General features: G+C 48.7%; 6 protein-coding genes across 15 annotated transcripts in view; 3 read left to right on the plus strand and 3 right to left on the minus strand.

Moving 5' to 3' along the window:
* Window positions 1–300: 300 nt before the first annotated feature.
* Window positions 301–18,425, minus strand: LRRC75B (leucine rich repeat containing 75B). Its single transcript, XM_054082313.1, has 4 exons — window positions 18,151–18,425; window positions 13,170–13,298; window positions 10,439–10,551; window positions 301–1,930 (listed from the first exon to the last, which is right to left on the minus strand). Exons 1-4 carry the CDS (start codon window positions 18,376–18,378, stop codon window positions 1,408–1,410), a joined length of 993 nt encoding a protein of 330 aa, XP_053938288.1. The 5' UTR covers window positions 18,379–18,425; the 3' UTR covers window positions 301–1,407.
* A 7,497-nt stretch (window positions 18,426–25,922) lies between these two features.
* On the plus strand, window positions 25,923–54,396 carry GGT1 (gamma-glutamyltransferase 1). Of its 6 annotated transcripts, none has more exons than XM_009571331.2 (14): window positions 32,811–32,968; window positions 43,045–43,206; window positions 43,789–43,916; window positions 44,149–44,238; window positions 45,234–45,426; window positions 46,578–46,735; window positions 47,594–47,743; window positions 48,246–48,382; window positions 49,178–49,365; window positions 50,166–50,293; window positions 51,143–51,255; window positions 52,308–52,421; window positions 53,421–53,605; window positions 53,692–54,394. In XM_009571331.2, exons 2-13 carry the CDS (start codon window positions 43,049–43,051, stop codon window positions 53,562–53,564), a joined length of 1,701 nt encoding a protein of 566 aa, XP_009569626.1. In that variant the 5' UTR covers window positions 32,811–32,968; window positions 43,045–43,048; the 3' UTR covers window positions 53,565–53,605; window positions 53,692–54,394. The 6 variants fall into 6 exon arrangements, with proteins under 6 accessions (XP_053938282.1, XP_053938285.1, XP_053938283.1 ...); XM_054082311.1 differs by having other exon boundaries at window positions 54,104–54,388; XM_054082307.1 differs by lacking the exon at window positions 32,811–32,968 and adding an exon at window positions 25,923–26,073 and having other exon boundaries at window positions 53,421–54,395.
* A 2,027-nt stretch (window positions 54,397–56,423) lies between these two features.
* GGT5 (gamma-glutamyltransferase 5) lies at window positions 56,424–71,464 on the minus strand. Its single transcript, XM_009571332.2, has 12 exons — window positions 71,046–71,464; window positions 67,074–67,204; window positions 64,954–65,043; window positions 63,674–63,863; window positions 62,987–63,144; window positions 62,430–62,579; window positions 61,883–62,016; window positions 61,086–61,288; window positions 60,590–60,681; window positions 59,702–59,811; window positions 58,933–59,040; window positions 56,424–58,706 (listed from the first exon to the last, which is right to left on the minus strand). Exons 1-12 carry the CDS (start codon window positions 71,204–71,206, stop codon window positions 58,560–58,562), a joined length of 1,674 nt encoding a protein of 557 aa, XP_009569627.2. The 5' UTR covers window positions 71,207–71,464; the 3' UTR covers window positions 56,424–58,559.
* Window positions 71,465–91,163: 19,699 nt separating this feature from the next.
* Window positions 91,164–108,601, plus strand: SMPD4 (sphingomyelin phosphodiesterase 4). 2 transcript variants are annotated; one of them, XM_054082610.1, is made up of 19 exons: window positions 91,164–91,315; window positions 91,745–91,831; window positions 92,661–92,803; window positions 92,953–93,028; window positions 93,721–93,829; window positions 94,443–94,495; window positions 95,071–95,222; window positions 96,541–96,673; window positions 97,155–97,226; window positions 100,633–100,722; window positions 103,160–103,305; window positions 103,742–103,832; window positions 104,769–104,869; window positions 105,166–105,329; window positions 105,545–105,750; window positions 106,301–106,531; window positions 107,194–107,325; window positions 107,488–107,616; window positions 108,077–108,601. In XM_054082610.1, the coding sequence occupies exons 1-19, from the start codon at window positions 91,277–91,279 to the stop codon at window positions 108,401–108,403; spliced, it is 2,481 nt and encodes an 826-aa protein (XP_053938585.1). In that variant the 5' UTR covers window positions 91,164–91,276; the 3' UTR covers window positions 108,404–108,601. The 2 variants fall into 2 exon arrangements, with proteins under 2 accessions (XP_053938585.1, XP_053938586.1); XM_054082611.1 differs by lacking the exon at window positions 100,633–100,722 and having other exon boundaries at window positions 108,077–108,600.
* A 613-nt stretch (window positions 108,602–109,214) lies between these two features.
* Window positions 109,215–132,579, minus strand: MED15 (mediator complex subunit 15). Of its 3 annotated transcripts, none has more exons than XM_054082191.1 (18): window positions 132,379–132,579; window positions 129,412–129,499; window positions 128,553–128,604; window positions 128,058–128,087; window positions 126,696–126,911; window positions 125,865–126,130; window positions 124,694–125,077; window positions 123,960–124,052; window positions 118,996–119,115; window positions 114,698–114,840; window positions 114,269–114,396; window positions 113,765–113,899; window positions 113,317–113,380; window positions 113,104–113,170; window positions 112,549–112,709; window positions 111,623–111,789; window positions 110,663–110,761; window positions 109,215–110,538 (listed from the first exon to the last, which is right to left on the minus strand). In XM_054082191.1, the coding sequence occupies exons 1-18, from the start codon at window positions 132,444–132,446 to the stop codon at window positions 110,402–110,404; spliced, it is 2,418 nt and encodes an 805-aa protein (XP_053938166.1). In that variant the 5' UTR covers window positions 132,447–132,579; the 3' UTR covers window positions 109,215–110,401. The 3 variants fall into 3 exon arrangements, with proteins under 3 accessions (XP_053938166.1, XP_053938164.1, XP_053938165.1); XM_054082189.1 differs by having other exon boundaries at window positions 109,215–110,535; window positions 132,379–132,565; XM_054082190.1 differs by lacking the exon at window positions 118,996–119,115 and having other exon boundaries at window positions 109,216–110,538; window positions 132,379–132,561.
* A 14-nt stretch (window positions 132,580–132,593) lies between these two features.
* Window positions 132,594–139,721, plus strand: part of KLHL22 (kelch like family member 22) — a 12,712-nt gene continuing 5,584 nt past the window's right edge. Inside the window, exons 1-4 of one of the 2 annotated variants that reach the window (XM_009571338.2) lie at window positions 132,594–132,889; window positions 137,045–137,314; window positions 138,213–138,378; window positions 139,567–139,721. The exon at window positions 139,567–139,721 is cut by the window's right edge and continues 564 nt beyond it. In XM_009571338.2, the coding sequence (XP_009569633.2) occupies window positions 132,594–132,889; window positions 137,045–137,314; window positions 138,213–138,378; window positions 139,567–139,721 (887 nt within the window). The remainder of the gene's footprint in view (window positions 132,890–137,044; window positions 137,315–138,212; window positions 138,379–139,566) is intronic. The other variant, XM_054082192.1, reaches the window with a different exon arrangement.

The raw sequence follows: 139,721 nt of genomic DNA on the forward strand, positions 1-139,721 counted from the left end.
TCTGAATTCCTGTGGGGACTGATAATTCAGAGGACTTGACTTATCAGCTGAAGCTTGGTCGGCTTATTTGCCTCAGTACCTCACAACACGAAGGGTGGCAGCCTACAAGTGAACATCCCTGTTTGACTTTACATAGAGGAATGCACCTTTCTGCCCATGGGAATAGGACCCGCTGCCCCTCTCCCACACTGCTCAGGTGCTGCATGAGAACTCCTGGCCCATATTCTTGCAGCGTCTGGGCTGCTGGCTCCATCTGCGAGCCACCCAGATACTCAGACTCTGCAGTGCTTCACGCTCAAGTCCAAGAGAACTGTTTATTACATTTACATAGAGCATGAGCAATGTGGAAAACACCAGAAATATTGCATCGGTGGTTTGGTTTTTGGACATTGGAAATGGCGATGCAGCTGCTCGTGTCCTGGCGATATTACGAGGTATGCAATATGCCAGAGGAGCCAAAGCTTTGCACTTGAGCTTGGGAAGTGCCCACCTCTGGCACGTTGATTGCTTGCTCCTCTAGGGTCCCAGTTACGCGTCGAGCTGTCTGTTCTTCCTCCATTTCACTTGGAACTTGTCATTTTAGTACAAAAGCACAGTTTTCGAAAACAGTCCTGCTAATCCACAAGACCGCTCCCCCTCCCTCTGCTCCCCTCTTCTCCCATCCCACCCCCAACTCATCCCATCCCCCATGCTCCCACCAACACATACCTCCTTCCCCTCCCTCTCACCCCGGTCACACAGCAAATATCCTGATGCTGCAGTTCCAAGCCATGTGTCCGCCCCAGCCTACGCGATCCAATGGTCTCTGACCAAGTCCCTTTGTTCAGACATTAATACAAAACACACAATAGGAAAAAAAACAAAACAAAAGGAGCCAGACACAAGAGGGAGACACACTGCTGGGCTCCAGCTCTGGCCTCCGAGCCCTTCAGCTAAGCTCCACAGCAGCTAGGCTCTTGGGCTACCTCTTTTCACACTCAAGGCTGCAGGTCCCAAGGTTTCCAAGGTACATAGGAAAAGGAAGAAAGGAAGTAAACTACAAGCCTGTTTCTGTTTTAGGTTCCCCCCCATCCCTTTCCCTCAACCCATTGGCTGCTGGAGGATATTCTTGACTCCGACAGGTCTTTTCCCGTCTTCCAGTGAGACCCTGCCTGGGGACCAGGTTCACTGTAAGTCACTGGTTCCTCTCTGGAACATGGGCGATGGGTTTGGCAGTGAGGGGAGGGAGCGGAGCACGTTGTGGGGGGACAGCAGGTGTTTGTCTCACAGCAAGGTGGGGGGAGATGTCAGGGAAGGCGAGAGAAAAGAGCCAAGGGAAGCCGGTAAAGCTGGCCCTTTGCTTGATGTTTGTACTCAAGACTTCTCCTTGGGGTGATTTCAGTGTGCCAGCGCCGGCCTGTTGTCCAGTCACCTCTCGCAGCCCTGCTGAGAAACAGCACGTGGCGGGGTGCTTGCTGCTGCTTCATCCTCTGGCTGGCTGCCCTCGTGCCCGCTGGAGATCTCCGAGTCGCAGTCGAGCGCCTCATAGATGGTAGGCAGTGTGGTCTGCTGGCTGAGGCGTTTGCGCAGGCCTACGAGCAACGGCTGTGGCATGGAGGAGACATCTACATTGTTGCCAAGATCAACCCAGGCCAGGCAAGGGAACTTGTTCATGTCCTTCATGGCGTCAGTCAGCTCCTTCATGGTCGCCCGCGTCAGTCGGTTACCATTGAGGGAAAGGTGAGTGAGCTTGGGCAGTGCCCAGAGGAAGGGCAGCAGCAGGCGCACCATGTCATCATTCAGCTCGGTGAAGCTCAGGTCCACAGAGGTAAGGTGGTCCCCATTGTTCTGCAGGTAGTAGGCCATGCGGTGGACATCCCGCATGGTCAGGGGGATCCCTGACAAATCCATGGAGTCCTGGCTCACCTTCTTCTGCAGGCTGGCCTTCAAGCTGATGAGGGAAAGGGGGAGAGAGAGACATCATTAAGGGGACCACTCTCATCCATCTCTCACCCAAATGCTAGAGCCCTTGGGGCAAGGAAGAACTCATTAACAACATTACGCAAAGGGTTAATGGAGCTCATGGGAAAACAAGCTCATGGGTTTGCCCAATGCCTCAGGGGCTTTCCTTTATGTTTTCAGCACTTACACATAAACTTTGCCGGAACTGGCTAAACACAGGATGCTAAAGTGTCTTCCACCAGCACATTTCAAAGGGTTTGTCTGGATGGGCACGCACAGACGCTCATGCATAGAAAGCAAAAACAGCCAAAGCAAGCAAACTTTCCAAGAGCATCAGTTTGCACTGGGTGGGGGCTGATTGTGTGCCATCTCATCAGGTGAACACCAAGGTCTGTTGCACACAGACTGTGCTGCAGGGATGCTGCAGAGGAGACCAGTCTTAATGGGTATTTTATCAGGAAAACATTCTATATGCAAACCACCCCCCAGAGTGGATTTACTGCATGTCCCTTTAAAAGCCTTCCCAAGCAGCACTTAGGCAGTAAGCAGCACCAGTGGGTGCCTGTTAGGGTCTCTGTGGTCAGCAGATCATCTGGGATCTGCTGCAGCTGTGAGGAGGCGGGGAGGGCACAAGGATGCTAAAAGGAATCCATAGAGAGATTTTCAACCATTTCTTTTGCTGCCTGCCTGGCGAACAGAGTGAGGAGGAGGTAAGCAAGCTGTGCAGCAGGCAAAGCTGTGCTATGGGACTGCTGAGTGTGCAAGGGGAGTGAGATGCAGAGTTTTATGAGGGACTGTGGGCTTGTGAGACCGCTGTGAGGAGTGGGAGCTGGTGGGGATATATTGCAAGATTGAGTAGAAATGTGTTGGTGTAACACAGGAGATCCCAATTCCTTAGTGTAAATGATGTTAGGTCTGCAAGCATCTTGTAGAGCTTGGGAGAAGCAGGATGCATTAAGAATTAACCACCATTTTGAAGGTCCACACTCTTCCTGTCTGGCTCTCTAGCATCCTGTGCACCTACGGCACAGCCAGTCCATGAGAACAACAGGGACATGAAATTTCCTTGGAGGAGGCTGCAGCACCACAAGAGCTCCTGTGGCAGGTGATAAAAGTCCCTACGAGCCCTAGTGTTGCCAGGCCCTTCTGTATTTGTAGAGAGGCTGTGACACTGCCTCTATAGCTTTGCTTTACATCTGCGGTTTATGGCATCCTGGAAATGTCAGTCCTTAATAACCCCCAATGAGCCCAAGTAACACAAGTGAATCGACTGCATCAGTGCAGGCAACAGCCCTTCACAGACACATTCAGCACTGGCCAACCTGTAGCTGTGCTTCCTTGTAGGACCATGAGCAAAAAGACCTCGTGGCTTGCCCTGTCAATTCTCAAACCACAAATCCCTGCTCTGGATTTAGCAGCACTTAATATTCAGGTTACTTGTGTGTGTGTGTCCTTGTGCTTCCTATGGGAATCCTCTGTGTGAGGCTCAGACTGTAACCACACACTGGCATTTGAGCTAATGAGCTCTCATGGCTGAAGGTAATAACGGTATGGAATAACTTATATTCAGACCTAAAGGTTTCAAAGAGCCTTATGTATTACTTGATTATGTTTACAGTCTACATAACCCAGACCGCTCCTCAGTGGGTCATGGGATGGGCGAGGGGAGCAGCGTGTGCCTGTACTGTCAGACAGCAGAGACTGATGGACAGGGCTGGAAGCGCACAAGTGAGTTTCCAAAGGGCCTTCACTTGAAAATTGTGCTTGATATCTCTCCAATATCGGGGCCCCAGAGACAGGATTGTGAAGAAGTAATCGACCACCTTGCTTGTAGCAGTTGTGCAGTTCTCTGCTGCAATAGCAGTAGGAGTTGTGAACAGTGTGTGCTGCAGTCTGGGGGGCACTGGGCAAGCCTCCCTTTTCCTGCTAACCCAAGGGACACTTGGTATCAGCCCAGGCTGCCTGTGAGCTGTATTTCTTCAGCTCTCTTGGACAAACAACGTATAGTTTGTCACCAGCCACTGGTGGTGGCACAGCATGATCTACCATAAAAGAGGGTTCAACTTGTATGAAACCTATCAGGGACTGGCCTCAGGGCTGGAGGAGTCTTGGCTCTCCCCTGGCATGAAGTTATCCCTTTACCTCCACCAGATGTTTATCTGGGTGTCTGATATAGGCTACTTGTTCCAGCAAAACTGAGCATCAAGTGCATGGTGGAGGCGTGTGTTTACATTGGTTGGATTCAGCAGGGAGAAATGAGCCTCAAGCGTGAACCTAATGTGCAAAGGAGAGAGTTCCCCCCGTCCAGCAGGGGCTGGTGCAAGAGATGAGACGGGAGCCTCCTTTGGCCTCTGTCGGGTTAGAGTAAGACCTTGTTGGGCATGGTGGGGACAGAAGAGCATAGAAGGACAGAAGAGCATAGGAGCAACCCCGTAACTACGTCAGTGCCTTGTTTGTGCAAACGCAGCCTATGGCTCCTGGGAATTCTCTTTCCCAGTACTGCCAGCGTCCCCAACCCTGCCCAAGCCTTGTCTGAGTCCCTGCGAAGCCTTCTCTGGCCTTCCTCTTGTAAAGCTAAAGGAACAAGCATTAGTGCTCCCAGTTTGGCGTGGGGATGGGAGCCAGGCTGGAGTGGGGACCACTGGAGGGCACGTCTGAGCCGGCACCACTCCCTCTGCCGGGCCTCAGCATTCAGGTGCCGGTTTTCCTGCTGCGACTGCAACAGCAGCTTTCTTAACGGGGTACAGTCTGAATGGCTCTCGGGGCTCCCTGTTGGGTGACTTGGCTCTGAGTGCCAACAGCAATAAGTGAGGGGCGTCAGAAGGACGGAAGCGATGCTCGTCCGTCTCTCTCTGCCTGCTAAGTAACTCCCCCTCCTGTGACTGCTGTGCAGGAACTGCAGCAATAAGTCATGGATCAGGCTCTGACCAGAGCAGGCACCTTCTGCTGCTCTCCCCAGCAACAAGCCAATGCTCCAGGGAGGCTTTAATCAAGCAGACAAATTACCTTCCCGTAATTGATTGTCCAGACTGGACTGCTCCTGGCTGAGTGTGCTTAAACCCTCCTGTCCTGTGCCAGAGCCAGCCCTCCCTCCCTCCTTTGCTGGCTTGTTTATCTTTCCTTTCCTGTATTTTTGCTGTTTCCTTTTGCCCTCATTGCTGTACCTGCCAGGGGAACTCTGGGCCTCCTGTCTCAGCACTGTGGGCTCCTCCTGCGTTTAAGTTGTTCTCTTGCCTGTAAAAACGCTTCTTGTAGGGCTGTGTGTGTAGAAGCCTCGCCCTGGTGGACCTGGCCCCTAGTACTGCAGCCAGGCCCTCGGCTCTCTGGTGAGTACCGAAGCTTGAGATCCGACGCCCCACGCATGCCGAGAACCCTGGCAGCATTCCTTGGCGTTGCTGTGCAGCTCCCAATGCAGTCTCAGAATAGCTGCTCACCCCTTCTCCTCTGTTGCATTAGAGGTAACGCTATCTGCTGTCAGAAGGGGACAGGGAGACGTGGGTAGATGCTTTTCTCTGAATTATCTGACACTTGGTATTTTTGGGGGGCTCTGCTAAGCTCTGTTTCTCCTGCGGGCGGGGGGGTACACAGCATGATAGAGGACACCAGGCGCTTGGACACTTGCGCAGCAGCTGAGAAAATGCCAGGATTATTTCCAGGGAAACGGGTCATCTATTATCCCGTAATTTCTGCAAGTAAAATAGGCTTCAAGATTGCTTCAGCTGCAGAAGCTTTTTCCCCTTGTGTGAGACAAAACAGCTGCTTAGCGCTGTGGCTCAATGCCCATGGGACTCATGGGCAGAGGATGGCAAAGCACTAGGGGCTGGATTAACCTAATGCTGCCACAACCGGTGCTGTGTGCGGTTTGTAATTGTAGGGATTTGCATCTAACTAGGATCTGGACCTGGATGCAGGGAAGCAGACTGTTTGTATTGTCTGCAGCAAGCTTTGAGTGGAAACAACCCCACTCCCTCAGAGGTTGGAGAAATGGCTCCAAATGAGAAACTTTGTGAAACTTTGAGCAAGAAGGGCAGTCGGCCGCTTGTCCCTCACTGCCTGCTCCGCACAGTATCTAGGGATGAACAGTGCCTCCCCGCCCTCCTGCAATGAGAGATCAGCACTGTGCTTGGAACCCTAGCCCAGCCCTCCTCAGGGATGAGAGGTACGCCTCCTTGTTTCCCACGTGAAACAAGTTGTTCCTTCTATTATTCTTGACTTCCTTCTTGGAATTTGCCCTTTCTCTTACTCGCCCCCTTCCCTCCATGCTGGCTCCAGTCTCCAGCAGGCGCTACCCAGCAGTCCCCAATCATGCCTTGAAGCTGAGAGCTCAGCACACTTTCTTAACACTGAGTTCCTTCAATTCCTTGTTCATCAGCTAAATTCGTTGGTGGCTGCAGAGAAGTGGTGTAATGGCCTGATTGTTGCTGTGGTGGGACTTGCAGCAGCCACAGTAGTGCCTGACCACTTGTTAGCTTTGTCGGGTTTGGAGGAGTTTGTTTGTAGAATCATAGAATCACCAGGTTGGAAAAGACCTCTTGGATCATCGAGTCCAACCATTCCTATCTGCCACTAAACCATGTCCCTTCACCTCAAGAATGTTTGAGTTCCTGGAGTCCCAGCCTCATTCCTTGTCTCCAAGCTATGGAAAGAGGCTGGGAGGGAACGGTAAGAGTCAGACAGGATTTCAGTAACGAGGGATGCCCACTGCTCCTTGCCTGTCTCTCTAGAGATTTACCAGTTTTTTCCAACCTCTCCCTTATTTTTCTTTACCATTTGTCTCCAAATGTGAAGTTTTCCTGATGCCAGACACTCCCATCAGTGTGCATTCCCTCCTTCATTAACAGGCACTGCCAGTAGTGGCTAATTAGCCATAAGTCGGGTATCTCTTGGCTGCTCTTCCTTGTGACAGGCATGCTTGGATGGCTTCTCTGCTTTGAGCCGTGGTTTAGGGGATGGACTCCAGGCTTTTTAATCGCCTGCTTAGCATAATCCGCTTCCTTTGCTTCCTCATGGCACAGGGCAGGCTTTAGCTACCTCTGGTGATGGTAAAGGAAAGGGAAACCTCAAAAGCACTGACCTGGACTAACTCAGCCCGAGCTGCTCTGAGGCTGGGCCAAGTACCTCTGTAAAGATGGAAGCAGTGCACGAATGGGCCGCTTCTGTGAGCAATCCTTTAGTCATGTCTCCATCCTTGCACCCAAGCCCTTCTGATCAACCGTGCCACACTGTGGAGATAAGGGAAGCAGAGGCAGCCTTTCTCCCACTGCCCTCCCTCTGATGGGCTGGGACATGGGTGTCTCCAGGTGATGCTGCAGCTAAGCGCCTCTGGCTCTGCTGTCATCTTCACTGTGTCCTGGAAGGTGTTCAAGAGAGCTATAAACCCTTGGCCTTCCTCCTGCTGCCACCCAATCCAAAACCTCTGGTTGTTTCCTCTTGTTATTTACGTCTCTCCTAGCAAAGCAGGGAATGACGCTGTCTCCTCACTGTAAACGTCACCTATCAGCCTACGTAAGACCTTGAACCATGTAAGAATCATCAAAGCAGGAGGCCTTTGCCTATTCCCTTTATCTACCATCTGCCACTCAGCCTCCCTTAGTGCACTCATGGTGTCTCTTTATCAGTGTCCTGATTCTCCAGCCTAGCGGTCTTGGATTTTTTCTTCTGCTCTGTGACCGGGCAGTGCCAAGCTGCTGGGCGACCCTTTCTGCCATCTCCAACAGCCTTTGTAGGGGACCCTGCCTCAATCCTGCTTGGAACCCCGATCACTGTTTGGGGCTCTGTGCTGTGAGATGAGGGGAGAGGATGGGACAGCTCCTGCCTCTCTCCACAATTTATTCCCCAGTTCATGTCTGTCCAGCTGACATCTCTGTGAGCAGCAGCTTCTTGAGAGCATTGTGTGGGGCAGTTCCTGTACTCTGTATGACTGTTACCATGTGGCTTTAGTTAACGGGCTCGTACTCTCTAACTTGGCTCCTGTCTGTTAAGCAGGAATGATGGTGCCTGTCTACCCTGTTGCATAAGGGCGATGTGAAGCTTTAGTTAACATTCATCTCATGCCATATGAAGGCTGCGATCTAATCTGCCAGAGCTGTCATCCGCAGCCCTGAGTGAGGTTTTCAAGGAAAAAAAAAAAGCCCTTCAGAGCTGTTTTCTTGTGGTCTTCTAGACACAAGTGCTTTCACTGCATTTTAAAAGTGTATCTAATGCCACAATGTCTGAGCAATGCACATCAATAAGTGAGAAACAGAGCAATGAGCCCAGAAGGGATCTCTATTCTCTGTTCTCCACCCAGCTTTGGATTAGCCAAGAAATTCACTTGGATGAGCAAAATAAAACCATGGTGAGACTTGTGAAAAGGAAAGTCCACGCACACAACTGCCTTTGCTCTTCCACAGCCAGTCACGGTGTGAAAAATTTGGTTTATTCTATGCCAGGAACACCGTGCTTGTGAGGTTCATTGAGTGTTTACTGTCTGCGTGTTCTGTCAGTCCTCTGCACTCAAAGGAAGCAGTGACACTGAAGTAGCCAGCTCTGAGGATGTGCAAGTACAAGATACATAAAGTTCTCTGCCATGGCTTTGCCAAAACAGTTTTTTGATCGCAGTGCGATGCTGTGCTCACGCTTTCTGGACAAAGGCTGCCTTCACCTGGCACCCATCTACCTTTCCCCTCTTAACTGCAGTCCCATGTGGCTTTTCCCTTAGAATACACTCCCTGGATTGAGGCTGCAGATGGTGGCACTGGCACTAGAACGTGCAGTTCCTGCAGTGCTGAATTAAGGAAGCCTCAAGGCTTCTAAAACCAAGAATTAATAACATCTGAAAATTCTGCGTCTGTCAAAATACTGCAGAAATGGTGTTGATGGCCTGAAAAGCCTCTGTCTGCAGAGAGGAACATTTCTTACTCCATTACTCTTTACAGTGTAAACGTCAGTGTAATGAGAGAGCAAAGCTGGAGTTACACACCATCCAGAACGTCCTCTACTCACTGAGTGATCTATACCACTGAAAAAAAGCTGCTATAGCTGGATTCCCATTAGGATATAAGGGACCGGCAATTGTGCAGTAAATTCATGCTGGTCCCTGTTGTGGAAATCTTATCCTCTGGCTTTTTAGTTTTTATCCCCAGAAAGTCCCCCTGGAGCTTGACATTCCCGTTTAGTTCAGCAGCCCAAGCTACTCTCTACATCCTGCACCTCCAGTGCTCTGCAGGATCCCACAGGGAACGCTTCATCTGTGTGGGTCTGGAAAAGGACTCACTCAGCTCTGGTCCCCTGCTCTCGTTCTGGGCTGTGGATCCCACCCGCAGTCCTGCCCTGGGAGGAGCGGAGGATGAGAGCACTGAAACTCACAGAGTGCTCAGATTTGGCGGCCAAGTGGGGCTACAGGCAGGAGAGGCAGATGGCCTAGAAATCCTGGTATTTGGGATTTTATTCCTTAAGACGTGCTGGGGATCTGCCTCTTAGTCTGAACAAAAGATAGATGGATACATCAATGCCTATGGGGGATTTTATGTTGCTGGCACAGGCACCAAAGCCTCTGAGAATTTCAAGAAAGCCCAAGGCCATTCCCAGTGCTGATGGTTTTGCATTTCTTTTCATCCAATCGTGCATTTATTCCTGTGAGGCTAACGGGGCTGACATGAGCTCTTCTCTAAGCATCTTCTGTCTTTTCTTCAGCAGTGGTGATCTGTGTCACAGGAAAAGGCTTTGCTCGAGGGAAGTGAAGAGAGAAGGGGTGGATCTGTTTAGAAAAGCCATCAAGTGTCAAGGAGAGAACAAGTGTGGGTGTTTGGATGTGTTTATAGCAGTGGGAAGGAGCTGCTATCCGGCAGCTGTCAGTGGCCAATCTGCTGTGAGTTGGCTCCCTGGCCGTGAGGCTCTGCACCACCTTGGTCGGACTCGAGGATTCTAAGTGATTCTGTGATCTCAGGCCCTTCTCCTGGTCCCAGAAGAGAAGCAGGAGGTCAGTAAGGATGGTCTCCTCTCTGCCAGCCACACTAGAGCGGGTCCTACTGAATGAAGTGACCATCTTCTGGTAGTGCCCCGCAACGGGAGTCACCACAGGCAAGGAAGTTTTACTGGGATAAACAAGGACAAAGTGGGATGCAGAGCTGGGGCTGGCTCTGCTCGGTATGTCGGTGTGTTTATCTATGAGGCTGCCAGCTTTGGCCGTGCTCCTAGGGCCAACCACCCTGCAAGAGGCTCGTCTGCACTGTGCAGTCAACGGGGTTGATTTTGGTGCACTTGGGAGAGGTTGAGGAACTGTAAGACTAAATAAAGAGGAGTAAATAGCAAACCAGATTGAGGAGAGGGGTGTTGGTACTGACCCTGCCCTTTCAGCTGAGATTTTTTAAGACTGAGCGGTGGCTGCCATGTGGGTTTTCAGTCCCGCCTTCCTCTGAGAAGCAGTGAGAGACTGGGAGGTGCTGGGCTGCAGCATGGCTTCTCCCGGCATACCCCCCTCCCTGCCCGTCCCTGCTGCCCCTGCCAGGCTGCTCACCACGCTTGGGACTTCCTCCGGGGCATGCCGTGCCGGTGCCATTTCGAGTGAGGGGTCAAGTGGTAAATCAGCTGCCTGCAGATCCTGTCTGAGGATTTCCAGGGATCATATTCCTGCAAGCAAACAGACAGCTTGGACTCTGCCTGCACCACAGAACAGCAGGCAAGGGAAGATGGGAAAGGAACAGGGGTGGTAGTGGAGCAGGGGCATGTTTGTAAGGGAGGAGATGAAGAGAGGATGAAAGGGGAATGTCAAGAAGGTCCAACGTGGCTCTGCCACATGCCATCTCCTCCTGGGGTGGAGGAGGAGCTCTGCACTCCATGAAGGACCCCAGCCAACATATTCCTGCTCAGAGCAGGGCTACAATCTCCCACCCTACCCAGGAGCAAGTGGAGCTCAGAAGAGAGGGCTCTTTTCTAGAGTTGTGGCGGGGGATCTGGCTTTAGGCCAGGCAACACCCAGGAGGGCAGGGGCGGCTGACAAGGTGAGAACGGCGCCAGCCCCTGCAGTAACTCATTGGGATAAGATGGCACCAGGATAGTTGCCACCTTCCTGGGTATATTTCTGCCCGCGTTCTCTATTGCCATGGCTTCAAGCAGCACCTCTTTTCCCTCGGGAAGCAGAATGGCAATGGCAGCTGCCAAAGGCAGGGATTTCTGCCTCCTCTAGCTTATTTTCCAAATGCTAACAAACACCTGCATTCCCACTCCTCAGCGCTCCAGCCGTGCTGTAATGTGTGCATTTAGGGATTCAGTAGGTAAACACATAGTAAAGCTGTTGGAAGATGTTAATTTATTCATTATTGCAGGCGGGTGAAGTGCTGTGCTGGTGGCCAACAGCTGCACGATGCTCAGCAGGCACTGAATCAGCTGCGCTCCCTGGGGATGCGCTGCCAGCGTGTGCCTGCTCTGCTGTGCCAGCTCGAGGGGGATCCCAGCCTCGGGGCTCAGCCAAGCACCCTCTGATCCCTGTTCCAGCTCCCTAGGAGCCCCACAGGCACCAGCCTGTGTCCTTGGGTCAGGGTACTACGACTGTGCTGCAAGGCTGCCGCTGCACCCCACTGTTACCCACAACAGCAAACTCATCCAAGTGGGTGCACGTGCATGCTGGGCTTCAGCACAGAAGCTGGCGCAGTGCTCTGCAAGCATTTGTTGGCTCACAGCTGAGAATTACCCTCCTGTTTCTTCCCATATCCTCATTGATTTAATTTCCACTGACAGACTGGGAATTGCGCTCAGCCTGCCTGCCTGTAATGCAGTTATCACCCACCAGATGCTCGGCCATGGCGGGGAGGGGACGCGGTCTGCTTATGTTTGGGTTGGGAAGGGGCTGATGCTGCTGCAGGGGACTGCATCTCTCCAACCCCTTCATTAAACTCCTGTTGGCTTTGCGGGGCAGCTTAGGGGCTCAATGTCTTCCTTAGGAACAGGGAAAACCTTATCTATATAGTGGTATGTGCATCAGTGCAGACAAGCACGTGGAGATGGGGGTGATGCATGCAGGTACATAAACATCTCAGCAAGTTATCCGCTGGGTACTGGAGGGGGGGAATGTCCCCTCCTGCCCCCCCTGTAGGGCACTGCACAGGCTGGAGATGAGGTCAAGGGAAGGATGGCTCAGTGGTTACTGCTGCCACCCACCCTCTTCCTCTTCAGCTGCTTCTAAATTTGCATGAAAATTACACTTGAAAAGATTTTATCTTTTTTCCAGGCTGTATTGCAGCCCAGTGACGATTAAACTTGGGCTCAGTGTGGTTTGTCTGTGAAGACCTTACTGGTTAATTGTTATCAGGGAGCCTCAAGAGATGGCACAACAAGGTTAGAAACACCGCGGATCTACACCAGGCATGCAGTGTATTCCCTGGGGTGCCGCTGTTTACTCGGAGCTGTGGGTACTTAATACCTCTCCTTGAATACAGAAATTTGCTCTCTAGCTCTCCATCTAAAGCAAACATGACGCTTGCCAAGGCTGATGAGCAAACGGACATATTGCAAATCCGAGTGCTTGTGGTGGCAAAGGGTAACAGGGGTAGATGCTGGCGCTGCAGGGGGACGAGAGTATCTGTGATGTTTGGCTGCACTCAGCCTTGCTGTTCTTTGTCTCTGCTCTGCTCATTCTCTGAAGGGAAGCGCTAGAGCAGAGTAGGGACACTGTGCACGTAACACAATTGCTTCTTGAACCCTGAGTTGCAATACAGATACGGCACCATCCTTTACTCTGAGCTCAGGGGGGGCACAGGGGGTGTGTGTAATGCTGTATTAGGGTAGTTACTTATGGCAAAGGGCCAGGGAAGAGAAAGCTTTACCTCTTCCTGCAGAGGCACCAGGCTGGGCAGAGGCACAGAGATCTCTGCTCTCCTCTGCAGCCCCACAAGCCCCCATAAGTTGCTTTGCACCTTTGGGCACACCAGGGATTAGGGCACCACCAGCCGCCCCATATATCTTTATCTCGCCTGCACCCTGTCATCAAGTTTACTGTTGGCACAAAAATTAAATCCCCAATTTCTGTGCGCGTAACTGCCCCCTCCTTCACCTGCACTCACATTCTGAGGTAGTTTTAACTTATTTCTACAGAAATACGCACAACAATCTCTATGCTGCCACTGCAAGGGCACATGCTGGCTGGTTGTGAAGGACTGCAGAGCTCTGCCGAGCACCAGCCACCCCAGTAGGGCTCTCTCTGCATCAGTGCTCTGACACAGAGTATTCCCGGAGCGGAGGGAAGAGTTCACCTTTTTGGGACACTGCAGATCTCTAGCGAGGCTCATCAGCAAGTCATGGGAGATGGGATCCACCAAGTTGAGGAACGTCGCATTTTTGTAGAGCACTTCATTGAGGAATGTTCCTTCCAGTCCAAGGTCCTGCAAGAAATCAGTCAGTCAGATGCACAGGCTGCTGTGGAGTTATAACCACAATAGGTTTTGAAACCAGAAAGTAAATCTGACGGTGCCAGCTGGTGGCTCAATACAGGAAACTGTCCAGCAAAGGTGAAGAAGCTGCGTCTGACCCAGCAGTGCTGTGACTGGGATTCAGAGAAACTCAATTCAGCTTCTATGCGTGAATCTGCTAAGGCAGCCAAGCAAGAAGGCTGGCTCTAAACCTGCTTCTCCCACCTCAGCTTTTCTGGAGGAAGCAAACCTTTCTGGGTATTTAGACACTGCTGCATGCCCTGGAGGTGGCTGGCTGTGCAGAAGTCCTGCCCTTCAGCATGAGTTTAGCTGTGCTTTGAATGCCTCAGTAAGCGCTCAGCACTGGCAGTAATGGGTGTAATGCTGAATTTAAAGGTAACTCCACGTGCCAGTCATGGAGAGTCCTCTCCTCACCTGCCACAGTATGAGCTAGAGGAACGCCTGCGGTCCATGCAGCTTCCCTGCACGGACCAGGGAACGGGGCCCCTTTGGACATGCTAGAAGAAACAACAGCATCCTTGGGAACAACGAGCTTCCCCAGGGGCCAAATGGGTGAGATGGCAAAGAACTGAGCTGTTTCTTGCTATGAGGAAAGCTGAGATCTAATATGTGAGACAGTTATTAAAATCAGGAGGTACTGCAGAGCTATGAAAAAAGATAAGCATCTGGCAAAGATCATCACATACACGAAGATATCCTGAAGGCAGAAAAAATAACCTAGGAGTAGAAATGCAGAAAATTAGAGCTTCCTAATCTGAATAGTATTGGGTTTGGTTCAGTTGACAAGGAGGGCTCAGCTGAGGGAGGAAACACATCCTATGTCTGTTCTTTCCGCTGCTGCCAGGAGAAAAGAATAAGCCAATAGGTGCCCCATATGTTCGTGCTGCTCCACTGAATGTGTGCCTCGGGCAGCACCCAGTGAAAGACGCACTGAGAGTGCAAAGGAGAAACAGAGAGAGGAAAGAAGCTGGGTGTGCACACACATCACCAGCAGGGCTGGAGTCACAGCTGGCAGGGGGGTGGGAGCCTAACCCTAAGCAGCAATCAAAGCCAGTGCTGCATCCACCCTCACCTGCTCCAAATATGCTTGAATTGAGCAGAGAACACAAAACCAAAGAGACACAGGCTTTAGATGGGGTGGAGAAGGGGAGAATAAATCAAATGCTTTACGGGTCCATTGCTGTGTGTCACAGATGATCCCATAAGCAACCAAGGAACCCAAGCAGTGATCAGTCCTGAAGGACAGACAGCCACAGCTGGCCATGGGCCAGGAGCACACCACGGCATCCTGCCAGCGTTGCCCTTCACCATAAGGCTTTGGGGAAATGGAGCCTCCCACGCCAAGTGTGATGTGCACAGACGAAGAAAGCTGCCGGGATGACGGCGTGGCTGGTCACGCAGCAGTGGATGTCAAAGCAGGAATTGAACTCCCCCAGTTGGAGCTATACCATTAAGATGAATCTGCATTCCTGTTAAAAATCCTGTCTGCAAGGGTTTTATAAATAATATAGCTGTAATATGCGCTCCACACTGAGAGTCCATAAATTATTAGCCCAGTGGCATTTCCTGGTTCCCCTTACTTATTGCCCTCCCTCTCATTTCTTGGAAAATTCTGTACCCCCTAAGGGGCATCTGCCAACAGCAGAACTCTGGAAGCCTTGCCAGCACAGTTGGCTTAGTGCTGTTATCTTACAAATTGTACTTGGCCATAGTCTCGGCACAGGGAAATCCAATTGTGCCAGATGTGCTGCTGGTCTCAGTCTAAAGTCTCCCCTGGCTTCAGCTGAGCGTTACCCACTTGGGCCAGCAGGGAAGTTGGTTCATCTTCTGCAGGTGGGTATTTCCAAGGTGGGTACGATGGTGTGCAACAGAGATGTTTGAGTGTTCCTGCACAGAGCAAGCGCACATGAGGGTACCTGGTGGTCTGCAAGTGTTCTCTGTGCAGCCTTCTGAAATGCTTGGATCTTGTATCGCTGCCGGAGGATCAGCCTCTGCCTGCCTTACTTGCTTCACTTTATTACATACTCCCGACATCCGAGGAGCAGTTCAGACATCAGAGCCCACTGGCAGATACAGGTCCACCCTGCAGGGTACATGTGGACCAGTGCTGTGCCTGCCGGGAGCAGCAGCCTGCCTCACAGCATTGGTAACCCGCATCCTCTGGTCTGGATGAGCGCATCTGCTCACTTGAGGAATCTGTGATTCCGGTCTCACCATTGCTCTGCCTTTGCCAGGGAGTTTGCATCCTGGCCCAAGGCACACTGATGAGGTATGGTGTTAAATAGACTCACTGTCCACCAGAGTGAACAAGACATCTCTCTTTTTACAGGTAACAACCAGACTCTCACCTGGGACACGATAATCTGTGACTCCTGAGAGTGTCTGACTGTCAAGGTAAGCCAGTCTGTGTAAGGAGGGATGTGGTGGGGACCAAGCCAAGGGCTGAATTTAGTTGAGGAGGGAGGGAAGTTTGTAAATGAGAACGAAAGCTGATCATAGTACCCTTTGAAGCTGCCACTGGACATGAGAGGAGTACTAGTTCTGATTACATGATCCCAGACTAGCTGACAGTTGTGTTTAGTTGCTGGAGAGTATGATACATGTTGGTGGTGTAGCCCTCTATCACTGAAATCTCTGAGCACACACTGATCCAGGGGCTTTGGGGGCAGTGTTGGATGAGTTTCCGTCTGTCTTGGTAGTGGAAGGCTGTGTTGTGACTGCGGGATGCTCTGCCATGAGCAGATGAACAAAGGGTCACTGTTCTGATATGGATGGGCAGAGATGGGGACCAGGAATAACAAGGGCAAGTGGAAAGGCAGTGGACACAATGCAAGTGCCCAGGACATGGTGATTCTCAGCACAGATGTGGGGAAGCAGAGTGTTTCACTGCTCCTGAAAGGAGCCGGCAGGCTGCGTTGAAAGGAGGGCTTAGAAATGACTCTCCATTCCAGATGGCCTTGTGACTTAGATCCAAACCCTGGCTGCTCACAGATGGACCTTCTGGGGAGCTTTGACCCCTGTGGAACATTGCAGGGCTTCAGTGCCAAGGAGAGGTGCTGAGCACGATAGTAAATGACGTTCTGTAGTTCTGGCCTCTGGCATCCCCTGCAAAAGTCTGTTCGTGTTACATTGCTGTGTTCATGAAGTGAGTGATTGCCTCTTGTTCTTCACAAGCTTCTCACAATAGCGCCTTTCCAAAACTGCCTTTAAAATCTTATCCAACCGTTGTCGTACCAGTGCACACATACAGGCTTGCTGCTGGGGGTTTATCTACCTGCTCATGGCCAGAAGAGTGTTTGTGGTGCGAATGCTAGAGCAGGGGACAAGAGAAGTAAAGATGTAATTTTTGGTCATATGAATTCTTGCTCACGAGAGTGCAACTTACTGGTAGTCCAGGGCACTGACTACCACTGCTGAATGTGGTGTAAAACCCGGTCCCTGCTCCAGGGTACTCGCACCCAAAGGCCACTTGCCATTACAGCGAGAAACTTGGTGTGTTCCCAAGATGAAGTAGGTCATCAGCTAATGAAGCAACATGATAAGCTGATGGTGGTTTATGTCCAGATCAGAGGGAGGCTTTGTCTCCCGTGCAGAGCCGCCTGCAGTCTGGGGGAGCCGAGTTTGTCTGGAAAGTGATGGTAGCACTGAGCGATGGAGGAGATGGCTCCGTTCCAGCAGCTGGGCTCTGTCCTCAGCATCAGTTTGGCACCGTGCTGTCTGCACACTGGCTTTTCTGTTCCTGAATGGCGGCAGACAGAAACAAGCCCCCACTGATACACTGACCCCTTTACCTCTCCTCTCAGCCCAGACTGTCCCAGAGCTCCTCTCCAAAACCATTTTGGGTGTTGGCGAGACATGAAGCTTGGCTGGGCGGCTGCATTGGGATGCGGTGGCAGTGGGATGGCAGCGGCTTTTCTCTGGGGGGGACCAACCCCGAGCACACGCAGGGGCTGCCATGGGGCAGCTTGGACGCCCCTCATCCCACCCGCAGCACAGCTCAATCCCGGCCCCTCGCTCTGCCCCACAGCCGGGCCAGGAGCCTCCTGCCCCGCGGGGACACGGAGCGGCGGGAGGCGGCACAAAGAGCCCCGCAAACCCGCACCGCCTGGCACTGAGCAGCAGCACAAAGAGCCCGCACCGCCCTGCAAACCCGCACCGCCAGGGCATGGAGCGGCACAAAGAGCCCGCACTGCCCTGCAAACCCGCACCGCCGGGGCATGGAGCGGCACAAAGAGCCCGCACTGCCCTGCAAACCCGCACCGCCGGGGCGTGGAGCGGCACAAAGAACCCGCACCGCTCTGCAAACCGCACCGCCGGGGCATGGAGCGGCACAAAGAGCCCGCACTGCCCTTCTAACCCGCACCGCCGGGGGATGGAGCGGCACAAAGAGCCCGCACTGCCCTTCTAACCCGCACCGCCGGGGCATGGAGCGGCACAAAGAGCCCGCACCGCCCTGCAAACCCGCACCGCCGGGGGATGGAGCGGTGAAAGGCGACACAAAGAGCCCAGCCCCGCAAAAAGCCGCACCACCGGGCACCCCGCAAACTCGCACCGCCACGGCACAGAGAGATGTAAGGCGGCACAAAGAGCCCAGCCGGCACCAACGGGCATGGAGCGATGAAAGAAGACACAAAGAGCCCAGCCGTCCCCGCACCGCACGGAGCGGCACAAAGAGCGCCGCCGGTCCCGCACCGCCCCGCACACCCGCCCCGCCGGGCACCGAGCAGCGGCACAAAGAACCCGCCCCGCCGGGCACGGAGCTATGTTCGGCGGCAGCAAGAGCCCAGCCCCGCACCCCGCAGACCTTGCGCAGCAGGCGGAGGATGCTGACGGCGCGGTCGCGCTGCCGGTCGCGCAGCGTGGCCTGGATCTCCCGCAGCCAGCCCACCCGCCGCACGTAGGGCGCGGGCGAGGCTTTGCGCAGCGCCCCGGGAAACCCCTGCGGCCGCAGCAGCGACCCGAGTGGGCAGTCGCGGGGCTCCTCGGCGCCCTCATCCTCCAGGCTGCTCTGCCGGCTCAGCCGCGAGCCCATGGCCGCTGCGCCGGGCCGAGCCCCACCCGGTGCCTGCCCGCTGCCCCTCTCCCCCTTCCCCTCCCTGTCTCCTCCCTTTCTCCTCCCTTTCCCTTCCCTTTCCCACCTTCTTCCCTCTCCTGCCTCTCCCCCGTCTCTCCCCCGTCTCCCCCCTTCCCCCTCTCTTCTCTCTCTCCCGTCTTCCCTGTTTCCCTCCTCTCCCCCTTCTCCCCTCTTCTTTCTCTCCCCACTCTCCCCTCCTTGCCCCCTCCTCCCTCTTCTCTCTGTCTCCCACTCTCCCCTTCTCACCTCTCCGCCTCCTTGTTCCCCTCTTCTCCCACTCTCCCCCTTCTTGCCTCCCCACCTTATTCCCTTCTCCCCCCTTCTTGCCTCCCCCACCTTGCTCCCCTCTTTCCCCACCTTGTTCCCCTCTTCTCCCTCTCTCCCCCCTCTCCTCGAGGTGCCTCCCCCGTTCAGCCCAGCCAGGGATGCGGGTGCAGAGCAGCCGATGCTGCCTGCGCCACTCCCCGCATCCGCGCAGCTCGGAGAGGTGTTTTATTCCCTCAGCAAACTCTTGGGACGCTGCAAAAGGTTGTCAAGATTAGCAGCGGCTCCAAACACGCCACCTGCCCGGGGTCGCTCCCATGGGCCGTGTTTGCTGTCAGCCTGAACCCAGAGGAGGGATTTGTGCAAAGCAAGAAAGCGGCAGGGATTTTGCTGGCTGCCTCATTTCCGCAGCTGCCAGAGCGGAGCTGGCACCATTCCTCACCTGCCACAGGTGGAGGTGTTTTCCTCTCGTGCATCCTCCCTCCCCAGCAGTGCACAGCAAGTTTAGCACATGGTTTTCCCTAGATAAAATCATTGCTATCTAACAGGATGGGAAAAACCAAAGCCTGGATCCCATCTCAAGCCCCTGGGAGCCTGCAGGTGGATGGGTCGTACTCCCAGTATAACCAGTGGCTCAGCCTGACCTGTGAGCTGGAGCTGTGGGCTTGCTTCTGCTTGGGACCCCAGGTACAATTCCTGCACACAGACCAGGGGGTTTGGTAGCTGTGACGTGAGAGCACGTGGCTGTAGAACGGTCTGGGGTTCCCGCTGCCGTGTTCATCCATCACACAAACATCATCCAGTGTGGCCACAGAAGAATCTGTGCTTATGGCCACTGAGTCCTTGCTTTGGGGAAATGGGGGTGGCCACGGCTCTTTGCTGTATAAAGACAGCAACATTCCTTTTCCTTCTCAGCTTCCCTCAGAGCTGTGAATGAGATGTTCTGCATCATTGCCGTCTCTTTCAAATACTCTACGGTTGACCTGACTCTGGCTTGAAGAGACAGGGACAAAACAGGGCTGGACTTGAAAACAGCCTGGCTGCTGCGTCAATTTTGTCACAGTGTTTATGTGGGTCTCTGACCATGATAAGTCAAATTGTGCTGGCCCTTCTCATGGTTTTACTCAATGTTTGATCAGACAAAAGCCCTGTCTGTCCACCTCCCTGCTGTTCCCCTCCCTCCTCCAGTGAAGCACCTGCAACAGTTAAACAGATCTGAGATAGTGCTGAGCTTGACTCGGGTGAATTCCATTTGGATGGAGCAGGTGCTGAGTAAGGACTTCAGGATCTGGTCAGAGAGCTTCGGGAGAGGCTGGGTCAAGATAAAATTGTTTGCGTGGGGTGAGAGTAATGGCTAAGGAGTGTCATTGGGAGCAAAGGGAAGGACAAACACTGCCTGGCTGGAGCGGTGGGTGAAGGTATTGATGGAGAGTTGCGCCGTGGCCTCTCCCTGTGATCTGGCAGCTGGACAGGCTGAGAGCTGTGCTTCTGTCTGCTCTGCTCTGTGAGTGCTGCCGAAAAGAAAAACACCAACAGCAGGGTTTGTAAACAAAGGATCACTTTAATAGCAGAATGGCATTGTGTGGCTGAATTGTCTCCCAACTTGTCTCCGAGAGGCAGGAGAAGGATACATCATCTGCAGTTTACACTTAGGTGAGGATGAGACTGTGTGTATTGCTCCAAGACAACGGGAGAACCAGAGCAAGCAAGCAGCTTGGAGGATGGCACCATTACCAGGATACCTTCTCCTCTGCATATGACTTAAGAATATCCCACCACAGATCAAACCCTCCTAACAAACACACAGCTCTGGGAGCAGTTTGGCTGTCTTCTGTCCATGTGCCTTGGAACTGAGAACACTACAACTGTGTGAATGATAGGAGCTGATGAGAAACACCAATGCTCTGCTTGATTTTCCTGAAGAGGAATAACTGGCTGGCAGCTCTTTGTAGATTGAGAGATAGTCCTGCCCTATCTGTGTGAGCACTTTCAGAGGGCACAGGATGGCAAGTGGAGGCGTTTCTGTAGTTAAGATGGTCAGCAAGGTTTGCTGCAAAGTTTGCCTGGAAGAGCAGCACCCAAATTCTGTGCTGTAAGCACATCTCCTTGTTGTCATCCCTGTGTCCAGTAATGGGAATGTTCCCAGCTCCTGGCCTTTAGGGCAAGTAAGGAAAGCTCAGGTCAGTGCTGGGAGCAGAAGAGTGACTGTACTGGATTGGACGCACGGCTCTTTTCCCGGGATCCTGGACTATCAATGGTTGATAGCGGATGCCTCATGATAAGCATGAGAACAGGGGATGAGAGTGGTGTGTTCCTGAATGCCCTCATCGTTATCAGTCAGCTGTAGTTTGCAGCTTCCCTGAGGTGGAGATCTCTGCATTTAATGGTCCTTTATGGGTTTTACCTAAACTTTTTTTGAGCCTGATCAGATTTGGGGCATCTGTAGCATCTTACGGGAGTGAGTTCAGCTGTGTTGAGTGAAGAAATATTTACTTTGTTCTGAATCTGTCACTAACTGTTTCTATTTGATGCTTTGTAATTTAAATATTGAAGAGGCAGCAGGCAGTCATTTTCTCTAAGCCACTCTTGAGTGATAAACCTCTGCTTGCCCCTCTCACGTTTCTGTTTCCCAGGCTGAAGAGTCTTGGTCTTAGATCATCCTTCTCCAGCTCCCTGCCCCTCTTCTGGTCCTGCTGTAGCCTCTAGTGACCAGATACCATAGCCACGGGGATGCAGATGCCCCCTGGTACCTGATAGCACAGAGAGGTTCGTGGTTTTGCTCCACTTGCCTCCTAGCACTCACTTTTTTGGTTGCTTTTGAGCCTTGGGCTGATGCTTTCATTGAACGCTCCTGGCTTGCTCTTGCCATTGCCCAACATGCTGAGCCCCACTGTGACCTGGTTTGAGCATCAGTGAATGGGCTCACTCTTACAAATTCACTCTGGCACTGTGGTCCTTCTTTTCAGTGTCATCTCTTCACTGTTGGGGCTGTGGCACGTGTAGCACTAGGCTGAGAGATCGGGCTCATGTGCTGTGGCTGGGGAGGCTGTGGCTTCCTCCTTGACACAATGGGAAGGTGGCCTTGAGTCTGCAGGGTATAATGAGCCTCTGCTCTGTCCAGGTGGTGCTCAGCACCACTCCCTGCAGAGCTGGATTGCTGCAGTCAGATCTTGTGCCGCTGCCCTTTTCCTTGGAATGCCCGGTGGTGCCGCAGTGTGACTGCAATTCCAATTGCCCCTGCCTGGGAGGAATGAGGTGCGCACGTGCGCACACACGCACTCCTGCACACTCACCGAGGCTCTTCTGATTTGTATGCTGGTCAAGCTGGATTCAAATGACAATCCTAATTATGTTTGCCTCCTATATGATGAAGGTTACGTTTCTGACTGTTGTTGCCGGGCTGGAAATGTAATTGATTAGCGTTTATGGAGGGAAAGAGGATTAAGGCGGTGGTGAGGCTGTGCTGCCAGACGCTGCACTGCCCGCCTCGCATTTTCACAGCTTCAGCTTTTGTTTGCCTGCACACCAGCTCCCAAGTTATTATTTCTGATAGCTCTGAGCTTGTTGGCAGATCCCTCCAAGCCAAGCCTCCTGCAAGGAAGGGAGTTGTACCCTGAAGCTGCCTGCAAACTGCTGGTCCAGGCTCCAGGGTTAATAACGTTGTCCCTAGAGGCAAATGCACCTGCTGTTTGGCCATGGGCTGTTGTAGGGGAAATGTATGTGGGGAGCTTCACAGCCCAAGCACCCGTAGACCCTGGACTGATCAAAACAGCACAGACCAGGAGAAGTCATGACAGGGAAGCTTCAGGGAAGAAATCCCTTTGATGGTTGCGCAGAGTACGTGGAGGTAGGGAGATAGAAAATGAATGCGGCATCAGATGGGCTGTGGTCTCTGGGAGTTCCTGCAGCATCGAAGCTGGCAGCCGCGACTGCATGCAGACAGACACTGCTGAGACTGCACTCGGTGCAGAAATGGTAGCAACAGCCCATGTAATATTAATCAGGCTCTAAACCTTTAGCCTCTTGCAGCTGAGGCTCTCCTTGCAGCCCCTGAGGCCACTCAGTGTTTGGGTTTGAGGCGTGCATCTGTTTTAAAAATGACAGGGTTCTGCTACGTAATGATGGACTCTGGTCTGCTCATTATTGGGCAGATTAATGAGGTTCCAGCAGGGCCCATAAAAGCAGATTTGTGGGGCTGTACATTGCCCGCAGAGACAATCTTAACAACTCGTGATCTTGTGGTCACAGTTAAATTGGACAGCGTTGCTGCAAGCACAGGGAAGGTCCCCGCTCAGCTCCAGTGACGCATGGATTAACTTGACTTCTTAGCACAGGAGAGTTCTGAGCTTCCACTGCTTTCATGATTAGTTAATGAGGTATCTGAGGAACATGGGGGATTCCTGTTACCTCCATTCCGGGAGCATGTTGCACTCATTTTATTTAGATAAATTTGATCTTGATTGAATTAAGCCGGACTGTGAGCCTGACTACAATGAGGTGTGAACACCCGATCTCATGCTGAACTGCTGCAGCAGCCTTTGTAACACCTTCTGCTTTTGGTCAGCCCATAGAAGGGAGCCGTAAAGGAAAAAGCAAAGCAAATGCATCCATGGGGCTCTTTCATTTCCAGACTTTAAGAGGCAGAAAAGTCTGATTATAATATCTACCTCTGGGATCCCTTTCTTTGTGTGTACCTCATAAAAATATATCTAAAGAGCTTTTAGAATACCTGGCTTAGAAGTGTCCTCCACAGTTTAAGGCTATAGAGCTACAGCTTCATAAAAGGGTTAAACTATCTCAAGCCCATTCAGGGGAGGCTGAAGGCAGTGCCTGGTGCTGCTAAGCTTCTTTTGGAGCTTGAAACCGCTAAGTGCGCAGATTATATTGGCTCTAAGCATCTTAGCAGCAGTGCTAAACTGCTAAGAGCAACCACAGGCCTCCGTGGGAGGACGTGGACCCGGTGTGGGCGGCCAGGCAGCTGGACTGAGGCGTCCGGTCGGGGCAGGCACAGTGCATGAAAACGCTGGCAGCCGTTTGAGTGGCATCTGCATAGGAAGCTTTGGCAGATTGAAGCGAGTCCAGCCATCAGGATGACACATGAGATATCCTCCTGCTGAGGAGGATGACAACACTGACTAAGACTTCCATGTCTCCAAAGACCTCAGCACTTTTTAAACGTTTCTTTCTAGCTTGACTAGTTTTTCTTCATCTGTATCCAAAGGTAGAAAGACATTTCTCAGCTAAAAATACCTCAAGTGCGTAAAGAGTAGTAGATAAGTACAAGAAGCAAGGCTTGAAGTGGCAACTGGAGCATAAAAGCCTTCTCTGAAGCATTTCCTCCCCTGCCTAGGAAGCTTTCAGAGCCAGTGACCCAGCAGTCAGCCTTTGATGGGTGATGACAAGCAGGTCTCCAAGTCTGATGGTGAAAGCCTAGTGTTGCAGAGACTCTCCGGCTGTTCTGTGCTGCTTGGCCAGTCGCTGGACACTGGCCTCGAGCTGACCCTACAGCTGTCATGGATGTCCCTCAGCTTGTGTCCTGGTCACCAGTGTCACCTCTCCAGTCACTGAGCCAGATGGACCCATTGCTCTCTTTAAACCATTGAGGGATTTGGGTATTCCACTCTGGCATCTGATTTCTGTTTTCTCTTTCACCTCAGACTCTCTGAGGGATTTCCCCCGTGGAGTTTTCATTCTGGTGATCCCCAGGGCAGTGCCACGAGCAGCAGGCACAGCAGGAAAGTGCTGCCCACCTCAATCTTCTCCAGGTGCTGCAGCGCAGCCCATCCATTGCTGCAGCACAGCCCATCCAGTGCCGCTCCCTTCAGCAAACAGGCTTTGCCCAGGAGCCGTGGCTGTGTTATTCATACCTGGCACTGCTGAGCTGCTCAGCACAAAGGCTCTTTTGGACTTTGCCAGGTTTGGGTTTGGTTTGGATAACGCCTCTGTGTGCCACTTGTGCCCAGTGCACACAGCTCGCTGCTTGCCTCAGAGCTGTCCTGCACCCACCGTCCCTCGTGCTGCACTGCGGCGGGAGCCTTCCAGCTAAGGCTGTCAGAGCCCGTGAGCCTCACCAGCTGCCTTAACTGGGTTAACCTTTGGAGTAAAGTGGATTTCTAATGCCAGGGCAGCAGAGGCTACTGTACAGCCTTCCACCTTCCCTGACTTTTCTCCTAGCTGTAAATAATGCTTTGGCATTTTCAGAGTTTACCACAGCAGTTTTACGTGGCTGAGCCCACGTTTGCCTCATCGCGTCAGGCCACGTGGTTCACTCATTAGGAATTTCATCCACACCTTAAAGAAACTGAGGAAGATGAGGTTGGGAAGGAGAGGAGGGAGCTGGGCTCTTCTCCCAAGTGACAGGGGACAGGACAAGAGGGAATGGCCTGAAGCTCTGCCAGGGGAGGTTCAGGTTGGATATCAGAAAAAAATTCTTCACAGAAAGAGTCATCGGGCACTGGAACAGCTGCCCAGGGAGGGGGTCGAGTCGCCTTCCCTGGAGGTGTTTAAGGAACGGGTGGATGAAGTGCTGAGGGACATGGTTTAGGAGTGTTAGGAATGGTTGGACTCGATGATCCAGTGGGTCCTTTCCAACCTGGTGATTCTGTGATTCTGTGAAGGTTCTGGGCACGGGTCCTGCCTCTGGGGTTGCAGGCAGCAGTGCTGAGAAGGAAGAAAACCTGAAAGAAAAGTGAGCTGATTCCGAGGAGCTGCCTATGACAAATGCTTTTAAGAGCAGTGACAAGCGCCTCCGTCCTTCGCACCATCATCCACGGGCGAAGGCGAGGTGCTGGGTGCCGCTCCCCCGCCCTGAGCCGCTGCTGGGGTACCCCTTGGCGTCTCCCCCCGTGCTCCCAGATGTCAGGAGGTCTTTATTACCCTGCAGTGTGTCAGCACGGTTGGTCCAGGGAGGATTTCCCATTCTTTTTGATGCAGTCTGAGCCAAACGTAGGGCTACTCTGTGACCAAGGTGTCGGGGAGCCCGTTCGGGGTGAGGGACAGCAGGGCATGTCCGGGAGGCAGCGGCACGGTGCCAGACCCTTCCCGCTTCAGGGCAGCACAAGGCAGGACGGGATGGGATGCTGAGGGGATGCCGCAGGGCAGTGGCGAGCAGGGCGCCCCGTGGAGGGGATCCCCTCCTGGGATGGTGCTGCTGGCAGCGCGTCCCGCCTTGTCCCAAGGCTCGCCGTCTCTGCATCATCTCCTGCCATCTGTGCCATCTAGTGCCCAGTACAAGAACTGGGACTGACCCAGCCTCTCGCCCACAGGGGAACAGCGGGCAGCTCTGGAGAAGAGGCTCTCCTCTCCCTGGGCCCTGGGCCAGGCGGGGATGTGCTGGGAGGACCCCTGAGATGCCGCACCGCCCACATGGAAAACCCCACTTAGCTCCAGGTAGGCTCGCAGCGCGCAGGTGTGTCCGGGGGCGGTGGAGCGGGAGAGCGGCTCCGGCCGGAGCCTGGAGGTGAGGCGAGCCTGGGCACCCCGTGCTGCCGGGGCTCCAGGTAGGGACAGGAGGGCTCGTAGTGCTGGAGAATCCTGCCTTGGCTTTTCAGGCGTTGCATTCCGCTGCACACGTGTGTTAGGGGATGAAAATGCTGACCTCTGGCCGGAATCCCCCCGGCTGGACAGCCCGCAGAGCTGTTCCAAGGGGAATACAGTTAGCGCTACTGGAGTGAGCACCCTTGACCGTGAAACGCAGGGGGTTTAATATAAGCACAGGTTGTTGGGCATAAGCTTTTTTCCACTCTTTCTTAGGTAAGTGCCTCGTGCTAAATTATTGGGTTTTTTTCAAGAAGCTTCTATAGCTGTAGCTTGATTTGCCAGCTTTGATTCTTAGCTCTGCCTCTGTCCTCTTTATCCTTTTCAAAGGAATACTTTGCTTTGTACAGACCCAGTTTCATTTATAAGCTCTAAAGAAAAAGGGATGAATCAGGAACTAAAGAATTTTTGTTTCTTTCTTGCTGCATATTTTTTCCCCCAAAGCTGTATAATTTAAGTGCAAAGAGCTGCTAGCTCAGACCCATCGGGATGTACCTACCCTTCGTGTAGGTCTGTCACAGCCAGACATTACATATTGCTTTGCACTGAATTTCATCTGCTCTCACTTGCCCTGTTTCACAGATGTTTCCAAGTTTCCCACAAGCTCTTTGAAATATCCCCAGATCCTTTGCCAGCTCTGTACATTATCTCCTGCCATCGCGTGACTGGGCCATGAATAAGCTGCCCACAGCACCCATAGTGCACCCAACTTTGCTTTTCCACCCCAAGTTTTGATCCTTTGTTCTTTGTAACTTGTATTGGGCTAGAAGTGATTATCTGATATCTGCTTCCCAGAACTTCTCGTTACCACTTCAGGGACTTAGCAATAAAATGGTTCAAGGAGCAGATGAACATATTCTCGTTCTCGGATCACATCTGGGAGCCTGTACACTCTGCTCCTCTTTGCTTGTGAATGGTATTGCTGGTTTGCTCCCTTTGAAGCCCAGCAGGTTTGCCTCTCCAGGATGGATTGTGCAGGCGCGCCTCATGCTGCTTCTGAAATGCAAGTTTTCCTCCTCGTTTATTTTTTTCTCTTGGTATTTAAGTCAGCCCAATTGCTTAGGAAGTCTGAACAGCCTTTTGAAATCTAAAAGGGCAGAATTGCCCCTCAGCATCCGATAAGTAGCTGCTGTGGTGATGGCTCAGTGGCTTTGGAGCTGGTATGCTCAGGGCTCTCCTGGGGCTGCGATTGATCTTGGCACGTTGTAGCTTTTGAAGAGACAGATCTTTGAAACTGGGGCTCCAGAAAGTCATTTAAGGATGTGTTTGCATCCTGCTGAGCACTGAAACCAGGAAGATTTCAGTGGGAAGGAAACTCATCTTGAAACAGATGCATTGTTTATCTGCTTTCCTTAATGAGCACTCCATCTTCCTGGAGGTGGTGTTCTCCGAAGCATCTCCCTGGCAGGGAGAGGCCAGTGCTGGAGTCAAGGTCCTGCTTGCCTGATGCTTAACTGGTCCCAGCTGTGCTCGGGGAGCTGTTTCTAAGGGGCCCAGACTCGGGGCAGGTGTTTTGCATTTGCACACCCGCAGCCACTCCTAGGAGAACTGTGTGAGCAGGACAGAGGGAGGGTTGGTTCTTCAGTGAACTCTTGGCTTCTTACAGGTCTGTAGGCACCTTTACTGCCATTTCTCACTTTTTTTTTGGATTCATAATCTCTAGGCTTTATGTTCTTCCTTGTGTAATTCACTCCCAACTCTCTTGGTGTGCCATAGGCTGCACAGGCTTTAAAGTGTCTGTGTGAGAGGGGAGCTGGCAAGAGTCCTTGCTGCGGTTTGTCCTGAGAGCCCCTTAGCTGACAGGGAAGCCCAAGATCTCTGTTTTACGTGCAAGGAAATGGAGGCTCAGACAGGCAATGGGATTTAGTGCAGTCATTTAGCAGCAGAAACAGGAGTGACCTCCCCAGCCCTGTGACCCCAAGGCTCCATGTTTCCCTTCAACCAGCCCCTGCAGCAGAGTCACTGCTGGTGCCTGGCTGTAACCTGGGGAGGTTTGGTGCAGGGCACTTGTTCCTCTGTGCTGAGAAGGTGCTTGGCTTTCCACGCAGGATGCTGCCTCGTGGCACTGAGGCTGTGCCGGGATATCGTGGGGGGCTGAGGCTCGGGCAGGGCTGAGCTCATGGCTGGTTGGAGCGGTGCAGGGAAGGGGTTGTGTGGCAGCTGGGCTCCCAGCTCCTCAAACGTGTGTCCCAGCTTTAATTACAGTGACACTGCTGCCTGGCTTTAATTAGCAGTTGAGAAACTCTGAGTGTGACGTTAATAAGCTGAGAGTAATGCAATTTCTCTTTTCTATAAGAGATGCTTTGCAAACAAAAAACATAATTAAAAAGCACGCACAGAAGGGAAACAGTGATGGTGCCGTGGTGCGTTACTGCTGTACGTGCAGTGTGTCTGCTACATGGCCTGACCTGGCACAGGGGTCCTTTTGGTCTTCATGATGGGGCTCCTGAGGGACCAACATGTAAAAACTGCAGGATTTGGCTCAATTGTGGGTTTTACAAAAGGCTCTTCCTGGTCCCTTTTGATATGACATTCCTTGATAAGGTTGAGTCTCCTGGGTGTCATCATCCCCATTGCTTCTCATTCCTGTCACCATTGTGTCTCTGTGCTCTCCCCACCAGCCCAAATTAGCTCAGGCTGGTGGGATTGCTGTGGTGGAGGGCAGCTGGGGGGCAGGAAGCCCTTTCAAGAGCAGCCAGCGTTGCTGGTAGCCTCGGATCTGGATGGCTGGACCGAGTCCTGGACACTGCCTCTCTCCCCTGCTCCTTCCTGCTCTCTTAAAAAAGTAATTTCTTTTATCTTGTGGTCTCTGCCCAGTCTGCCCTGCCCCGCTGGGATTCCAAGCTGATTTCTGGCCATGGGAGCTGTTGTGGAGCAGCAGCCCCATCGAGTCCCCAGGATGAAGTTGTCCTCAAACCCTGTTACGCACCAGGCTGACCTCAGCCACAAATCGCCCCCCTTCCCTGGTGCTGTGGGGCAGCTGTGCAGAGGCACAGTGGGAAACGGGCACAGTGGCTACTAGAAAATGGGTATCCCCTCTCCCCAGACATCAGAGGGCTGAAGTCGAGGATGTGTGCCCACCATCTGGTCGAGGGAGGAGAGTGGGAATATCACCCCTGCCTGTGGGAACCCCTTGGCCTCTGCCTGCAGGGGAATGTGAGGGACTTTCCCCAGGGAGGCCACTTGCCCCTGCAGATGTTCATTTATGCTTCATAATGGAGGCTCTCTTAACGCAGGACCTGTGGGAGACTCCATGACCTTTGAGAGTGCAGAGCCAGTGAAATGTCTGGGATTTCCCGTCTGTCACGGTTTCTCCCTGCCGGGGAGCAGTGGTTGGGGTCCTGGGTTGATACAGGACAGTTCAAAACAGTGTGCTCCTCCAACCCCTTTGTGCTGAGCTGTGCAGGTGTGGCTGGCCTGCTGCCCACCCTGCCACCTGATCGCAGCCCCGGCACCACGAACAAAGCCTTCACCAGAAACGAGGCTGAAATGTGGTAATGAGATCTGTGATTCCCAACGGCAGTGGAAACAAACACTTTGTTTAAAGCTGCCTCGGTGACCCAGTGAAAATAGTTCCCAAGCAGCACCTGAACAGCCACCAGTGGCTCTTTGCTCCTTCAGTGCCTTCAGAGACAGGTGGGTCCCCACTGCCACATCATCCAAGCAGCCTCACAGTGCGCAGTGGTGGAAGCAGGACCAGCCAGATCTGGGGCCAGCAGATGTGGAGATGGCTGCTCTGCTCCTTTGCCCTGTTCCTCTCAGACAGGTTATGGCCCTGACCCTGCCCTGGGGCAGGAGCTGCTAAGGATCTGGTTGAAAACTTGGCATGCTGAGGTAACCCAGGACTGGTTCTGGCTTACCAGGGTGTGCTGGATTTTATGCTGAGAGTTTCTTTTGTTGTTCCAAGAGCAGCAGGGCTGATACTGCAGCAAGAACTGCTGCAAGAGACAAGAAGTTCAAGGCTTCCTGAGAAGCACAGCTCTTCTGAGGTGAAGGCTGAGTGGGCTGCACGCACAGATTGCTGTGGAGCTGAGCATCTGGTCAGTGTCTGTTCATGTCCAGGAATAAATCGGAGCCTCACGTCTCTGAGTCCCAGTGGTTCTTAAACAGAACAGACAGAAGATGTGTGGGTCTGCGTGGTGAACCTTGGCTCCTCCTGGGAGAGGTCCTGATTCTCTGGGTGTAGGGCCCACAGCTCTGGTTGGACTTTAACAGCAATTAGTGACCCAACAACTTTCTCCAGTCACCTGAGTTTGCTGTTACGTGACAAACACTTCGAACTTCTCCCAAGCTCCTCTGCCACAATCTGATCTGCTGTCACTTTTCACAAGGAGACAGAGCTGCCTTCATGTTTTATTCATGCCCTTTTTACAGGAAGGGAGAAACAAGAACAGCAGCAAAAACACCAGCCCACAGATCTCCAGGCACCGCGATCATCGTCAGCCTCTGCACTTGTCACTTCCGACTGTGCCTGGATCCACTGTGTACATTGAATGTAGGACAGAGCAGAGCGGGGCTGTCTAGCAATGCGCTTAGAGGAGCCTGGGGGAAGATTCCTTACCCCAGCCCAGGCACTGACCTGCTCTGTAGCCCTCGGCAAGATTGTCTATTGCCCTGTGGGGATTTTGTCACATCGGCCTGTAAGGCTTCCTGGCCCTGCAAGTAGCTTAAAAATGCTGTTTAGTGGTAAAGATTTTTGTTGTGACAATGATAGGAATTTAGCTGCAATCTGGAGAGATGATGGAGCTTGGGGATGTTCCTGTAGGTGCGGTGAGCGCTGGAGGCTGTTGGGTAGGCAGCTTTGCACGGTCTCCTCTGCCTCTCCCTCTCTTGCCATGAGTATCGGTGGAGAAATCAGGGAAGGGATGTATTGTGACTCTGTTCTTCCTTCTTGTGCTTGCACCTTGGTTAGAGCTCGCTCTGCCACCCATCCAGAGTGCCCAGGCTGCCTCCAAACTATCCTGTGAAAGAAAGCCCTGCTACACCGTGGGCAATAGGGGAGCTTCCCTTGGGATGGACGGCTCTGAGCCTTCCTGCTTGTGCTGAAGAGCATCTGCCAGGGGTGCAGATTTCTGATAAGGATATTGGAACAACTCCATGTTAATTTGTGGTTTGAGCCCAGCAGCTCCAAAGCCAGGCCCCTCTGAAGCAGCAGAACAAGAGGGAGTGGTTACTGAGTAGTTTATGCAGGGGAGTGCAAATACAGTGAGCAAATCTTGCACATCTAAGAGAGAGATTATTTGTCCTAGGACTAAAAGAACCTCTTGTGCAGCCTTCCTAGCAGTCAGAAGGAGAGCTAACTCATGTACCTGCTTTTGAGTCCCTTGATGCTATTGAAGCAGGCCCATTCCTTAGGGTAAATGAATTCGGAGCATGATTTGGGTGCAGGAATGCTCCTTGCAGTGCATTAAATAGCTCCTAGGCTGGCACAGCACTCCGTGAAGAGGGCAGGGAGAACTCTGTCTGGAAAATAACCTGGAAAGGGGAAAACATCAGAAGGTTCTCCAGTCTAGTTCACTATGCATTGCACAAGCAGCCCTGTCTGGAAGAGTCATTCCCTCATCTCCCTTCCCCACCCAAACCTAAGAACTGGCTGTGGAGGTTCCTGGCGGTGTGGGATTTTAATTCTGTGAGCTGGTGGCATTTGTTTGGGTGCTGTTGCATGATCCTGCAGGCCTTGGTACTGTTGATGGTAGGCAATAGAACTCTGTGAATGCCACTTTGTGAAAGCCTGAGATGGCACCTGCCTTTCTCACTTGCCTCAGCTGAGGAGATACTCACATTTTCTGTTAGACTTGGCATCTCCTCTATAGCTGTTCCAGAGATACCTGGCCAATAATTTACAAGCTCTGAATTAGTCAAACCATGTCCTAATGGCTTTTCATGGTCAAACAAGCTCTTAAGTGCAAGATCAACAAAACTGTACTGAAGGAAGTTGAAAATGAATTCTTTTCTCTTTGGAGAGCAACAGTACATCCTTGAGAGATTTCCTCTCCATTCACAGGCTAAAAGACTTCCTCTTATGGAGAAGGGCAGGATGTGTCTCTTAAGAGCTTCCCAGGTCAGTGTCCAGGACACCACCTTTTATGGGATGCATGCTCCTTCTCCACAGATCTCCCAACCCCTCTGGCCATGGAGCTGGGCAGTGCTCCAGAGGCGGCTTGCTTTGAAGACTGCAGGAATGGGTTTTTCCCCACCAGGGTGGAGATGGGGACAACAACTTTGTAATGCAAAGGGTGTCCTTGCTGTCAGGGCTCGTGCCACAGGCAAACCCAGAAGCTGGCAGAGCATTATCTGATGCATGAAGAAAAGGAAAGAAACAACTCTGCCAGTACAGATTCACTCCTGGGACCACCCAACATCAAAGTATTGTCTCCATTCACATCTGATCATTCCTTGCTCTCCACCCTCTGTGCCGTTCCCTTCACTGTGAGAAAGTACAACACGGAAAGTTCTTGACCACTGTGTTCTTCGCGCGCCCCGTGAGCCAGCAGTTCTCTGGGGACGGGGAGGGGGAGGGTGGCATGCCTTCACTGCTCAAAGATACGTCTTCGTTACATCACCCTGGAGTTCTGACCACTCCCAGATATAAAGTCTTGCTGCCACTCTGCTCAGTGTGAGGATTGTGCTTTTGAAATCCCTGTGCCTGAAACCCTTGAAGGGGCAATAGAGCAAGGCAGAAGCTCTTTCTTTTGGTGTCACTAGCAGAAAGTGAGCAGCACCCAGGAAGAAGAGAGCTTTTAAAGTAGTGAGTAAACATAATGATTTTATCTTATTATCTCTGTATTTTGTTTGGGTTGGGGTGTGAAGTAGAGGAGTTGTTTGTTTCCCTTTATTATGTACCTTTCCAACTCTTTAATCATACTTTATTAAAGTATGCCTTTGTTTCACAAGCCTTCAGGCTCAGGTTTGAAGAGCAAGTGTTTATAGGGATTGCCAGATCTTGATCACCTTTGTTGACTTTGGATTCTCTCAGCTGAAGACAGTTGGGTCAGGAGGCAACAGGGTCTCTGTCCAGGCGGTCTGAAGAGCTGCTGATTCACCCCAAGTAACTGAACGCAGTGGCTTGGCAGGGTCAGTAGCGCATCAGCTGGTGGTTTCAAGAGGAATTGTGTGTTCTGAGAGGCTGAGGTAAGAGAAAGGACCTGGGAGTGTAGCGACCTGTTATCTCAATGAGGTCACCGGGAGAGATATTTCACCTCTGCATGGTCCATCCAGCCCTTGAAAGTACCCTCACTACCACCCAACCTGATGTTAATCTTCTCCTTATTGGGTTGAAAAGGTTTGTGGAAGGTTGCTGTGCAAGGTCATAAGACTGAGTCACAATTTGACTGTGGTTTTGTCTGTAGTATGAGTGATGTGGCACACTGATAAGAAGAAATATTCCCCAAATTACTAGAGAGATCAGAGCTGTACAAACACATGAGGAATTCTTACTAAAGCCAATGTCCTGCTGGCAAGTAGTCTTCAGAGAAAGCTGAGTCAAAGGAGTGGGCTGAAACCCGTAGATCTTGCGTACCTCTTCTTTCCACATCCTTCTGTGCTTCTAAATGGTAAGCTGGAAAATGCAGATCCTGTTGGGATGGGGGGATCAAACACTGGCAGGTTTCGTGCCTGGCAGCAAGGTGGATGGTGAGGAGGCCAGTGCAGAGCCTGATAAGCTGCAGGAACAATGGGATGATGCTCGGTGTGGAAAGGCAACACTGTGGAAGACGACAGAGTTCCTGATGCAGAGCAGAAAGATGACTCGGCAGAGCACAGATCAGGGGATTGGTCGGGTATGGGGAAGCTGGCCTGTGAAGCAGAGAGAAATGTCCTGAAACAAACCAAGCAGCCACACTTAGTTCTTTGCAGCTGAAATTTCCTTGCAAAGAATTATCAAGGGCAACCGCATTTGTGTGAGAAGGAACAGATTCTACCCAGAAAAATGAATATTTAGACATATGAAGGACCAAAACAGTCCCCAGGAGACTATGTGCTCCTTACCAGAACAAAAAGAATGGCCACCTCCTATGCATGCTTGGAAAACGAAAACTTGCCCTGCTCTTGGCTGTTTCTTATGCTGTGGTGTCTCATCTCATGCCGATTACAAAAGGAGAATCCAATAGCTCTGGTTGCCTCTCTAGTGAGAGAGGCACAACATCCCCCACTGAAAATCCACTTGGTCCCTGTAGAGCTGTTCTGTTTGGGCTGAAGCCCTTCTAACGCACACTTTCCAGGACCAGGGCTCTTCTCTCTATTCTGGCACACGGTCCCAGTCCTGGGCTGCATTTCGTGATCCAGCTGTCCACAAGGAGTAGGAGTTGGACCATGGCTACTCTAGGAGAGGCAAAGTTATCCAGACCGTGGCAGTTAAGACACTCTTCTATCTGTAGAGTCTTGATTTAGCGCAGTCAGGTGGATTTAAGCAAGTAGCTACAATTTTTTTCAGCTGGAAACTGAACTCTTTTCCAAGTTGTGCTGAGGAGGTGGAAACCTCTTCAGTGAATGCAGCCCTAGACCATGGATTGTTTTGGAATCAAGGTTTTTAGGGTTTTTTCTTCCCTTGACCAGATGTTTTACAGTCTATAAAATAAATTGTCACCTGCTATGGCAACAATATTAAATAAAACTTTCTGGAAGGGAGCTTCAGTGGACGTGGTCCACCTGCAGCAGGCAGTCTAAACCGAGGAAAGCCTTGGTGCTGCTGCAGGAAGGCGGGTCTGTTAACTGCTCCCCTTTGGTGGCCTGGCAGAAAGGTTTTGCTGCAATGCAAGGGCTTCCCAAAGCTGATAAATAGATATATGTTAAATTGGTGCAGGTTTTGGAAACTGTGGAGCTTGCCATAAAATTTATAAGTAAAAACTGAGTGTAGATAGCAGAAAGATGATAAATTGAGGCAGAGTGATAAAAGAAGACTAACCTTGAACAGTAGTCACCCTTTTCTGGGAGGGAGGGGTGGAAGGTTTGCATTTATCATCAGGTAGGACTTGAAATGAGATAAGGTTTCATGAGTTGGTCCTTGTTACTGTAATTATGCTCACTTTGGCATTCTGAGTTATTAGAGAAAGCAACTGGAACAGAAAATAGGAAAAAGCGTTACCATCCCTTATTATCAAGCTCAAGAAAGTGGTCTTACAAATCAGAACACCACGAGTGAGCTGTTTCTTCTTCCATGCATGAATCCTCTCTGGCTGGCAGAACAAGGTGACACACAGTGTAGAAAAGTCCTTCCAAGGAGAGCTCAGGAAAGAGCATTTTGTGCTGACCTTCTTTGTAACCTAAGCTATACAATCTACGTGTCAGTACAGCTCCCTGATCCGCATATCTGACACCACTGCCTCATCATCATCTCCTTGAGATTTCTCTCTCCTACACCTGGAATGTCATTAGGGTTATAATCACTTTACAAGAATCCGATTCCTTTGGGATCATAACAATTCTATTAGCATGCCAGCGGCATGAGTCCTTGATGTCTGAAAAGTACAGCCTCAAAAGGTTTTATCAAAACTTTCCCCTCTAAATGCATCCCAGTGGCCTTTCTCAAAGGCAAATCTTGCATCCTCCCGCACAGCAATGGAGAATGCCTCCAGCCATGCCAGAGCCTCGGCAGCCGCCCCCCGTGGCACTGGTCTGGCACCGCTACTTCAGCTGCCTGCAGGGAGAACAAAACCCGCACTAAACATATTGCTGTGTGGCTGGCAAGAAAGGATTAACAAACCTCCTTGTTTACCAGCTATCTTTAATTTCTCTGGCCTTTGCTCCAGGGAGGAGCGCGCACCCATGGATGGTTGCAGGAAACCAGACTTGACAAACTGATAGCACATGAAGTGCATTTTCTCTTGAGAGTTCCCCAGGGTTTTTTCAGCTGTGATCTCTCTCATCCATCAGGGTTTCTATGTGGCGTTTAGCTTAAATGAGCGCTGCTCGCTACCCGTGCAGCTGGTACGTATCTTCCCCTGGCTGCCCTAAATGTGGAAGAGTGGAGCAAGGGGGTGGCAAGGAAACTGTTATCTCGTGGGAAGAAGCCTCTTAGTGTTTCTTAGCATCTTTGTATTTTCTGGGCGCTGAAGATAATGTTCAGTGCTTATGTGCAGGTGTATTGAATTGCAATATCACTCTGTTAGAAAGGAAAGTGTCAGATAAAAGCTAACCCACAGCATGAGGACGTCTTGTAACAGCTTCTGTTCTAACAATGCATTAGTGGAAACATCAGGAAATGGAGACCTTGGATTGCAAGTTCTGGCATAAAAAGGAGGAGTCTGGACAGGAGATGTGGTTGCGTGACCGGAGTTTTTGAAATGTTGCTTCATGAAATTCCTGTGGAAAAAATCAATAGGGGTGGGGGAAGAAGGAAGAGAAAAACTACCCAGAAGTGCTTGTGGGTCACATGATGCCTTTCAGCATCTCAGGTTCTATAACAGAGCTGGGAGGGCATCGCTTCACGTGCTGACAAATGCTCTCCTCTAGAAGAAGGAACACACAGAGGCTTTGCTCTTTCCTCATGTTTCAATGCGATAGTGCATGCTAGCTTGGATGTTGAAGGTGACCGCGTCGTGAACATCACAAACGGAAAGAAGTGGCCAGCCCTGCAGGAGGTACTTTTCTCTAATTGGTAATGGTTTGAGATGTTGCAATTAACAAGACAGCAATGCACCTGCATTAACCGTGATGTTTCTGTTTGAGGGATGGCTTTGCTGCTTGAAACGTGCCAGGCTGAGCTATCCCAAGACAATCTCTTAGATTAACTCCTAGACAGAGATAGTCTTTGATACGGTCAACTATGTACAGCTGATGTGAGGCAGTTGTGCAGAGCCAGCTATTGGCTGATCCAAATCAGGAACACTAACTTCGGGTTTCGTGACTGACCCCATCCTCAACTCTACATGTGTGTAAGTGAAAGAGTAACTTGCTGAGGAGCATCCAATTTGTTCCAGCTCTGTGCTGGTAAGAGCAAGCCGCAGATAAGAGTGCTTTGCCCTTGAAGAAGGACATAGGAATTTGGTTAGTTTTGGTGGCTCACTGTTATAAAACTCATCTTTCAGCAGTGGGAGCGAAGAGCAGTATTTGGATAATTATGTGGTGACAGGAAGACTCTCTTCTGATGTAGACCTACTTCAGGGCCATAGTTTTATAGTTCTAAAGTTGCTATTAAGCATAAACCCTGGTACCATTATAATTGGGGGGGTTAGTAAATTGAGAAAAGCATTGGGTTTTGTAGATTGCATCTTAAATTCCCCTATAAAATATTCATCATTTAATATTAAAGGTGTGACAGACTGCTCATTTGGGGCAGAGAGCATCTATCTTCCCACACTGCTTTTCCAGATGATAGCTGGTTTGGAACAATTCCTGCCACAGCCTTTTCTGTGGAGCATGTTGAGTCCCACACCAATAAGTTAGATAGAGCAGGAGCAGTATGTGTTACTGACTGACTGTGGCCCGGACTCAAAATATGTGCTTTAGGCCGGCCAGGAGAAACAACAGATCATCAAATCCCTCTGAGCCTGAATAATATCTCCTGTGCCTGCATCTACTTCCTAGAAAGCTCCCATTTTGGCTCAGGGTATCTTGGATGACAGCAATATAACCGAAGAGACCTGCCCTCTCGAGGCAATGTCTTGAAAGAAGTGTTTGAAAGTCCTCTTTGGAAGGGCTTTAGTACGTCTTCCAAATACCTAAAGGCTGGAATGCTCATGTTTCATAACATTGGTTCTGCCAAATGTAGATGTTAAACGGAATCCATTTTGTTGCTATTACAGGAAGGGAGATGTAGTTTGGAGCAGAGGAATTATGGTTCACATTCCCCAGAACTTTTACTCTTGGAACTAGGCTAAACTCTGTTAACGAGTTGTTGCAGTACGGCTACCACCTTCTGAAGTTTGGAGAGATCCAGCATATCAAAGGCTGGAGTGGGGCACAGGGACTGAACAGCTTTGCAACTGAGCCATTGATCATCTGACTGATCCTGGCAGGTCCATGGACAGCATCTAGCACTGCTGACTGGCGCCCAGTCTTCACATCATCCCATGTGTGTAGGGCAGGCTGCTGGCTGAGAAGCAGGCTTAAGACCTGTGGGTTTGAATCTGTGCTGTGCCCACATTTTGGGTGAGCTGGGATTTGCTTGTGCTGTGTTCTGGGTGAGCAGCCAGCTCTTGTGTTGAAAGGTGAGTGAAGTTTCCAGCACGCCCTGGATAGCAGCAGTGGCATAAGCTTTGGTAGCTGAGCCCTCAGCATCCAAAGGCAGTTGGTGCAGCTCACCACTTGGAGCCTGGGTCTTGCTGGGGTTTATCTGTGCTCCAGCAGCAGGAGAGCCGCAGCCCTTGAGCCGTGACTGTGCTGCAAGACTTGGCGTAAGCAGGCGCGTAGGATTGTTGCTTAAAAGCCTCAGTGAGGTTTAGTGATGGGGGGCAGGTTTCTTCATCACCACCTTCCTGCCCTGTCGTTCTTTCTGCCAGAGGGTGCTGCTAGGGGGGCAGGAGTGGCAGAACAGGAATTGCATCTTGTTGTGGATGGAATATTAATCCCAACTAAAAGCAATGACGGCGTAAGGTAGTGTGTAGCCACGGTTGCTGAGGAGCAGACATGTGAGCGCATTAGGTGCCTGTTCACACTCGGCAGAGAGGTCATTCCCACAGAATGTAATCACAGCTGAGTCTGCCACGGTGCCTGGGTTTGAGCTGTCAGGCACAGACACGCTTATAACCCACTCTCTTTTCGAACAGCAAGGATGACGGTTGGGCAAGAGGGATGTGAGGGTCTGTGTGGAGACTGGAGCACTTCTACTCAAGAGGCCCACATATTTGCTCCGTTGCAGAATCAGAACTTAAGAACTAGTGATGAGGCATGGGAAAACCCACATTTGCACCATGAAGTAACTGAACTCAAGAACAGAAACCGATTCTGCTGGTGATACACAACCTCTGTCACTGCTAAAATACGCATTGTAAAAGGCATGGGGTCTTGACTCTTCACCTGGTAGATGATTACTTAGCGTTCCTCTGGTTCTGTGAAGTCACACATAAATGAGTTTCAATGGGTCAATCAGTGAGCAGAGCAGCACAAATATCCAATGCTATGTCACGCTTTGAAGGGAAGATAAGTGCTTGTGTGACAAGGATATGCGGTCCATGGACAGGGGTTCACTGCCTGAGAAAGGGCATTCAAAGGGTATTGGTACATCAAAATCTCTACAGAAGGACAGGACGGATTCACAAATACTCTTGAGAGATAAGCATAAGAACTTCATAGTTTGAAGTTCCAGTTTAATACAGAACACATCTCCTGCCTCGTTGTGGGACCTGGAATTGACCACACTTCAAATATCTGCTGCTTTTGAATTCCAGGTACCTCAGTATTCAAGTCACCGCTTCCTACAGAAACCTGTGTGAGGCTTGGATCGGGAATTATTTCCTTAGGTGCAAGAGATGGTTGTTAGTAACTTAGTTAAAGTGTCTAGACGGTATCACGTGGGCAAGGTGGAAATGGTTATGGAAAAGATACCCACTGGTCACCATGAAGACCAGTTTCCAGTAGGAGATTCTGTCTGCCTGTGTCTAGCAGGAGCAGAGTCCTAATCAGAGGCACCCTGCTGACAGCTAATCTTAAGTCATAGTAAAAGGCGTGAGGGGATGAGATATTTAGCACATAAAGTGTAGATCGGAATCTCCAGTGGCTGACATTCCTGTCATATTGCAGTAACTGCAGGGCAAGGCTGCACAGGGAGGCTTGCAGGGGGCAGACCTTTGCGTGTGAGCACAGGGCAGAAGGCACAGGGAAACGGAACCTTTTCTTTAGGGACTGCTCTCAAGATTGATTAGGAAGTTTACATCCCTCTTAACAGAGCCAGAGAGGAGCAGGTGTGCATGTGGCGCTAACAGGGTCAGTTTTCTGCTGTCTAGGCACACAAACCCTTTAGCGGGTAGAAGCACTGTATCCGAGCCCTTCTAGTTCTGTCCGAGAGTGAAGGTGTGTACAGCCCGTGCCAGTTCACCCACCACTGCTTTGGGACTGTTCGTGGGGAGGCACAAAGACCCCAGTTGGAGAGCTCTGACCTGGTAGGCAGGAAGCAGGTTTGAAGTTACAACTCTGTAATCTTACAAAATCCTTGTTGGGTAAGGTGTTTATCCCCTGGCCTTTGGGTGATTATGGCACACATTCACCTACCAGAACCCAAGAACTGTAAATTGTGTAAGGAAGAAGTGGCTGATTGGGAACAGGCAAGCTGAGCTTTTGATTCGGTGTGCGAAAACCTCGTCCAAAATGTGGATCCTTTACCCAGTGTGCAACAAGCCAATAATTTATCACTGAGAGAGATGATATTAATTATTTAATGTTGTTGACATATATTAGACTTTGAGGCTCTTCAGAAGAGCACAGCCTCACCCTGTGACAAGATTTGAGATGTCCGGGCTGTTGGTGTGTACCACATGCTGCCTGGGGAGAGCAGGGCTGGTGGCTCTGAGCCAATGACCAAGGGTGGCTGCTGGGCTGGGGTGGTGGGCAAGGACTCCGAGGAGTGTGTGCTGAGGGATGTTGCGCTTGCATTATGGGTTCAAGGCAGAAGCCTATTTGGTTAAAGTTTGTGGTTAACATATTAGGTGTGATCAGTGGATGCTTTCTTCCCTACTTCATTGAAGAACAAGGCAGTGCCTGACCATGCCTGGACTCCTTTGTCATCCTCTGAAATCTCCCTCCCCTTTTTTCTGGCTGGCACATCTCATCGTTCTCCGCTTTCAGTTCTCCTGGCGTGTTCCCTGAGCATGGCAGGTTCCTCATGTCCACAGCACCCTGCAGCCCTCCTGGCAGAGGGCTCAGGTCCCGTGCCCCCTGCCTGACATGAGCTCACCTATTGCACTGGGCTCTTTTGTGAAAGATTTGGTTTTGAATTAAATGTGACACATCTGAATGCAGTTCAACAGGGTTGCTCATAAGAGTGTAACCCTGCTACTTGCTGCTCCTGCCCCTCTCCTGATATAAATTAAGACAGACTGCCAAGCTACATTTTAAACTACATGGCTTGGCCCTTTATAACAGTAGAAATAATCATCTTGCTTTGTAGCCCCTGCAGAGCAATTGCTGCTCCAAGCAGCGCTGTGAGATGCTGCTGCTGGCTGAGCTCCTCGCAGCTGGGTTTGGCCAAGTCTGGAGGTTGAAGCCAGCAGCCACAGATGGTGGCTGGGGATCCAGCTCAGGTGGAGGCTCCATCCGCTGCTCCGGAACGGGGCTGGAAAGTCCTGTTCAAGGTCTGTGCACCCACTGGGCAACTGGGCTCTCAGTGGGCAACTCTTATGCGTCTAGGAGATGCTCCCGACTGTCACCCGAGTCCAGAGGGGAGGGGAAAGATGGGAGCATAGGTACAATTGGAGGTTTTTCTGTCTCCTCTCCTGCTCTCGATTAACTTGCCTGACAAGGCAGTAATCTTCGCAGGAGCTCGGCAGCAAAGCAAGCCGTCATGGAGAGCAGCAGCCCCAGCCAGGAGCCCAGGGGTTAACACCCCAGCTCTGCAACTGGAGTCACCCCAGGCTCGCTGGACAGCCCAGCACAGAGCAGCCTTCAGACAAACAAAGTACCTTCTGCCCAGCCAGGGCGCAGATAAAAGATCCCATGGCATTCCTTGTGAAGCGCGAAGACTGCCAGTGCTGAAGCTTAACTCTCGTTGCCAACAAACAAAACTGTCTTTAAACTCTGAGGCTGTGTGTGAGCTATTGTTGGGGACACAATGGCTTCTCTGTTTCCCTGCTCAGGCATCACTCTGCAAACACCACTGGTCTCTTTTAAAAGTAGTTGAGTGTAAATCAAGTTCTAGAACCTGGAAAGAGGTTTCATCCATTTACCTTTTGCTGCCCTCAGTTGACATTTGTTTACAGAACAGCACAGACAGTTGATTTACACCCTGATTTGAGCTGCTTTGCTTGGAGATGGACATCTTTAGTGCTCAGACTGGGACCCACAGATACAGAGCTCGGACAGCAAATGTGTGTCTAATTCAAATAACGGGAGTCGGGGTGAGGTCGTGCTGCTAATCTCCTCCCTCTGAGAAAAGCTTTGCTTTGGCCTCTGGCCCATTTCCTCTAGTGAGCTTGGTCTGGCACTCTCTGCTGCGCTTCTCAACCCCGAGCGTGCTGCTGCTGCAGCCACCGAGGGCTGCCCTGGCTGCTGGAGCTTGCTCTGCTTTGGGCTGTTGAACAACCCGCACAGAGCATGGGTTGGTGGATCCGCTCTTTACCCACGATGTCCCTGATGGCAGATGCTGTGGAAAGCTGAAGGTATCTTGGCTACTGCCAGTCTGCCTCCAGGGTGTGGGCACGAGGTAGTCCTGGACTCCATCGTGTTCCAAAAGAGGCAAAGGGCCTGCCAACGCTTTGTTGGAGGCGGAATCTGGTAAAAAGCCTCTGACTAGTATTGCTGGCTTGCTTGGGAACTTGGTCACAAGCAGTCGGACACTGAGCCCCTGTCCCAGGCAGAGCAGTAACCAAAATGCTTGCTGACCATCTGAAATCGTTAGAGTGTAAAGTCACAAAGAGCACTCTGCTGTCGTATCACCACTGAAAGGGAATGATAGCAGGACGACTTGAACGTCCGCTCCCTCTTGCTGTTCTGCTTCACTTCAGAACACATCATCACCCCAATGTAACTGTCGAGGCCAGAATTGGGCCCCTGCCTGCCCTGGCCACTCCTTCCCAGACTGCCTTTCCACGTACTGTCGTCTACCAAGTCTGGAGGGGAAAATGGTCGATGTGAAAGAAGGTAGATGAAAAATCTGCTCTTGTGCCTGCTCAGCTGCTGCCTCGTTTCCACGTGCCCCAGAAGGAGCAAGGCTGATGATCCTGTTTCTCCCCCCAGGAAGATGAAGAAGCGCTATGTGGTGGCCGGAGTCCTGACCACAGCCCTGCTGGGGCTCGTCCTGGTCCTGGGGCTCTTCTTCGGGCTGCGCTACGAGGCAGCACACACTTACAAGAGGGCAGCCGTGGCGACGGATGCGGGGCAGTGCTCAATAATTGGAAGGTACCCGCTAATTGTGCTGTGACTCTTGCTAGCGCTGGCAGTTCTTGAGCAAGGCAGAGCTGCTGTTTCCCCGACAGCCCAAGGCCAGAAGCTGCCTGGTAGAGATGATCTCTAATCTCCCTGGGCTTTTACAGGGCCTGACCAATGTAACTGCAGCTGCCCAAAGGGAGCAGGCAAAAATTCCCCACATGAACAATGGGAACAAGAGATGCTTTTCAAGCTCCTTTTACAAACCTCTAGTTCTAGGTGCAAACACTGCAGATTTTGGGATGCACAGAGAGTTGTGATTTCTCACGTGTGATGGCTGTGTCTGGGACGCCTGTCCCCAAACCTGCTTTGACACATCTCGGTGTTGTCAAGCTAGTTTGGATGCGTCTCTTAACAATGGCTGCACTGGGACCACTGGGATGTGTTCTCTAAGGTGGCAGAAACTCTAAACTTCCTCCTCCAGAGGAATGTATAGATTGGGTGGGGACAAATGGGCAATGGAGAATGTCACAGCTGCTCTGACGAGATGCCTCCACTGCTCAGGGAGCTCAGATACTAACATGTCACCATGTCATGCCTTCTCTTCTGCTGCAGGGACATCCTTCAGCAAGGTGGATCAGCAGTGGATGCTGCGATTGCAGCTCTGCTTTGTGTAGGACTCATGAATGCTCACAGCATGGGCATCGGTGGGGGCCTCTTCTTTACCATCTACAGCAGCACAGGTAAGGGACAGGGCTGTATGCATCAGGAACGGCTTGAGAGCTGTTTATCCAAAACAAGTGATTTACCTTATCCAGTAGAAGTAAAAGACTGACTCTCACAGCCTCAAAATAATTGCTGTTCTCAAAATAATTGCCAAGAAACTGGCTCATGCTGGTCAGACTTCTTCAGCAGACACGATGCTGTATGTTGAGACCGGAGCTAAACATCATCTTCCTTGCTCTGTCGTTAAAGGAAAAGTGGAAATCATTAATGCAAGAGAGGTGGCTCCAAAGGGAGCATCAGACGACATGTTTGGGAACAACACACAGCTCTCTCTGAAAGGTATGGCAAAGCTGTTCCACTGCTTTGGGGGACCATAGAGCTCCAACATTAATTGCTACTGACACCTCTGAATTAAGAACGTTTCTTATGGTTGCGTTCTTGCATATCTGCAGGATTTTTCACCTAGACATGTCCTTCACTTTTAACTCAATCTGTAAACTGTGTCCTGACAAGGGAGCTGAAAATGTCCTTTGAACTAGTCAGTCACCTCAGCGTTTTCTGCTTTTCACTTCATGAAAATGCAGGTGAATCCCAAGTCCTGAGTATAACCTGCTCTGTATCTGCCATCTTTCCTTTCTGCCTCTGAATAAATCTTTGTGGATCAACTCCTTAATAGTTCCTATCAGTTCAAGCGTCCTATTTAAATACCTTTTGTGGTGGCTTCAACTCATGGCTCAGGGGCTCCAGAGAAGTTACTTCCTTTCAGGATTGTATATTCTAATAAAAATAGAAAGGAGTACTGCCTACTTCTCTTCCTAGTCACTCCAGTAACCAAGGAGGAGCAGCAGCTTGGAGGAGGTGTTGAGAAGGGTGTTGAACTTCTGGGAGATGCCAGTAAAAACAGGACGGAGGGAACTGCAGCATTGTTGTGCAGGGTAGCGAGCAATCTATTGCAGTGGCAGTTACAATGCTGCAATGAAATTTTTGGCTTTAAAAGTAGACAGTCTGTGTCCTCTTACTGCAGTGTGTTCTCCTCTGAAGGACTGGAATCTGCCAGCAGCTGTGATAGCTTCTGTATTCCGAGCAGCTTTCCTCTGGTACAGAGCCTACAGAGGGGAACTGATCCAAAAACTCAAGCTACCAGCAAGAGGACAGAGGTTTTTCAACAGTCAAGAATACGTAGACAAAATAATTGTTAGATTATATGTGTAGGCTGAGCTGGTCACGTAATCCCTGCCTAACAACAGGGCTGGCAGAGAAGCCTGCTCTAACCTACTCCGCTCATGGCTTTCTTTTCTTGCTGTGGAAGGCTAATACATTCCTATCTGCTCCAGGAGGACTGTCCATCGCAGTTCCAGGAGAAATCCGGGGCTACGAACTGGCTTACAAACGTCATGGCAAACTGGCATGGAAAGACCTATTTCTGCCCAGCATCAAGTTGGCAAGAGATGGATTCCCTGTTGGGAAAGGCCTTGCAGCAGCCATCAAATCAAGAGAGGAGTCCATCGAAAGTAACCCCTTGCTGTGGTAGGTGGAGCAGTGTCACTGTTGCAGGCAGCTGCTGTGCTGTGCAGAGAAAGGTAACTGCATCCTAGCTGAAAAGTCCCCGTTTGTTTCGTGGAGTGTCTGAGGGCCGTGCCTCCCCTCAGTGACTCTGCTCACGGAACCTGCTGGTGTTATTCCAGCTACCTGAGGGTGCTAAATCACAGGGCCGATTTTAGGAATGTTCACTCCTGACCTTCAAAGGGAGATAAATTCTGCTTGTAAAGTCCATTTGTCTGAGCAAAGATGGAACTGGAGTGCATGCTGGGATAAATCTGTCAGATGGCAATGTGTTAGCTGAGTCCCTAGCTCTCCCCCATGCTGCAAGTGCGCTGAGCTGATCTCGCCTACATCTGGGGCAATTGCAGAGCGTCCATGAACATCTCATCTGTCAGGCAGTGGGAATTTGGGCCACCTCTTACTCTGCAGTCAACCTTCCTCAAGCAGTGCCCCTGGCCATCCACTTTGGCAGTGACTGTGAACATGAAGGGGTTTAAGTGCTCCTCCACTTCCTCTTACAGTCGAATTCTTGGTGTCTACATCCAGGCCTACTGGAGACCATGCTTAATTCCCTCTTTCCTTAAAATCTCTGCCAGCTGCCGGTCGGTTTCCAATCCAATTTGGATGTGCAGGCCTAGCTCCTGTGCTTCCATCTGGCCAGGTCCACAGCAGCACATTCCTAATCCATGATGAGGGAGCAAGAGAGGAAACTGCCTGCCTCAAAGTGCTCTGACAAACTGGGATTGAAATGCGTTCTCCTGGGCTCACTGGAAGCTTTGAGCCGTATAGCTTCGTAGTCCGTGCTCTGAGTTCAAGGACTGTGGCCCCTCCTGGGCATCTTGAGGCAGTTGTTGGCCCTTGGGCAGGCAGGGAGCGTGGCCTGCCTTGGTGGCACAGATCGACCATCGCTCCTGCAGGCTTCACTGAGCAAATCCCAAGCAATGGGGGATCCCAGGTCAGAAACCACTGTTCACTTTTATGTCCCAGTGCAAGCTACTGGGGCCCTGGGGCTCAGGCACTTTCTCTTCTCTCCAAGAAGCCTCTAGCTTAAACACTAACACTGTGTCAGCTGGTGCAGGCACACAGAGTTCTGAACTTGTCTCTCAGATCTGATCTTCTCAATCTTTCTCTGTTAGTGAAATATTCTGCAAAGGAGGGAAAATCCTGCAAGAGGGGGATATCATCAAGATGCCAAAACTAGCCAAGACATACGAGACTATAGCCAGTGAAGGAGCAGATGCCTTTTACACTGGAAGCCTGGCAAAACAGATCGTCGATGACATCCACAAGGCAGGTGAGAAATGGGACATCTGTCCAACCAGCATCAGTGACCTGGCTGCTGCAGCTCAGCGTCCAGAGAGGAGCCGGTGATGTGCAGAAGCCTTGGAAGCAGGGCAAGCCTGCAGTCTGGAATGCAGCCCTGAGATCTGTGGCAACGGGACACCCAAGAGAGGCCACTAGCGCTTTAGTGGATGCACTTGAAACTCTATCAGAAATGGATGGTGTATAATGTGCGTTTCTGTTCCACAGAGCCCAGCGAGTCTGTGCGCTCCTGGATAGAGCTCAGTGGATGCAGAAACAAGTTACAACCTAAATCATTCCGTAGGCGCTCCTGTAAACTCTGTGCTTGTTTAGTCTCTCGATGCCACTAGATGGTGGCAGTACCCTGCCCTTCCTAGCTAGCACTGGCTCGCTTCAGTCAACCTCCGTATAAGTCATTTACTGGGTTTATTTGCTATGGGTAATTATTGTCTTCCCGCTTCTGATAAGAAAGGCAATGGAACATACAAACGATTGTGCTTGGGGGTAGCACAAAGCATCTGCAACCAAAAGCTGCATCCTTCTCCTGTAAACAGGGCTATTAATGACATTGCTGGTGTCCTTCGTAAAAAAGATGGATCACCAGATTTTTGGCTGCCATAGGTCAGCCCAGCTTCAGGCTTAGGCCGTCTCGGCCTCAGCTGGTTCCATCAGGGAGTAAATTTATCTTCTGTGCACCCGTCTTTGCTTTCTATACCTTGCAACTTCTTGGATCTGCCTGTGTTCCCTCCTGTCGTTGCTGTGATGCATGGTGATGGAGCATGGCCTCCTCTTCCCACCAGAGATCCCATAAACTCACATCTATAGTTGCTTTTTTTTTTTTTTTTTCCAGGGGGCATTGTCACATTGGAGGACCTGCGGGACTACAACGCAACGGTGATCGAGGACCCCATCCAGGTCACACTTGGGGAATTCACCCTCTACACGCCCAGTGCCCCCCTAAGTGGCCCTGTGCTGGCCCTTATTTTCAACATACTGAAAGGTAAGAGTGCCACCGAGCAGTGCCTCTTGGGCCGGAGCTGGGAGAACTCCAAAGACAAGGCTTTTTCTGATTTGGGAGCTTGGTCTCCCTTTATGGCCCTCCAGTGGTGAGAAATCTGAGAGCCCAGGAGGGATCAGAGGTGCTGGAACGTTCCTCTTGTGCTGTAAACTCAGGGATGATGCCTTTCCACCCAAAATATAGGTGTGAGAGGAAAAATATGCTCCTGACTGGGGCAGTTCCTGGTTCCTGCGTAGGTGGGAACTCACTTTCACTTGAGGCTTCTTTGGAAAACATCTCTGCAACTACAAGTCCTGCTGGTGAGTCCCACAGTGCTCACAACTCCCAGAGCTCCTGTGTTCTCCATGCAGAGATTAGGGCAGTGCAGTGACCGCACCTCTGTAGGGACTGGGCTTCAAGCTGTACCGCTCAACACAGGTTTATTAGCAGTCCGTTAATCAGATGCTTTCCTTTGTGTTCACAATTATTTGTCTTCTGTTGCCAGGATATAATTTCTCTGCTGACAGCGTCAAAACCATGGAGGAGAAAGGTCTCACTTACCACCGCATCGTGGAGGCTTTTCGCTTTGCCTACGCCAAGAGGACTTTACTGGGAGATCCTAAATTTGTCAACATCACAGAGGTACCTGGCAAAAGCCTTTTCTTTCTGCAACACCACGGTTGACTGGAACATGGCTTAAAGTTGTTGGGTGACTAAACTCTGTCAGAGATGCTCTGTGCCCCCTGCTCTTGCCTGGCACTGAAACATCTCTGAATCAGAACATGAAGTCCAGGGTGTCTCATGGCTGAGCTGTGAGGGATATGAATGAACCTTCCTGCTGTAAGAAAAACAAAATCCTCAATTCACCAGGAGCGTTTGAGTATATTTAGGGCTAACCCTCCCTGGTCTTATAGTGATTGAAGCCTTATTCCTTAGATGACATTCCCAGCATCCCTGTGGCTCTCTAACTGCAGTCCTGCCTGTAGTAAATGGACCAACGGATGGGAAGGGGTGAGGCAGGAACCCTGCTTTTCCCAGTTTCACACTGTGTGCTTTTACTTCCGTGACTCTCCAAAAGCCGCAGGATCTGAGCCCAGCCCAACCCGATGGACACAAATTTGCACCTTATGAGCAATGGTCAGAGCTTGCCTTGGTCTGGTCCTCTCCTCCCAACTGAAGCAAGTGTACGCTGCTTGCCTGCGCCTCACGGCAGTGCTGAGGACAGCTTTCCGTAGATGTCCCGTAACGGATGCTGATCAACCCCCGCACAAGGGGGCACTGTAACAGCTGCTTCTGACTCTTAAAAGTCCATCTCTCAAGAAGGAGGAAAGCCCCTGCTGGGATTTGCCACTCTCTGTGGTCTGCGGTATTGGATATCAGCCTCATAACTGCCCGTGTCTTACTCTGCTGAGTAACTGCATTGGATTTCTCTGACAGGCGATCAGAAACATGACGTCCGAGTTCTTTGCGGACAGCCTCCGGAGGAAAATCTCAGACACCACCTCCCACCCCGTTGACTACTATGAGCCAGTATATTACACTGGAGATAATGCCGGTACATCCCACCTCTCCATTGTGGCTGACGATGGCAGTGCTGTGTCCGCCACCAGCACCATCAACCAATAGTATGAGCTCAGACATTACTTCCTGTAGGCCTTTGCCGTCTTCCTAGTGGTGGTTCTGTGGTTGGTATAAAACATCACTGGCTGTCACCTCTCTAGCGGGGTAGCGATGGGTAGCACTGCTGATGGGCGCTTCTCCTGAGCTTGCAGGTCAGTCCTTAGCACCAAGGCCCGTGTGATTGGGTCAGGGATGAGTTGTGTCCTCTCTCGTGTTAGGTTCACCCACCAAGCAAGTATTCACTGCATCTGGATCTTCTCATAAGCAGTGGTATCACTGCCAGCTCCGATTTCTCAGGCATCTGGAAAGAATTTGAGCTAATGCCGCTGGCCTGGAAGTGCAGCGTTTGGCTTTGAGTGCTGTCAGGAAGAGCTCTGTTCCCTGCAAGTGGCCTGGAGCTGGGGGGTGAAGGTTCTTTTTGTCCATAGAAAGTCTCCAGCTTGACCCATGTAAACAAAACCCCAATGATTCCCAGACGTGCCAGCCTTTGGGCTATGCTGCCTCTGAGTGGAGTGCAGCGCTGCCCGGCTGGAAGGGCAATCAGTTTGTTCAGCTGCTGTGCTGGGTTTCATCTTGGGGTCCTTGCAGAGGAGCAGGGCTCTGGGCTGCCTTTCTTCTTTGTGTAGCTCTGTGCTCATGGTAGAAAATGCTTCCTTCCCCCGAGGGGACAGAATGACCTCTGCAACAGGAGGGAGCAGAGATCTGCTCCAATCAGATGCCAGGCTTCACGCTGCAGTAACTCACCTGAAGCTCTTCCTGGGTTCACTCTGGTTTTGATGTCTCTGCGCCAACTTGTTTTGTCTAGCTTTGGCTCTGATGTACGGTCCAATGTGAGCGGAATCATATTTAATGACGAGATGGATGACTTCAGCTCACCCTACATAATCAATGGATTCGGGATCCCTCCTTCTCCAGCAAACTTCATAGCACCAGGTACCCATAAATCCCCTCCTGGCTCAGTTTTTGGCTGTCTCTTGCAAATGAACACTGTGGTATCTGTAGGGTTGGCCAAAGCACATCTACGGTCGGGCACAGAGCTGGGGTTTCTGCAGAGGACAGGGATGGAAGCAAGGCACCTCACATCCCTGTCAGAAACACAGAGGGCGCCCCGAGTGCACCCAGGGGGAGGAGAGGCCATCTGCATAAAAACCCTTGTTCGTGCCTCCTTCCAACAACCAGAAATCCTTTCCCAGGGAGCTCAGTCTACGTCAAATGAAATGGCTTGGGGTTGCAAAAGATTTCTTTGAACTGCTTTAAGAGGGAGGCAGCGGCAGGAGCTGACTGCAAGGTGTTAGGTGGCACTGCCCTGCCTTCTCGCTGTGCTTCCCTAGGAGCTGTAGGGTAGCTTTGGGTAGATCCAGCTCATGTACCTCACCCAAGCACCCTGCCAGCTCCACCGCTCTTCCTGCAAACCCATCTCATTCCTGCTGAAGCAGGCTGGGATTCTGCTACCCTCCTGGAGCCCACGCTTTGGAGAGGGACAGAGAAGGGAAAGGGCAGGAAGGGAAGTCCTGTGGTGCACCAGAGGCAGCTGCATCACAGACAAGCCCAGCTCAGACAGGACTGTGGAAAAAGGCACCTTCAGCCTCTACGTGAAGGACCAGGGTTAAGTTTTGCATTGCAGGAACAAGGAGGAGATGGGTAAAGGGGATAGTGGAACGCCAAAGGGCTGAGTGAGGGAGGTGGATACTGGGGCTCTGTGTTTAGACATGGAGCAGGAGCTGGCAGTCTGTAAGCCGCAGGTGGGAAGCTAAGCCTGTGGTGCGTCTCTGTCCCCAACAGGTAAACAGCCGATGTCCTCAATGTGCCCCTCCATCTTGGTGGATAAAATGAAAAAGGTCAGGATGGTGGTTGGTGCTTCTGGAGGAACCAAAATAACTACAGCAACAGCACTGGTATGTGGTGATATGGGCAAACTGGGGACAAGGCTGAGGCAAAACGAGGTGGGTGAGAGGCGGCGTTTGGGGTAAGGGGCTCAAGGCTCCACCTGTGATGTGACCGTGGCTGTGGCTGGGGTCTGAAAGGGAGGTTTGTTCCTGGCCTGAGGGCCAGACCTGCAGTGCCAGCTCCTGCCAGAGCCACAGAGGGCCTGCTGTTAAATTACTTACTTCAGTGACTCCAGGTCTCCTTCTTTGGTAAGTCCTTTTTGCTACTTGTGGAAGAGTTGTGACTTCAGTTTAGCTTTGATTTCTGTTTTCTGGCTCTCCATGAACTACTCTTTTTATCTTGTTCAGAGCCATGAAAGTTAACTAAGAGCCTAGGCCGGCGTGGTGTCAGGCCCTCCGAGAAGCAGGCTCTCTGTGAGCTGCTCAAACCCCCCACAGCCGCTCAAATGCCCAGCAGGCACACGAACGCCCTGCTAACCCAAAAGTGACCGCAGGAAAAAGCTGTCTGCTGTGCCAGGACGCACAGGAGCTCAGAGCACCACACTGGATCTTGTCTCTGGCTTAGGCAAGAAGTCTCTGTAACAACTGCTACAAGCAGCTTTCTCAGCCCTTGATCTTGAGGCTATTTTCACTTGCCAGCGGCTTCAGCCTGCAATGTAAGCATTTACAGATGACCCAGGTTTAAGGAAACTGGTTACACAGTAGCAGGAAGCTGTAGCTGTGTTTGCCGAGGTGACTGCTGTGTCTGAGCCAACACTGGCTTACTCATAGCCGTACAAATCCAGCCACAATAGCGTGAGGATCTGATCGTTTTACTGTGTTCATTTTGGTAATTCATGGCCTCTTTGTGTGGGAATCCCCTAAACATACATGAGATGCCCTGCTGCAGCATACCTGTGCTGTGCTCAGCCACGAGAGGAACGGCTGAAAGCGCAGGAACCAGAAAACGCACCTTTAATGTGCTCTGGTGAACATCCTTCAGACACCTCTGCCTGTGTTGCTGCAATGGTCAGGCCCTTTGAAGACAAGTATCTAATGTTAAGGCTTTTTGCTTCTCACAGACAATCATCAATTCCATCTGGTTTGGTTATGATGTGAAGAAAGCAGTGGAAGAGCCCAGAATCCATGATCAGCTGTTTCCCAACGTCACAGAGCTTGAGCAGCAAATAGAGGAGGTTTGTCTTGCTGGAGCCTGGCAGGGGGGTGGGTCAATTGCTTGTCTGCTCTGTGTTCCTTGTGCTGGGAAGGCACCTGTGGAAAATCACAGAGCTTTGGCAAGTGTTCCTGGGTGAGCAGGGTCAGAGCTGGCACAGGCCAAGTACTGGGTCACAAGAAGCTGTTCAAAGTGTTCCTGTAGCCTCAGTCACATGGGTTTGAAGCCCAATGCCTCCAAGCATGGCCTTATCGGAGTATGAGGGCACGCATCCTCAAACGTGCAAAACAGCAAACCACATCAGGGCCCAAACCCTCCCGAGTCTCAGGCCAGTGACCCTCAAGAAACTCTTTTGTGTAGCCTCCCAGCAAACCCTGAAACGCTGACACAGAGCGACCTGAGAACAAACTTGACAATACTTTCACGGTGGAGGTCTCTGTGCCGCACTGCCGGGCTGGGAGCTGACAGCAAGATCTGCCTCGCTCAGCATCTCTTACTCTGGCAGCTTGGCTTGGCCTGAGGAACAGCACATCCCAGGAGGCTTGCAGTCTTTGCAAGCATCTCATCCCATGTCTTTATGTTAGGGAAAATGCTCCTACGTTAAGGCAGTTTTCTTCATCAAACTGTGCAGGAGATCCTGCTTTCAAAAGCTTCCTGTAAAGATAACAGCTGAGCCATCTGCCTGCACTGGGGAGGACGCGCTGCTCCTGCAGGTCTGATGTTCCCCCAGTCCCAAACAGGAGCTATCAGTTCCGGCTGTTCATGTAGGAATATCTAAGGCAGAACACTGTGACCAGGAAAGTATTGGTAGCCCATGCTGTGGCACAAAGGCCACGTCTTATCAATTCCACCTCTTCAACAGCATCCTGGAAAGCAAAGAGAAGAGGAGGAACAGGACCTAGTCTTAAACCTGTCCAACATGGGCACTGAATGCCTGGGGAGTCACGGAGGATGTGGGTTGAGGACTGTAGCACACGTGCAGTTTTGTCTCCTGTTGTCATCATTCACTTCTGCATTCCAGGGCATAGAAGAACAACTAAAGAAGAGAAAACACGACACATCGCGGGTGAGCAGCGGTGCGGTCGTGCAGGCCATTCTCAGAACAGAAGATGGATGGGCTGCTGCCTCCGATTCCCGGAAAGGTGGCTTCCCTGCAGGCTACTGACACAGCTCGGCTCCTTTTTTCAGTGGTCTATTGACACTGAGGTGTGTTTGGGGGGAAGATCCTTTAGGTCTGCAACTCAGGGACTTCTCACAGGAAAGAACAAATTTACCTGTGGTTCTATTGACAGCTGGGACAGTTCTCTACAGCCATGACCGAGTGCCTCAAGCCACAGCAGCCTGCTGAGACAGGCGCATCTGCCAGGACGTGCACCATTTACTTGAAGAGTCTGTTCTGCCTTGAAGATTTGTTCCCTCCTCCCCATCCCATGAAGGCAGACCGGGTACCCAGGGTTTCTGGAGGTGGTCCAGCTCACCCAAGCTGCAGAAGTGTTTCCCTTGCACAGCGTCAGCTACCGGGAATGTCCCTGTCACTGCTAGAGCAGAGATTTGTTTCTTGTTGAGTAGACGGGAGCCACAGGACTCTGGGGACTGGGTTTTCTAAGCTGCAAACTAATCTTCTGTGCCGTAGCACGAAGCCCAGCTCTCGACTGGGATGAGCCTTCACAAAATCACCACTTTCTTTTAACTTTCTTTTTTCAGAAACAAGCTGTTTCTGCTTTCCACTGCCGTTGATTATTGGAGACACGTGGGGAAATGGGGAAGTGGCTTCAAACTGTTTTATATTTCTGTTGAGAAGGTCTAAAGGGAAGATGCTACCTGTAAAACTCTGAGCACAACTACAGTAAATAAATACACATTGTTCTTGCCTGCAGAGTTGCTACCTGCCAAAAGGGATGGTGACAGTCTGCCTGAAAGAAGCTCTCTTGAGATTCTTTTCTTTTCTCCACTCTTTTCATGAACATATGAGTAAAAAAATAGTTAACCATCCAAGCCAAGCTTGTTTTTCTCCAGTTTGCTTTTTACTGTGCCACACTGCAGGCCTGAAATATCAGAGTCTGAGGAAATTAAACCCCTAAAAAAAGGTTCATTCAGCTACTCATTTGAAGGTAAGTTGCCATTAACCAGGCAATTAATGACCTTTCAGAAACCCATATCGGATGGGGAGCAGCTATGAGTGTCTGTGCTCGGGCACGAGGGGGTTTTGGACTCATAGGTCACATCAGATAAACTCAGGATAAGATCAAACCCACGATGTTTTGAAGCTCTTGGGCTGTTTCTGGAGCACTAGTTGCAGTAACGGGACTGATCCTGTTGGCTGGTTGGAACATCCTGTCCATGTGGCAGAACTTCAAAATACAGAATGCACTGAAGAGCAGCTGAAAGGCTGAGATTTTAAGCACTGGACACCCTCTCTCGCCCAGTGGTTTCTGGGATGGAGAAGAGTCTAGGTTCAAGGAGTAAAGTGAGAGCTAGGTCATGCTTAAATCATAGAGCCAGGACTCTGCTGTATGTGTTTGTTTACATCGCTCCCACTCAATGCGAGGCTTTCACCAGAAGTTCCCTGAATGGGCTCTGTGCTCCTTCCTGCCCCGTCACTGCTGCTGCGTTGGGTCCAGTGAGAGGAGCCAGCCTAGAGTCAGCGTGTTCCACTGAGAATGAGAGCGGGTTGGGGCCAAATGTCCCTTTGAGAATGAGATTGGTTTAGGGCAAAACCTGTATCCTTTTATCACTGAACTGAGACTTTGCCTTTTCTGCTTCTTGTCATTCCCTGGCAGATGGCACTTGGCTGCTGTTGAGCCCCAGTCTGTGGGGCATTGCAGAGAGCTCGGGTACAAGTTTATGAACTAGCATCAGCTGTGGGCTGCTGCAAATAGCTGTCCCTGGAGCCCCGAGCTCTTTCTTGGCCAAGAGTGATCTGAGAACTAACGGGCAGTCTCACAGGGGCACCATAAGCTCACTGAGCCCCCACAGTTGCTGCACAGGCAGCCTGAGCTGAGGCAGAGGAAGCTGTGGCTCGGAAGGTGACAGATTTCTGGGAACTGGCTGTTGCACAAGTGTGCTTTCTAAAAAGTCTAAGTAACTGGGCTGGCTGCTTTGAGCCATCTGTGATTCAGCACCTTCACGTTCCTGAATCTCTTCCGCTGTTAATTATAAAATATGTTACAAAGCTTCCTTTATGGGCAGCTCAGGTTGGGCCATGGTTAAAAGCTGGTCTTATAAATACGTTTGAATTCTTGCCTCTCTGTAGATGTTGGTTGGTTTGTTTTATCACTATCAGCACAAAGAGCTGATTTGCTAAAACTATAACCAGGCAAAGACTTACACTTCTGTGCTCCAGTCATTATAAACCCCTCTGGCTGTTTGTGTGTGCTGTAACATCTGCATCTCCTTTGGGCATGTGCATCTGACACTTAAGTTGCTCCCATGTTCCACTGCTTGTGCTGTGCTGCAGCTGCCTGTGGTGCCAGGCGAGGGACAGGTCATAGCGTAAGCCCTCCTGCTCCTGCATTCAGGTCATTCTGCTCACCCAAATGCTTCAGCTACAAAAAAAGCTTCTTCCTGCTTGTGTCCCACCTTGTCACATGCAGCCACCTCCCCGCTCTTCTGCTGAGCAGACCAAATGTCTTAGAGCGAGCTGCTGGGCACAGCGCAGGGCACAGACCAGGACACGCTGCCGTGACCTGTTCCAGCTCATCAGGAACGGAGCTGTGCTGTCAGAAGGCAATCCCAACACGAGCTGGGGAGTCACCTCTTTCCCACATTCCTCAACCTACCGTTAGCACAGTTTCCTTCTGCCACCCACCCAGCTTCTGGAAGGGCTACAGGGAAGTGTCACAGCCACACCATGAGGGGTGAATGCCACATGTGGCCTCCTGCACAGCTCCTCACATTCTCCAGTGCTGGATGGCATTTCCTGAGTGGACAACCACTACTGCAGGAAACCCCTGCCCAAAGTCCTCTCTCAAACACCCCCGTGTGCATTAGGCCAGACAGCAGCTTTAGAGGAGAAATTCCCAGACAGGTTAAAACCCCTTTTATTAAAAATATAAAGACTTCATTAGAAAAAAGAGCAGCCTCTGTACAGTGACGCTTTGAAAGTCCAAGTAAATGGACCAAGTGCAAAAATAATACTCTCCTGTTGGTGTGAGCATGAATGGGGAGAGACCAACCCAACTTGTCTTGCAAGCCTTGTCCCAAAATGTGAGCTGCAGAAGGTGTCATGTGCCCATAAGCGCTTCCCCTGTGACAACTCTGGGGCTGGGGTGGCACGTCAGACTCTAGAAGCTGTGCACTCAGGAACTGTAGCTGAGGGAAGGGAGGTAAAACCCCACTGTAACCCCTTCCAACTGACAATAAACACTGCTCCTCCCAGACTTCAGCCCTGTTCCCACCCAGCACTGTGATGCTGGCTAACAGGGTGCTGGGCCACGTCCAGGGCTCAGGGAAGCGGCTCTGATGGAAAACAGTAGCCTTTCTGGACGCAGGGGATTAAACATGAATTCCACTCAGGGAGAGAGAGGGTGCAGCAAGTGGAGCTGGCTCTGGTCACAAGCAACTTGTTCTCCAGATGATGATTAAATGCTTGTGACTGTGATCTGGTAACACAGGAACACTCTTTCATTAAGCTCTGATCCAGCTGTGGTCGAATTATGGTCCTCAGTGTATAACGGCAGAGGGAAACTCAGCCCAACACTGAAACACAAGTGAAGGCTGAGATTGCAACAAATCGATAGCTTTATGGGACAGGCTGCATCAGCAAGAACTTAGACTTGACACCCACCTGGCCTTGTTTGGGTTTGGATTTTTAAAAAGTGTGTGCTCAAATACTTGTTATAGTGTTTGCGGAGGGATTTTGTTTGTGTGCTAGGATTGCCACGGCTGTGTGGGAGGGAAGTGCAGCCCATAAGCTTTCAGAAAATGGAGCTGTTTGGGATCATGGGAACTATTTGAGAAAAGCTTTGGGGGGTAGGTTGGTCTTCTTGGCCATTTTGAGCAGGACAAGGTTATAGAGTCTCTCCCCCAGAAGCTTTCTCTCTCTGTGATAGTTCTTCAGCAGTCCTACAGTTTCATCCTTGTGATCTTAAAGGGAACAGTGGAGAATTGAGGTGGTAAACAGGGAGCTGCAGGGCATCCTTAGGCTACGGGAGAGAAGGATTCTCTAGTGTCTGATAGAGCTGCATCACTTCTCAGCAGTCCTGGTTGAGCACGAGGCCACAAACACTTCTGATCACGTGTCCTCTGCATCCTAAAGAAAGTTATAAAGCTTCCAAAACCGAGAGCTCTTCCAGTGCAATCCTCACCTGCCTTCCCAAACGACATCCTCTGCCAGCACTGGGGCAGGAGAATGGGCAGAGACCAGGACTCCCCTTGCCACAGGGAGAAGCGCCCCTGGGGAATCAAGCAGAAGCCTGCGCATCGCAAGAGCAGGGAATTCTCAGCGCCCCTGGGCAGCTCAGAGCCAGCAGAGTGCAGGCCTGAAGCTTTGGTGCAGGAGTTTGTAGCTTGTGGGATCCTTTGCATCCACACAGCACAGGAGCTGTGCTATGGTGGCTGAGCTCTGCCAGCTTGGGGAAATGCAGGCCGCCTTTGGATGGAAAACTCAAGACAGGAATTGAGGAGTTTTGCTCTCTTCTCTTTCCAAACCTGCCTTCTAGGCCTGGATGCTTAAGATTGTAAAGTCCTGACCTTACAGATGCTTCTTATAATCCTCATATCCAAAACAGTTCCTTATTTCACGGTGCTGGGTCCCAGTAATAAACAGCTTATTCTGGCAACAGCCTAAAAGAAACTAATTCTGCTCTCAACTGAGTCTCTCCAGCAGGGATGGAAGACACAGCTGAGGCATTTCACAGTGTTCTCAGGGGCATTTGGAACCATTTTCCTTACCCATGTTATAGTCTCTTTTTCTGAATAGCCGAGGTGTTCAACGAATATGTTTTTCCATATATCTCGTAAGTAATGCAGGGTGCAGTGCTAAACAAGGCTGGTGGACTTGTCCATGTATTGCCCAAAGATGATGGGCAGACGCCTGGAATCAGGTGTTTTGCCCAGGAGGTATCCTGATGGGAACAGGCAGTATTGGCATGTCCAAGCCAAAGCACGTTCTGAATCTTGTTATCTCCTGTGGTTTTGTGAGCTGTGATGGGGTTTCAGGCTAATATCCAGCTGACTTACCCAGCTTCCTTTTATCAGAGTAAGCAGAGATGCATTTTCCTTCCTTGGAAATTCCCTGCACAACATTAACTGCAAGTTTCTCTTTCTTTTCTTTATGTCTCCTTCCCAGCAAGCCGTTCCGAACCTCCTGTAGTGGGGAGATAAGAGGAGATGCAGTGAATGGGGCAGAGGCCTGAGGTCTCAGTGTTGCCAGGTGTGAAAATGAAGGATGTGTATGTGGGCCCAGGTTGAGAAAGTGAGATTTAAGCAAGAAGGAGGTTAGCTAGCCAACACAGGTTATTCATGAGAGCCATAGGAGCACTGTTCTCCTCCCCAAAAGGAGAAGATGGGAAGATCCAAGCGAGGCCACTCACTTCACTGAAATGGTCCTCAAACAGGATGTGGTCCCCTTCAGCGTGCATGATGGGAGCTGCAATGGCACGTTCCAAGTCGTAGCCAAACCACAGCTTGTTTACAATTGCCTGCAACAAAACAAATCCTACACTGACTGACTGGAGATTCTGAACAAGAACATGGGTCACATGCTGCCATCCTCTGCGCTGGTGTGAAGCCAGCCCCACCCCGCTGAAAACCCTGCCTGCAGGCTGGGGCAAACCAGGGCTGTGAGAGAGGCTGCACTGTCAGAACACGTCCTGCCAGCCTCCTCTCCTGTCTTCATGGTGACCAACAGCTCAGGACAAATATAAGAACAGGGTGAGCACACAAGGATACTTCCCAGAATGCATTCCCTGAGCCAGAGCAGTGTCCTTGAATTTGGTAGCTACTGATGGAGCTTATGCCTTTCTGTTGATTGCTGTTCTTTCTGTTTCAGATCAGATCCTGACAGGGACTCGTTCCCATTCTTCTCTTCAGTTGTAGAAAGACAAAGGGAAAAAAATCTTTCTATTTCCTCTTGTAGCCTCATCTGCTTTAGTTTCTTCTTTGCTGAACAGTAGGGGTGTTAAGACTTCTTTTTCATGTGGGCATGGTGCTGGTTTTCTCTTTTCTTTGTTCTTTCCATCATCTAGCTGATCAGTTTATTTTCAGGGCCCTGAGGTTTGGGGCAATGCCTCTCCTTCCTAACAACTTCCTTAACTTGCTATTCAACTATTTGGACTTTCTGTGTGGTACCTGTTCACTCACCATAGCAGTAGCGCTGATAATCCAGGCCCCGCCAGCTCCTCCAATCACCAGCATGTCTCCTGTTTTGGAGATGAGGATGGAAGGCACCATTGCCGAGGGAGGCTTCTCTCCTAGAGCAGAAGCAAGGAATATTATTCCTCCCAGGTGACTCTTAAGGGGGTTGGAAAGACACACAAGTTCATCTCCCTCACCCTTCCCGCACTCCCCATGGCAAACCAAGCTGCTGCTCATTCCTCAGGAAGCTCAAGCTTTCCAGGAAACTCAGCTTCCTTGGGCCAAGACCCCATCTCACAGGAAACTCGGTCTTTATCGCACAGGCTAAATGGAAAGCATCTCTTGGTGCAGGGCATCCTACAAGCACCCAGGCCTTGCTGCAGCTCATTCAGCCCAGCCAAGGAACTCTCAGCAGCAATCCTGCCATCGTAGTACAGATGCAACATCGGCATCACCACTGCTGTGGTACAGAATCAGCGTGAGCCCAGAGTGCCACTGGCAGTGCGTGCAACTGTGTCCTTCTCAGAGATGAGCCTGAAGAGTCAGCAAGCTCTTCTCAGCAGCAGTTCCTTCACTTCTTCCTTCCCCTCCCCATCAATCAATGATCAGCTTCAGCCTTTTTTTGCCTTTCTTTTTTTTTAAAAAAAAATCTCAGACTTCCCTCGCCCAAACCCTGTGTTTCCAAACCCAAACCCAAACTCCTGTGTTTCCATGCAAGGGCCAGTGTGAGCAGACAGGGCACACTACAGGGTCTATTCTCTGTTAGTCTGAAACAAACCCACACCTCAGAAAGGAAGGAACACTTGTAGGTCACAGACAGGCCCTGCCCAGCTGCATGTGACCCGCACACCCAGCTCCCGGCCTCACATTTATTGCTAGGGTGAGACCACTCACCTGGTTTAATGCTTCTGTTCACGATGCAGAAATCAGCAAGTTCGTTATTCAAAATGATCCCAGTTTGGTTAGAATACACAAAGGAGCCGAACCTGCAGTGGGGGAAGAAACAGCCTCTCAGCGCCCCGCGCTCTCCTGTCATGGATGACTCACAGCACCGCAGGGGTTCTCTCTGCCTGCTCCCAGACAGGGGGTCCAGACACGTTTGTGCTGCTGTCCTCGAGCCAGAGAGCAGCTCCTGGTTACTGCGGGGATCTACCCACCCCACAGACACTCACAGCTCAACAAGGCATGGCTTCTTCCTGCATTGTGCAGTTCCTTTGGGCTGAGGCTCAAAGACCTTTGCTGTCACACAAAGAAGGCATTCCTGAGTGAGAGACCACCTAGATCTGTGAGGCCTAAGAGTTTCACGTTTCTGGTAACCAGCCCTTGGAGGCAGCCTATGAACCCGATACCTGGCCTGTGCCACACAACTAACAGCCCCTTGGCCACTCACGGGAAGTTGATGGTGCTGGTGGCGGACACAGCACTGCCGTCTGCAGCGAGCACAGAGATGTGGCTCGTGCCTTTACTTCTGTATCTGTGGTTGTGGATGGACCCCAGCAAGTTGTAATGGTCGAGCGGATGGTCACCATAGTCATCTATTCGGCCTCTGGCAAGCTTGACAATCTCATCAGACAGCACAGCCCCCACGGTCACCTGCAGCCACAGCAAAGACACTGAGCACATGTCACCAAAGCACAGGCACATCCATCTCTGGGCACAATGGAGCCTAGTGGGGTTCAGCCTCAGCAGTCAGAGCCTGGGGACCCGCAGTGTTCTGCCCCAGCCTGAGTCCGCAGGCCACTCACACAGAAAATGAAACAAGCTCAGTATTGAGGCACCTCAGCGTTGCTGTGAACACGTGCACAGCCCTTACCAGGCATGTGAGCACCAGCCTACAGATGAACAAAAACCTCAGACAAAGTAAAAGGCCTAATCCTGCCTATGCCCAGGACAGCTGTGCAGCAGTGCTCATGACCAGCAGGTCCAAGGACTTTCTTTTCTCCCGTGGCTGCAAAGCAGGAGGGTGTGAGAGCATTGCTGGGTACGGCAGCGTTGTGCTGGCAGGCAGGACAGTCTGGGTGACAGGCGGGCTGCTTGAGGGCTCAGCACTTTGGCTCAAATGAGTTAGGTTTCAAAAAGACCACAGGAAATGGATTTCCCTGCTTCCGCTCTGTCGCGCAGCAGTGTAGAAGCAGCTGCCAGTGCCGAGCGTGTCTACAGCTGCCCCAGTGCCTCACGCCAGCTCACCTGAGATTCGGAGAAGGCTGGGTCACTCATCTGGGGTTTTAGCATATTGCCAAACTTCAGGGCCTCTGCAATGCGATGGTAGGTCTCCACCTTCTCCTTGGGTGTTGCCAGTGACGCTTCCTGGAGTTTATACTCTATGGAGCAGGAAGAAACAATTTTATTGACAGATCCAAGGCAAGTTTTTTTTCAAGAACTGTTAAAAAAAACGTTGACAGGAACCTCCTTTTCTCACCTCAGTTCTAATCAAGTTTCCCCTGAGCTTTAGCAGGATGCGGGCACAGAAACAACCTAGTACTGATTTCCATTGTGACTTCAATTGCTCTTGAAGCCTTGGGAAAATCGTGTGCCCTTTAGCCATGCAGCAGCTGTGGCAATGCCAACCCACTGCAAGAATGAGGCGTTCACCATCCTGCAGCAGAGCATGGTCACACTGCTGCTTTGGGGCCCAGTCGCACTCACCAACTCCATCTCTGCCCATTGCTTCTTACTGCTTTAGAGCAACACTCTTTGCAAACCTTTTGCTGCCCCTCTTCCTTTAGGAATTTACCTTCCAATAGCTTGAGGATGAACATGAGGACAGCACCTCCCATAGGCGGTCCAGGAGAAAACACTGTGGTGCCATCGTCCAGGGTAACATTCAGAGCTGGGGACACCTCTGCTTTGTATGCCTGCAGGTCCTCCAGTGAGATGCTGGACCCTTCAGCAGAAAAGTAGAGTGGTGGCATTAGAACATTCACTTCCACCACCTGCTGCAGATTGGCTCCACCCAAGCCTTGCTAAAGCTTGTACAGAGCCAGCCCTGTACACGGAAGTTTATTCCACCAAGAACAGTGACGTCTCCCTCTGTCCTCACCTACTGCCAGCCCCCACGACAGCACAAAGCCTCAGGGAGCCAGCGCATGAGCACCAGTGCAGAGCAGGGTGAGGTGCTCAGCGCTGCTTGTGGGCCCGAGTTAAAAGAACTGGGGAAAGGTGGCCCCTTCCCATGCCAGGGGTCACCTCAAGTGGCAAGCAAAGAGCCCGTGCTGGCTTTACCCTGGGAAACACTGTCAGCCAGTTGCTGGGGAAAGACCTGTCTTAGTATTGACTATAGGTGTTACCTACCAGCCTTCCTAAGGTCCTCCACCAGGGCCTTTCCTATCAGTCCCTCATAAAATGCTGTAGCTCCATGTTCTGCTACAGTTTTCATTGTTTGCTGCAGCGCTGGCCACCTGAAGGTCTCTCCATTGTTCAAAAACCTTTGACCGTCACATATCAGCGGGCTGTTGAAGAAAAACATCCATCAGTTTACTGCATGTGCTCATTCTGCCCCCAGGGCCAAGCTCTTTTCCCTTCCCAACTGGCTTGGTTTATGCACGTTGCATACTTTCTGAGCCACTGCTACTCTGCAGCCTACGCAGCGAAAAGCTCTTCTCAGACGACTGCTACCCATAGGCACTCTTTTCCCAAAGTTTCCCCCACCAGACCTGACGCTGTGACCCTGGCTCAGGTTAGTGGGGCTTCTCTGGACAAGTATCTGCTGTCAGGGGATGGCTGCCACTTGAGGTTGAGGCAGGCCATGTACAGCCGGCTTCTCCACAGGAGCAATGTGCTCAGCACACAGTTTTGCTGTGCTAAGCTGCTCTAAATTACATTAAAAACAAAGCAAAACAAAAGTTGCCAAAGGAACAAAAGCTTTAGAAAACCACTCGTGTTATCCCTTCCTTATCCACAGAAGGAGTGTATCAGAGGAGGGGTCTGGTCCTGAGGGAACAGTGGTCCTCACACTGCAATTTAATCCATGGATCTTACCACAGGTTCTTTCCTGGCCTGAAGAAGGCCGGGTGATGAATAATTTTCTCCATAACTGGGGAAATGACAAGTGGCTCTGAAAGGAGCTTGATGGTTGGTTCAAACAGGGCTTTCCATGGTAAGCGGCCATATCGCTTATGGGCTTCTTCATACCCGCGAAGCTCTCCCGGCACAGCAATCCAGCGGGGACCTGAGGAGCACAATGCCAGTGTCACACCCTGAAGCCCCTGGCCTGGGGCTTTCATCTCTCTGATAGCTCTCCAAGGAGAGCGTGGGTTTGTATAGGCAGGACTAGGTCTTCTAAAAGCAGGCTTGGGTTTTTTCCTTTCCTTTTCCTGTTCATGTATTTCTTTCCACTACCCAACAGATGAGCTCTGGAGGAGCTGGAGCCAGAGCCAGAGGCGCATGGTGAAAGCACAAGAGGCACCAGGCACAAGCTGCAGCGAGGGAGGTGGCAGCTGGACATGGAGAAAAAGCAGCCATGCGGAGCCTGGTCAGACTCTAGAGTGGGTGAAACTGTGAAACTCCCCATCCTTGGAGGGGTTAAAAAATGCAACAAACAAGGCTGTGAGCAGGCTGAGCAAACTCTGACATGACTCTGCTTTGAGCAGGAGGTGGAGAAGAGACCTCCAGCTCTCCCTGATAACCAAAGTTGTTCCCAATTCCTTTTCTGGCTCATCTTTCAAGGATAAGAACATCTCCAGGAACTAGGACACGCCCTGGGAAGGAGAATGAACACAGTGGGAAATGTGGAGAGATCCAAGATGTGCTGCTAAAGCAAGAGTGCCTGGTCAAACCAGTAACAGCACATGGAGCCTCCTCAGGTGGGTGCTGGAGCCCAGCTGCTCAACTCCTGATGCTGCCAGGTTGCTTCCCCAATGTAAGGGCATGGGCAAGCGCCCTGGATTGATTTCTTTCATTTCTAGAATGACTCAGCACCTATTGACCTTATTTTTGGTTCTGTAAGAACTTCTGGGAAATGAGAGCTTGGGGAAATCTTGTCGTGAAATGCAGGCTTCCTACTGAGAGAAGTCACGTAGTGTTTTTTCCTTATGCCCTGCTCTCCACCCCCTCACTGGTCAGGTTGCCAGCGTTACTGTGAAACAGGAATTTTACGGGCCTAGTATTTTTGTCTTACTTTTGCAAAAAATCAATCTAGGAAGAGCACAAGCAATTAAACAGAACTTTAGATAACAGCAGCATGGTCCTCAGCATCCCCACCCTGAGCTCTGTGCGCTGCAAAGGGCACCCAGCCCTCATGGCCCAGTCTACATCCTTACCTATGGGGAAACCACCAGTGCAGCCAGACAACAAATCCTGCGGAGGCACTCGGGGGACTGTCTCACGGGCATTGATCACCTCGACTGTTCCTAGAAAGGAGAAGGGGGAAACGTACAACACTGTCTTCCTGAAGCAGCTGAATATCCCACTCCAGCCAGCCCTGAGCACCACTCAGGCCAAGAGTCCAGAGCTTCACCACAAGAAGGATGTTGAGGCTCTGGAGCGTGTCCAGAGAAGAGCAACGAAGCTGGTGAGGGGCTGGAGAACAAGTTGTACGAGGAGTGGCTGAGAGAGCTGGGGTTGTTTAGCCTGGAGAAGAGAAGGCTGAGGGGAGACCTTATTGCTCTCTACGACTACCTGAAAGGAGGTTGTGGAGAGGAGGGAGCTGGGCTCTTCTCCCAAGTGACAGAGGACAGGACAAGGGGGAATGGCCTGAAGCTCCACCAGGGGAGGTTCAGGGTGGATATCAGAAAAAAATTCTTCACAGAAAGAGTCATTGGGCACTGGAACAGCTGCCCAGGGAGGTGGTCGAGTTGCCTTCCCTGGAGGTGTTTAAGGAACGGGTGGATGAAGTGCTGAGGGACATGGTTTAGGGAGTGTTAGGAATGGTTGGACTCGATGATCCAGTGAGTCCTTTCCAACCTGGTGATTCTGTGATTCTGTGATTCAGGCCCTGAAGCCTTTTGCCAAATGCATCAGGCACACTTGCAGGGTCAGGCTGCAGTCAGCGCACACTCTCGTTTGTTCCCATGCTTTTATTTAAGAGCAAACCAAACAGTGTCTACCTGGAGGCACTGAGGGTACAGGAAGGAGGCCAAGGCCTGTCTCCAGCCAGAGGAGGGCCCCCCCAGGGTCTCCCGGGCCCGCAATGTGGACTGGGACACGCGTTGCAGGTGCCTGCACTGCCACTACAGGTGGGACACAGACACAGTGTAAGCCTCGTGCTCCTCAGCGGGCCATTTTCCAAGTGATGGTGAGGCACATCTGTCACGTTTGTAGCAGGATGGGGATACTGAAAGGCTCACTATGTATTGGGAACCTTGAAAAGGGAAAAAACCCAGCGAAACCCAAATCCCACTTGTATACATTCATATTTCAGGTCAAGCCTATTATTTTGCCTCCTTCTCTGCCATGAATTTATCTTTTCCTGTCACAGAGGCAGCTGTGTTGCAGGAGCTCGCAGTCAGCAATACCTGCCATACCGGGCACCAGAGCCGTGCTGGGCCGCGTGCAGCTCTGTGCAGCGGGATAACCCAGGTAGCTGCAAAGGGCTGTTGACAGGAGGCAAAGTTATGTGGTTCTGCCAAAATGGAAAAAAAGAAAAAATGCAGTTGTTTTGCCAAATTATACTCTTGCATAAGTTACACCCAAGCATTTCCAGGCTCGTGACTCCGTGAGACTACTTGGCAGAGGTTTAAAAACTTCCATGCTGTTATTGTGTTCATTGTTGATTTTACTATTCAGATCATTAAGCTCTGGGGGCTTTGGAAAGCCAAAGCAGTTAGGAAAAAAAAATAAATTAGAAGCATAAAAGCAAGAACATGACTCCCAGGGCCCTGAACAGCTTTCAAGCAGGCCCTGACGTTGCTAGATATCACTAGATGTAGATGCATCTCCTGGGAGAGGGAGTCCAGTCCTCGAGGGCAGTGTGCAATGCTGGTCCCATGTCAGCAGGAGCTGTCTTGAGTCCATGAAGTCCCAGCCGAGCAGTGACAGCTCTGTGTTGCTGTGCTCGTTGCCAGCACACGCACCTCTCTGCTCTCCCGTCTGCCTCCACGGCAGCCCGGCAGCAGCTCAGACAACACCACTCACACCTTGTGGCACTGTCCGCTGTGTGACTGAAATACAGTTTGGGATTGCTTTGGAGGGGAAGGAAAGGCAAAGGCAGTTCATTTTAAATCCAAAGCTCCTTCCACCCCCACATGTCCTTGCTGGGCAAAGATCCGCTCCCTGTCACAGATGCTTTGGGTTGAGAACAAAAGTGTGGTCTGCGATCAGAGGACGCAGCATTATATCCAAAAAATTGTTCTGAGAGACATGAAGGATTCTGCCTTCTCCATGGCAGCTGGGTGGCTGCAGAAAGACCGGGCCCCACAGAGAGGCCAGGGCTGGCCCATACCTGTGCTGGCATTGTAGATGGTGAATACGACCCCGCCACCCAGGCCCGAGCTCTGAGGGTTCATCACCGAAGTGCAGATCAAGCCAGCGATGGCAGCATCCACAGCCGTGCCTCCGCTTTTCAGGATGTCCCTGTGGAGGAAAAAAAAAGACAATGTTAAAATCCAGGGATGATGGAATGGAGGAGCTACATGAAAATGTCTCCCTTGGGGCACCTGCAAGGCAGCTCCAGCTTGACAAGAGCAGCTAGAGGTCTGAGAAAGCCCTAGGCAGCAGCGTGGGGTGCAAGCTTTTGGCTCAGCTGAGAAACAACAGAACCCAGCAAAGGTAAACCCAAATCCTGATCAGGGCTATTAACAGGATTTCTTTTGAGCTGTTTTGCTCTTTTACCCAAGAAGCCCAATACGTGTCCTCCACCATCGGTGCAGGGTTCAAGGCCCACGGCCATCCTACACCGGCTGCAGCCTGGCCCCGAGTCTCAACAGCGTCCCCACCAGCCTCTCTGGAGGCTGAAACACAACACAAACCACTCTCAGAGCTGCCTCTTGGTCCATCACAGTCAGCTCCTGTGCCTGGCTCACTCAACTTCAGCCAGAGCCCTGGCCCCAGTGATGCCTGGGGAATTTAGGGCCATTAAGTCTTTCCCACCTAGTGAGACTGGCAGAGCACACCCTGTCCCACCAGGCTGCTCCCTTCGTATGCATCTTGGCTACAAGTCCCTTAATTATAGTGCAGCCCCCTGGGGAGACATGTGACCCCTCAATCAGTGTGGTACTTTCACAGGTCTCTCTGGAGATATCTTAGTGCTGCAGCTGACAAGGTCCGATAACAACATGTTTTGTCCTACATCCTTCCTGCTGCTCAGTTTGAGCTTTAGGCTATTAATGGAGTTTCCATAAAGCCAGAAGCAGAAGAGGATGTTAACAACAAAATCCCGCTCCAGCAGCAGAGGGATTCACCTTCTCAGGATGGGTGAATGAATGCACTTCGCTCACGGCAAAGATGGGCTGTGCAGTGTGTCAGACCAAGTGTGCTGTCCTGCCCTGGGCTACAGGGAGCTCTGAAGCCACTTTAAATCACTAGAAACACTAAGGTGTTCCATTATATTAAGGTTTTTTCTGCTAAAGGAAGCTGGGGGCCAGGAGAAGACCCCCCTGTTACACAGGAACTGCCTGCTGAATTCTTATGAAGAGCAGAAGCAGCAGCTGCTTCTGTTAAAAAATGGTCAGTTGCCAATCAAAAACTGTCAAAATACAAGAAGAAGAAGAAGAAAATCCTCTGGGATCTCAGCATTCTCCAGAAACGCTGCTGGGCCTTCACTGAAAAGGATGTTTGCAGCAGATTCTTTGCTTAGAACTGAGCTTCCCAGGATAGCAGGCATCTTCTGACCATTACATTCTCACCCTCCCCACCACCCTGTCCCCAGGCGGGCATTCCTTTCAGAAACAGCCAGTTCCCAGGGTTGATGCAAGCCTACACAGCAGAAGTGGGATCAGAGACAGCTGCTGGGCCAGGTCAGGTCAGCTTGCCTCACTGCGAATCCCATTGCTGGGAACAAGCACTCTCCCAAGTCTCTCCCTGGCCTTGTGCTGGCTCTCACTTCAGCTGTTTGGGAAACAAATGGATGCAGAGCAGTGGGTGGCAGAGCTCAAACCTGAATATAAAGCTTTCAGCATGGTTGATGGGAAAAGCCTCTTCCATTGCCAGAAGGGAACATGTGGCTCAGAGCTGGAGGTGACGGTGGGTTTGGGGACCGCTGGCTGGGGACCTCCAGTCTCCTCACAACGTCCTGGCATGAGGACAAATTATTGAGGTGGACTTTGATACCAAATCCACATCTCTGCACTAACTTCTTTGACTCTCTTTTTAGCCTCCCACTTCATCTAGAGATGGGTTTTCTTCCAGCACAGGGCCCCTGTCTGGATCAGACAGCTGATCACCAGCCGTAAAAGCATTCACTGCAAAGACCTGCAATCCCCACCAAGACCCACTGATGACCAAGAGCAAAAGCCTAGCACAGGGACGACGCCACGCTGGAGGCTCGCCGAGATCACTCACTTTCTGCAGGGAGACAGAGAGGTGCATAAAGGTTCCAGAAAGCCCAACCTTACACAGCCCCAGAACATGCAAACACCATCTCCAGAGCTGGAAAAGCCAAGCCTGAAGAGGACAGCTGAGCACAACTGAAGACAAAGAGCAGCAAATGGAGGCTCTATGTCTGTCCCCCATCTCCTCCTTGTACCTGGGTCCTTTATGGACCTTTCCTTCACAGATCAATGATCCATGGGGGAAACACAAGAGCCTCGAGGTGTTTTCCCCAAGCCACCGACCCACCTGTTGAAAGACAAGGTTGCTCTTTGGGCAATAGGTTCAGCTCAGTTCTTCTCAATACGTTCAGTTAAAAGTTCTATTAGGAGCACAGAAAGACTGTCTGGAACGGCAGCATCTCAAACCAGCCCAGTATCATGTAATGCCCCAGGGGTTTCATTACTGTTAATGACAACTCACAGAACATGTGGTTTGGGTTTATTCTTTTAAAGAAAAAAAAACCAAAGGAAACAAGTTTTTTGTTAATTAAAGAATGAAATCTAGAAGTAGGTCAGAGATTAGTGGCTGCTTTAGCTTCCAGGACTTTAGGCACCAGACCAGTGCCACTGGTTTCATGCCTATCCCGCACTGGAGGTTCTCCAAGCATTCCCCCATGGGACCCTAGGGGAATTGGCAGGATGAAGGGGTGGCTGTGGGCAGCAGCCCCAGGGCGTAGCAGAGAGAGGGTCCCAAGAGTCAAGGGGAGACGATGCCAAATCCCTCTGTGCATCCTTCTGTGCGTGCAGTGACCTCCGCGCTCACCAGTGCAGCGGGCAAGCTGACAGGTTCAGATATAACATGTGGTTTCCATTGAGTGCAGCTCCCTGGGCAGCTGTTCCAGTGCCCGATGACTCTTTCTGTGAAGAATTTTTTTCTGATGTCCAGCCTGAACCTTCCCTGGTGGAGCCTGAGGCCATTCCCCCTTGTCCTGTCCCCTGTCACTTGGGAGAAGAGCCCAGCTCCCTCCTCTCCACAACCTCCTTTCAGGTAGTTGTAGAGAGTAATAAGGTCTCTCCTCAGCCTCCTCTTCTCCAGCCTAAGAACCTGGATCATCCTCACAAGAACCACAGAAGCAACACAGCACAACCACTTATCCCATCCCTCCCACCACGAGGCAGAGTACACAGCTCCAGCATCCACTGCCGGAGCATCCAGCATCCCATGTAGCTTGTGAAGGTCCATCCTTCTACTTTCATGTGTTTAATAACCAAAGTAAGAGCAAAATAATAACATAAGAGTCAAAGTGTTCGAGTGAGAAGCTGTGACACAAATTGAAGTGTTACAGCCTGGGTAGGTAAGAGAGATTTTTTTCAAACCTGCATCTTTCCATCCAAGTGCTGCAAGTATGTCTTTGGCAGTTCTACTGTCTGGGCTGAACATCAATGAAATCTGCTCTTTACATTATAGGACAGAGTGTCTTTCTTAACAGCAGGGACCCTGCTGCAGGCTCCAGTCCGCACACCGCGATGCGCAGCCCCTCACCCTCCAGCCGGAGCTGCAGCCCAGCCGAGGCTCCCTGCTGGCTCTTCTCCCTTCTGCCTTAGTTCAATTCTAAGCCACTTCTCTTACAGACTTGCCACTCCAAAATAAGCAGTTAATTTCCTGCTCCTCCACTTAAAAACAACCTTACATTTGTATACCATAAATATTTGTATTGGATTTGCAAAGCCGCAAATTTCTGTGACATTGAATAATGAAAATAAGCATCGCCTGCAGAGACAGAGCTCCATCTGCTCCGAACCACCCCAGGGAGCAGCGCTGCTGCTCAGCCCCGGCAGCTGAGACAGGGCAGAAACCCAGTGCAGTCCTGTAGGGCATGTACCTGCCCGTCAGCCCACAACATATCGACACGTAACCCGAAAACCCGAGAGGTCCGTGCACGTACCGGCCGATGAGAGAGCAGGTCTCGGTGTCAGCAGCCACGGCACCGTGCAGGTAGTGCTGAGGACCACACTTGGGTTGAGTCAGGATAACCACAAGCGCAACCACTACAGCCAACACCCCGAGGGTCAGCAGCACCAGGCAGAAGACCTTCCCTGTGGACATGGCTATTCCCACGCTGCCAGAGCCCTCGGAGCCTTGTCCTCTGTTTGCAAAGGCGTCCGCTTTGCTCAGGGTGGAAGCCGAGGATCTCGGCAGTTTTGGGAGGGAGGTCTCACTGAAATGGGCTCTGCCCCTCGCAGCAGAGAATTACATTCTTTTTAAGAGTAAAAGCTGCTAAAGAAGGAAAGGGTGTATGCTTTCTTTCCTGCTCTTCTACTCGTGAGAGGCTGTGCACTCTCTTTTATAAAGTTAACTTCTTCTGGCATATCCACCATATGCCTTTTTTTTTTTTAAGTCTCTGATGAAAACATTTAACGCATTCAGTGCTGGAGCACTTCAAAGGGAAATAGCTACACCGCCTATAGGCTCCGCACAGCCTCCCTGGCTTCACTTTCATGCCACACAGAGCGAATTAAACACAAGCAGCCTACAATCACCAGTGAATCACTTGGAAAACTACAATCAATCCTACCCTGCAAACCTGGAGTATTTTCTTTCCATAAGACTACTCAAAGATGTAAAAGCTAAATGCAAAATACAAAACTGGAACCTTCATATTTAGTCTTTACCTTTTAGCTTATAATAGTCTCGCTTATTTATTTTTTTTATCATTAAATCTTGACGGCGCTCACCCCACACAACCTCTGTAAAGGAGCTAAATAGAGCACCTTGAATGAAACTGCCTCTACACTCCACAAACCATTAGACCTCAAAGCTCTGAGTCCAGCCTGTCTCGGCCAGCAGCAGAGTGAATGGCTGGGAAACGAGAGCAGACCCGATTCCTACCAGAGCCACAACCAGCAGTGGGTATTGCCGCACAGTGCAACTGGCCCAGCTGGCTCTAGAAGGTTCATTATACATCTCTCCTTGCACTGAAGAGGTTAAAGGTACAGCTCCACATCCGCCTGCTGTCTTTCTAAAAGGTGTTATGTGTGATCCCTTTCCAGCTGCATTTGGGAGCAGGGGAATTCACCTGTGCACATTTACACCTGTATTTCAGTACACACTTTGAACACATACCCATTAAGCTCTCATAGCTACGTAACGCTATTTCATGTATCATGTTTCACAAAATGGGTTTGAAAAACTAATCATCTTTTTTGTAGTTGCATCTTCCCGTAAGGTTATCTCGGGGAAGTGAGATTAGTCCAAGAAAAATAGAGTTTTGTCCAAGATAAAACCATGGTCCCTGGGGAACAATTTCTTGGTCTCCACATCTCTGTCTGACCTGGCGAACTTACTTGGCACGTGTAACGAGCCTTCACAGCTCCGATGTGACTCTGCATTTCACCCCATTGCAAAACACTGCTGATCTTATACAATTTTTCAATCCCTACATGATTCTCATGTTTCATTTTTTGCCAAGTTATTCTATGACTCTTAAAGAATCATCGCTCTGGTGGTTTTTGGGAAAGCTCTTCCCTGTAAACTCACAGCAGGGCTGGAAATCCTGATCGCTCAGTACCAACAGGCTCAGGTGGGTTTTGCCCATGTAAGGGTATCACAGAGGTGTTGAAAGGTCTCGGCCATTCGGCTGAGTTGGTGGGAAGAGTCTGTGGGAAGAGTCCATAGGGCTGTTAGTCTAACCCATCATTGAGTGAGCAAAGGGATCAGAGCAGTCTCTGGAAGTACCAGGAGCTTCTCCTTCATCCTGGTTGGAGACAGTGTGCACCTTTGCTTGTTTTGGCAGCAGTGCCTTGCACAAAGCCAATGCAGTTTTGCCTCAAGCTCCAACATGTTCTTGACACACTGAGCTGTTGTAGAGCCTGCTTCTCCAACAGTGAAACAGGTTTCAGATGATGACTGGTATCAGTCTTGTTTGAGGAAAAGGAAGCTGGTTGCTGGTTGAAAGCCAGACCAGCCTCAGGACCGTGAAGGTGAAGAGACAACCTCAGAGAGTACCAGCATCTACGCATGCTGTATGCATGCTTTGCATTGGGAACAATGTTGGAGATACAGATCAAGGAGTCATCTTCGAAGAAGATGGAGATCTCTGTGCTGAAGCAGGATTCATGACAGTCCAGCTCCAGATGAAAGAAAACAAGGTCGCTGCCATGTCTGCAGCAAAAGAGCAGTTTTGTGGCACGAACAGCATTTCAAGCATTGTTTCCTCCTTGCCTCCTTTTCTTCAAAGCAGTTTTCCATTGACTGAGGAGAAGAAAAGAACATAATTGGATGGAACGCCAGACATTTCTACTCAACAAAGAAAAGCTGACTAAGATACTGACCTTCAGTTTATCACTCATCTATTCTTTTAAAAATGTAAACTAAAAGAACCCTAACCACACACCAAACTCATGAGGCATTCTCACGCTAGTGGCCTGAACATCCTCCTCTGCCTCCGTCTTAACACTGCCCAAACTGCATTGCAACATACTCAAGAGGCTGCCTCTCTCTGCTGGTGTTTGCTTGCAGAGCACTGTCTACAGGCATCAAGCTCTTATTGTAATAAATAAGTGCATTTGGCATTTCCCAACTCCAAATTAAGTTTAAACTGTTGGACAAGAGTCTAGGAAAGTTTCCAACACAACCAAAAGCCAAACTGGACGCATTTCATACACTGTTCATCTTCCCCTCCTCCAGTCTTATTTGTTTATAACCCAGGAATATCAGTTGTCTCTCTATCATAATCAAATTACACAAATATAGGCAACATGCTGGGAATTTATTGTTCAAGTCTCGTAAGAGACATGGCTGTAAGTGCTGCAGATGCTGGGGCTCATGATCTCTTAGTCTCAGAGCCATTTCTCAGTGACCGAGGAGCACTAACTTTTGCACGTTGTTTTACTTTGCACACAAACGTCTTCTTTACTGAGGGCTATGGGATTGCTCCCACAAAAGTCAAGTTTGTATAGTTTTCAGACATCTGGAAAAACAGACACTCAGAAGCCGGAATTTGCAGTTCCGAACAACCTTTCACTCATATCTCTTCTCAGAATTTGTGAGGAAAGTTGAGCCTATAAGCTCCTCTGGTTCAGGAAAACTAAACTCTGGTGCTTTTGTTACAGAATCAGAGAAGGTAAACATGCTCTAGAATTACTCATGGAGTTAATGCTCCACGGAGATGAACATTTAAGTACCTTCTGAGTCAGAACTTTTTGTTTTTCCTGTTCATTTCCAAGCATGCCAGGTAACACCTCACCTGCTTCTGAGGAACTTGGCGGTACTTCATCTCAAGCCTTGAAAACAGACTTCTGGCTGCAGCTGTAACAGTTAAACAGATTCCTCCTACGAGGCTGAAAGGGTTTCAGGGTGAAGCACTTCAAGTGCTGGGAGTGCAGCAGCGGGCAGCAATGGATGTCTGGGAAGGGGCAAGCCTACAGCGGGAAGTGGACATGGATCAGCAGCCCAACACCGCTCCAGCACCGTTTTCCTCAGCTGCTCTAACTTTCAGTTTCCCACTGCAAGGGATCTCTCTTTTGGGGCTGGAGGCATGAACAAAAGGAAAGCCCTCAGACAGCACAGTCACAGGACACACGGCAGTTCCCATCAATGAAACCAAAACAGGACCCAGCAGAACCTCAGGGACTCCCAGATCTTTGCTGAATTCTGCCAGGTTAAAGGCAGAGCTACTGCTTCTCTTTCCTTTCCTGCTGCTTACAAAGCAATGCCCCAAAGAAATGCCCTGCCCACCCTAAAACCTAAATGTCCTCTAAATACATCCATGGGACCATAGAATAAAGTCAGTTATTTGCACAGCTCTGCTTAGACACACGGCACAGACACTGCTCAAGGGAAACTTTCTCCGTTAACTTTATTTGATGGTTACATCCAAGCAGAGTTTACTGCACAGCACCAACACTTTATTCTTTCTGTAACAGTGCAGCTGTGCTCAAGGTTAGATTAACAGTGAAATCTTCTGATTCAGTCTTTAACTCTTGAGTGCTCTTCTGGAGCCAGCCAAGCAGTTTCCTCATTAGTACAATCACCGCAGCAGCTGAAAATATTGACACTCGAAAACAAAGGGGAGCCTTGTCTGCATCCTAAGATAACAACAGTAAACTCTGCCTGAACTCCATATTGACTAAATGAGGGCTAAGTCTGACAGGAGTGACCCCAAAGGCTGTCTGTGGAGGAGTTTAACTCACATGAAAGTACTACAGTCACTGAAAGTACTAAATAGAGCATATTTATACTGCGATGTACACACACAGGTATGTAACAACCGCTATGGTTGTTGGAAAATGTTGTAATATAACTAATCATATCTTAGTTATATCTTTTATAGAGTTATAGTATAGTTAATAACTTTAAAATGTCTGTCGCCGATCAATGATTTAAAATGTTTAGAATGTTTTGTATTCATAATTCATTTTCTTTTATACTTACTAGTTCGTTTCCTTTATATATAAATATAAATATATATATATTAAAACCCCAGGAATTTCACATTAAGGCTGGTAACAGTCTCTGGTCGGCACGGAATCTCTTTACCTATGTAACCAAGGTAACTAAGATTACTGGAGCTAACAGAGTACAACCAGGTACTGCCTGTAATGCTTCCCTGACTTGAAACAATACTAACGTAAAGAATGATGGAACTGGACCAATGTTCAGGAGGTTGAAAGTTTGCCAGAGGCTGAGAGGTAAAAAGGGCAAAGTGAGGAAGATGATTTTCTTCATCTGAGGAAGAGTGTTTTCTTCATCCCTACTGAAAAGGTGTGCGCAGGCGCAGTAGTAGCTGATGTTGCAAAACTGGATGAAGTAATCCCTAATGAATATGTAATCGGCTAGGTTGTAACCCTTTTGAATATGTAGTAGATTGAGCAACGTTTTAGGGATAAATTGCAAACGCGATGTAACGGTCTTTGGAACCAGATTTGGGTGCGTACCCCTGGTTCCCGGGGCCTCGAAATAAAGCACCACATATAACCTTCCTCGCATGGTTATGTGTTTGTCTCCTCGCTAACATGGTTGCCATCACATGGTTTATAGGTCTTGGTGAGCCACAGGCAGTGGGATAGTGGTTCACTGTCACGCAGTCCAAGGGCTGCCCTGCACGGAGTTTGGTCCCTAGGTCCTGTGCAGCCTGGAGCTCCCGGGGTCTGCATGGAGCACAGCACGAGGCAGCATGAGCCCATCGCCACGTACAAGGGAGGCAGATCAGCTGTGGAACCAGATGCATGATTTTGCCAGGAATCTTAGGGATCTTTACAGAGTTCTGGGCCCCTCACCACAAGAAGGATGTTGAGGCTCTGGAGTGTGTCCAGAGAAGAGCAATGAAGCTGGTGAGGGGGCTGGAGAACAAGTCTTATGAGGAGTGGCTGAGAGAGCTGGGGTTGTTTAGCCTGGAGAAGAGGAGGCTGAGGGGAGACCTTATTACTCTCTACAACTACCTTAAAGGAGGTTGTGGAGAGGAGGGAGCTGGGCTCTTCTCCCAAGTGACAGAGGACAGGACAAGAGGGAATGGCCTGAAGCTCCGGCAGGGGAGGTTCAGGTTGGATATCAGAAAAAAATTCTTCACAGAAAGGGTCATTGGGCACTGGAACAGCTGCCCAGGGAGGTGGTCGAGTTGCCTTCCCTGGAGGTGTTTAAGGAAAGGGTGGATGAAGTGCTGAGGGACATGGTTTAGGGAGTGTTAGGAATGGTTGGACTCGATGATCCCGTGGGTCCTTTCCAACCTTGTGATTCTGTGATTCTGTGAGTGAAGAAAGCAACATGCCCAAAACCCCAACTCTTTAAAGCCAAAAGCTCTGAAGGGCATTCAGGAAAAGGTGTGCTGGTTGGAATGCAGTTTGCAAGTTAAAAAAAGAAAACCACAAGGGTAAAAACGTGCTCTCAGCAAATCCCTGGCTAAGACTAAATTGAGGGGAGTGGCTGATAGGACATGAAGCAGAGCATCACCCACAGAGACCGTGATGATTCGAACGGAGCCCCAGTGGAGTTTGGTAAGGAGCAGAGCAACAGTCTGCACCCGGGCAGAACAACACCACCGTCAGCATAGGCTCTCTTGAAGGGCTTGGCCTTGCAGTGGGAGCTGTGCCACAAGACGCTCCTGCTGCAAACCCAGCTGGCCGGTCACGGGCTCCTTCAGGAGTGGGATCTGCAGATCGAGAGAAGTTGTTCTCCTCTTTCTCAGGCAGCACCTGAAATGCTGAGATCTGCCACGGGAGCTGAACTCTGGCAGTTCAGGGGGAGCTGAACAAAAGCAGCCTGTCAAGAGACAAATTCCTGGTGAGAAGAGGCGCAACAGAGGGGAAGACAGAGAAACCTCCCTGCCTGGGCAGCGGTGAATCTTCAGGTCAGCTTGGGCTCTCCTCTCCAATCTCACACAGAGGCTTTGGAAGCCTCTCCGATTTCAATACACTCATGCCAGAGGGGTCTGAGAGGCCTGGGCTTGGAGCTGGGCTGGGCTGTTCTTCCTGGTGGAGAGGGATATGTGTAAATGACTATTTAAATTCTGGCAAAGCCCACAAGCTGGCCTGTGCATCCTCTCCCAAGCCCTCTCCCTGTTTCTCCAGCCCGTATCACCCTGGTTCCTAACTCCACCTCCACAAAGCAGGGCCTCTCCCCCACCAAAAGTCCCCCCATCTCCCACCCCTGAACACTCCAGGCCCCTGGGCTGTGCTCCTGCCCCACACAGTCAGCCAGTACCCCATGCAAGAGATGGAGGGCAAACACCCCACAGCCTGCACGTACCGAGCCCTGAGCAACTGAGCTGCCTCCTCTGCACTAGGTGCAACTGGTACAGATGTTTTTTCCTTTCTTAAAGAAAAATAAAGCTATTGATGATAATGAAGGGTTTATAGAAACAATAGGGACTTTTGTCCTAAGAGATCGTCTGAAAACAACCTCATCCTCTCAGAAAGTGAAGCGAGGAGGGGAAATACTTTTTAAAAATCCCCTGAATGAGAACTGGAAAGCAAATGCAACCAGGCTTTTCTGGGATTCCCAGGTAAGTGACAGAGCTGCACTGGTGCACACAGTGCCCCTTTCCAAGGGGCTTAATCACACTGAAATCTCCTAGTCGGGAATCAAGACCAAGACTGGCATCTGGATTTCATCTCCTCTCCAAGTGAGCAGGAACGTTCAATCAGAGAACAAACAGAGCCAAACAGATCCCACTTTCCTCTGGAGACAGCAGGCCCCCTTCTCTGCCCATCCCACTGCTTTTTCTGAGAACCAGGAGCCCACACAGCATCCCCCCCCGGAGTCTGGCAGTTTCCTACCATCTTGTGGGAACTCAGTGACATCCATCAGCATCAGAGCTGGTGCTGACAGGAGGGAGGGCAGCAGAACACATGCAGCTGGTGCAGAACTGGCAGGAAGGAAGCACAGCATTCCTCTGAGAAGCCATGAGCTGCTGAAGAGACTCGCTCACACTAGCTGTGGACTCACCTCTCCCGAGTCCACAGCTTAAACACATCCTAAGCACTCAGCCCTGTTGCCCCCTCTCCCTGCTGCACTTGGAGCTCTTCAAGAAAAATCATTGCTGAAAATACAAGCCAGATGTGCAAGTACTGGAAGTCAATAAGGATCTCACAAAACCCAGCACATAAGCAAACACAGCACGAGCCATGTTTCTCTGCATGGGAAGGGGCACCAGCAGGTTCCTAACTGCTCTTATGATCCTCATGTACTTCCCAAGCAAAGCAACAGAGAGGCCGGCAGAAGGAGAAAAAGCAGCTCCGCAAACATCCTTTGCCATGTCCTGGAGGGCTATTGCTGATTGTGCAACTACAGATGTAGGCCCCGAGTTCTGTCTTGCTTCCAGGGATAATAACATTGCTTCATAATGACTTTCCTTCTGAAGAGCCCTGGAGCTCATGTGAACAACCTTTTATTGTGCGAGAACACAAGAGAGCGTTTGCTTTCCTCACCAGAAAGTGGAGGAGCAGCATGCAGGACTGGGGAAATTCATCCTTCTGGTGTTTGTTCTCTGTCCTTTTCCTTTCCCCTGCTCATCCTTCACTGCCGTTTTGCTTTGGAAATTCCCCAGTGTTCAAACCCTCTCAAGAAATGGTGGTTCCAGGCTCTTGCACAACTCCCTTTGGAGCTGTATTATTTAGGCTTAACGACTTTCCCACACAGTGAACACTGTAAACGGCTCCTTCCTTCCTGCAAAATTCTTCACCATCTCCTCTAGGGACTGATATTGCCGCCCCAGAGTTTACTCAGCTGGAACCTGAAAAATTTCAACTCCTGCTCATTCATTAGAATAAGCAATGAGAATGAAAAAACTCTGCTTCCCCACACTCAGGACTGGAATATTAGCCTTTGTTGATGTTTAATATGTGGCATAAAGGATAGCTGAGCTGGATGAGCGCTGCACATTTTTATTTCAATAGAGAATAAGCTGTTTTGAGAATTTCATGCACATTCTGCCCTTCTTTTCTACATTGGGTATTTAATTTTCAGACCTTTCTTTGCACAACAGCTGGTTAAGTTTCCCGCCATGTTGGACGAAGACATTTTCAGCTTATCAAATTGGAAGATACAAGTTATTATCAGCAATAAGTTCTAGGCATTTACAACTTTCATAAACAATCTCCTTTTTTCTCCTCCCTTTTCTAATATCCAGGATCTGACTGCTGCTCAGAGCAGCACTTGGGCTGCTGGATGCTGTATGGGATTGTGGGGCACAGTTCTGCAGGATTGCCAAGTTGTTGGAACAGTCCCCAGAATATCTGAGCTGATCAGTGTGTCGAGTATTCTTTCAGAGACAGCAAGAGCCTACACAGCTGTTAGATACAGGTGGTACAAATGGAAAAGCAGAGATATGGAAGAGAGATCTATTTAGTGCAGTAAAATCCTACAGCTCAGTGCCTGCCACCTCCTGCGAAGCCTGTGAGAACTCTCGGGAAGTGGGACAGTGCAACAGCAAACATCCACAGTCCCAAGCAAGGCTCTGCTGGGTAAAGAAATCAAAGCTGCCAACAGTGACATAGTCCCCTCACAGATCCACAGCAGTAGCTGTACCAGCACAGCACAGATTCTCTCATTGCTTCATTCACTTCTCCTTTAACACCACAGACCTTCTCGGCATCTAAAGCCTGCGTGTGTAGTGCATAGGCTTCCACAGAAGTCATCAAAATAAAGGCCGTGGGATGAGGAGAAAAGTTGAGTCAAGAAACCTTGAGATGTTTGTTGGGTTTTTATTTGGATAAAAAGTAGACAGACTGGCCTGAGCATCAGAGGGTGGGTGGGAGGAGCACTGCTTAACAATGAGCTACAGAGCAGTTCCTACATGGTGCACCAGGGCCAGCACAGAAAGTAAATACACACAAACAGCTGGGCTTTGTCTGCTACAGATTAAAGGACATCCGGTAATGACTGGTCAGGGTGTCTTTTTTAATGAAAATTACATTAACTGGAAAGCTTTTGGAGTACAGGAAGAGGATCTCGGTGTACAACTCCAGAGCTTCATGCTAGCAGCCACAACAGTACTGAAACAAAAAGGAAAAGGACTCGGTCCTTCAGCCTCACACATCCTCCCCTCTGGAAAGAAAAATAAAAATCAAAACCCAATTCCAGAGGTTGCAGCCACGGAGCTGACTGCATCTTGGCTTCCTTTCTAGCTCTGTTCTCCTTCCCTGTCTGCACCAGCAGCTTTCGCAATGCTTCCACTTGTAGTACGTAGTTCAGTTTCGGATGATGTACACAAGCAGTGACTAACCTTCTTGTAGCTTCAGATCCAGGATGAATGACAGAGGGTTAAGATCCACAGCTCTCCCACCAGGTGCTCCACAGGTTCCCAGAGCATAGACAGCATCTATCCTCTATGCTGCTTTCTTTCCCGAGATCCACACCATGTACACACATCCTAACCAGCTGGCAACCCCTGGTGCAGCCTTGAGTGCAACATGGCCACACGAAGCATCCAGCCCCCAGACTATGTGGAATCCATAACCGCTTACAGAGATCCTCTGGGCTGCCCAAAAGCAACCTAATAATGGGTGCCTATTATTAAAACACCACCTCTCTCCTTTTCTTGGTCAGCTGGTGCCTGGGGCCACTCTCCCCCTCCTGACCTGGCAGGGTTTGGCCCTGCCTCTACCACAGCAGAGGAAGCTCTGCTCAGCATCTGTCCCTCCTGGAATGAGGAAACTTACTCCTTCAAAGCCATCACCAAGGGGTACCCCAAGTCCAAAGGAAACACTTCTGGACTTCAGCAGCGCTTCGTTTCTGTCAAAAGGTAGTCTGCACTTTTCCTTCCTTTGCCTATCCCACCCTCTCTTAGTCATAGGGGGTGACCAAGAGAGATACTCAGTTCCTGGGTGCAAGTCTCTATTCTCACGTCAAATGCTATAAAGGTGCTGCTTATCAGGCTCCGAGCAGTCAGACCTCCCCCTCTCTGCTTCCCACTCAAGCTCTGACACTTGATGTCAGGGATGTCAGGGATGATGCGCTGGACTTCAGGGCCAGCCAAGCCCAGGCTCTCTCAGCCTGTGCACATTTCATATGTCTTTGCCTGACAAATTCAGTCAGCCTGCAGAGACACACACATACACTTACAGCACACACTCCTGTGGCTAAGATTGCCCAACAGTTTTTTGGAGGCCTGCTTATCGAGGCCAAACAGCCATCTTGAAAAGAAACTCAGGAGAGACTGGCCTGAGCATCGGAGGGTGGCTGGGAGGAGCACTGCTTAACAATGAGCTACAGAGCAGTTCCTACATGGTGCACCAGGGCCAGCTAGAAACACAAGACCAAATTCCTATCCCAGTTATATTTAGGTTGACACTTGAAGTCAACTGAGATTAGAGGTGTTAAATACTGAACTGATGGTCACAACAGAAGCAACATTATTTGTCCCATTGAAAACATATGATGGACTGGAAATCATTCCAGAGAACATGACAGGGAAGGATATTTAGGTCAGGCTATGGTTCAGAGCTACTATCTGTAACAGCCAGTTCCCACATAAAAGCAAGTTTCGCCTTTAATTTCAAGTCCAAGCAGTATCACTGGTGGCCCTTCAGCAGTTCAGCAAAGTGAGGGTTAGCAGTAAGCACCTGCTGCAGAGGACAGCCATCTACACTTCTGCCAGCACAGCAGCATCCTCTAAAGCAAGGCCAAAGGTTGGCACCAGTCTCCTTGCTCTAAGCTGACACCTGTTCATACCACAGCACAGTGTGAATCTTCAGCCCGTAAACATCATTCTTGTAAGAGAACAGAAACTGTGTTTCTCTCGGGGCTGTAATCTAGAGCCTCTGATCAGCCATAAAGCATCAGTGCCAGTAAAATGATTTGAAAGAAATGGAAGTATTTCAAAGACATCTAGTGAACTTGCAATATTCTTCAGAGCTGACTTAACTCTGCTTTAGCCAAACTGTAGACACAGCAAAGAGATTCTTGTCAAGGCGTTGGCTTTTCAAGACGCTGCCAGAAGCTCCCTCCCAAGAAGGGATGCTAACAACCAGTTTTACATAGGGTGAGGAACGAGCAGTCCAGCAGCTCCGCACTATCAGGACAGAGCAGCAATCATGCAATCTGACATCAGACAGAGTCACCTCTTCTGTGTTCCTTGGCATTTAGTCACTTCCTTTTACTAGAAGTAACAGGAATGTCAAGCCAAAAAGCTCCAAGAACAGCAGAGTACCACATGAAATGGCTGGCAACAGGCAAGGAATCACACAGCTACAGCTTGACTGCCTGATGAGAATGCCTGGAGAGTGAATTATCAAGGACAGGAAGCAAAGAAGTCAGAGCTGCAGTCCCTCAGCACACAAGATATAAGAGATGTGAATGCTAAAGAGTGAAAAGCAGAACCCATTTCTGGGAAAGAGAGAAGAAGTTTTTCCAAAAAAAGACAGAGGGTTGAAAATAGAGTTCATGAGTGAAACTGGAACCCTGCCCTCTCCCCAGACCTCTGTGCAGTTCTAAACACAATTTGATAGAAGGGTCCTTTACAAGGATGCAAAGATCTTAATCTCCGAGAACATTGGAGAGTAGTTCTGTCCCAAGAAAAATGAGTGGGTGCTGAGGTTATTGTGTTAACCGTAGTTGTGCGAGGGGAAAATACTCATGATGTGTTCTTTTCCTCTCTTGCAGAGGCAGCCTTAATCCTGAATCCTCAGTGCACTGAGAGCTCCTTTGCAGACTCTCGTTCTGATTACGTCTCCAGTGCATGCTGGGGCTAGGCTTGGTGCCAGCATGTGCACCGTGCCCACACAGCACAGGAAATAAAACTCAGATGGAGCCAAAAGGATACAAAGCTCTGGTTGCAAAGGAACCAATTGTGCCAGCCTAAGAGCTATTCAGACTTATTCCTTACCTGCCTTTAGGCTAGCACTTATCCATGGGGCACTCCAGTGCCCAGGAAAATGACCACTTGGGGGAGAGCCCTAGGAGAAGCCCTTGATTTACTTTGGCATCCCCCTTGAATTCCACTCTCACTATATGGCTCGTGTTTCTCTTTCCCAGAGCCTTAAATCTTGACTCTAAACCTAGACTGGGCTCTAGGCCAGGATCTAGGCCACAACCCAGGTCACATAGTGTTGAGAGGTCTCTATCAACAGCCCCCCGTCTAGTCTGGCAACCCCTTTGGGGCATCTCTCTCTCACTGTACATCTGGGATTCCTCCTTCTTAGATTCCTAAACCTAACTGTCTGCACGAAGTCTTATGCTACGAGTAACACCATAAAACCTGGTAAAGTTTAGGTGGGATGGAGCCAACAGTCTTCAACGGCAGAGTCGCTATCGAGCAGGCTGCATTATGAGTGTCATCCATACATGATCCTTCAGTGCCTCAGTACATTTAGAAATGGATATTCAATTCAGTTAATAGATTGGGAGATGGGGACACCTACAGGAAGAGGGCCAAGGGATCATCTCTAGCCCGTTACTGAAGCATTGCTTCATAATATTGTTGACATGACACCACACTGTACCAGTGCTGCATGGAAAAACTGGGAGGTCTGGAGACGGTGACTAAGACTGCTCTAGGTTCAACCACAGCACTTCTGGCACTGACAGTGTTGATTTTTGTAACCCCTGCAGCTGACTAACAATCAGAAAACTGGGTTGCTCTGGTCATGCCTTTTTGCGTACAAAGAATTGCACAAATCAAATTATCCTGGACAGTGCATTCATCAAACAGGAGCTAACCATTTCCTTTTCTCAGTCCTAATGTTCTTCTAGACAACTCGAGCCCTTAAGCCTGAGGTACCTGGGCTTAAGGAAACTTCTGTCAGAGAATACTCAGCTTCCTCAGTCCTTATCTTAATAGGCCAACAGACAACAATTGTTGAATACAACAATCTCTCAGTACTGAGGTCAACCCAGGTTCTTCCACTGGTTCCTACAGACCCAGAGCTCCATCCAGTATTCTCAGAAGCTTCTTACACGAGCCTCAAGAAATAATTTCTTTCTGCCTCAGGGGATCCTCTTTATTTGCTCTTTTCTACATTCTTTTCTGAGGTCCTGTAACTACTCCTTCATGAGCTCTGCACAGCTTCCCATTTGTGGATACTTCATCTTGCTTGTCATCCTGACGCACCCAATACCCGAGGCTTTGGACTGTGACCCCCCAGTGGTCACTCACCCCAGTAATTCTCTCATCTTGACTGTCAGGACCTAAAAAAAGCCACATGTTCTGAAAGCAAATGCTTCACATAGATAAATGACTGCAGAATCAGTAAGGATAAACACAAAAGCCAGTTGGCAGACAGCCATCAGTGGGAGAGAACTGCTTCCCATGTACCACTTGCAGAAGGAAAAAGGCTATTATTAAAGGTACCATTAAATAGATTCACTGTTCTTTAAGAACAGCACTATCTGATTTTAGCTAGAAGGATAAAAATAACATGAAGTACTGTGTCTGTCACAAAACCAGCCAGCTACAGCTAACTCCTCCCATGTCACAGCCCTGAACTGCCACCCTTCCTGACACTCTTATTTATTCTTTAATAAATTTATTTTCTAAAGCAGCTTAGGGCTGCATTTACTTGTTTAGGGTTTTTTGGAGCACAGGGGTTACAAAGCTAAATTAGTCCAAGGACTCAGTGGTTTTCCCCCCAGGCTAACCTGCTAAACAGAATACAGATCATTAGCAATTAGAATAGAAAACGGTACATTAAATGTCGCTTCACTTCTCAAAGCCCCAACCCCTAGAGTAGTAAAGCAAATCTCAGAAAGTCGTTTCAGTAAAAATGCTCACCATACTTATGATGAGAAGCTCAACGTGAGCCAGCAATGTGTATTCACAGCCCAGAAAGATACCATATCCCAGGCTGCATCCAAAGCAGTGGACCAGTGGGCTTTAAGTTCCCTTCCACACAAACCAGTCCATGATTCTGTGATTCAAACTTCTTCAGACTCCAGAACCAAGAGCTGTGTTAGCTCCCTGCATAATATTTATACACTGGATTAATGTGATGATGCAAGAAATCCAGTTTTAACTAAAAACAAATTTCTAGCTCTTCCTATTGAGAAGAAAATCTTCAAAATGTGACTGCTAAAATTGCAAAACTCCAAGTACAGATAAAGAGGCACAAAATACACCCCTTAATAAATCAGAGTGTTCTTAAGGCACCCTCAAGACCGTGGGAGGCAAGCTGGGGTTGGGACCGCTGATACCACGCTGTGTGCAATACCTTTAGAGATCTCCATTTGCAGAAGCTGGGCAAAGACATAACAAATGTGCAGAAATCATTAGGAGAAATTAATGCATTTAACTAACTCCTTTAGAAATAAACTGATATGTAAGAAAACTATTTTTGTTTCCCTCTTGTATATGACACCAGACTCCAAGAAGCACTTTTCCCTGCAGAGCTGCCCCAGTGCTTTCCACCAGCAGCACCGCAGCAGGTACCCATTCCAGCGCAGCACTGTCCCCTGCCTCTGGAAACCAAGAGTCACTGCCATTTGTGCTTTAAATGAAAGGACTAAGAAAATGCTCTCTGTGAAATGCTCTGTGAAACTGAGTTACAGCCTTCGCAGGTCCATGCACGTCAGAGACAGTGCAATGTTCCTGTCTGCATGAGCCAAACAGCTTTGCCAAGAGAATTTGCTTCAGCTGGACCAGAAACATTACTGCAGCTCTGAAAATTCCCCTCTTCTCCTCACCTGTGTGATCCAGGCCCTGTTCCAGCTCAATTCTCATTAACTGGCAGTCTGGTTTTGCTCCCATCACAGATGAACACTATATTTCCTAATCATTTCAGCCATCCCTGACATACCCACACCCAAACAATTCTCCAGCCGAAAGAACATACCGACAGGGTTCCTCACTGTTACGAGACTCTAACCTGTCCTTACAGGAAGGGATGAAGTTAATCCCGGAACAAGGTCTGTCAAATTTATCAGAAACCCATGCTGTTTCTTTAAATTAGATTTCTAATATATCTTATTCTCTCAGATTCACTGATTAATATAATCAGATTAAATTTACAGTAACTCATTCCTAGCTTGGACTTGTCCTTGGCTGCATCCGAGTCAGCTTCAAGAGAAGCTGCAGTGCCCAGATCTTGTTCACGTCTGCCTCCGATACCCATCAGCTTTACAAAAGGTGGCATCTTCTGCTATAAACAAAATTTTTCATTGTAAAGTGGGTGAGCCACTTACTAAAGCCTTGATGCAATGCTCCTGCTGGACATAAACCTCCCACTGCAGCCTGTAAAGTACAGTGGAGGCCCCATATGATTAAATTTAGAGTTTTTCAGTAGTGCTTTCAGAACAAGGGGCTGTGTGACTTCCAGAGCCAGTATTGCAAGCACCAGAACCACACATGCCTCATTTCTTACACATCCCAAATGTTTAGCTTGACATCAGGAACGATGCAAGCTGCCATCGGAGGATCCAGAGAGTCCCCTTTCCTAGTGGATTTTACCAGAGTGCTGTATCAGCTCACCCTACTACACACGAACAGCTCTACTGGGTCACTTGTCCTTATGGCAATTGCACAGACTTAATTCCCTCTGTAGAGTTTGATTGCAACCGTGATGCTACAGTGATCACAGAAAGGTGACAAACTGCTGGCTTCCCCTTGGAGCTGCTTGGGAGAAGCGTTGGCACAGCGGAAGCCAGTCAGTACTGCTCTGCCTAACAGAAACCTGTGGAACAATGAACGATAAACACACACAGAGTGAGCACCAAAGCAGATTATCGAATGGAATCCATACCTCCTACTGTCTCAGGAATGTTTCTCTCTGGAGAAAACATATCAGCACAGCAAAAAAAAACCCTTTCTTGTTGCCATAGCTTAAAGACAGCTGCAACTCGTGAGACAGGGAAAAATGAAACCTCAGTATGTTGCACATCAGGAGAAAACATAACTTTTCTGGGCCTCTGTCTCTCGGTGTGCAGAATGGGAAACATACAGTCCTGATATATCCATCTGGGATTGCTGTATGCACGAGTGGTAATGGGCTCATACTGTTGATTTCAAGAGACTCCAGCACAGACTGATCAATCCAAAGCCTGCCATTCCAGTTCTGCACAGCAGTTCCCCCAGTTATTACAATAATTTGATAACATTCTCCCACACAGCTGTTTTATCAGCTTGCACAGCTGTTAGAGCCACTGCTACCAAGCTCCCCCACGGCTCCGTTTCCGCTTGTTTCTTGTTGTTTTCTTTCTCCAAATCTACCACCCACCGAAAACACACCAGGTCTCCCGTTTCCTAAGCTTCTGGAAATCATACTCATATCTTTTACAGCTAAACAAACACACCAAAGAAGCTTTGCCATCGAGTCCCAACAGTTTTGTCTGGAACTAAAGCAGCTCTTTATCCCCACCTGGAGGAGGGACCGACCCTTCAAAGAGAAATGTTTACTCTCCATCTGCAAATGCATCTTTAAAACGCTGCCAGCATCCCACTAGGACACACATTCCAAATACAGATACGCATCACAGCTCAAACCCACTCAACCACACATTGGCACATGTCAAAGAGCTTTTCTGTCATCGGGTACCAGCTTGCTGCATTCAAAACACTGGACATTTGCTTAATAAAACAAATCATACACGATACAAAAAAAGGAGCAGGCAGATTAATTGCCTGGCAGAATTCCAAACAGGACTGTCTGGTAAACTGTTAATTTGCCTTTTCAGTAGCCAGGAACTGGATCGCTCCACTGCCACTGGAGCTGCTACCTGCCCTTCTCACCACCAAGATCAGGAATCAGTTTAGGGATCCAGCTTGGGAAAACCAAATTGGAGTGGACACGAGTGTCAAAACCAGGAAGTAGTGTAACATTTTTACTTCTGATCCTGCAAACATTTATGTAAACACTGACTCATTTTACACTGGTAAATAATCCTTCCAAACAGGGTCAGAGCTGACTTTAAAAAAGGAACCTCTCTGTTGTTCTGTCCAACACAACATTTCCCTCTTTGTCCCACTGTTAATGACAGCAGTGAGGACACATCATTTTGTCTGACCTCCCACACAACCTGACCCAGACCATTTCCCTCAATGATTCCTCAAAGAAAACAACCCAAATCATCAAGAAAATCTGCATTTTACCCACAATGATCATATCTGACGTAGTCTGTAACTCCTGTCACAATCAAACCTGCATTTGTCTAGGCAGATTACTTTCTGTAATCACATTTGCTGATGTTAATCACATGTTACTTATACAAATGTCTTTGGCACTTTATAAAATTAATTATTCTTTTCTAGACCTCTGACTGGAAGTCTCTCTTTTGATACTGGCACAACAACGACCTTCTTCTGGTTTTATGGAATTTCCCCAAAATTCCCAATTTTTAAAAAACCGAGCACCAGGATTTCCTGCCCATCTATTTTTCTTGCAAACAAATTAGCACTTGGCAATTAGATGTATCATCTTGCAGCCCAGAAAACCCACTGCATCCAGAAATGTGACCAGCAGGGTGAGGGAACAGATCCTGCCCCTCTGCTCCACTCTCGTGAGATCTTAACAGAGTCCTGCATCTAGTTCTGGAGTCCTCAGCATAGGAAGGACGCGGAGCTGTTGGAGCATATCCAGAGGAGACCACAAAGATGATCCGAGGGCTGGAGCATCTCCCATACGAAGACAGGCTAAGAAAGTTCAGATTGTTTTGTCTGGAGAAGGGAAGGCTGTGATGAGACCTTACAGCAGCCTCCAGTACTGAAAGGGGCTCCAGGAAAGCTGGGGAGGGGCTCTTGAGCCGGGAGAATAGGGATAGGATGAGAGACAATTGTTTTCAGCTGAAAGAGGTCTTCGGAAGATGTTTACTGTGGGGGTAGTGAGGCAGTGGCCCAGGTTACCCAGAAAACTGGCAGATTCCCCACACCTGGACATGTTCAAGGCCAGGTGGGATGGGGTTTTGAGCAGCCTAATCAGTGGGAAATGTCCCTGCCCATGGCAGGGGGTGGGACTGGATGGGCTTTGAGGTATCTTCTGACACAAACCATTGATGCTGTGAATCCATACTTAGGTCTCACAGTACACATAAAACTATTAAAGCCTGAGGTGATAAAATCATGAGCACAGTAGGTGACTGAGATGATGGACCGCTTTCTCCAACCTGGCATGGCCCTTCCAACCCAAACTATTCTATGATTCTATGACTATCTTTCTTCCTTGGAAATCATAGCTTCACTAGGTTGGAAAAGACCTCTTAGATCATCAAGTCCAACCATTCCTATCTGCCACTAAATAACATCCCTTAGCACCTCGGCTACCTGTCTTTTAAATATCTCCAGGCATGGTGACTCAGCCCCCTCCCTGGGCAGCCCGTCAGTGTCCCATGTGAAAGCGTTTTTCCTAAACATGTGTAATTACAGTTCCTATAGCTCAGCTGTGTGCAGCTCTCATTTCTAACAGTCTTCAGCTGCCTCATTTTTGATGAGCTTTTCATAGAACCCTAGAATGGTTTGGGTCGGAAGGGACCTCACAGCCCATCCAGTCCCACCCCCTGCCATGGGCAGGGACACCTCCCACTGGATCAAGGGCTCCAAGCGTCATACAGACTGGCCTGGAACCCCTCCAGGCGATAGGTAAACATAGAAAATGTAGAATTTTAAGCAACTTAGAAGAAGCTTAGTTTATTGTAAACCACACCACATGGAGGAAGGGCTAGGTTTGCAGCGCTAATTAGCAGAGGCCTTGAAAGCTAATAAGGAGAGCCAGTATGCAGAATCCTACTGATAAGGAGAAGACAGGAATGTAAATATCAGCAGTCTCGAATAAAAGCTATTTTAATCCTACTTTGTGGTTCGGAGAAATGCCAAGAGTCCAGAGGGCCTGCACACAGTTCAAGGAAAAACAAAAGTTCATCCTGAGGAAGACAATTGACTTCATTCCTGAGACCCCGGCCCACAACCACCAGGCGCGAGAGTGGAGAGATCCTTCCAGAACTAATTATAATACGAAGCTAAAGGTTATGAATAGGTAGTAGGCGCTTATAACTATGCATGTCTTTACACTATAAGTAGCTGTTCCTTAAGTTACACAGTGTGTGTGTTGGGCAGAGCTTCTCTCCATTGCACCCACAGCGAAATACAACACGTACCTGCTTTATAATTCACTTTGGGTTATAGAGTTTGATTCCGCAAAACACAGGGATGGGGCAGCCACCCCTGCTCTGGGCACCCCGGGCCGGGGCGTCCCCACCCGCACAGCAAAACATTTCTGCCTCAGACCTCATCTCAGCCTCCCCTCTTTCAGCAGAAAACCATTCCCCTCAGCCCACTCCCCGCCCAGCGGCCCCTCCCAAGCTTTCCTGTAGGCGTTTCTGGCCCTTTCACACAGCTGCGGCTCCAACTCCCCCACGGGACCGGCCCAGCGCAACGCCTACCGACCCCTCACGCGCAGGAGCGTGGCTGTTGGGGGACGGGGGCGGGGCCTGAGAGGGCGTGGCCCAATAGATGTACGGTTGGGGGAGTGGTCTGTAAGGGGGCGTGGTCTGGGGGAGAGGAGTGATCTCTGTAAGGGGCCGTGGTCTGGGGAGGAGGCGTGGCTTGAAGGGGCGTTGTTCCGAGAGGGGGCGTGGCTTTGGGACACGGCATGAAGGAGCGGGGCCCGCCCTCAGGGCCTGCCCCTGGGGGCGTGGTCGAAGCGTCGCGCGGGCGGTGACGTAAGCGGCGCGCGCCAAGCGCGGGAGGCGCCGGCCCGGGTCCAGCCGGGGAGCGATCGCCGCCTTTCCCGTTCCTTCTTGTGCGGCCCCGGCAGAGGCGGCATGGCCGGCCCGCACCTGCAGCAACCCAGCTTCCTGCTGGTGGGTGCGAGGCGCTGCAGCGACCCATGGGGCCGGGCTGTGCGAGCGGCGGGGTTGGGTCGCCCCCGTTTCCCTCCCCCCTTGGGCCCACTTTCCTCCCCCCCTCCTTGGGCCCCCACCCCCCTTTCTTTCTTCCCATCCCCTTCCCTTTCATTTCATCCCCTTTCCTCCTGTTCCGTCCCCTTTAACCCCGTCCCCTTTCCTTTTGCTCTCTCTCGTCCCGTCCCCTCTCACCCTATCGCGTTCGGGCTCAGGTGTCCTGTTGTCTGTCAGCTCTCCTGTCCGTCTGTCGGTCAGCGTAGCTCCAGCCGCACCAGCAGGGATGCAGTGCCAGAGGAGCGGCACCGTAAGGGGATTTTCCCATCGTGGCCGTGGTAAAGGTTGTCCTGTCCAGCAGCGGTGACCCGATTTCCCCTCTGTTTGTCCCAGGCCACGCTGAAGGCAGACTGCATAAACAAACCCTTTGTTCAGAGGTGCCACGATCTGGAAACAGTGATCGAGGAGTTTCCCGCCAAGGTGAGCCCGTTCAGCTGCTCAGCCCAGCGCGGCCCAGGCGAATCTGCTGGGTTTTCATTGCTGTTCCTGTGTTCCTATTGCTTTGAGAATCACAGAATGGTTTGGGTTGGAAGAGACCTCAAAGCCCAGGCTGTTCCACCCCCTGCCATGGGCAGGGACACCTCCCACTGAATCAGGGGCTCCAAGCCCCATCCAACCTGGCCTTGAACACCTCCAGGGATGGGGCAGCCACCACTGCTCTGGGCAATCTGGACTAGGGCCTCCCCACCCTCACAGCAAAACATTTCTCCCTAAGATCTCATTTCAATCTACCCTCTTTTAGCTCAAAACTGTTCCTCATCCTCTCCCTGCACTCCCTGATCAAGAGCCCCTCCCCAGCTTTCCTGGAGCGCCTTTCAGGACTGGTAGGCTGATCTATGGTCTCCTCGGAGCCTTCTCTTCTCCAGGCTGAACAAGCCTTACCAAGCCTTACCACTGCCTTACCTGGCAGTGTTTCCTAAGAGTTAAAAACCTTTTCTAGTCGTTAAAACATCGTTTTGTTTGGTAGCACTTTGTTAATACTTTTCAGCCTCAATTTATGAGGAAAACTTTTCTAAAAGGCGAGAAATAATTCCATGGGATGCTGATGAGCATCATTGGAATTTTAGCAGAATCAGCATAAATTTCCAGTAGTTACTATACATTTTTTTGACTGAAATCTGTGTCCAGTGATAGCCTGGGAGCAGTCAGAAATAGCTGGCAGGTGACATCTTTGTGCATTCTAGTACGTGCAACAGAGATTGTTCGAGAAACTGTACACATTAACTATTTGTGTCTGTTTTCCTTAAAGGAATTACATGGTATCTTCCCATGGCTGGTGGAGAGCATTTTTGGTAGCTTGGATGGCATCATCGTAGGCTGGAATCTTCGCTGTCTGCAAGGAAGAACAAATCCTACTGAATATTCTGTGGCTTTGGATTTCTTGGAGCCCAGGTAAACTCATTCATTTCAGCACAGATTAAAAAACGAACAGTGAACAAATAACCACTGTTGGAGCTTTTTCCGTTATGCAAATGCAAGCTCACAAAATTGAAACAGAGAGGGTACTTACCCTGGATTTTCTTTCTGGTGCTTGTTTGCAGTGGCCCAATGATGAAGCTGGTTTACAAACTTCAAGCAGAAGAGTACAGATATGATTTCCCAGTCTCATATCTTCCAGTGAGTAACTGAAAAAATCTGTTAAGATAAGAATGCAGTTGTTAAAGCTATGATAACTTTACATGCACTTTATATGTACGGTTCAATATAGGCCAAGCTGTGGCCTCAGTGCTGCCAGTTTGGAGCGTACCTGTTTTTTTAACCATTTAACAAAGGAGAAGAGTTTCCAGCCGTAAACTTTGCAGGAGGTAGCGGTGGTCAGCAGCCTGATGTTTGTGCTGTGATTCTTATCCTGTCCCCAGAGAAAGTGTTTATCTGCAGTGTTGTTTCACTATCTTGCTTCCATTGCTACCAGCTCGCTGCCATCTAGAAATGGATTCAGGTAGTTCTACAGCCTTTCACAAAAGGAAGCATCATTTAGGTGTACAGTAAATGCTGGCCCACAGCTCAGTGACCCTTGCAAAACCATCAGGTGAACACCAGCCTTCTGCTACTCCCACTCCGGTTGGAAAAGTCTTTGTGAGGGCTCATATTTTGTTCTTATACCGAACACTCATTTTCAGGGGGGAAGTTGACAGTTACCTAAAGAGTATGCATTCACACAGAAACTACTGCAATGCAGTATAATCCTACTGAGCTGGATGTGGATATCATCCCGGAACACTGGAATGCAGCAGAGCTTCACTATCTGAAAACATCCTCTGCAAGTACACTGGGCAGCCAGGTTCATATTTAGTGTTTCTGTCTTTCAGGGCCCTGTGAAGGCTTCAATACAAGAGCAAGTCCTGCCAGAGTGCTCTTTATACCACAACAAAGTCCAGTTTCCTTCATCTGGTGGTTTGGGTTTGAATTTGGCTCTTAGTATCCTTTCAATAGTTGGATATTTAATACCTTTTAAATATGTACTACAGCGATCACAGGCATTTCTGTTTTGTATTTATTCTGAGTCTATGGTAAAAAATGGTCGTGCTGAGGAATTTGGGCTGATTAGAAATGTTTAAATTACAATGAAAAACAAATTTGTCTTCCTCTTATAAATCCTTGGAGTGAGCAGGGGGATTTCTGGCTTTATTCAAGTCGGCAACAAAATCCCAATGATTTCAGTAGAGCCTGTATTTCACAATTTCTGTTTTCACAACTACTCGTAGTTTATGTGACATAGCAGAAAAAGGGCACGGTAACTTTGCAGCCATTGCTTGTTGGGAGCAGTCTCACTTCAGCTGCACTGGCTTCAGTTTGAAAGAGTCAAATGTGCTAAGAGTAATGCAAACACGCCTTGCTACACAGAGAAAAACCTCAGTTACCCATGTTTAAGTCAGCTGGAAAGCAAGAAGGCAAAGCAGAGTTTGCTGTTAAGCTCAAGCAAGTTAATTTAGCATGGACAAAATAAACATTCAGTATCTAGTCAGCATCCCCAGATACCCAACAGCTGCACCTGGGGTTTATTACCTGATCCTTGACTCCGTTCTTCCAGATCCATTTGAATATTACATGTTTTACTTTGCGATTAGTTTGATTACACAGAAGGTAAGCACCTTTCGCAGCTTTTCCCTTGCAGTGATGCTAGCCTTTCTTCCCAATGCCGAGAGCTTCCCAGACGGCAAACAGCTGGGTTAACAGCAGCTTTATCTGTGCTTCTAGCACGTGTTGTTGCTTTAGTTCAACTGATGATGTAAGACTGGATAACAAACAAAATGCCCACCTTAGATATAGCAGTAAGCAATTTGTCCAACATTCCAGCAGGGAGCAGGCAGTGGATTCCAGCTGCTTTGCTGCCCCTCTGTCGCATAACACCTTTTACAGAGTCGCAACCACAGCTTTGTACTGTGGTGTCTGGTTGGTTGGTTCCTCTTCCTGTTACCTGTGCTGTCTAACGCTGTGCACTTCTCATACGTGGTTACAACAGCTGCTACAGGAACAGTTCTCTTGCAGTTTGCTCTTCACCTTCACTCCAAAGCACCTTTGTTGTCAGTTCCCCTTTTATAGCCACTGGGCTTCTGCTGGTTTGTACTGGCTGAGTCCAGCTGTGTGGCAGATGCTTCCCAGCAGTGCCCTAAAGGAACAGTGTGGAGCTCTGGGTGTGTCCTGTGCATCTGTTGCAGAACTCACCCGTGACCCATCATGTCAGCCCTTCCAACAGTGCTTATTTCGTCTTGGTGGACACGTACCTGAAGTGTTTCCTGCCCACCGAAGGAAGTGTCCTTCCTCCACCTTCTTCAAACCCTGGAGGAGCCATCCCTTCCCCAACTCCCAGGTAATGACCACAGCGCCAGAGGCAGTGTGGGAACAGTGTCTACAAAATATGTCCTGTTGGAACAAAGTCTCTAACAAGCGAGAAATGCCTCCGCTCTTTATGATCTGCATATGCTTATTATATAATTAAAAAAATATTATAGATTTACATTCACTTAATTTTACCATAAAGGTTTTGTTTGAAGTCTGAAAGGTAGCTATTAATGGAGCAGAAAAGGCATGTACAAGCAACAAAAATTCATCACTCCAGCAGCTTTGGTTGTCTTGTGCCCTGCAGTTGGAGTAGGACAGATCTGACTGTACGTGGCAGCAGTTTTTACCATCTCCAGATGCGTATGGTGTGTGGGAAAGCTGGTAGTGGCAATAACTGCTGTTAATGAAATTTACTGCTTTTGTTAATGCGGCTGTAAAGCCAAACAACCTGTCAGGTGGTCATTTTGTTGCAGTTCTGAGGTTGGTTGTCATACTTAATTGTTTAATGCTCTCCTTACCCATTTTGCAGTTGGAGATGGCTGTGCCAGGTCCACGTCTGTGGTGTTGGTGCAGGCTGGTGGTGCTCTTGGGTTTCTTTAACTTCCTGATAGAAAAGACCAAGACACACATTAGTGATCAAATCATATGAGTGACTGCATTTCAGGTGACTTTTTGCATGCTAATAGATCACGGTATTTAGTCACAAATGGAAGGAAGATGATGAAGGAAGTGGATTTTTCAACACTCGAAGTGCTGTACGTCTGCGTGGTAATGGCATAAAAACAAACTCACGAGGCTGAGGTGAAAATTCTCCAGCACAAACACCCAGGTGTCGTTCTCTATGAGGGCTCTGTGAAGCCTGCCTTTTCAAAACTGGTTTTGCTCCTTAAATTTATAAAATATTATCGATGTTAGCAATTTTATACAAATGTAAAAATCATTAGCCATTGTATTTTATATACTTGCATCTTCAATACACTTCAAAAATTGGTTTCCGTGGTCGGTTGAGTGCATAGCCAGGAAATTACAGATCAGGTGAATTATGAATGTGGAAGGCAGAGTGAAGGAAAGCAAATTGCACAGGAAAAAGTGAAAAACACATATTGAACACAACGTCAGGTCTGTATAATGCTAATTCCATGCAACGTGAACAGTGATGTAATATTTGGTTAGTTAGTGATGAGTAACTGTAATACATTGCAGAGGTTTGAAATGAGTGATCAACCATGCAGTTTTACTTCATAACAAGTGTTTTGCAGTTTGTAAGCTGGTGATTAAAAGCAATGCTCTGTTTCCCCGCACTGAAGCTGACTGAAGCCAGCGTTTCCGTTTGTCCGTGTCCGCAGGTCTCCAGCAGTGCCCTTCACGTCCTATGGCATGCACCACACCAGCCTGCTGAAGCGGCACATCGCCCATCAGCCCTCCGTCAATGCTGACCCTGCTTCCCAAGAGATCTGGAGATCGGAAACACTGCTGCAGGTCACTGGGGTTTAAGGGGGAAAACACTACACAACATTTCTTGCTGATAACTGAGATGTCTCTTTTGAAGCCAGAGGCATTCACACCACTTTGCTTTAGCTTGGTTTTGGAATTGAGCAGGGCAGCTGATGTTTTCTGTTAGTGAAACTAAGAACCATGGTGAAACTGTTAAGTTGTAGTTTAGAAAGGCACTTAAAATCTGGTTTTAGACCATATGTCTAACAGCTGATCTCAAGCATGTGAGTAATTTCTACCAGAAAAGTTTCTAAACCTGAGGTTTTTTTGTTTTTCAATCTTTTCTATGCCCAGTCTGTCAGCTCTATCATTCACTTTGACGTTAACCCCTCCATGGGTGCCTGTCTATTCACCGGGACAGCTTAGTTTTCCAATTCTACCATATGGTCTTCCCTGATACCTATTTTGCGATGACGAGTCCTGGGTTATTTCTCTTTCCCTAGCTGAGAAAATATTTGTTTTGCAGATCTTTGTTGAAATGTGGCTCCATCATTACTCACTGGAAATGTACCAGAAAATGCAGTCCCCTCACGTCAAGGTAATAGTTTGTGCTTCCTTCGTGAGCATCACCTGATGGTTGAGCTCTTGTCTTGTGGAGAATTTTGTTTGGTGTATTGGTCAAAAGGAAAGAAAGAACTCACCTGAGTAGTTCTGTGTGTCAGAACTGCTGATCCAGCTATCGAGACTGGTGTGAGTAAGTGTGCCATCCAGATCTGCCCTCATTGCGGAAGTTGTGTTGGTTTGGTTTTGTTTTTGTAAAAGACAAGTTTGTGGAATGGTCGCAACAATCTGAACAACGATAATTGAACTACTAGCGACAAGAAGGGTGCCACTATAGAACCATAGTGTTAGATCCCCCTGGAGCAACACGGCTGCTGAAAATGGCTACAATTGATTTCTGGCAGTGAGAGCAACTGAAATACTAATTACTGATTTCTAAGATCTGTAATCATTTTTTAGCATAGCATAAATTCAAATTTAAAGAGGAAATCTTCCTAAACTGCCCTCAGTGTTAAGTGAAGAAGGTATTTTTGCTGTTTCTTATTCCAACCATCGTGGTGTCAGAAGCCGTTCTGCAGCTGCAGAGTTCAGAGTGTCACAAGCTGCTGCTCAGATAACGTGCAGCTCTAAGCAGTTTGTGGCTGTTCAGTAACAAATTCCTGCATGTAAAAACTAGGTAAGTGCTGGGAAGGCTGAGATCAGAGTAATTATCAATGTAAAGGGAATTTGAAAGAGAAAATGCTCATCTTCTGAATTCCCTCTGGCTCACAGTGGGACTTATATTATTTCTCTGTCCTTCTGTGAAAGCTGCTCAGGATTTATTTCTGTGGGAAAGATCAATACAAGACTTGACTGAAATTCTGATGTTTCACTCCTCAGGCTATAAAATAGCAAATGTATTCATATTTTGCTGGGGAAAAGCATTGGAGATCTGAAGTGTGATGAGTTTTGTCTATTAAAGTTGAGGCCAAAATGCAAACTCGTGATGTTCCAAAGTCTCCACTTGGGGCTCCCAGCAGCATGGCTGTGCACCTGTGGTGGAAAGGCTTGGCTTGAAGTACTTGTGCTCTGTCTGTCTGTCCAGTCTCTGTGCATCAAGCGCTGTGCTTAGGCCAGGAACAACGATTGCTTCAAACTTCTCTCCTCCGTTCACACTGTGTGTTTCAAATGCCCTCTTCTAGCAGTAGGGAGCAGCAGTTGCAGGGAGTGGCTGTCAGTGTTGTGGTTGAATATGGGCTCTGGAGAGCTTAAATTCTCTGAAATCATCACTTCAGGATCCTCCACAAGCTGTGTTGAGCCACAGCCTGAGACCATAATTCTCTGATGGTATTTTAGATTCATCTCTGATGGGAAGTAATCACGGGCATGTAAAAAGGAAGCCTTCACTCTCGGGTTGGACACCCAAGCAGGGGACTGGAATTACCCATGACATCCATAAATTAACAAAGGATCCCTCCTGCAGGACTGAGGAGAGCTTCCTCAGAGACAGGACTGGTGAGAAGCCTGTGATGCTTAGCTTTGTAGATGGTCTTGGCGTGGACTGAAGGAGAACAGTCTGCATCAGGTGAATTGGCAGAAATGCAAGGTTTGTCTGAACATAAGAGGGATTAAGGGGCTTGACTGGAAACCCAAGCTCACCCTAAATCTTATTCTTAAAATCATGAATAACTATGCAGGTTCCCTTGATTCTTTAGCTTGCTGTGCATTTGGGAGGAGGGGAATTAGAGACCATCCATCCCTGGGTCTAGACCTGTTTGGCCACCAGTGTCCTGAAATGGCCGCATCCCTGTATTGGAAGGTGGGATGAGGCTCCTCAGCTTGTTTGCTCTGATGGTCCAAGCCAGACCCCAGAGAGGTAACCATCCTGTGAAGTGCCTGAAGGGATGCTGGGTTTTCCTTAAACCTTGCTAATGCCATCACAGACCTCTCTGTACAAGTAGAAGGTGGTGGAATGGGAACAAATAGTGAATAATTTCTTTTAAGAAGATGTATGCATACTTCTTCTCTGCTGTGCTGCTTTTAATTCTTTCTGAGTCTGGTGTGAACCCGAGGTTGACACTATTTGCATTGCTGAGTTTCACTGTTTTCCCCAGTAATTCAACTATTTTCCCATTCTTTTACATTGCCTGTTTGCTTTGTCTTTCTCAGTGATCCTGAGCTCAAGCGCGCAGCATCTCTTTTCTTATTCCCTTTTGTTGTAATCATAATGGACCCTTATAAAGCAGTTGTTTGATAAAACTGTAATGCTTCCTGACCTTCCGATGCCGGGTGCCACAGACCCCAGCCCTGTGTATGGAGCACCCCTGAGACTACAGGCTCTTGCCGATGCAGCAGGGGAGTCGATGGTGAAGCAAACGATGTGTCTGAGCTGGCAGGAACAATCCTGCCCCTCTGAGACTGTAAAACTAATCGATACCAACCTGGCAGTAGCAAGGATGGGGTAGGGCTCTTCAAGGCAGCAGAGGTGTCACCTGGAGAGTTGGTTTAGAGGCTGGCCTGGGATCATCGGGATCTCTGGGGTGTACATTTTTTGTTTTATGTTTTCTCATTAATTCATACACGTGTGTCACTGTCGCTGCAGTATCCTCTTCACCATTACATTGTCAAAACATCCTCTTTACCTTACTTGTTCAAGAGCTCTGGCTGAGGCTTGCAGGGATCTCCGTGTTAAGGCGAGAAGCCTTTTCCATCAGCATAGGTCCTTTCTGTTTTTAGACACATGCTGTTTCCCTAATGGTAAAAGTAATTCCCTCTTTTGAGGAATTAATTCACAAGACCTGCATCTTCCCCAAATGGCCTTGAAGTAGAGAGAGAAGGCAGAGGATTTCTCTAAACTGGAAGCTTACTGGCCAGGCTTACAGTGATTATAAAAAGCCAAACTTTTTTTCTTCCTGTTCCTTGGGAAGAAGAAAGTGCCTATGGGAGTTTCTTCCCAGTATGCAGCCCCTGCTCCTCCAGCAGCACAAGGAGAGGTGGCAAAGGTTTCAAACTAGTATTGAAAAATCTTGCAGACTATCTAATGCTTTTACTCCATTATTTAATAAAACACACTTATGGTGTGTGAGCCCTTGTTGCTGTGGGTCAGGTAACTCCTGAAAAGGGGAGTTAATTTGGCAAAAGTGCCAGATCTCTTAACAACGTGTGCTCTGAGCACAGCAAAGAGAACAGCCATAGCCCTTTACAGTTCCACTTTTTGAAACCTGTTCTATTTCCAAGCTGATAAAGGAAATGAAACACTGCGGAATCCATCTCCTGAACACCAGAAAGAGGAGGATACTGTGGCTGCAGTTGTGTTGTGAGATGTTGTCCCTGACTGTATTTGTGATGTTCATTTCCCCCCCCCCACCCTCCTTCCTTGGGCTCATTCTCACTTTTTTTTTTCTCTTGCTCTCTTCTCTCCTTTTTCCCCCTCCCCCCCTTCCTTTTTGTTTCTGTTGTCTCAGCTGGAGGTTCTCCACTACCGACTCAGTATCTCCAGTAAACACCACGGTAGTCCTGCCCAATCCAGCTACCAGGCCCTCCACGCATACCAAGTATTACCATCTTTTCATTTTGTTTCCTTTTGAAATATCTTGTTCCACCATATAATCTGCAAAGTGTATGAGTGCTGGCTGCACAGCGGCTTTTCCTGCTGAGGGGCGGGTTTACTGCTTGATTGAGAACACTGCGTGGGCATTCACTGAATTCTCAGCAAAAATGGGTGCTGAGAGGTGTCAGCAAAGGTCAAAATCTAGCGTGTTGCAAGGACTGCCCATGAACTCTGTTTTTAGAGAGGCCTTCCCGTAATGCATTGTAGGCACAGGCTTTTCAGCTGTACTAACATGTTTTGACACCAAAGCTGGCTTCACCGATGGCAGATTCCTGCCTCTTGCACACGAGTCATTTAATCAAACTTTGCGTGGAAGAGAAGATCAGAATTTGCATGGCTCTCACCTAAAATTAAGGTAGGTAACGTCTACCTTTCTTTAGCCCGTGAAAAGCTATTGGCTATACTAAACCTGTCACGGGAGCAAGAACTCGGCTGCCCAATTTTGCAGAAGCACGAGCGGTACGTTTGCAGATTGTGCGGAAAGTGTGCATGCAAAAACATTCCTATTGGAACAGATTGCTGATCCTTCTTTCCCTACTTCAGCCCTTTATTCATTGGGTCTTCCCTGTGGGAACAGGGAGGGCTGAATAGATGTGCTCCAAAGCTGCTTTTAGACTACAAAGGTTGTTAGTGCTACAGGGAACTTTCCTGCCATTTAATCCTTTATTAAAAATAAAGTGCTATGAAATCTCAAGGTTCTGCTTAGAAAGGGAAATGGGAACTACTGCTTGTCTTCAAATCTCTACTATTATGTTTATCTAAATACTGTGTTAAGAAGAGAACGGTATGCAGGCATCCTCTAAGCTGAGGTTTAACGACAAAAACACTTGTGAGGAACCGTGGTGTTGGTGATGGGGCTGAGCCAGGTCAAGAGGGAATTATAATTGCTACGTGAAAAGAAGAGTAGCGTCGCCTGGAATGATGCATTTAAACAGTGGTACCGGTGGGGCTGGAAGTTCCAAAGGCTCTGTCAAGGGAGCCGAAATATTTTTGACAATTACAGCTTCTTGGAGGCAGGGTACCCAGCCTCTCCAACCCAGCTACAGTGTGCTCAACCTCTCCAGTTGCTTTTGGAAATCTTGATCCAAACCCCAGGACCAAGTATTTTCTCAGGTTTCTGCCCTTTTGCACAAACTCTTCTCAGGATTCTGGAAACATAGACTTAGAGATGCTGTCAAGGACATGAGAGCAGGCTCCCTTAGAGCTGAGAACAGACCATGCTCTCTCTGAGAGGAGTCTCAGATTGGGCTGTGCTACGTGACATCAAGCCTTGAATCTTTTCCTGGAGTGAACTTTACAGTGCATTAAAAATCTTGAGAGATGGTAAGGCTTTGCCTTGGGTGTTGCAGAGAAAAGGACACGCACAGCCACCAGCCTGCCCCGCATTGGAAATACTGTTGAATAGAGTTAAGCAGCAGCTTTTTGTATAAAAATGCCTGCCAGTCCCCTAGAACATCTTACCCAGCATGGCTGCGTTGGGCATCTGGGACACATCCTGCAGCTACTGCCTAACACACCCTTCCAGCACATTCCATTGTACTTGCAGCTGTAGCTGTGCTTTTAGGTACATTCTTCTCAACTCCTGAGAAATGTGGGAGCTGTGAAACTCAAATACAAATGATATCTTACAATCTATCATCAGCAGTGGACTGAGATGAGTTCAGTACTCATTGAGTAGGTTACAGGAGCAAAGCAGTGAGTGCCTTGTCCTCAGGTTCTGCACAGAGCAGTGCTGGGGCTGCGAGCGCAGGAGAACTGCATCTCCTGCTGCATCGTACCCCGATACTGTTACACATCGGGAACACCACTGTGGCTCAGCACCACTCCTGCGCCCACCCAGGCTACCCGTAACAATGCCAAAAGTCACAGGACCACCCAGGACTTAAAGCAGCTCCTATTCCTAACACAACTCCTTCTAGGACTTCTTTCTAGTGAGGCAGATGAGTGCCAGCATAGGAAGGGGAACTGGGTGAAGCCAGCCGAGAGCATAAACAAAGGATCTGGATCTGTTGTGTTGTCCACAGCAATGAGCTTATAACCATAACGAAAGGTCAAACATTCTTTTCTCAGAAAGGGCTGAATCGAAATCTAGAAGTGGTTCTGTTCTTTAATGCTAGCCCGAAATTCAGAGCAGAGTACTGTAAGGTACCTTTTCTTATAATCACACTGTCAAAAATACGCCGGTGTTTCTTAGCAAATCAATGGCAGAATTGATGCAGCTTGTCCTGGGGAACAAGTCTGTCTATAATCAGGTGGCATCAAACTATAGCCAAGAACCCAGAAGGAAGGGAGATTTACTTGATCTAAGAATATGATTTTCCTGGATTGTGACCATTAGCATATGATGCTCATTATCTTCCTGTCTTTTGCTTTGAATCTAGGAATCGTTTAAGCCCACCGAAGAGCACGTGCTGGTGGTAAGACTGCTTGTGAAACACCTGCATGCTTTCAGCAACAGCTTGAAGCCAGAGCCTCTGTCCCCTTCAGCCCACTCCCACACAGCCAGCCCACTCGAGGAGTTTAAGAGGTACGCGTGGGAGCAGCCTGTCTCTGAAGCACATGGGGCTGCTCCTGGGAAGGCTCTGCTTTCACCGAGAGGCTGAATTCTGTTGTTTTGATGGCTGAATACACAAGTACCGTATTAAAAGTACGTGAGAGCTAATGGGTTCTGTTCCTCACATCTACAAGATGGAGGTATCCGGCTATTGCGCAAGTCTGTATCTTGGCACAAGTCAGAGCAAATAAAATGCTGCCAGAGGATTCTGGCCAGGGCTGGTGGAGAATTTATGTGTTTGAGTTGAAATTCAATGGCCAGAACTAGTTCTAGTTAAGGAAGAACGAGTTTGGGCCAGTCCTTTCTGTATTTGCATTTTTGGAAGCGTGTCGGGTCGTAGGTTGGTTGGTTTGTTGTTTTTCAAACTTGCTGCTGGTTTACATGTGACTGTCTTTGAATCTGTTTGCAGGGTTGTGATTCCTCGGTTTGTCCAGGAGAAACTCTATATCTTCCTGCAGCACTGCTTTGGCCACTGGCCCCTGGATGCCTCTTTCCGGGCAGTACGTACCCGCTTCTCTCAGCAGAACTAGTCATGAGTTGTTGGAGTTCAGCAGCTATTTCTTGGTCTTTAAATCTTGTCTAGAGCAGTGAAATCCTTTATACAGCACATACATTTAGTGTTAGAGACTAAATGCAAGACCAAATGCCAGCTGGACATAAGAAGGAAGTTGAACAGATCTTGATGAGAGTTACTTAAGTTTGTTGGCTGATTTTCCTGACACTAAACATGGCTGTTGACTTGAAAAGAAGCAGATGTTACTCTTAAAACAGATGTGTTCTTATATTCCTAATTTCTTAATATCTTAGATGACATGACAGGTCATAAACAAAAGTAATATGATACTAATTTCTGATAACACAGTACTGCAAACGCCGCTTCCTGCAAGCAGGAAAAGAAATCTGTCAGACCGTGACTGTGTAATTAATGTGGAAGTTTGAAATTGCAGAATGTAGCAGACCAGACTTAAACTGAGCTCTCTCACAATGTGTGAGGTATGAGCATGGAAGGCAAAATGTCAGACAAGCTTAAGGAGGCCACAGTGAGCTCTCCTTGGCCCCAGTGCAGTCAGGACTGTGCTGCGGTTCCACAGAGTGCAGGTGCATCTATGGAGGGCACAAGTGCTGAAGGGATGGCTGATGTAGCATCTTGCTTACTTCAGCAGAGGCTCCGTGTGCTGTCAGGGCCATTAAGTGGAGCCACTGACTGTTTTATTGCCTTGTAGAAGCTGTTTGAGCAAACACAGATTGGCCCTAAAGAACATGCACTTATTTTTTTTTCAGTTTTCAGATCACTAGGGAGAGCTTTAGTCCTAAAAACTTGTCTGTGTCAGTAGGATAATAGTCACTAGGTTTAAAAGAAGGAAACAAAAAACCCCTCTGTCTTCCTTTCCCAAAAGCATTGACACCCCGGCGGTTTTGTGTGTGGTCTTGCTTAGGTTCTCGAGATGTGGTTAAGTTACTTGCAGCCGTGGAGATATGCTCCAGAGAAGCCACCCCAAAGCACAGAGCCCTTTCCTCGCAGCGTTTCAGAGAAATGGTAAGCAGGAACGTGGCTGCGAGTAACCTCAGCCAAGAAAGGGTTTGTGCGGAGCCAGAGCTCTGGGGGGTAGGAGGATTTCAGGAACTATCCACCAACCTGAAACAGCTTCCGTACAAGATCAGAGATGAGTGGTTAAAACACAAGCTTTTGTGTTGAGAGGAGGGTTCTTCTGTCTCAGTGCAAACAGACCATCCTTCCAGAGATATAAAACATTTCTTTAGTTACTCCTCTGGCAACGACAATAACGATTACATCAACAGCTGAGCTCACAAATCCTGTGCTCTCTCTGACAGGGCTTCCTTTGTTCAAGAAAACTTGCTCATGTATACGAAGTTGTTTGTAGGATTCCTGAACAGAGCTCTTCGAACAGACCTGGGCAGTCCCAAAAATGCCCTCATGGTGTTCCGCGTGGCCAAGGTCTTTGCTCAGCCCAATCTCGCTGAAATGATCTTGAAAGGTAAATGGGTGTTTTGCCATCTTACACTCTCCTGCCTCAATCTTGCTTCACCATGGCTCCACCCACCCCCAGCAGCACTAAGACCAGTAGCCTTACTCTCCCATTTTGCGTGTTGTTCTGTCATCCAGAAGTCTGTGTCTCTTCACTACTCTTTGTCATGTTGGTTTAACCAGGAGTACAGTGTAAGCATCTTCACTGATTTTCTCAAACTCTAGGAGAACAGTTATTCCTGGAGCCAGAACTTGGTATTCCCCATCGGCAACACCGGATTTTTATGACTCCCACGCTTGGTGGGACCTTCTTTTCCTCGTGGCCTCAAACTATTACAGATGCCTCATTTAAGGTGAAGAGTCATGTTTACAGCCTGGAAGGACAGGACTTCCAGTACAAGCAGATGTTTGGCGCAGAAGTCAGAAATTCGGTAAGCAACAAGGTTCTTGTCGCCCATCTTTCTGCTTTAATGAGTGTTTTCTCCATGCTGAGCATCCTATTGTGAGTAGTTCAGAGCGGAAAACTTCACACTCCATCCTGCTGTGCAGTTCAGTTTATCCATGGTGACTGCTGGAACATGAGGGGTCTCAGTCCAGCACAGCTGGAAAAACCTGCTTGTGCTTTGCTAACTAAGAAGTTAATGTAGCAGCTCGCTGCCTCGGAGCAGTTTGTTGCAAGCATTTCCTCTCAAAGGTGCTTACTGTCAACTTCTGATTCCTTGCACTGATTCGTACCTGTCAGCCAGGCAGATAAAAACAGCAGGAGGGAAAAAAGGGTGATAAATCTAAGCAGCACTGAAGTTTCTTAAATGCTTCAGTGGCCAAGAGCTACCTTTGTCCTGGTGGAAACACAACTGACAGTTTTAGCGTGTGTCCTGCCAGCTGAGTTTGTGGGGTTTTCACAAGGCACAGTCTGTCCATGCATCGACACTTATCGATCTGTTAGCTTTGCCCCACTGATTCTGGCTTGGTTTGGTTTAGGTGTTAAAACTGGCTCAAGTCATTTGTCAGGCGCAACAGATGGCAAAGTCCATATCGGACCATTCTGCAGAAACAACCGGCCCATCCTTCTTCTCGTGGTTTAGATTCGCATCATCCGAGATGAATGGTTCCTACACAGGCAATGACCTGGATGAAATTGGGCAAGACAGCATCAAAAAAACAGATGAATATTTAGAGAAGGCGCTGGAATACTTGTGCCAGATCTTTAAGGTACGGAACATCTCTCTACAAGCTTTCCCTGGAGGGGTAGCGTGAGCAGGAGTCAGGGTTCCTTTTTGTGGGCCACCCAGAGACCCTGCAAGCAATTTCTGTTGTAACCGTCTTCTACGCTTGACTCTATCTGACCGCTTTCAATAGAGATGGAAACAGGTGCTCTTCATTTCTCAGTATTAAGCCCGCTTTGTTTCACGACTGCTCTTGGACTGCAGAGTTTATACCGAACCTGTCCCTCTATTTCTGTGCCTGTTATGTTTACAAACAGGCAAGACGTGGCTTCGATTTTAAAAACAGTCCAGAACATTCTAAATGTAAAGAGCTATAAAAACAGAAGATATAACTGCAGCAATAGATGAACAGGTGAACTAGAATTAGGCTGCTCCTTTGCTTAAAAAGAACAGGTTAATTTCTGTCAGCCACACTCTAATACAGAGATGACAGTATTTGACAGCTCTCGAGGAGTAAGGGAGAGAGAAAACACCATCGGAGTCTGGAGGCTTTTCTCTCTCTAATGTCTCGCTGAAGTGTTATTTTTGTATCTGTGCTGGCTGTCAAAGGCTGCCACTGCTAAGGAGTTTGTGAAGGGAGAGAGAAGTTGAATAGAAGTAGGAGATCAAACACATGCTTTACTTGAGAGCTGTTTTATTCTTGCATAGCTGAATGAAGCCCAGCTGACACAGATGATGATGAAGTGTGGGACAGCTCAAGATGAGAATGGAAAAAGACAGCTTCCCGATTGCATTGAAAGTGAGGATGGCCTCATTCTTACACCCCTTGGCAGGTACCAGGTGAGGGAAGAAAGATTCCAACACAGCTACCAGAGACTGTTGTTGAAAAAAACAAATGGTGCTTCTGCATCAAGAGAAATGCAGTAACTGGGGCCGAGAGGTGCCCGGTAAAGGTGTTTAGGGGGGAGCTATGCAAGAAGGCATTTATTTTCCTGTTTTTAGATCATAAATGGCTTACGTAGATTTGAGGTGCAGTATCAAGGAGATACCGAGCTTCAGCCCATCCGAAGCTATGAAAATGCCACCCTTGTCCGCCTCCTGTTTCGTTTATCCTCAGCACTGAATGAAAGGGTAAGTTCAGCATTGCTTCTTTTTCTGTTTTCCACTGCAAATCTCTGTTCTTCCCTGCACCAGCACATACGGCACCTGGTTTGTTCTTGCTCTGTCTCCTTTACTGTGGTTGAGATGGGCATTTCCTAACAGCATCAGGCCTGCTCCTCTCCCTTGAGCAGTTCTTTTCCTACACAAAACATTAATAACATTTTCAATGTTTGCTTTATGCTTGCTGAACAAAGGGAGTATCACTCAGAATGAGTATTTCTAGAAGAGAAAAAGGGAGTCCTTTTTTTCCCTCCAGGTACGACAGATGAAAGGCAGGTCTGCACTGAAGCAGCTCTGCTATTGAAAAGTGCATATATTGGTATTTATTTCCTCTGATCTTCGTCCTAGAAATCAAGAAAGTTTTAAGACAAGTTCCACTTCCTTCGTGGCAGCAGTTGCAAAACACTGACGTTTAACTTTCCTTTCTCAGTTTGCTGATCAGATGGACGCGCTTTGCTCCAGGCAAGATTTTGTCGGCAGACTTTGTCGCTATCACCTTACCAACCCCCAGCTGGCACAGAAAATGAGGTGCAGCCCAGTGGTGAGGGACAGGATGGGCCAGAACTGGGGGCCGAGGCTCAGCCTGAGGTTTCTGGCCAGCTACAGGACTCTCCTCTCTTTGCTGCTGATCTACTTCACTGCGTCCTGGTTCCACATCGGGCCCGTGGGTTGCACATTCCTTATCCTGATCGGGTATTTCCTGTATGCTGTAATCATGACTTTCTTCTCTGAACGCTGGAAACCACACGAACACTGATTTCCTTCTCTCAGCTTTTACACCTGTAACAATCCCAGGCTCATCCATAACATTTATCTGAATTATCATATCAGATCTTCCTAAAATATTTTTTAATATTAAAGTTAATTGAGTTTTATAATCCGTGATGTAGTCTTGTGGAGATTATCGCTGTAAATTCTGTTTTTATAAAAGCGTTCCTATGGAAACGAGTGAATGAAGTTTCTTTGCAGGGGGAATGATGTGCCATTGGTATTTGCAGTACCAACATGACCCATGCCACAGAGCGGTTTTGGTGCCTCTTACACTGTTCTGAAGCAGGAATTGGCTACAGGAGCTGCACATCCTGCTTACAGCACAGCAGCTATGATGGCAGCAGAAAGCACAGTGCACTAAGAAACAGATGGGAAGTTGCACTGATGGGGGGAAAAAAACAACAGAAAATGGGATAAGGTGGCAGGAGCAGCAGCTCTGAGCCCAGCACTAACCAGGCCTTACAAATGGTGTTGGTTCTTATGCCCTGAGGAAAGAGTCGGCATTAACAGCAGTGGTGCAAAACCGCTGTCTCCCCTGCGTGGATGCCATTGCCAATGTCCTGACCAGGTTTTCCAGCTCCCTGAGCACCGTCGGAGCCAGGATGAAGAGCTGTTACCATTCCCTCCCCTGCCTCCCAAGTACCCCTGTTTGCTGACCACAGAACAAAGCAACAATAGTCCACTGGCCACAACAGATCTGCTTTCTGTGCATCAACACCGATTGGGCAGCATAGCAGTTAGCATCCAACACAGGAATCAGAATAAATTTATTACAATAGAAACAAACAGGTAACGTATTTGTTCCTGTACAAAATACTGATCGTGTTCTGCCTTGGTTGGTGCTTAACAAGTACCCACCCACATGTAAAAACGTCCCGAACTGGTGACACCACACAGATTTACAAAGGTCACAGCCATTTCTTGTTGCCACTCAGAGCCCAGCTACCCTATACGGTTTGCTGCACAATAAGGGAAGTTAGAGCAAGATTTAACACGAAACATGGAAATCTGGAATTCTTCTGTACCAGGAAACTAAGAGTGAGCAACTTATAAACATGGGGAAATAAAACAAGCACACTCTATGTGAAATAGGAGTTACTTGTGGCAAACGTTTTCCTTAGAGGTGCCCAACGCTGAGGCAGCTGATGGCTGACAAGCACCAGAGGAAGCTGGTGAGCTTAGAGAGAATCTCAGTAAAGAAGGACCATAGCTACACATCCACTGGATTTACTTGTGTCACCAGGGCTTGATGCTGTTGGGCTCCCCCCATCTTTCTGTACCCAGGTACTGAGTTTATTGCAGACGTTACTGTGCACATGAATCTTTCTCATTGCCTCGCTCTTCTGGAGCAAAAATCGTGGCCCGTGCTAACCAAAAACCATCGATACAAAGTAGTGTTTAAAATAAACTATAAAATACCTTTTTCTTGCTCTATTTGGTGCCCCCCTGTAAATCTGAGGGATGCCGTGAAGCCAGTTTGTCCCATGCCGGGTAAAGTCAACAGGCAAAAAGATTCCTGCAAATACGAGGAGCTGGCAAGCATATTCCAGTTGAGCTCTTTTATTTCTGGGTGGTATCGGGTCACAGGACACAATGCAAGAGGAACGCTGGCACTGAGCGAACGGAAGCATATTAGGACATTCTCTCCCTCCTCCCTCTTATACCAGACTTCCTGATGGAAGTCCACAAATAATTTCTTCTCTAAGAAGACAATAAAAACTCATCCTAATACAGTCTCAGGAACCATATGTACACATTCTGTTTCTGAAAATGCTGGCAGAAGTCCACAGAGGCAGAAGATAAAGAGCACGAAAGCTAAGTCTAACATCAGGTTCTCTACTGAACCCAACACCTAGGAACCAAACAACATAAGGCTGCTTTCTTCTGGAATAGCCTCCGCAAAACACCTGCAATTTTCCAGGGCGTGTGGAAGTGACAACTGCCAAGACCTTCTTTCTTGCTTGAGAATTTAGAAAGCGAGATGTTACGCAGCAGAGAGGCAGGCTTGACGAATGCTCTGTGCCCAGGTGTTTAAGAGTGCTGTGACTGAATGCTTGTCTGGAAGCTGCAATAGTTTGGAGGTCATGTACCGGTACACCGACTGCAAAAAGGGGTTGGCTGCTGGAGAAAAGGTAACAAATAAGTGGAGTTACAATAAAAAGTAAAAAAAGTCAAAATAAAATAGTACTATTAGGCGTTCACACGTCCCCATTATTACCACCAGCACATTCTGGCATCCTCTTACCGTACTGCCTGGGATTTTTTATCCACAAGGGACTCTGATCCGGATAATCTGCTGGAACACTGAGCTGTAGCGGTGGGACATTCGGCAGGTTCTTGTCATCTAGAATGCAAACACTTCCAATCAGAACACAGCCATCCTTGCTGGACAGAGTGGGGTTTTGTCTGCAATTCAGTTTGTTTTCTGACCTCTGCACCCCAAGGGGGAACCAGGCCGTACATCTCCACTTTTTATTGGAAGGCAACCTCATTGCTCACTTTTACAACACTCGAATTGTTGGAAGCAAAGCCTGGCTAACAGCTCCCTTTCTTACACGTTCCTGCTCTTTGCCAATCTCACCGTTCCATCAGGTGAGTGTCACTACGTCTAACACCTCGTTTTTGAAAATTAAGAGCCTTAACTACTAACATTCAGGACAACAGCAGCTCAGATTTCTCAAACAAATGGGAGGAGGAAAGAATCCACTTTCCTCATTGGAATCTAAATGCCAAACAAGTTGATAGACTGGATGAGAAACAAGATGCAATCTGAATTTCTTTCCTGAGCATACAGTGTTGTCAGCGATCGTGAACACAAACTGAAGCAGGCCCTCCCAAAAACTAACTCAACATTTCTCTGCCTCTGTCCTAGTGGTCAGAGGCAAAACAATTCTTGCCTGTCACTACAGGTCAAATCAGGAATCAAGAGTGTTGCTAGTAGTAAGTTATTTTCTAGATACTGAGATTACCAATTGCAACTACAAAGAAAGAACCAATCAGTGTTAACGAGCTCTCAAGGTGCACCCTGCAGCAGGCTGTGGGGAGTGTCATGGTTACACAGTGCCATGAATCTGTTAAGCACAGATTTGGTGCAGAACTCACAGGACTTGGCAAGAGTCAAGACTGTTAGCAAGAAACACTTCAATTTCTATGATCAAGCTCAGCATTCCTCTCTGAATCCAGCCTGTGGTTTCATCTTGCTTACCTAGCTTGCATATGAGATGAACCGTTCCATTATTACTGCAGTGGGAAGGGTCCAAGTTCACCAGGAATTTAGGATTTAATCTTGCAACTTCCCCTTGTAGGACATTTGGTATGGTCTGCCTGTCATCCTCTTCATATTTCCGTTTTCGAGGGGAAGCGACTGGAGCCCTGCATGAAACAACAGCCACAAAAGGAGCAGGTGAAAACATTACACCAACACCGTATACATCAAGTATTTTACAGGTATAACATGGAAAGATACCTCACACCCATCTAAACCCGTCTGTTCTTTTAGCAGTTTCTTGTGCTGGTTTTGGCAGCATTGTATAGTAGATGGTAAGGGCTGGGATTTGTGCTGGAAACAGTGTTGATAACACAGGGACATTTTTGTTCTTGCTGAGCAGCACTCACAGAGCCAAGGCCTTTTCTGCTCCTCACAGCACCCCACCAGGATGTGCTGAGGGTGTACAGCAAGCTGGGAGGGGATACGGCTGGGACAGCTGACCCCAACTGCCCAAAGGCATCTTCCATACCCTATGGCAGCGCGCTCAGTATATGGGGGAAGAAGGAGGAAGAGGGGCACGGTCAGAGTGTTGTCATTTGTCTTCCCAAGTAACCATTACGTGTGATGGAGCCCTGCTTTCCTGGAGCTGGCTGAACCCTGCTGATGGGAAGTAAGGCATTAATTCCTTATTTTGCTTTGCTTCTGTGCACAGCTTTTACTTTATCTATTAATGTCTTCGTCTCAGCCACAAGTTTGCTCACTTTTACCCTTCAGATTCTCTCCCTCATCCTAGCGGGGGAGTGAGCAAGTGGCTGGGTGGTGCTTAGTTGCCAGCCAGGGTTAAACCACAACACCTCTACAAATAAGTATTTTTTCCTTCAATAAAGAACACTTAAGACAGACAGCAGGTCAGTGCCACATACGTGATGGGTGGCCCGTGAATTGCAGTCATAGCCGGCATAAATGTACGGTAAAGGGAATGGTTGAAGACCGGTGAACGGATGTTGGCCAGAACAGCATCCAAGAGTGGCTGACATAAGTACTGCTGTTTGGTGGGGGGTACCGGGGGAGGCGGCGGCGTAGGCTGAAACACAAAAGAAGCCCTTTTTAATCATCACCAAAAAAAAAAAAATCTATACTATTGATTCTGTAAAATTTGACAGCAGTGAATTTCCAAAGCTGTATACAGTAACACTGAAAAAAGCAAAAAAGTCTATCCTGAAATCACCTGTAAAAGCTCACAGAAAGAACTACTCAAGTCTTTGCACAAAGCACAAGGATTTGAAAGTTCAGTTCAAAAATACACACAGGTGACTTACATGAAGTAAGCACTTGCTCATTTTCTCCTGTTCTCTTATTTCATCCAGCCTTAAAGTCTTAACCGCAGAGTAACAAGCAATGCAAAACATTACCTCACCAAATCCTAAGATCTTTTGGAATGAACTGCTTATCCCTCACCAGTGCAGAGCATTACGTACCACAGCCATGTCATTTTTCAGCTTCTCCAGGGCGATTTCACATTTCTGCAGGGTCTTCAGAGGGCACCTGTGGACCAGGAGAAACGTCATCACCCCAGAACAATCACTCAGCTGGAGTGTTTCACAGACAGCTCCCACACCAGCGTGGCTGGGTGCTACACATCTCTAGAGGGCCCCGGGAACCTGATGTCCAGCCAAAACGAAAAGCATTACCGTTTTGAAGGGTCAGTCAGGATATCCAAGAGACTCTTCATTTTACTCAGGTCCTTCTTCCTATCTGAAATAACATCAGACACAAACACTGACTACAAGAACAGCTTCCATACTTGCAGACAGAAATACAGCACGCTGCTAAAAGGGAAAGCATGAGACAACACTGAAGAAAGCAGTAAGCTTTGACCTTTCATCAATCGTAAGTATATCCATCACGCAAGCTCTATGTGTCTCAAAACCATCACAAGGAGAACTGATGGCAATTTAGGATGAGGATTTTACCCGCTCCTCACAGTAAAATCTTTAGTGTCAGAGGCAAGAAGGAACAACCAACTTTCACTGTTATTTTTGATCCCTGGAAACCATCCCAAAAGACAAAGCATCGCTTCCTTCATCAGAAGAGATAGCTGGCAGAGAGAAATGTGTGACTAAATCTAGGGAATCTCACCTTCATTTTTATCTATTTTATTGATCATCCTCCGGAGTGGCTCAATATATTTTGACAGCTGTTTGAGTTTCTCCAGATACTGCTGCTCCTCTGACTGGGAAGAACTGGCCGGGCTCATGACAGAATTGGGATTTCCTGACAAGAAGCAAAGACAGCACATCACAGGGATGATCAAAGACACTGCACAACAGTGCTCTCACATTTCAGAAGCGAGATCTCAATGTGTAGCTCACGTCAACTATCCAAATCTACACCTGGACACCCTCTGCAGTTTAAGTGCTTGCCCAAACCTCTAAACATCATGTAGTAATCGTGTTGTGTGGACAGAACAGCAATTCCCACTTCATATAGTTTTTTTCTGAGAAGGCCCAAAGTTGCATTTCCTAGGTCCCTGTTTTGCTTTCACTCTTGTGCCCTAAACACTACATCAAGACACTGAATTTGCTGCAGTTACCAAAACACTCCCCAACTCCTGGTTCGTAGTACAGTTCTCAGATGATTTACCTGGAGTGTTCAAGGGACCTGGGGATGGGACACTGAAGTTCTGAGGTGTTCGTGCAGCTGCTGGGCTCTGGGACGGCTGTGGAGATGGACTGGGGAGAAAGCTGCTGGGTGATGGAGCTGGGCCAGAGCTGGAAAACAAGTATAAAATCAAAAATGCCAGAATCAGACAAGGAAGTATCATCAGTCTCTGAGTAGAACATGATGGCACTCTGCAACTCTGCCTGTCGACTCGGTGAGGACTTTATAGCTTCTCTGTTTAAAATGTGGGGGTTTAGAGCATAATCAGCACAATCCCATCTGTGCTCTCACTGAAGTTCTTGTTAAAATTCGTTCACTTCAATGGAAACAGAGTAAGATGTATTGAATGCTTCTGAAAACCTCACCCTCGCAGCACCAACAAAGCACCTCAGAAGCTGCAGCCCAGCTCACCTGACATTGGAATTTGGCTGAGAAGTTGGCTGGCCTGGCTGAGGAGACGGCTGTGGCTGTGGTGGCGGAGGCATGGACTGGGGTGTTTGAGCTTGCTGGACAGGAGAGGGCGATGACATCATGGTAATGTTGTTCTGGCTGACCTGAAATGTGGAAAAAGATAAGATCAATAATAACAAAAGGGAGTAAAGGATGGGGACCTAACTAAAAGGTTTTACCTACGGAGAGAAGCGTATCCTCAGGCCTACGAGAAACGGTAGTGTTAGCGTCCTGTTCTCCCCAACAACAGCCCCACCTGCACCACTCTCAAGGCAGTACTGTACATCAGCTTCACTAGAAATAGCCATTACACTGCACAAAATTTCAGTAACTACATAATAAATGGTTTTCATTTCCCAAACCATCATGCTGCAATTAAAGTGTCAGAAATGCTATCTGAGAAACTTGTTCTTTATTAGAACTGGAGTAAAAAGAGCAAGGAGAAAAGACAGTTCTAACTCGAGAATTAACAGCTACAAAAAACCCTCCTTGTTTTGACGTTTTAATTACAGATCTCAAAGGTCTGTCACACTTGACGGCAGCTCCCCAGCTGGTTTTCTACAGGAGGAAGGAAGAAAAAAAATCATTAAGTAAGCCAAACCACAACATCTTGTTTAAATATTCAGCTTGAAAATCTGGGCGGAGATAGAAACCCTCCAAACTGAATGGTTGGGTGGAAAACAATGAAGCAGCTTTATGACCTTTGGAGAATGATGAGGTGTGCCTGAAGGACAAAAAGATGAATGAGAGCATTTCTAGGGCAGCACCAACCTCTGGGTAACAACCAAGTTTATTCTGCACACTATAAGGTGTCAGAGCCAGATGATGCTTCTCACTTTTATTCTATGGACATTCTTCTCCTTGATCACCTAAAACCAAACCAAAATCCCTGTGTCGTGGCCAGGAGCACAGTACAGCGATGCAGGTATTAAGTGATCATGTTTGTTCAAGGCACACAGAGTTCTTCTAATGTGAGGCCATTAGTACCTACAAAGATAAATGGAATTAGCCTGTAGAGACCACATACTGTGCCTCTCTAGCCCACACATCACTCTCTAAGTCACTGAGCGGGCACCTTTATGAACTAACAACTGTGCTTCCCCCAGTCTAAACCATTTTTAAGCAAAGGTCCCACTAAATCCACAAGTCCTATGCACTTCATGGGCACTGCAAGTTGTTGCCTTTCACTTGCTTGCTAAATATCCATATAAAGCATCTGAATGTTTCCAGAGGATGTGCCTGCATACACTGATTATGACAGGAAACAGTCTCCTTGGAATATCACAGTACCGCTACGCAAGAGGTCACACTCCACTAAAACAAATTAAATGGGCCCAAGCAATCCCCAGGTCGGTGCAAGTGAAACTACCGAACTTGAAGATACTTGTTTATGACCCATTAAAAAATAGTTTGAAATCAAATGCAGCTTGACATACCGTAAGTTTTAATTATTTTTTTGACCTTCAATAACTCTGTTACCTTGACCTCTCCTACAAAGACAATACCTACAACACACGAGGCTGTAATTGTTTTATATCAGCTACTATATCTTCCTTTTCTTCACAATCAAAACACACTGAGACTGCGTTTACTGCTTTTCGTAGGAAGGGAGCTCTCTAACAGCACGTGTCCCCTCGACAGCTGGAAAAAGCACTTCTGAGATTGGAAGGCAAAGTCTGCCTCTCCCAGCAGTCAGGCATCTCGCCGCTGTTGGGAAGGAAGCGAGAATCAAGACTGCAGAAAGCACTCCCTGGGATTTTTTATTATTCTATTCAACATTCCATTAAACAGCAACTGATTTAGAACTTAGCCATATGGGCCCATTTTTCACCAAGTCAAACTAAGACCACTATGCAAAACTGTGGCACTTTCAAATACATGCACTCAGAAATATGCAATTCTGAACTTAATGCTTCATGTTTCTTTGACAGCTGATAACTTGCAATATAATAATTGTACATCTTTCTACAGAACAGACCTAAAGACTCAGCTTTAGATTTCTGCGTTGTTTGCAGGACATGGACTAAGACTGTAACAACCTAATAACATTTCAGCTTCTAGGGAATGCTCTGACTCCTACTAAAAAGGTTTAATAAAACTAAATACAAAAATATCCAATAAACCCAAAAGACAAAACCTCTTTCTCTCCATTAAACTTCTGTAGTTCCTCATTTAATTCCAGTTAAGCCATGGTTATAAGGGATACAAATAAAGAGCCACATAGTATTGATATCACATCCGCTCCTTTTGTTGAAAGGGACTCCGCGGTTCAATACCAGGATTCTTCTCTAATGACAGAAGACACTGAACCACCTACTGCTGTGTTTAAACAATTCTGGATACTGTAATCCAGGAACTGGTAGAATCTTCGATGAGTAATGGATAACCAGATATGTGCTACAGCCCTTTACCCCTATTGTGAACAGCTGCCAGGGTGCTGATGACAAGGAAGTTAACATACCCAACAGACAACCCTATCTAAGCATTTTACAAAATTAAGAGGCTAAGTGACAACATTTCTAATTTCTAATCCACTTGGAACCCAAATACAGTGCTTTGGCAGACAGCACTGGAGATTCATGCTGGTCCAGAGGTCATGTCAGACTGCCTTTGAAACACGCTTACCACCACCAAAAACCCTGACTCGCTCACTCGTCCTACCCTGCTCAGGAACCATTTTCCCTGCAATCATTCTTCTTGTGCCTTCTCTAGTTATTCAGTCTTCTACAAGCTTTCCACAATCCTTGACAGGCTGCTGAAAGCGCTCCTTGATGACCAGTTCACTTGGCATCAGAAATCAAAGCTCCTCACTTGTGAGGAGCCGCAGACATGACAGCATCATGGGAAGATCAATCTATGGCACCGAATGCTTAAACCAGATCTTTGTTAAGACTCAACTATTAAAGACAAGCCAATCTAATACTGAAGTATCAGAAGGTCTCACTGTCAAATCAAATATTGTGAGTGCTCCACATGGGAGATGATTGTCTCAGTCTGTATAGACTGTACAGCAAATAAAGCTCAAAGCAAATTCTCCTATGGCTCAACAGTTCCAGCTTGGCTTTATTTCCGTTAACATATAATCTATGACCTGGATTGGAACGCCCATCCATCTTAAAACAGAAGCAACAACGGATGGGTTTGCCTAGGTCTGCAGAATCTTGCTGGTCACCGTATCTGCCTACGCAAATCCCTGAGAAGAAAAGGCTGTGCCTACTAAACTCGATGCAGCAGCACTGGGAAGCAGTTTCAGACATCCTGCAGCCCCTCACGCTTGCAAGGGAAACAGAAATGCAGAGTGAAGAAACTTCCATTCAAACTATGAACAAAGTACCACAGCGTTAAAAACTAAAACTGCACCTGCTAATAAATTTGAAGACTGGTATCTAGAAGAACAAGACATGAGATTTGTGAATAAGATAGAAGAATGCAGTTGAAGGCTCTTCCACCATCATAAAACATTTAAACTCACACCAATCCCACTGGGCTCAAACTGCTGCAGAGCAGAGCCTCCTTTTGTGACTTACTGGTAAGAACTCAGTTCTATTTCACTCTGTTTCCCCCCATTCCTGCTCCCCCAAAGATGCCACATTTTGCATTCAAAGCACGGCTGGGAGGTCTTTAGCAGATCCGGAGCTGCCCTGGGCAGATGCAGTACTCTGACCTCAGGCATCTTCCAGCAGCAGCTGGAGCAGTGCTGCCAGCCTGCCTGCACAAGCTCTCCTCTGACACAGGTACAAGCACAATCCTTCTGGCAGCTTCTTCTACACAACCATGAAAGAACAAAACAGCTTAATTTCTCTTGGCCCCTAAGACCATGCCCAGAAGCTACTCAAACTGAAATGAGCAGAGTTTATTATTAATGAAAGAAGCGCCTGTAGAGAGCATGAGCACATAGTAAGTAAGGCCCCAGGCACATCCAGCCAGTACTGACCCCAACACTGGAGCCTAAACAGAAACCACAAAGTTCTAATTTGAGACTTGAGCCAATTATGAACATGGAAGTGTTTTAAATGCTAATATAAAGGTCTATGCTGCTTTAAAAATACTTTGATACCACAAGCTCTCAGAAAACCCATTATTTAAAATAAAAAAGGATCCGTAAAAACCTTAAACAGCCCAATACCCTGAGTAACACCAGCAAGTCAGTTGTGTGATGAAAAAGTGAACTTCCCCTTGCTTGAAAGCAAGCATGATACAACCACGTATTGAAGGCTTTGCACAATTCCTGACACAATGTGCTTTGACTCAGTAAATACCTGTGGCATTTGCTGTCCGCCCAAAGGAATGGAGCTTGGCGGTGTAGCAGACACAGCGGTGGTAGGCGGGAACCGTGGTCTTATTTGCATCCCACCTCGGGCCATAGGTGCGGTGATCATCTTTGAGGACAGAGGGACAACAGACAAAAGTAATCGCAAAACAAGAAATGCAGTGCACTGGCAGGATGAGAAGCACATGCGACTTCCAGGAATCAGGGGACAAGGGAGCATGATGGGAAGGTTAGTTAGCTTTTCTCTAAAGGTTAACCTAACACGCTAGCTTATAGATCAAACTCCTTTTAATACCCTTTCTACCCATTTCTAGAAAGCAAACAACAAATTCTAGGTCTCTTGGGAGCGCCAATATGGAGATTCTGATCCATAGGTCAAGGGCTGACTGTGCCATCATGCAGGAAGGGCTCTGCCTAAATCTTGCCGGACATCTTACATTTCTAGAATTCTCGGAAACAACTACTCTGAGACCGCTGTCAGGAATGCTCCATGAAAGAAGCTACATAATGCCGTAGGTCTCTGATGTGCTTTACCCCTCTGTGGACTCCAAGGGTTTAGCAGCATTTGCTTTTGCCACCCTTTGTTACAGAACAGTTGGGCAGACAGTTCAATGGGAACTGTCAGTAGGAATGCTCCACAGGGAGCAAAACCTCAGAACAGCCTGACCTGTGACAGTAGGACAATACTAAAGAAAAAAAGAAAAAAAGCAATTCTGGGTTTGAAAAAAGCTCTTTCTTCCTTTTGTAACCCACAGAATAAGTCAAATACACCCTTGCATTTGCCATAATTCTGACAAATACCCCTTCCTCTATTACTCAGCTGTGCTAAAATCTTCTGAATCCACAATCTGCCTCAAGCCTGTTCAGACACTGCTTGATTCTCCAGCTGTACAGACTGAGGACACCCAGGAGTACAATCATTTTGGACAAATGATGAAGATTAGCATTGGAATTTGTATTTTAAAAAAGCCTTAGGACTATGCTACCCTGCAGCATCTGGGAGTGCCTTTCAGAGACATCACCCCGCACGAACCACACAGATTTAATCAGATAGATCTGTATAGCCCTCTGTTATTTAAAATGTGATATTATACCATAAATGCTGAGAATTTACAGTAAATCAAATATTTTTGAGGTAGTATTCAGGTAACTTTGGCAGACTCCCCTATCAGTTAAAAGGGCTTCTGTTTGGCACTTCAAAGATCTCCAATAAAAGTCTCTGGGCTACTTTTTTTTCCAGCATATGTATTACCAAGAAACCTACACAGGCCCTAACAAACCTATGAGTTAATGAAGTCTCCTTGCAGTAAATGGTTTGGGACATTCTTGCTTAGTGCTCTATGTGAATGGACTGAAGCAGCCAGTAACATAACTCTAGAGAGTCAGAGAATGCATGTGCTTACAATTGTTAAAATTAAATAAAATTAAATACAACACAGCAAGACTGAAAAGGAAAGCAATAACTGATAAAGAAAAGTGTCAAATTCAGCACAGGTGTTAGTTCACAACATCAGAGCAATGCGGTCCCTTTCCATCCAGGCAGAGAGTGATGGTCAGAGACAGGATTTCAGAAGCACGCTCAGACGTCATACACACATGCACAGGGACACACACAGCATGCAGCAGCCACCACAGGCAAACACAACAACCCAACACTGGCACAAAGCACAGGCGGATGCTACGAAGTGCAGTGAGGAGCTATGGCATTGACACGAGCGCTGGGGAAGCAACACAACCCTCACAATGACAAATTAAAAAAAAGGGAGGGGGAGGAAACTGCTAGGGGAAAAGCAAAAACCAAACCAAAACCACATCCTTCCAGCACAATCACCCCATCTGAGACCCTCGTGAATGCACATGGATCTCTGGAGCGTGCGACATCCCAGGGATATTACGGTGACCCACACGTCCGGTCACTTCTCGGTCCCGTTCCTCACACCACACCACCAAAGTGTGCAGATTTAGATTACTTCCTCCAGGTCAAGGAGATTGGCAGCATATGACAGGTTAAGTGTCTGGCAAACCACTGACCACCAGTGTGACAAACTCCGATTCACAGGCTTTCAGCTCTTCGTTGTGTTGTGGCTGGGCAAACATTTATGCATATGTACACAATTTTTGTTTCGATCTTTTGTATTTCTTGGTTTTTTAACTGTGTGTTTCAGACAGGAAATGTACATGTAAACTGACACTCTCTCAAAGTTTTCCCACTTTCCGGCTGATTTGTGTCTAAGAAACCTATAAGCCTTTGACAAAGGAGTCAGGCAAGGAGGTTCCAAGAATTCCATCTGTCTTGTGCAAAGCAACACATCCATGAAGGAGTCACTCTTGTCAGTCTAGAACCAGAAGAAAACCAGAGTGTTCCAGTACTTTTGGAAGAGATTCAAACTGCAGGCACATCCTCCTCCACAAGTGAAAGTGATTTACCTCAATTTACTGAACCAAGAATTTACCTCACAAAACCAGAGCAAGCAGAGGAGCAGAGTCTCCCTCCACGGTAAGGTACAAAATCCATTGTTTGATAAAAATGAAGTGGAATATAACAATTAGAATCCTGAATTTGTAATTTTCTTTCATCTCAAATCCACAGATTCAGAATTCTGTAGATACATTTGCCTACCAGAAGCAGCATAAGTCCTGCGCCACTAAAGGCTGCTCTGATTTTAAAAAAAGCAGCACCCAAACTGCCCTCTGAGCACCTGAATGGGTTGCACCAGAACAGTGATTTAAACTTCAGTTGATCACAGATTTTTTTCTTGGTGCTGCACATGCCTCTGTAGCCTCTGTGGTCACCTGGAGACGATGGTGTTTGTTTATGAGCCTCACCTGTGAGTTAGGTGCTCACGACTCCTAGAACCCAAGCAGGGTAGCACCAACCTGCACGGCCTATTTACAGCTCCAGAGAAGAACTCCAAAACTCTCATGGATCCATGTTTCAACCTGGGACTGCTTTTACTTTTATGTAGGAAGGATGAACAGAAACTTTATGGAAAAGGAAAACCACAACCACATAAACCAAAATTCCCAGTTTAAAAGTCCCTAGAGATTAAGTTGAAGCATAACAGGCAAAGGTTAGGGGTCTGTTTAACAAAAGCTTCCCTGAACCCAATGAAGAAATCAAGGCAGATTTATTGAAACGCTAGTACTAGTGAAAAACATCCTAAATACAACACAAACTCTGCTCTTAAAAGAAACTTTGTATAAGTTAAGGCAAATCCATATACACTCTCAACACCAAAGCTGCATTGCGATACTGTACACAGCCACAATCTTAAAACTAAGGACTGTATAAAGAAAGCATTTGCACAAATACAAGAAACCTGTGTAATTATTGGACTTCGCAGCATTAAGTGAATTCTAGTAGACTCATCTTGCAATGCCATGAACATAAATGGAGTAAAGCCTGGACATAGAATTTTCTAAGCTGAAATGAGCCATCCCCGAGTTAACTACATGTCTGAATAAAGCTGCAATACAACACCCACTATCAGCCATCTCGCCATCCAGAACGTTTCAAATGCACCGTGCTGCTAAGCCACTGGCATACGAATTCGCTAAAGGGGGCAAGTATTCAGTTGGCTCTACACAAGCTCAATCCACCTGCTTAGGAGCTGAAAGGAGCACCTTTTCAAGTTAGTACAAAAAAGAAGCCAGAGTTTCCTTCCAGTCTAAGTCCCTGCAGCTCCCACCTGGAAATAACTTGGGAAACAAACAAAAGTTTTAATTCACATTTCAACTGTAGGAAGAGAATTCTGTGTTGCTGCTGGTACTGCACCAGCTGTACTTACCCCTGCTCAGCTTTTACACCCTGCGTTACATTGACACAAGCAAAAGGAGCAATACAGAAACAGAACTCAGCCCTCACACAGATGCGGGCCACAAGAGTTATGATGGGACAAAACATCACTCCTAATACAAGTCTGGGAGATGTATGTTGAGAACCAACTGTTATCCCAGTCCCAGTGTACATTAGTCATGAGCCAAAGGGAGAATGGTGCACGTAGACAGGGAATGACTGAGTATATGGACATAACTGCCATTAATCCTAGCCAACATCATTTCATCTGGCCGCCTTAGGCCCTTCATCTACAAAGTGATGATAATTGTACTTACCCGTGGCTGTGAAATGCCCTAACATGCAACACTACAGAGGGAAGCCACAAAGACTATATTGTATTCTTGTGGAAAATGGGATGAGAGGTTCAGCTTGAGCCATTCCCAATTTTGCTCCCCATGTCTCCTTCATACCAGACACATATCAAGGAACAGTCACTGGGGCTTACAGGTGTGTCAGAGGATAAGAAAACTGTGCTAGACAATCAGCTTTCACCCAACACTGTTTTTTTCTAACATAACTCTGCACTTGAGATACAAGCCATTTTTCCTTCACAATTCACACCCAGAACAAGAGCAATCTATATCTACTGCCCATTTCACTCAGGAAAAGAATGAAAGATGAAAGGAATGAAAAGGGAGTACGGAGAGATTTCGTTGTCTATACTATTTTGTATGGTTGATACATGGAGATGGAGGTAAATCACATGTGAGTAAGGACAGCAGGCAAAGATTCACAGTACAGAAATCAGTTTACACATCCAAGCAGTCACCTAAGGAAATGTAACAAAAGAAGAGGTGATACGCTCCGGGAACCAACAGTCAGACTTGCAGCATCACCACAGTAGGCTGTCTTATCAATGTGCATTCCTGTGCCAGTACAGGCAACAATCTTACCTACTCGGGACACAGAGCATGCACAGAGAAATTGTCAATGAAATCCTGCCTCTGACTCCAGACAAAGAAGAAACAGCACAAAAGCCCATAGTCCCTTTAGAAAGGGGATGACTGATGTCAGATCCCTCATCAGAAAGCCACCAGAAACCCACCTCCATGCTCACCTCTAGCATGCACTTGCCACAGGCCTATAACCAGTGGTCCTGGCTCCTGGTCCCTTACCTGCCCTGAAGCTCCCATCTGAGCAGCTTGGGCCTGAGCCGCCTGCACTGCTGCTGCTGCCTGCTGCTGCTGCTGGACCAGCTGAGCTCTCACCTTGAGTATGGAAGGAAAGAAGGACGTAAACATACATATCTGATAGGGGTATGACACTTCTGCTTCAGCTATACTGACCATGCTCATAAACAACGGTGTGGAGGCAGGATCAGCCTCACACACACGCTCTTCTTACAGTCTGAGCTTTCTTTATGAAAACAAGTTCCCATGTTTCTAATAGAGGTACAACATATTAAATGTCTTCTCTCCAAGGCAAGAACTATTGGTATCTTAAACTTTGACCACTCTAAGCATGGCAGCACACCATAGTAACCAGCTCCAGTCACTTCAAAGCACTTGCAAAAATCATGGAGGTCATTTTTCTTTAACCAGAGAGTGTTTCTTTCCCTTTACCCAGAGTGTTTCTTTTTTCCCCCTCACTCATTCAAGAGGAAGACAAAAAAGTATTTTTAAATATCAGATGCATAAATAGTTTTCACAGATCCAGAGGTTCTACTCTTAGACACAAAACTGTTCTCTGCTGGCAGGCCCAGACATAAACCTATTAATTCCCTGTCCTCCCAACGTGCTGACTACAGATCCCTTAGTGAGCTACTTCATTATTAGCAAAAATCAAAGAATTATTTTATTCCTCTAGAGGCTCATAATGAACCAGGAATCAGCTGGTCACCAGCCCTTACCTGCATTGCTTTTAATTGCTGCGGCGTAAGAGTAACAGGCATAACCTGACTAGGAATTTGTCCTGAGATTGCCTGTGGCTGAGACACCATGGGCTGGGGTTGAGGCTGGGATTGTGGTGGAAGCTGAGACTGTTGTGCCTGCGCAACCTGCTGTTGTTGTTGTTGCTGCTGTTGCTGCTGCTGTTGCTGTTGCTGCTGCATCTGTTGCATCTGCTGTTGCATTACTTGTTGAGGCGGCTGCTGCTGTATCTGTTGTTGTGGTATCTGTTGCTGCTGTTGCTGCTGTTGTTGCTGCTGCTGCTGTTGCTGTGCCTGCATAGCCTGTGCTGCCTGCAGCTGCTGCATTTGGGCAATTCGCTGGAGTTGCTGCTGCTGCTGTTGCATCTGAAAAGCAGGAAAAGCCAGGATGCTCAAGCTTACAGCAATGCAACAGCAGCTGTATTTTTATAGCATAAACCAAGAGCAAACAGATTCCTAGTACATCAGAGGCTGAGGCTGTATGTCCAAAGGAAGAGCTCAACCTTTTTATCCACTCACTCTTCGTGTATCTTACCTCTGCATAGCACACATCCTGCGGTTTCAATGTTAAACACTTGTCCCGCTACTGAAACAGGCTTCAAAAGCAAAAATTAAGTCCATCAGCTTCTCCTGTGCCAATGGGCCTAGAACCACTTCTTCAAATGTAACCAGCCTGCATCAGCACCACTAATTACCAGAAACTGCACAAGAGCACGACAGCTGAAGTCTCCTCTTCGGCTTTTGTGCCTGAGGATGACGGATCTACATCACGTGCTCGACATACATTTTTTGAAGCAGCAATGTGTAACTCATACAATGACAACACAGCCACTATTGCTTGAGTAATAGAAGTGCTTCTAGTTCTTTCCCACATCTTGGTTCCTGTTCAAATGAAAGACTATTTTGATGTTTCTAAAGACAAAGAGACAAAGGTTTTAACTCTACTGCTATGTCAGAAGAAAGCAACCAAACACTCTTAAGCCTCTCCTCTGGGACGTAATATATTGCTGTCGATTAATTTGTAAGTCAAAGCAATAGTCCTACCCCGAAATGGAAAGGCGTTAATAACAGGCAGAGCTGCCATGTAAGTCAAGCCTCGTTTGACAAGTAACTGAATGTAGATCCCTTCAATTGCTGTTAAGTTTGTCATCACCTGCTGTTGGTTTTGCTGCTGCTGCATCTGCAGTTTCAGCATGTGCTGTTGCTGCTGCTGGACCGCTTGCAACTGTTGCTGCTGTTGTTGCTGCTGCTGCTGGGCTGCAGCAGCCGCTGCTGCCTGCTGCTGCTGGACATGGAACTGCTGCTGCATGGCTGACTGCTGGGCCTGGAACTGCTGCTGCTGCAAAGCCACCTGCTGCTGCTGGAATTGCTGCTGTTGTTGCTGCTGCTGCTGTGCTATCTGCTGAAGCTGCAGTTGGGCTATAAAGAAGGTAGACTGTACTTAAAACACAAGACCCAAACAGCATGAAAGGCAGTGATCCGGTATAACTAATAATAATTCAAGAAAATCCCTGAAGTACATTAATGTTCCTCATTAGCAGTAAATACCTTTGCTTCCTCAAATGGATAAGGCAGAACTAATGGCACTTCCTACCACCAGCCTCTAATTCTGACACTCATATTGAGTCAGCAACCCAGGTAAAGGATGTAAAAATGTGCAGGAGGAAACATGCACAGAGGTGCCCAGCAGGAAGCACCGTACCCATAGAAAACACAGGTGAGCTCTGCAGAACCAGTTTTGAAGTTGGCATCTTGCAGGACAAAAGCAGCATTGCTCACACAACAGCTAGACTGTTCCTCACTGCACTAACGAAGACATTTATACCACCAAGTAGCAATATTTGAAATAAATTCTTCCAGCATTCACTTAGCTGATACAGCCAGAAGGATGGAACCTCTGCAGCACCCTTTCCTTATGGAAAAGGATAATGTCTTAAAAGGCTGATCAAACAATTTCAGTGGTTGAAGCAAACTGAACGCTTACTTGGCTGAGTAGCTGTAGAGACACCAGGCATACCATGAGGGGCCATTCCCGAAGTTCCAGGAGGCTGCTGCTGCCCCGGGATACTCATCTGTTGTCCCACTGGGCCAAGACCACTCATCCCACTCATTGGTGCTCCTTGAGCTCGGGAAGCCATGGCCATTCCTGGCGCCCCTGCTGGGGGACCCCCAGTTAGATTCTGCAGGGCATTCATTGGATCTACAAAGAAAACAGTTACCAATGTGCAGCCATCCATGCAATTCCAGAACCAAAATAGTCTGTTCTCCATCAGCCTCTCCCTAATCTGTTGGCTTCAGACTAGGACTAGATCCAGTACCCTGAGATCCAATATTCACTGCTCTGCCTGTGAGACCACAAGAGGCTCTGGCACATCTTTGCCTCTTTGTAAACAGAGCAAGGATTATTTAAAGAGCTTCAGACTTGCAAAGTTCAAAATAGATTCTAAATACATGAGAGAAACGGAACCTATTAGCCACCTTGCAGCTTGGAAGCAAGTCAAAACAAGCTGCCCACAAAACTCCATGAGGCTATCCAGCTTGTAATCTCAAACAACAAGAGGAGAGTACTACTGCACGCCCAGTTATCCTCTTCCTCCTAAGGTCAGCACAGAGGAGCAGTGCTCAGAGCACAGAAAGTGCTTTGCTATGCAGCTCTGTCATAACACCACAGTTATTACACATTGGATAAACTCAGTGCCTTTCAAGACAATCGTCATAATCTGAATTCAGGGCATACAGAAAAGAAGCCAAAGAGGGAACGGCAATTGAAAAGGGCAAACGACAACACGGGGTGCAGAAGCAATAATTACTGGGTACAGAACACAACACTCTTAAGAATACTTATAATTTCTAGCTGTCTAGGCTGGATGTTAATCAATCACAGCTACTGAGGAAAATCCAGGGGATCATCCTATGTGCCTAACACACACTGCTCTAAGGATTAGTGGAGAAGCTGAAGGCATGTTCCAACCTAACCTGTCAAACAGCAGAGTGCGTAACCCCACAAACACAGTGCCTGCCGCTGGTGCAACACACTGAGGAACCCAAAGCGGGGAACAGGGAGCCACCTGCATTGCTCAGCACTTTCGAGCACTCTTTCAAGGACCTTAGTGTTGTGAGCCAACAAAAGTACAGACGGGGAAACAAATCCCTGGTTTACAAACCAAAACAGCTTCCAAGCCCGTCACCCTCCGCACTGACCAGCTCCGAGACCATCATGCTACCTTTCCTCCAGCGGTATTTAATATTCCAGCCAGGGAATCCACAGCCAACTTATTCTTAGCATCCCACAGCCCTGACTTCTAAGTTGTTCTGTTTAGAAAGCTGGGGGGGCGGGAGCACTTACCACTGACCGAGGCTTGAGATTTCTTATTGTCTGCAAAGGAAGAACAATTAATTGCCTTTGTTAATCTTGTCACACATGAATTTGTCCCTTCAGATATGCTCTCTACAAGAAATATACTCACATAGTAATTTAAAAAATAAAAATTCACTATCTGCTGTAGCTCTAATACTACATTAACCTGAGCACTTCTGTAACCAGAACACTACCGAAACAATGGAGAGAAAGCAAAAACTCAGGAAAAAAATAGGAAGGTGGGAAAAAAAGTAAGTTTAAATGATTTCTTAGTAAGTTTTCAATTATAGACAGACATGTAAAATAAATAGTATTTAGAAGTGAAGCATATACAGTACAGGAAAAATTTTAAAGCAACTTGTAAAGAGTCACATGCAGAACCACACAAACAAACCATAAAATTTACATTTTGGGGAAGGACGGGATGAGCAATCCCACCACGAAGAGAAGAACAAAACAAAACAAATCCATACAATTACTTACGAATATCTCGAAAATGGATAATCAGTCTGGCCACGAGAGAAAGATACTCCTCCTAAATGTGAAAAATGAGTATTTTAGCACAGGAAATACAAACATTCCAACCACGACTTTCTGGTTCCTCAGTATCCTCCTCAACATAACGGATTTTACTTTACGGTGTCTGCGGGCTTTTCAGAACAGTTCAGTTGCATGGCAACAGTTTGTTCATTAACCAAGCGAGAGCATTTTTACTAATAGGTCACTGCAGCTGATGATATAAGGAGGCCAAGAAAACACAGAATTCACTGTAAAGAACCTCTGTCACAGTGGAACAAACAGGATCACTATGTGAACACAATTATAAACCTATACACCCATTTGCCACTACTTATCCACCTCAATTCCTTTTTCTTAAGGCTTGAACCTGCTTACTTGGTACTTGGACTTGGTATGAAGTCGCATTCATACCACAAGAACTTCTGTTAAGCTAATTTAGTATTGCAAATACAGGTAAATTAACAACTTTAAAAACTAACATATGTGTCATAAGTGAAAAAATACCAAATATTCTTTGCAACATTTTATTAGTGTGGTTCATCCTGTGTATGAGAAACTGTACAGGCTCCTGCCTCTGAAGCTACCAGCTCACCAGCAAGGGGGCCACCAGCACGCATGGATTTGTGACAGTGACATCATAGAGTTGGATGCAAAACATCTCACTTCTCCTCGGGGTGGAAGCAGCACATCCAAATCAAAAACTGTGAATAATTAGGTGGTCTAAGCAACAACAATTAACTAAACGCACCGGGTTTGCTATTTCTGTGGTTGTTCCAAACTTTGACAACCCAGTAACTTCTGGAAACAAAGAGAAATGCTTTACCCTTGTTTTGGCCTTCATAAACACATGACTCTCCATATCTTTGCTGGATTTATTATGGGCAACGCCAGCCTTCCTCATAGCGTCGTCACTGAAAAAAAGAGAGGACAAGGCTAGGTATTAATTGAGGACATTAGAAAATACTTCCTGCAGTCAGGAAGGTCCTGTAAACCAGTTTCTACCCCTCTCTCATTTATAGTTTAAAACCCAAACAACAACCACCACCACACACATCAGTTAAACTTGCTAGCCTTTAAAATGTCTTCAAATAACAGAGAAAAAGAAGCAACTAATGTCTAAAAGGCAAGACAAATACTCTCTACAGAATTTCAAGCACAACTGCTAAGCAAGTCATTATTTTACCACCTGATGTATCGTTTTGACAAAATACCAGGACCAGTTCATTTGAGGGAAGCTGGACAACAGGATTACCGCAATCCACGTTTGAGGAACAATGGGATTGAGCCTGCCCAGTGTCAGGCATTTCCAAATGAACCCTCTAAACATCAGTTGGAAGAATCAAAAAGACTGCCTAAGGGCACAGAGTCTTCATGAGAATAAGGGTGGGTCAGGGTCTGAGCTCACGTGCAGCCACATGCAGGGCAGGGATGGGACAACCACCACAAAAGCAGCAGGTGAAGCTACAACATAAAAAGAAGGCCCTGTTGATGTTAAGTTGAGGGGAAGAAAAATAACGGGTCTGGTAATAAAAAGCTTTCAAGTCCCTTACTGTTGTTTCCCATTTACCAGCCAGAATCACAGGGACTTGCTGTCCTTTCCCTCTCACACCTCCAGTAAATCAGCTCTAAAGCTGCCCTCTCTGGGCCTATGAACATGCATGATAGAAAGGAAAAATACCCTCACCCATAACCACATATTCCTAAGGACAAAGGTGGAGGAGAAGAGGCATTCTCAGTACATCTGCATTACCAACAATGCCACTGCAAGGGTTCCATGTACTATCTGTTTGCATTCCAATCAAAGTTTAGAAGAGAAAAACCAGGCAGCTTGTTCTTTGTTGACATATTCAGCTGCAGTCAACATAAAAATATTTACAGTAAAAGGCTGGGAAAGTAAAAAAAAAAGCCACAGCTTTCCACAGCACAGTGAAAAGGATAACAACTCATGCGGAACACCAAACTCCACACAATACCAAAAACTCCATGGTACCAGGGAATCCAGCTTCATCCCTCACCTGCCTCAGAAGCATCGACTTAAACGCCTTGTAAGATGTGCACTAAAGCTCTGGCTTTTTCAAGTCATGCAGAACACTCAAAGCTACCGTTTCCCAAGATGACGCATTCAATGCCAACACCAGCTTCAGGAATTCCCCCTCCATTCCCAGGAACCTTGTTTCCAGCCCAACAACATGCAGCCTCTCATTCAGGCCAGCTGGTCTGCCTGAAAAATCTTGCAAAACACACTCTTCAGAACTCTGCCAGCTCCCTGTCCAGTTCACGACATGCCTGCACAAATCAGTTGTTCCCATGAAACACAAGGCCAAGGCATTGTAGGGCCAACACCACTTTGTACACTTACACCAGCCACCCAGCATCTCCAAATGCTACTTTATAGAACAGACTGTTTGATCACTCCAACAGTTCACAGAATCACAGAACAGTTTGGGTCGGAAAGGACCTCAAAGATCATCTAGTTCCACACCTCTGCCATAGGCACGGACATCCCACTGGATCAGGCTGCCCAAGGCCCATCCAACCTGGCCTTGAACACCTCCAGGGATGGGGCAGCCACCATTTCTCTGGGCAACCTGTTCCAGTGTCTCACCACTCTCATGGTGAAGAAATTCTTCCTTATGTCCAGCCTAAATCTGCCCCTCTCCAGAATGTACCCGTTGCCCCTTGTCCTATCACTACAAGCCTTTGTGAACATTCCCTCCCCAGCTTTCCTGTAGACCCTTCACGTATTGGAAGGTCCCTATAAGATCTCCTCAGAGCCTTCTCTTCTCCAGGCTGAACAATCCCAACTCTCTCAGCCTGTCCTTGTATGGGAGTTCACTGAACCTTTCTCACTCACAACAAGATGGGGCAGGGAGAACGCTGTGCTAGTAAGCTGTTAGCCGCATCTATCCACGTTACAAGGCTTAACGCTCTCCAAGTAAACACTAGCTAATACATTAAATTTTAAATCACTTCACTTTGTGCACATGGTGCTGTCCCACATGCTCTAGAAGCGAGAAAGCAAATCCCAGTCCAAATTAAGCCAAACATTAAGTCACTGATATCTTTATGTCATTTTTGCCCTAAAAATGTCAGATGTAAGATAAAGGTGGTAGTTTACACACGTCTTGACATGTCACACTTGGCGATGCTACAGACACCGCAAAAATCAAAGCACTGCAGCAGGCGCTGCCGAGCGGGATGGGAAGTCAGGATCCCTGGGGAAGAGGGAAAGGGAAGGAGGAGCCGGGAGGGAAAGGGAAGGGGGATCCAGCAAGGGAAGGAAAGGAGGATCCAGCAAGGGAAGGGAAGGAAGGAGGATCCAGCAAAGGAAGGGAAGGAAGGAGGATCCAGCAAGGGAAGGGAAGGAAGGAGGATCCAGCAAGGGAAGGGAAGGAAGGAGGATCCAGCAAGGGAAGGGAAGGAAGGAGGATCCAGCAAGGGAAGGCAAGGGAAGGAGGATCCAACAAGGGAAGGGAAGGAAGGAGGATCCAACAAGGGAAGGCAAGGGAAGGAGGATCCAACAAGGGAAGGGAAGGAAGGAGGATCCAACAAGGGAAGGGAAGGAGGTTCCAGCAAGGGAAGGGAAGGGAATGAAGGAGGATACAGGAAGGGAAGGAGGATCCAGCGGGGAAGGGAAAATATGACCGGGCTCCCCCCTGCACAGGCGCTGAGCAAACCCTGCCAAGGAGGCGCCTTCCCGGCGGGGCGGCACCGGGCCCGGGGGAGAGGAAACGGCACAGGCGAAGCCAAGGCCGTGAGGGCAGCGGGCACCGTAGCGCCGCGCACTCACATCTGGCTGACGAGCTTCTGCCGGAAGTTGGTGCTGCGCCAGTCGGTCTCGGGCCCGGTCACGTCCATCCCCGCCGCACCGGGAGCTCCGCCCGCCGCCACACCGGAAGCGCCGCGCGACCGCTTCCGGAGCGCTGGGGGAAACGAAGTCCCGGCGCTCGCGAATCCCCAACTCTCGCGAGAACTGCGGGGCGGCGGCGCGGGGCATGCTAGGAAATGCAGTCCCGGTCCAGCCGCAAGACCTCTTGGGAAATGTGGTCCCGCCCCGCCGAGGGGCCCGCTGGGAAATGTAGTCCCGTCCCGCTGCTCCCGGTCCCGCCCCGCGCCCCGGTCCCGTGGGGGCGGCTTCGCGCGGGGTCCGGGCTGCCCGGCCCCCCGCAGCACCGGGGACACGGCAGCGGGGTGCTCTCCCGCCGCCGCCTCCCCCAGCGCTGGGCGGGCGCGTCACGGGCGGCGCCGACGTTTCCGGTGCGCGGAGGAAGGCGGAAGGCGCTGGCGAGGCCTCGCACTCGGTAGGTGCCTGGGGGAAGCGGGGCCCCCATCGCCGGGGGAACCGGGAGGGCCGGGCCCGCTGTCCCCGCTGCCCCCAGACACCGGGGCTGCCCCCTGCCCCGATTCCTCCCGGTACCGGGAGCTGCCCGCTGTCCGGCTGTCCCCTTGCTCTCCTGGACCGAGTACTGCCCCTGTCCCGCTGTCCCCTTGTCCCTTTGCTTCCCGGGGACTGGGCGCTGCCCCCTGTCCCGCTGTCCCCTTGTCCCCTTGCTCTCCTGAGATCGGGCACTGTCCCTTGTAACGCTATCCCCTTGATTCCTTGCTCCTCCGACACCGGGCGCTGACCCCTGTCCCTGCTGCCCCCAGGATCGGGCGCTGCCCCCCGGACAAGGTGTTGTCCCCCGGTACCGGACGCTGCCCCCTGTCCGGCTGTCCGCTTGTCCCCTTACTCCTCCGGCACTGGGCACTGCTCCCTGTCCCCCTGTCCCCTTGCTCTCCCAGGACCAGGCACTGTCCCCTGTCCCGCTGCCCCCTGGCACCGGGCACTGTCCCGTTGCCTCCCCCAGCCCCGGTCTGGGCTCTCCCCGTGTCCTGCTGCACCCCAAAACCAGGAGTTGTCCCGCTGCTCCTGCTTACAGAGTTATGAGTTAGAAAACTCGTCTTCTTCAGTTTGTACTACTGCTCATGGGGGAAAAGATGTTTAAAATATCTCTGTATTTAAATATAGATGCATTTCACAGGATTTGTGTCCATATATATTAAATGAGCCATTTTATTCTCGATATATCTTAGCGATAACTTGAAATAGACCCGGAAAAAAAACCCACCGGTGTTTGCTGAAAGGGTTGATTGCCAGGATTTGTGATAGCATAGTTCGCACACGCCGTTTCCCGAACCGCACCTTGAGGGTTCCTCCCATACTTGGAGCTCCTGGGAATACTGGGAACTGCAAATGGCCCCCGGAGTTCAGCCCGAAGCGATCCGCTTGGCTGTTGTTGGTGGTGACTTAGGGAAGGATGGTGTGCTTGGACCTGGCCAGAGTGTCTCGGCATTTGTGGAGTGTTCAAGACTGATGTTGAGAAATTCTGTACTGCCAGCTGCCTCTGTTCCTTCTTTTTTGCGGGGCCTCTGTCCAAAGGGGTTGTTTGGGTTGTTTCCTGCATTTGTGGAAGGTTCCTACAGTGAAGTGAGATTTCAGGAAGATTTGCTTTGCCCAGTTATGAATGCACAGAGGGATAGTTCTGAAAGCGGCGCTGCTGAGTAAAGCTGCTGGTTTTCCTTCACACCTCTCTTTCCCCTTGTTCTTCAAAAGCATGAAACTGCCCAAGCTACATCCACACACAACATGTGCTCAGTTCTCTCCAGCAGCGTCTTACAAGCACCCATCACGTGTTATGATTTGGTTGGTGAATTATTCTGGAATTTGCACTCCATCTGGAATGAACAATGGTTTTGCTTTTCCGTTTACATTGTTGGTGCCATCACATCTGTTTGTGTTTGGGTTTGGCCAGCACCCAGCTGCCTCCCCATTCTGCACCCTCGGGGCTAGTAGATCTGTTTGTTTGCATGCCCTCTGCCCCACCACAGTCCTGGTGCACAGCCAGGTTTTGCCTGTTTGTATTTGCAGCCCCTGGGAGTCAGCAGAACGAGCATTTTGCTCTAGCCTCGTGTCTTGTCTTCTTCTCAGGCTTCCAGCTGAAGTCTGGCTCAGATCCTAATTCCTGTTGCTCCCTAGGGAGAGGTAAAGTTGTGGGAAGTCCTAGGACACAGATTTGAAGCTTCCTTCAAGGAACCATGGCTTATAAAGGTCTGATCTGTTTGGATCACCATCTGCTTGCCGTACTGTTAGCTCTGTATTAGAGAAAAGCTACGAAGAAGGTGGCCTGCGAGGAAGGAGACAGAGGCTTTGAGAATAGACCAAAAAGAAACACGGGAATTTCAATAGCAAACATGAAGCTACACACCTGGGTTGGAATCATTCCATGTATCAGAGCAGGACGGAGTCAAGCCTGGCCAGGAGTCAGCTTTACGAGGAGAGAGGTTCTGATGAGCACCAAGTGAATAGAATTCCTCTGTTCACTGGGGGCCAGTGTCATGCCAGGCTATGGTAGCAACAGCATAGCCAGCAGGTCATGAGAAATTGTTATTTCCCACTCTATTCAGCACTTATCAGCTCACAGAACCTTAGTACCAGGCCCGGCTTTGGGCTCCGTGATGAAGGAAAAGCCCTGTGAATGCAGTGGGAGCCACCATGTGGGGCAGGAGCGTGCACAAGGAGGTGGACAAGCGTGCAGGGCAAGAAAGCTGGGATTGCTCAATACTGAGAATAATTGACTGAGGGGAAAGCCAGTTTTCGTTGTTTAAGCTGTCTGGTGGGTACTGGACATTGTAGAGTTGGGCTCTTGTGGTGCACAGAGGCAATTGTCCTCAGAGAGGATAAAGAAGAAAACAGATTTGATGGTGAATCACTCAGTTTTCTGACAGTTGATGAGGATGGAGTTTCTACACTCGACTAGATGGGGCTCACTGTGTCCTGACCCAATGCTGGAGTTTTCCCTGCTTGGAGCAGGAGATTGGATTAGAGGTCTCCCAAGGTTTTATCCAGCCTAAGTTATTCCACAACTCTAAACAAGCATGGAACCCCCGAAGCTCAAACTGCCTGTTCACAGGGCAGCGACCTGAGCTGGTTTGGATATCTGACACCAGCAAGCTCTGGTTTATTTTGGGCGCAGCTGATGCACCAGCAAATATCACTGTCGGCATGGAACACCTCTTTGTGGAGATGGAGCTGACAGCCGGGAGCTCTTCCATACAGAAATGTCTGAGTTTCCATAGAAACTGACTTGGATAATCCTTCCTGTATCCAGGCATTTCTCTACAGCAGAGAATCCAGGCTGTCAGCACAACTGCACACAAAAACCCTAAACTCCCCCCACATCCCAGTGAGCATCACTATACAACACAGATGCCGGTCGCAGACAGGGTGGATGCTTGTCTGGGGGTATCTCGTACCATGCAGTACCATAACAGGTGGAAGCAATGTAAACACTGGGTTTAAAGCACGGGATGAGTGCACAGCATGTCCCCATGGGGACTAAAGACTGAGTGTACCCCTAATGGCATCCAGGACACATGCCCTGACCCAGCCACGGGGCAGCGCTCCCAGATAAAACACACATCTGTTCTTAGGGAGCAGGATTCAGTCCATAATCTCGGGAGGCGTATGCTGTATCAATTCCCACTCCCCAGAACGTTCTTTACTGAGGCAGGAAACACCGAGTGTAACAATCCCTCTGCACTTAGAGATTCAGATAGGACCAACACTGCATGCTCTATTGCCACATCTGTTTTACTATGCCTTTAACTTTTCCTTTCCCTGTTCTAGCTGAGCTACTCCACTCCTATAACCTGCATTCTTAGAAGGATGAGGATTTCCAGTGAGCGCAAGGAAAGCTTTTTACAGGCATTTCCCACATGCCATAGGGCCCTTCCCGCAGTGTAAAGGGCAGCCCTGGAAAAAGGGGCAGGATGGCCCTCGGCTGTGCCTGCGCTAGAGGAGCTGCTCTCCCAGTGCAGGAAATCACAGTGAAGTGAAAAGCAGTTGTGCATGCCATCTTGAAGTTGGCACAGTGAAGAAACTCACTTAGAAGCGTACAGTTTCCTGTAGTATTTTATAGAGTGATAGATGGAAATGTGCTTAGCTAGAGAAAATTAAAAAGCAAAGACAGGGAAAGAGGAAAGCTTTCAGATTCCAGGAGATAGATAGAAGGTGCAGTTTGTATCACAGCAAAGTTAAGTGAGAGTATTGGGTAGTATGAAAAAATTATGTTCGTTCTCTGTTGTAATGATGCAGAAATACAGAGGAAACGAGATTCTGGTAAGGGTTGGGAAGTGAAACTCGTGCTAAGGAAAACAATATCCCCCCTGCTACATCCACTGATTCTCGGACTGAAACCCCAGGTGAGAAAACTTGTTTGAAACAACCCATTCTGCCACTGCGGTGCACCCACGGGCCCCTGCCCGTGTCCAGTATCGCCAGTCTGAGGTGTTTCTCCAGGGCAGAACTGTCTCTCCACTGACAGAAGGGTTGGTTTGAGTCCTTTTCCGTGACAGGGGTCAGAGGACTGTTCGTAACGCAAAAGGCACAAACCGTTGCTGATTCTGTTGCCTCACAGATTTCATTCTGCTGCAGCTGGTGGCCGAGCATTTCTGCCTGGGATGGCGGAGGATCAGGAGCTGACTCAGCCACACAAAGCCCAGCTGGAGCCCTCCCTTCAGCAGCGCACCAGCAACACCTACCGCAGCGCAGAGCACTCCCAGGCCTTGCTCAGCGGCCTCGTGTCTCTCCGAGACAGCAGCATCCTCTTCGATGTAGTTCTGGTAGTGGAAGAGAAACCGATTGAGGCTCATCGCATACTTCTGGCTGCGTCCTGTGACTATTTCAGGTATCCTTCAGTATGGCAGAAACAAGCATGTGTCTGAGCGTTACTCCAGCCTGCAACATCCAGATCTTCTGCCTTAGTGCACTGCCCCTGGGGGTAAAATTGGAGCCGTAAGACAGAGCTCAGTGTGTTTCAAAATACTTAGTATGGATTTATTCATATCTCTGCCATGTCTCTACAGAAATAAGCACACTGAGTTTATCTCCACTGACTCCCTGCCTGCAGTTCTTGGAGGGATATAAAGAGGAGAGGCTGTCTTAACAGGAGTCTTCTGCGTAAATGTTCTCTGGGTGGCTTTTAACGTGTCCTGAGCATTGTGAGACTGTTCCTGTAGTGGTGATCATTTTGTAAGACACAAAACATTGGGTTTGTGTCTTATATAGACACGTGTCACTCCGCTGCGAGGTGCTTATGGGTGACTCGCTGTCACTTCAAGCACTGTCCCGGTCAGTTTAACTGGCAGTTTCTGATCTGATTGTGTTTTCATAGAGCAAACAAACAAATCCCAAGACAACCCAGGCAAATTTCTACCTGGAGGGAGAACTGCTTTAGCTTAGAAAAAATACAGTCCCACGTTCCTCTGCTTTTCCTCTTCCCCCACACCCAGAATATCCACCTCTGCCCACTGACTCTCCGTATGTACTGGGTCTGTGTTTTAAGCCCTTCACCTTTCTGATGGCCCCTGCTGTTTTCCTGCAGAATGAAGAAAGGCCCTTTCTTAGCTCCTAAAGGCTCATCCTCTTTGTATCATGGCTTAGAGAAGAGGGAATCCCACAAAGTGTCTGGCTACATTTTTATCTTTCTGAATGTCTTCTCTGTTCACAGGGCAAGGTAAGCTAAGCAAACTGGAAACAGCTTCAGTGCAAACCTGCCATAGCGTGTGCCATTGTCTTTTTTACAGAGGGATGTTTGCAGGAGGACTGCGAGAGATGGAACAAGAAGAAGTTCATATTCATGGCATCTCCTACAATGCAATGTGTAAAATCTTGAACTTCATTTACACTTCTGAGCTGGAACTCAGTGTGAACAGTGTACAGGAAACCTTAGCTGCCGCCTGTCAGCTTCAGGTGAAGTACTGGGAGAGGTGACAAAAATGAAGCGACAATGAGAGACACAGAAAACAGGGCTGTCTGGTTAGATGGAGAGTTGGGGGTGAATAAGTGCAGGAACTGATGAGAAGAATTTCTCTGGGAAAATTTCTCCCTTCTCATGGTTAGCTGTGTCCACTGGAGCTAACCATGGAAGGGCGGGAACAATGAATGAGTACTTGCACATCCCACTTGTGCCAGTGGTTTTATTACTTATAAACATCTACCATTTCATTTTGAGGACTGTTTTATGTTGCACTCATTTCCACTGACCGGCTTGTGAATGATTCCCTAGAACAGAATACCTGTGGGCAATGGTAAAGGACAGGGCTTGCTGCTCAGAAATGGTTGTGCTGCTCCAGATCTTCCCCAGATGGAGCCCACAGGCACATAAGCTCCGCACAACCTCCTCTGACCCCATCACTTCAGGAAATCCTGTCGCCATGGTTTCTGCATTAAGTGCAGAGTTCGTGTCCCTTTAAGACAGGTTGTTTCTCTAATTTCCCCTGCAGGAAACCACTGCGCAAGGCTTTGGCACTCACTCTTAAACTTCCCAAGTGCTTGCTTTGGTGGTTTCCACACACTTGGCACCAAGTCTTAGCCAAGGGGCTCTTGGACAGCAATTGGTTTTTCACGAGCCAGTAGTGCCCCCTGCCAGATACAACTTCAAACCATATTCAGAAAAGAACACTAAATGTTCCTTTCAGATAGCTTCCTGTGCTTTTGAGCGATGCAGATCTACGTGTTACAGATACTGCCTTTGATATAGTGTGTCTGCAATGATCTGAAAGAACAGTTACGGAGTGGCTGTAAGCCTGGCTTTCCCATGTCCTCTGTGCCTTCCATGTCCATGAGTGCCTCAAAGTCGCTGCAGCTCGGTACCACACTAACAAACCTGTCAGCCTGACTGTCCAGTGTCCCCTGTGACTTGGGAGATGACACATTGCTACTGCACCAACCTCATAGGCTGGCAGTACAGTGTGGCTGAAAATCTATATTTATCTAAATACCCATGTTGAGTTGGGTACAACCGCGCATGGTGATCAGGCTGGAAGGAGAGTGATTGTCATTTGGACAACATTCTTGTAGTCATCCCAGGCTTCTGTCATCTGTCTCTTGAGCATGACGCAAGTGGTGTCTGAAATGAAAAATATCTCTCTCTTGCAGATTCCAGAAGTCATTAAATTCTGTTGTGATTTCCTCATGTCCTGGGTAGACGAAGAGAACATCCTTGATGTGTACCGACTGGCTGACCATTACGACTTGAGACATTTGAGTGAGCAGCTGGACTCCTACATTTTGAAGAACTTTGCTGCTTTCTC

This window comes from Cuculus canorus, chromosome 17 (genome assembly GCF_017976375.1).
Source record: "Cuculus canorus isolate bCucCan1 chromosome 17, bCucCan1.pri, whole genome shotgun sequence".
In the NCBI taxonomy this organism is placed as follows: Eukaryota; Metazoa; Chordata; class Aves; order Cuculiformes; family Cuculidae; genus Cuculus; species Cuculus canorus.

Coding starts and splice junctions, on each gene's coding strand:
- GGT1 (XM_054082307.1), top strand. CDS start 43,049: ATGAAGAAGCGCTATGTGGTGGCCGGAGTCCTGACCACAGCCCTGCTG. Junction 49,366..50,165: donor ACCAGCACCATCAACCAATA/GTATGAGCTCAG, acceptor TGTTTTGTCTAG/CTTTGGCTCTGATGTACGGT. Junction 51,256..52,307: donor TAACTACAGCAACAGCACTG/GTATGTGGTGAT, acceptor TGCTTCTCACAG/ACAATCATCAATTCCATCTG.
- SMPD4 (XM_054082610.1), top strand. CDS start 91,277: ATGGCCGGCCCGCACCTGCAGCAACCCAGCTTCCTGCTG. Junction 94,496..95,070: donor TTAGTTTGATTACACAGAAG/GTAAGCACCTTT, acceptor CATCTGTTGCAG/AACTCACCCGTGACCCATCA. Junction 105,751..106,300: donor GCGCAGAAGTCAGAAATTCG/GTAAGCAACAAG, acceptor GGTTTGGTTTAG/GTGTTAAAACTGGCTCAAGT.
- MED15 (XM_054082191.1), bottom strand. CDS start 132,446: ATGGACGTGACCGGGCCCGAGACCGACTGGCGCAGCACCAACTTCCGG. Junction 128,605..129,411: donor TTATGAAGGCCAAAACAAGG/GTAAAGCATTTC, acceptor TTTCACATTTAG/GAGGAGTATCTTTCTCTCGT. Junction 114,841..118,995: donor GCGGACAGCAAATGCCACAG/GTATTTACTGAG, acceptor TCCACATTTCAG/GTCAGCCAGAACAACATTAC.
- LRRC75B (XM_054082313.1), bottom strand. CDS start 18,378: ATGGGCTCGCGGCTGAGCCGGCAGAGCAGCCTGGAGGATGAGGGCGCC. Junction 13,299..18,150: donor TCCTCCGCCTGCTGCGCAAG/GTCTGCGGGGTG, acceptor GATTTCTTGCAG/GACCTTGGACTGGAAGGAAC. Junction 1,931..10,438: donor CGGAGGAAGTCCCAAGCGTG/GTGAGCAGCCTG, acceptor TTCCCTCATCAG/CTTGAAGGCCAGCCTGCAGA.
- GGT5 (XM_009571332.2), bottom strand. CDS start 71,206: ATGTCCACAGGGAAGGTCTTCTGCCTGGTGCTGCTGACCCTCGGGGTG. Junction 65,044..67,073: donor CATCTACAATGCCAGCACAG/GTATGGGCCAGC, acceptor TCTCCTTTCTAG/GAACAGTCGAGGTGATCAAT. Junction 63,145..63,673: donor AGGCCAGGAAAGAACCTGTG/GTAAGATCCATG, acceptor TTTCTTCAACAG/CCCGCTGATATGTGACGGTC.